This window comes from Mytilus edulis, chromosome 7, assembly GCF_963676685.1.
Source record: "Mytilus edulis chromosome 7, xbMytEdul2.2, whole genome shotgun sequence".
NCBI classification, from domain to species: domain Eukaryota; kingdom Metazoa; phylum Mollusca; class Bivalvia; order Mytilida; family Mytilidae; genus Mytilus; species Mytilus edulis.
This window is the reverse complement of record NC_092350.1, coordinates 39085803-39214872: the sequence shown is the minus strand read 5'-3', so window position 1 is coordinate 39214872 and position 129070 is coordinate 39085803. Positions and strand designations below refer to the sequence as shown.

Sequence of the window (129070 nt, the reverse complement as noted above, 5' to 3'; positions counted from 1 at the left end):
TATCGTATAGTTTATACGGTTTTAAATCTCACCCTGCTAAGACGAACAATTTTCTTTGTAAGAGTTATCTCCCTATTCACTGTTTATCATCTGTGTGCATCTCCTTCGTAACAAAAAAAGATAGCGACAAAACTCTTTTTACAAATTGTTCGTTACATCCTCAGGAAATTTTGGTTCATTTGGATCGAAGCGATTTGATGACATTTTATAGGAGTTATCTACCTTTACAAAATAAATTTGTCGGTATGTTTTTTTAACTCATAAACAGTTAACCGTATGACCCTGGAATGTTTTTATTTGAGGCCCCTAGGTCCTAACTTAGCAAATGAGGTCAAGGTCAAAGGTCAAGGTCAAGTTCTCAATTGTGACTTTTGCTTGTTTTTCCATTTTCTCTGACACTTTGAAAGATACATATAAAAGAACAAGTGCAAAATGTCTGCTTTATTGTAATAAAGATATGCTACGTTAAGTCTTATACAATTAAATGGCATCTTATAGGAGTTGGTGTCCCTGAAATGTCTTGATATGAGGTTATTTGATTATAACTTCAATTAAGTTCATTATAAAAACATTTGACCTTATACAAAAGGTTAAGTGGCAAATGACCTTGAAAAATGACTACCGGAAGTGACCTTGAGAAAACCGGAAGTAGCCTTTTTTGCAATTTTTTCATATAAAAGTACTCAGAATCCATATATTTTGTCATATAGATACATAAACTGATTACTGAAGACTAAAAATGACTTCCAACAAACCGGAAGTGGCCAATTATCTCCCAGTCTACATATAAAAGTATATAGAAACTATATATTTTTGGAATCAGTGTGAAAGAAGCTATCATATGAGACCGGAAGTGACATTCATTTCACCGGAAGTAGCATATTATCTCCCTTTTATCACTCAAAAATATAATATTAAACCATTATTTATTGTATCAGTATGAAGAAACTATCTTCTTATAAAATTTCTTTGGTGTGGAAAGACTTTCAATTGTTCTCTGAACAATTGGTTTTTAATTATTATTATTATTATTATTTTTTTTTTTTTTCCGCCAAATTTTGTTCTTGCGATAAATGTTTGTTTCGCAATATGTCGCTTAGATTTTTTTCATATTGTATCGTATAGTTTATGCGCTTTTAAATTTCACCCTGCCAAGCCGAACCATTTTCTTTGTAAGAGTTATCTCCCTATTCACTGTTTGTCATGTGTGTGCATCTCCTTCGTAACAAAATAAGAAAGCGACAAAATTCTTTTTACAAATTGTTCGTTACATCCTCAGGAATTTTTGGCTAATTTGGATCGAAGCGATTCGATGAAATTTTATAGGAGTTATGTACCTTTACGGAATAAATTTGTCGGTATGTTTTTTTAACTCATAAACCGTTAACCGTATAACCCTGGAATGTTTTTATTTGAGTCCCCTGGGTTCTTACTTAGAAAATTAGGTCAAGGTCAAAGGTCAAGGTCATATTTTAGATTTTCATATGTCTTTGATTTCCCTATAATTCTTGAATGGTTATAGATACAGAAAATTTAAGCAGTGAAAAATGTTCAGTACTTCAAGGGGCAACTTTGTTACATTATGACTGTATTGGTTTTACCATTATGTAAGGGACATAACCCCCATTGATGGTTTATAAAAAGCCATTATTAGGCAAAACTCTTAAACAAAAGGTCCTTGACCCATAGGGTCTTTTGCAATGACATTGTGAAGCAATGACCTTGACAAAGGTCACAAGGTCAAAGGTCAAGGTCATGTACATATGTGATTTGGGGCACGACTTGAAGAATTGTATGTGTGTTTGCCAACCAACCAACCAACCAACCAATCATGATCAATCAATAATGATCAATCAACAAATCATGATCATGATCAATCAACCAATCATGATCGATCAACCAATCATGATCATGATTAATCAATCAATCAATCATGTTTCCGTCTCATGTGTTTAATATAGGGTTCAAGATCTCCTTTGTTTCTTTTTCGCTGTTTCAATTGACCCTTTCCAACGTGTTTAACCAACCAACCAACCAACCAACCAACCAACCAACCAACCAACCAACCAACCAATCAATCAATCATGTTTCCGTCTCGTGTGTTTAATATAGGGTCCAAGATCTTTTGTGTTTCTTTTTCGCTGTTTGAATTGGCCCTATCCAACGTGTTTTACCAACCAACCAACCAACCAACCAACCAACCAACCAACTAATCAATCAATCAATCAATCATGATCATGATCAATCAATCATGTTTCATGAAAAATTGAAATTTAATATTGTTCTTGCGTCACTTCTGAAAAAAAAAATCCACATGTACTCTCAAACTACAAATACAATCGACCTCAAAATTTGCAGTCAGCAGGGCATACATGTACTAAAAGTTTATAAAAAAACTTGGTGCAGATATCTCTCAAAGCTTTTCCTAGAGAAAAGAAATTGCAATGCCGTAAAAATTGCTTGCTAGGTCCGTAAATTTCAGTAAAAGCCTACAATAAAATGTCCGCTCCGAGATTGAAATACTAATCTGTGTTACAAACAGGTGCTGAAAAATGTACATTATCAGAAAATAATCAATAAATGTGTTTTAAAGTTACACCGGATCAAATAAATCCAAATCATGCACTGCTTGTGAACTGTCATCAAAATGTCTATTTCCTACAATGACAAAAGAAATTACATTGTGTGCATTCCGTCTCTATACATGTTGTCTGTTCAAAGTCCCCACCTAAAAAGGAATAAAAAGACTAAGTTTTCGTTATTATAAACCCGTGTCACGTGATGTCGCGCGCGCTGTACCTAAAATAAAAGAAACACTTTCCAAACTAAACATGAAACTTCTCCGGTAACAATAATATAGACCCCATACAGAAACAAACAAACAAACAAACAAACACCCCCCCCCCCACCCCCCCACCCCCCCCCCCCCCCCAATTCAATTAATTTTAAAGGGGGAAAGACCCCCTACAATTGCTTTTTTAAAGCAATTGATTTATATTGTAAAAAACCTTTTTAACCATTCTGTTCCGTTAATAAAAAAAAAAAAAATCTCCCCGAGACCCCCTTTTGCCCCCCCCCCCCTTTTTTTTTAACCCTCCACTTACAACTGAATGTAGGTTGTGTACTATCTATCCTATCAACGTAAAACGAACGACAACTCCAGTTTTTTCCATATTATTAGGTCTTTCCACTTTTCTGTGGAAAGCCTATTGTATTTGTTCTGATTATTAAGTCTTTCCACTTTTCTGTGGAAAGACTTATTGTTTTTCTTCTGATTATTATTAAGTCTTTCCACTTTTCTGTGGAAAGACTTATTGTTTTTCTTCTGATTATTATTATTTTTTTTTTCCGCCAAATTTTGTTCTTGCGATAAATGTTTGTTTCGCAATATGTCGCTTAGATATTTCCCACATGGTATCGTATAGTTTATGCGCTTTTAAATTTTACCCTGCTAAGGCGAACCATTTTCTTTATAAGAGTTATCTCCCTATTCACTGTTTATCATCTGTGTGCATCTCCTTCGTAACAAAAAAAGATAGCGACAAAATTCCTTTTACAAATTGTTCGTTACATCCTCAGTAATTTTTGGCTCATTTGGATCGAAGCGATTCGATGACATTTTATAGGAGTTATCTACCTTTACAAAATAAATTTGTCTGTATGTTTTCTTAACTCATAAACTGTTAACCGTATAACCCTGGAATGTTTTTATTTGGGGCTCCTAGGTCCTAACTTAGAAAATGAGGTCAAGGTCAAAGGTCAAGGTCAAGTTCTCAATTGTGACTTTTGCTTGTTTTTGCATTTTCTCCGACACTTTGAAAGATACATATAAAAGAACAAGTGCAAAATGTCTGCTTTATTGTAATGAAGATATGCTACGTTTAGTCTTATACAATTTAATGGCATCTTATAGGAGTTGGTGCCCCTGAAAAGTCTTGATATGAGGTTATTTGATTATAACTTCAACTAAGTTCATTATAAAGGCATTTGACCTTTTACAAAAGTTTAGGTGACAAATGACCTTGAAAAATGACTACCGGAAGTGACCTTGAGAAAACTGGAAGTATCCTTTTTTGCAATTTTTACATATAAAATTACTCAGAATCCATATTTTTCGTCATATAGTTACATAAACTGATTACTGACGACTAAAATGACTTCCAACAAACCGGAAGTGGCCAATTATCTCCCATTCTACATACAAAAGTATATAGAAACTATATATTTTTGGAATCAGTATGAAAAAAGCTATCATATGAGACCGGAAGTGACTTTCATTTCACCGGAATTGCACATTATCTCCCTTTTATTACTCAAAAATATAATTAAACCATTATTAATTGCATCAGTATGAAGAAACTATCTTATGCAAATTTCTTTGTTGTGGAAAGACTTTCAATTGTTCTCTGAACAATTGGTTTTTAATTTATTCTTTTTTCTGTTATTGAATACCAAGAAAGAAAATAAATCCCGAAATTAATTTGAAACTTTGATACTCAAAAGTTTCCCAGCAAAATATTCACATTCCCTGGGGATAATTAGTGTTCGTCCAGTGGCATATATAACAATTGTGATGACGAATTACTTCCTTTGTTCGAGAACAATCTTATTGAAATATAAATCTGTGATTTTACTAGGTCCACAGCTTCAATGAACCAAAGCAAAAGTTATACATCGACCTGTATTAAATCAAATTGGTTCTCTTCTTCTTCTGGTATACAATAGTCTATCGACATTCGATGATTACATACTGTTGGCATACGTGGACTAGTCTATTTACAACACTTTTACCCCTATTTATTCAAAATATATGTTTTTTTTTCCTATGTTCAATGTATACATGTATATATTCTAAATTGCGCTATAGTTCCGTAACTTTCTATCCAGTCGTATAAACGAATCGTCGGCAAGTGCGTACATTTTTTTAAATCAATATTTCTGGTCTGTTCCAATCTGTCCTTCACTATTGACAATGACTATATATTACATTTTCCCAAATTCACCCTTGGAAAAAATATTTAGATATATTTTAATTTCATCAAATCTTATTTTTTGAGTATTATTTATATGTTTATGAATTATATTCTTTACACCAGAAATGTTATGTATAAACAAGCGTATGAGTTTAGTAATGACAAGTAAGACAGAGTTGTATATTATTCATCTGATAGTTCAAAATGGAAAGTTATAAGTTATAAGTTATCAGCCGTGTACACTGATCAATACCTGCAGAAGTGAAACGATGCATGAACTTGCAAGCCCGACAGGAAATCGCTTGAATACCTGGACGTGTCACCTCACACCCCTCACAATACCTTTGGAAGTAATACCTTTAGCCATGCTGGTGATCAGATGAGGGAAGATCAAAATATATTTGTTTATTACTTTAAAGAATTATGAACAAATTAGATTTTCGAAAACAATTTTCACGGAACACTTATTTATGATTTCAACTTTGACTTTTCACCTAATTCCAATATCAACAGTTTAAAAACAACAGACCATGGTAATTTAAAAAAAGTAAGAATATTTTTCGTATCAAGTTAGTTAGTCGGATAAAACAACCGTACGATTGACAAGATATCGACACGCAATTACGACTACATCGGTTACTGTAGTTTTGTTTCTTTGTGGTTTATAGACATATCGTTTTTATTAATCGGGAAAGAAGACAAAATGGCGGATCGCAGAGAATTGATACTCTAAATTTAAAATCGATGGTGATCGCTTATCTAGCGGAATAAAACTTTAATATCTATGAATTTGAGCATTTTTATACAGAATGAACATAATTTCAATTTTTGATTTTTTTGCGAAGTTTCCCTTTAACATGCTTGGCACATATTAGCATTAGCATGCTTGACCCACATCATGATTCACAAAACAATATGTAGTAAAAATGATTAAAAAATACAAATCCTCACACTTCGGACAGATGTTCCAGCAACCCTTTTTAGCATATCTCGTATGTGTACAAGGTAACCAAGTGACGGTTCTTGTTGGGATCTTGTAAATACATCTATCAATTGGTTAATGGATAAACCAGCACCAAGAACAATCGTTGGATCAAACTACAATCATAAACCTTGTCATTAATGATAAGCCAGTTATATGTAATTGCTTTTAGGTGATTGAATTGTCTCAATCTGGTCTTGAACAACAATATGTTCTTGTGTTAAAATTAAAATTCACATGTTTGAATTGTTTTACAGTGAGAATAACGAACTAAGTCATAAACTATACTAAATAATAATTTCTTGTTTTTTTTTTATGATTACTGTATGTACACAAGATTTGTGGATTGTTGGTTGTTTAACATCCAAACTTTTTTTCTGGATAATAAAATGTATCAAGATAGTTCGTGACTAAAGGTTTAAACCTAAATATATTAAATTGATTCAGAGTAATCTAAATAAAAAGAGGTCTTTATTGAACAACAAAAATCGTTTAACACAAATGTTTAAGTAAGGTTTTTTATGACATGTATGAAAGTTACAATCTTCGTTTTAATACAATCTTATACAGTTATCCAATCCAAAATTTCGTAATTAAATAAGTAAAATAGAAACTAACAGTTGCCGTTCCAACGTAAATAAGTAAATTCAGATAGAATGAACATATATATCTTAACAGTGTCGGTGGTGTCATGGAAGCGTGTTCGCCTTAAGTGTGGGAAGTCGTTGGTTCCCATCCCGGTTGAGTCAAGCATAAGACCTTCGTATTTGCTGCTTCTCTGATTAGCGCTTGGCATTTAGGAGTAAGACAAAATAAAATTGAGAAAGGAAATGGGTAATATATCAAAGCGACAACAACCCGACCATAGAGCAGACAACAGCCGAAGGCCACCAATGGGTCTTCAATGTAGCGAGAAACTCCCGCACCCGGAGGCGTCCTTCAGCTGGCCCCTTAAAAATATGTATACTAGTTCAGTGACAATGAACGTCATACTAAACTCCGAATTATACACAAGAAACTAAAATTAAAAATCATAAAAGACTAACAAAGGCCAGAGGCTCATGACTTGGGACAGGCGCAAAATTGCGGCGGGGTTAAACATGTTTATGAGATATCAACCCTACCCCTATACTTCTAGCCAATGTAGAAAAGTAAACGCATAAGAATACCCACATTAAGATTCAGTTCAAGAGAAGTCGGAGTCCGATATCAACAGATGTAACAAAAGAAAATACACAAAATGACAATAATACATAAAAAACAATAAACTACTAGTAATTAACTGACATTACAGCTCCAGACCTCAATTAAACTGATTGAAAGATTATGTCTTCATCATATGAATATCAGGCACAATCCCTCCCGTCAGGGGTTTAGTATCATACTATCATAAAATATATGAGAAGAACATAACCCGTGTCATGCCAACAACTGTTTAAAAAAAGTGTTTAGTTCCGATGCAAAGACCATATAAGTGAATCAATATTAAAGCCAACATATGCTACCTTTAATGATCTGACAACAGTATCGTAACTATATCCCTTCTTAATAAGTCTGTTTAAAGGTTTTGTAAGTTTTTAGGTGAATACTGACATTTTTGTGCTTTGTAAAGAATATTGCCATACAAGATTGGATTTGAAATACCTAAACGTATAAGATGTCTGCATGTTGAGTTATATTTACGATTTATTTCCTTATACCGGTGATAAAAGTTAGTAAATGTTTGACTAGTTTGGTATATCGAAAACCCTGGTGTAATAATTTTTTCTAGTAATACATAAATTTCTCTCGCCAAATTCTAATACGTTGTTTCATACACGAGCGATTCGTACAAGTTGAAATATATAAACACCATAAGATGGTGACAAGGAAACGTCACCATCTAAAAATGGATAATTAACGATAGGAAATGAAAAATCATCTCTTTTATCATACATTTTTGCATTAAGCTTCCCGTGTATGATAAAGATATCAAGATCGAGGAAAGGGCAGTGGCCATTGTTAGTATTAGCTTTATTTAAAGTAATTTCAACAGGATAAATTTCTTTAGTATACATACTGAAGATGTTATTATTGAGAGCCAATAAATCATCCAAATATCTAAAAGTATTGTTTAATTTTTGTATCAAATGTTGTTTCGATGGGTCTTTGCTAATTTTAGTCATAAATTGTAACTCATAACAATACAAAAGCAGGTCCGCAATAAGTGGTGCACAGTAAGTCCCCATTGGAATTCCAATAACTTGACGATATACGGAATCTCCAAAGCGAAAAAAAAAGTTATCAAGTAAAAATTCAAGCGCAGATATAGTATCAAAGCATGTCAAATTGACATAATTCTTTTGTTTATTGCTACTAAAAAAATGACCTAAAAGAGTTTGAACATATGTACTCGCATTCTGACTTTTTAAATGCTCAGTTAATTAGGGATGTGAGGAAAAGTGGTATATAGGGTAGACAAATCAAAACTTTGAACAGATTCAATATCAACAATATATGCATGCAATTTATCAAGTACTTCCAATGAGGTTTTGACCCTCCAAAAGTAATTAATTCCATTATTTTCAAAGGATTTATTTGAACAATTTATTTTCAGGTTTTATATTGTACCAAGTGTACTAGTAAGTAGAATAGACAATTTAGTAGTGGAACAATGGCTTGAAGATGAAATGATATTTGTAAGGTTTTTTGTGTAGCTTCGGAAGCCAGTACAATGTTGGGACTTTCATTGTAGTTGGTTCTGCTTGTAAAGAAGTAGCTAAAAGTATATGTTTATTACAGATGTCGTTTTCTGAAAATGAAGTCAGTTGGGATGTTGGTGAATTCGTGATTTCCTTTTGCAGAACCTCAATATAAAATTTACGTCAAACAATAATGATATTATTAGCAGCTTTATCAGCCGGGACAAACACAAATTCCTTGGCTAGTTCTTTTAGTTTATGTTTGATACGGGAAAAAAGGTTTTTATGGTTGTTGTTAAAAGTAAAATGTTTTTTAAAATGTTGTATACGAATATCAACTATCTTCATTACTGAATTAAAAAAAAGCTTTGCTTGAAATCAGAATAATATGTGTAGGAAATAAGAATGACATATTTTTCTGCTGACTGTATCTTGAAAGCTAGCACGTTAACAATCAGACTCAGCGTGTCAGTTTATACAAAGCAGGGTTTATATTCATATTACATTAACATGTTCCCGTCCTGTATATGCACTTAATAATGCATTCTTATGTATGGTCTTTTCATTTACATGTTTTAAACAGTACCATGAAATACTTACATTAACACTATACAGACCCTGTATTCCTCTTATATCGATTAGTACATCAAAACTGGCCAGGTTCAAGTCTTTGTAGTAGACACCTTAAAACATATCAAGGTATTTTTAATTGTAATATTTTTTTCCTGGCTCAGACATTCAAAAGGTTACACGATCTATTATAAAATGATAAGGACTAAAAACCAATTGATTTAATAATGGATTGCTATTACTATATCAATGAAGAAAAGCCGAGACAATGCATGTATCTTTTAATCCTTTTAATTCAAGCTAATGTAATCTACAGATAACTTATTCAAATCCTTTTATTTTAGATTTTGATACAAACTATTATATTTTGTAAAATTTCTACAGAACCTTCGAATGTCCATTGTTTATAGTTTAAAGGTTCACTTCAATGGTAAAATATTTTAGAAAAGTCTTTAAATGTATGCAGTATTTTGACTGTGACATAAGTTTACAAAACATGTACCTTGTCCAGTGTTACCAAACACCATCCTGGTTTTCTTCCCAGAGTTGTCTGCTAATATTTTGAATAGTTGATCAAACGTGTCAGGCCTATACCATACCGAATCAGTGCCTACCACCTGAAGCTGCTGACCAGCTCGTGGGTGACATTTTCCCTGGCAACGTTTTCCAGTTTTTGAACAAAAGGCTCGTCCTAGTTCCTGAAAATATTACTATTTCTAAAAAAAAATGCATCTTATATAAAAAAAAAAAAAATCAGGATGCAGTACACATCGAGTTGAATTGATTATATTCGCATAAAACATCCTTATAGATCAAAACTGATGAATTCAGGAGAAGAACTAATTTGATATTTCAAGGACGCCATCCCGAGTTAGTTGACCGTTATGGAATAACTGTTTCACAGATGATAGCGGATAAATTCTTAATGTCGTAAATACAATCGCGTCCTATTTTCAGTAATGTGATTTACTGAATTTGACTTGTTACCGGGTTTGTACTCACACGCACAACACGACGGATGCACATGTGTAGTAGGAACTGCCTTTTGTTCCTCAGCATCTGAGATCACCCCAGATGTTGATGGCTCACTTGTTACTTAATCTTATTTGTTGTGTTTTGTTAACTATTGTTTGTCTGTTTGCCTTTTAATTCATTTTTAAATGATGATAATTGTTATGGCAAACATTAAATTTAGTTTATGAATATCAGTGAAATTAATCTTTTTTAAATTTGTTTAGCTTAACCACAGATAATCAAAACGCTTTGTAGTATCAAACAAGACGCTTGTTATGAGTTTGAAAATGAATTTCATTGCTTTGCTACCAAAAATAATGGTAGAAAAAAAACCCGGTTTTGAACCTCAAGGAAATAAAACTAACAAGAAATTTTAATAACTTGCAAAAAGCACATACTTCAATTTAGATTAATATTTTTGGTACTAAAAATTTGGAGAAAGGTGCAAGTTCAATTTCATGAAATATGTCTCATTCTAATACAACAAATGAATATTTTAAATAATAAGATAAACGGTACCAATTTGTCTGAACCATATGCGCATTTCGACAATCAATGTCTGTTTGAAATCAAAAGCTTATTTTAGAAAGGGATAAAGAGCTATAAACCAAATAGGACAAAAAAATAAAGCTAAGTCGGGCAAGGACTAAGAGCTTCGCAAGAGAAAGATACATTCCTTCATTTAAAATTATTTCAAAAATTATGTAATAGCAATTCTTATAACACAAAATCCGTATTTACATACCAGTACAGAGGTATTGGCTTCTAGGATGATTATATAAACTAGAACCAGAGATGAAAAAGTAACTTTAATGACAAAGTTTCAAAAAAATGTTATTTGTTCATGTTAGTGTTGCATTAGTACTGGCCAAGGTTGATATGTGTTGAATAGAACTTTACTTTTGTAACTTGAAAGATTACTCGAATTCAGTATGTCTAAAGCTAATGTCACCTCAATATCAATAGTCGAAGCTTTCTTCATGGTTGGGGAGTCTTGTGCAAATGATTTCATCGCATCCAGAATGGGTCTATATCCTAAAAAAAATATTTCGACTTTGTCAAGTATCTGATCATAATGACATTATTTACATTTACACAGACTACCATAATTTAAAAGGATTGTAGTTTTACTCATGTACATCATCATTTTTATAACAAAGATCATTAGGTCGAAAGTCGTTACCAGTGTTTTACAGAAGGAAACAGACCTAATAATTTTAGTTAAATAAAATAAATGTCTGAGTATTGCAGCATAAATCCCTTAAAGGTTGTCAAAATTGTAGGAAACAGTCATTAAGACCGAGATAAAATGACAAAATATAAATTGGATTGATCATGTATTTAATGAGTTTCTATTTGAAAGCAGACTTGAATATATACCTGTACATCTGCAGATGACATTGTCATACGCATCCTCTACTTGTTTCATGGTAACTTGACCTTGGTTCAAGTCCAGTAACCTAAAAAAAAAAATTGTTTTTGAAATATTTAGTTATTTCAGTTAACCTTAGTAAAATAGGATATATGTTAGACGTCAATGAGATAACAGCTGATTTACACAGACAATTAATCAAAAGACATATTGTGTTCATAACTCAGTGTTACACAATAGAAAAGGGCTTTAACGATATGACAATCTCTAAATCTCCAGAGTCGAAAGTAGTTATGATTGCATTGAAGGAAAAGTACATGTATCAAGGATCTTCCTTTGACATCCATTGCCAAAATCACAAAAAGGAACAACGTTTGAGAAAGCCATGGCATAAATATATTAGATTCCTGACCTATGATATGCACTAATAGAGAGTTGTTGCCTTGAAAATTATACCAAATCTTCTTGTTTTTACATGAATAAATATATATTAGTTTGTATCATATTATAATCGGGTTATAGTAAATACAAAACGCGTAATGCTTATGATGTTACCGAAACAGGTCTGGAAGCTTTAAACACGCAAACGAATCTGTGATGTTTATTTATAAACTTACGCATGCATATTCATGACCTGACCAGGACTGCAGTATCCACACTGTGAACCATTGTATTTGGCTAGACGTTTTGGGATGACGTCACTGATACCTTCTATTGTTGTTATTTCCCAGCCATCACACATGAATAATGGACAGAGGCACTGTAAATAATATAAAAACATTGATGGTTTGAAACGTTGTATGCTCATTGTAACACAAAACTACATGATAGCATCTGTAACTCGATGCAACAAATGTCTATTTTAAAAACTCAAACTTATAATTTTCAATTTCTCTGTAAGTGTATTGAATTTTTAATATATCTTGTAAAACATTTTAAAATATGGACACTATTGTGAAGTTAGAAAAACAACTGAAGTTAACTGGCAGTTGTTGATACCTTTTACCTTATTTTTTTCAGTCAAAACTGTATGACAAAGAATATTAATCAGCTTAAAATAAGATTAGTTGAAATTAGTATAATTCTAAAATGTGAGACATTTGCATTGTGTGCATTATCAATACTAACTGAATTTATAGGATAACTTTTTCTCGTATCAGACATAGGTTCATATAATTTAGCCTCCACCATACAAATACCACATCCTCCTTCGTGACACATCACTTTGGTGCCAACAGAAATCCTCTCTTTTCTTAGATAAGTATTTAGTGTTGTCCATGGTGGATATTCATTGCCAACTATAAATAAAGGTGTTAGTTAAAATGTATGTGAGAGTTCCCGGTGGTTGTACCCGCTAAAGGACATCTTTTTGGTTGTAAGCTGCGATCTTTTACTCAAAATAGATGAGTCTTTACTACTTCAAAGTCACATCCCTAAACTTTATTTTTAAAAGAGAAACGAAGTCAATATTTTTTTTAAATGAATTGAACATTGAAAACCCTTTTAGTTTGTTTGTGTGTACGAACATGAAAAAATCTGTAATAACATTATTATCCCCGTACTTCAAACTATCAACTATTAAAAAATATTTTCAATGATACAAAAGTAAAAACATAAATGTTGATGACAGGTGCTTTTCTTCCACGAGGTTATTTAATGCTCCTTTGCAAACATATTGTCATTCCAATAATCGAACTTAAAAGTGTGATAGTAAGTTTCTCACGTACAATTGAACCAAAGATTAACGAACCATTTACCAAGTCGGAAATTTATGTATTCGCTTGTATAGTATTCGGTAAACTTTATCAATTTGAGTTTTATAAAATGAAAATTAAGGTGACAGTAGTTTTCCGATGTTCAAATCTCCTGAATTTAAAAAAAAACAACCCAGAAAATCCAAGGTCGCGACAAAAACTAAGGGAAGTACATGGTTCCAGATGAAGGGATGTAAACGTCATACAACAGAGCGGAGGTATGTGACGTATAAAATTTTCTGACGTCAGACACGCGAATTAATGAATGTGTTTGTAGATAGATGTTTTTTTGTGTTCAGTTCCTTTTAAAATTGTTACACGATGATGACCGCTGTACCCATATTTTGACTATTTTATTTATTATGTCTGTTTAGTTCACGCATCATTGTAAATAAAACGGAATTTGACGAGACTGTCATCAAAGTGAGAGGTTTAGCGCTTTAAAACCAGGTTTAATCCACCATTTTCCACATTTGAGAATGCCTGTACCAAGTCAGGAATATGACAGTTCTTGTCCATTCGTTTTTGATGTTATTTGTCATTTGATTTTGCCATGTGCTTTTGGACTTTCCGATTGGATTTTCCTCTGAGTTCAGTATTTTTGTGATTTTACTTTTCACTGCCGACAAATAGAAAATTCACAATTGAAGTATTAAAATAATCACGTTATCCAAGATTTAAGTTTGAAGTCGTATATCTGTTTCCTTTTTGAGGAAAAGAACAAGATATGATATAAACCTTCTTCTTTCGGTAGTCTCCTTATATCATGTTCACGGGGTGAAATATGAAATATAAGCATACATCAATGTGGGGTGTTAAATAACAGGATATCACATATAAACTTGAAAGTAAAATAAAAGAACTGTTTAAAGTACCTGAATATTTTTGTCCATTGATAGTAACTGTGATTTGTGAGTTGATGTCTGTTTTCACACGGAATTTTATGAAATGTCCACAACATTCACAATTGGCAGCAAATACTCCATTTTTTATTGCATTGTTTCTGAACAAATGTCTATAAAATGAAAAATATTAATGTTATTTCAGTTTATGTTTTTATAAATTCATTATGCAGAAACTGTATAAAAACAAAGTTTCTGTTTTAAATCAAAATTGACGACTCTTGAAACATTTTCGAAGTATTTACACTCGGAAAATAAACGGTTAGAATTTGTTTTATTTAAAATGAATCTTAAGCATGTTGAGAACCATCCTAAATTCAAATAACCATGTTGCAGTAAATGTACAATATTTACTATTATTCTTACTCGTATTCAGGTCAATGAGAATGCTATAAGTAACGTAATTGATAACTTTACTTCACATACAGTGCCAAATATTTCAGGCATCCTCAGGGTTTATAAATTCAAATCCATACAAATTCTTTTCAACTTCTATAGACTTAATTATACTTAATAGCTATTGAATATTGACCTTGTTTGGTCTTTTGAGTTTATGTAATAAAGTTTAAAAAAAATGTAAATCATCTTCCTGTATTCTAGTCGAAATAATTATGACGTCTGTCTTAAAAAGCTATTTTATGGGGTTTTTCTGTGACGCCTTCCTACGACGTCATAACGCTGAAGCCTTTTTTGCCGTCTAGACTTTCAGAGAGAAATTTGGAGGGGACTTTCCAGACTCAATTTTGGCAAAAAAGTCCATAAAGTCCAAAGATCAAATGTGTCAACTGTTAGAGGACGCCATACAGCTTTTAACTGTAAAAAAACGCATACTGCAGAGATGTGTATAAAGGCCATATAGATAAAAATGTGACCCTTTCCATAAAAAATTGTATACGAGAGATTCCTTTTTTTTTTAACTAAAATATGGATTTCGAAATGATGTCAACATTTTGCTGTTTTTTTATGCATAACTTTATGTCCCGATATTAGATTTATACATACGATTTTGCGTTTGATATCTCTGATGGTGTGTAGGGTTGGATTGTAACCAAAATAACACCCGTCTTAATATGTTTATGACTCTTACAAGTTTAATATATTATGTAAAAACCAATATAAAGTGAGCTAACGAAATTAGTACATTGAACCATTATCAACTGTCAGGTAGAACGATCTACCTACAATATTGTACATGATCAAATATTATGATATGATAAATATAACAGTTTAATACTGCGATAAAAGTAAGTAGAATTTTCGTAAATAGGATTATGATTATGATACTACAGGTTTCTCTCTATATAAAGTTATTATCTATATTTGATTTGTTTATCAGTAATCAATCAATGTAGTATAAACAATCCTGAGATGTGGTGTGATTACAAATGAAACAACTGTGCATAACAATCAACGGTCAAAGACCTTCAACGAACAAAACATTCACACCGTATAGAAATCTATAACATGGAAAAAGTGAAGCTATTCATGAGAAAAACAACAAAAGGAAATATAAAAAAGGAAATTTAAGACCAACAGCAACCACTAGAATAATTATAGTTTACAAGTTCCTGGAGTGGTACAATCACACGAAAACTTAGACTGAATTATATATGTCTGTTATCGCTTAATCTTCCCCTAACATAGACTGTGTTGAAATAGCACACCTTAACAAAAAAGAAATCAGTTGGAACAGAATTGGCTCTTTAGATCGGTACTTAACATCAAAACAAATAAAAAGTACAATCACAAAAAAACTGAACTCCTAGGAAAAAGTTATAATCAATATAATATAATGATAAACATAATACCAATCTAAGGGCATTTGCAGTTTCTGAAACTTAATTAAACGTCAAAATTTCAGATAATGAATTACCCATGCTTTACCAAATAAATGTATCAATCAGTACACTCTAAGAATGGACTTATTGTAGAGAAGTAATACTGAGTTCTCTTCTAATGTCAATGCATTGCCCGAAAGATAAGTTGAACATTTAATGAATTCAGTGTATTATCATTCTTTTTAACGACTATTTGATGTTTAAAATCATAAAGCTTACTTCATGGTAGGTGTTTTTGCTGATTGTTGAAGGACATATTATGAACTATATATTCTAACATCTACGTTTTTCGGTATCTGGTGGATAATTTTTTTCCATTTGTAATCATACCGCATATAATTATTTGTATATGATGTATACTTTAATAATTTTATCTCTTAGTGGTGTGATCGATTGATCAAGAAAGAAATATTCACTGTTAGTACTTGTACAAGATATTATAGCTCAGGGAAAGTAATGATATTAGAATGGAAGTAATTAAATGTTTCAAATCAACCTCTAAGTAGAACGTTCTACCTTGTATTTCATACATGATAAAATATGATAATAGATGATTACATATGATAACTGCTATTAATGTATTAGGTAGAAATTTACTACACCAATTCAAAATATATGTGTTTAATACGGAAGCCGATAAGGGCCATTCAAAAAAAAATTTTATGTCGTAATTTCGACATAACATGTCGTTATTACGACATCGCTATGTCGTAATTTCGACATAACATGTCGTTATAACGACATCGCTATGTCGTAATTTCGACATATCATGTCGTTATAACGACATCGCTATGTCGTAATTTCGACATATCATGTCGTAATAACGACATCGCTATATATAAAAAAATATGTATTATGATTGCCAAGAGACTAAATGACACAGAAATTAACAACTATAGGTCATCATAATGCCCCCAATAATTAGAAACGCCCCACATAGTCATCTATAAAAGAGGGAGGAAAGATACCAGAGGGAGAGCCCCCGAAATGCTGTGTGGCAGACAGTGTTATTAATTAATTATTAGCTCCCTTGGTAAAATCCAAATTTCATATTTAATGTATTTCATTGTTAAATAATTTACATGAAGCTTAATAAGTACATATTTGTTAATTGCATAGACTTTGCTATTTGAATTTATTGGTTAAAGATATTTATTTATATTGTAAAGTTTAATATTTGCATCGTCGCAAAATCTTTGGTTACCTTCTTTGAATAGATTCAGTGAGAAACTTATATATTTTATAGATCCCAAGCAATTACATCGACCGTGTATGATAGGAATAACATTCATTCCTACCAAGGCAAGTCCAGCTATCCATCTCCCTACAAATAAGTGCAAACTTCAAGGCTCTTTGTAAAAAGATTGAATTGAAGTATTGATTGCTCTATTTCTACTTTCAAACGTTGGGCACGATGATCCTACAACGCCTAGGATTTAAAACAGAATCTTCGAAATTTCATCCGCAAAACAAAATAAAAATAAAAATGTTAGAAAACACGAAACAATATTGTAACAAATTCAGTATATGTTTTAAATTATGTTTTTACATGATCATATACTTAGTAATATCTAGTTTATTTGAGGATTAAAATAAGAAAGCTATGTGAAAAAAACGGATGTCCAACGTTACATTTATGAAAAACTGTTTTAACTCTTATGTATAGTGATCCTATTTCTTATTCTCTGATCTTCTTGATTCTTGGCAGGAACAACGACATGTGTTGGTTCTCTGTGCCGTTAAAGCCGTTATTTTGCCAAATTTCATTTGACTCGGTGGCTGCATATTAAGCTGCAATAAGAAAAATGTCCAACGACGTTTTTCATTAACTCAACGACTGAAAGTGAATTTTATAAGTAGATATAGCAGAAAATGAATAAAAAGAGTAAGACAATAATAATATCTAACAAAAGTACAAATATTTGCCTCGTGTGAGTTCAAATATTGCTGATTCAATAAAATCTTCTCTACACAGTCGTTTTTCAAACGGTAGCCATTTTGTCCAAGTTGATATTTCATTTTTCAAAGCAGTTAACGCCTATTTTTTATAATTGATAAAAACAAAAGTTAGATACACGAAGAGTAAAAAATGCCAAGATTCTTTTCTTATTACCTACATATTTGGGTCTTAAAGGAATAAAATGCTTCCACACATTACAAAACGGTAGCCAATTTGTCCAAACGTCTGAAAACGTCTAAAATCCTAAAGACGCTAATTTCCGACGTTACATGTGCTAAAGTTTCAATTAATGTTCATGATAATTAAAACATATCGTGTTATGAAATTTGGAAAAAGAGGTTGATGATTGCTGCCGAAAAAATAAAGAATAGTGCATGTTGCTATAGACTCCGCCCGGGGACATAGGTTCGACACAGGTTAAATTTTGCAATTTTTATTAATCGTTTATAGCTTTTAACGATTTATTTAAAAGAATTGGGAAATGGGGAAAACATCCCTTTACATGAACTTCGTCCAACTTTTGCAAAGACAAATTGGAGACACCAAGACAGTCCTCTAAATGTAAAATGCGATTTGAAATTTATGTTACGGAAGTACTCCGAAATAGATCATTTAAAGTCGTCACTTCAGTAAGGTGCAATCACTAATATTAAAAGACTTAATACCAGTTCACGGAATGTTTTACTTCGCGATTTGTCCTGCTATTCATGTTATAACGGTCGTGATGAAAATAATTCCTGTACTAGCGAAGCCGGAACTTTTCGTCAATATAAACTTGTGCATGAAATGGAGGTAATTGAAAGACGAATCCCAAACGGCAACGAAAACCGTTTCATCGAATTAATAAAAACCCGGGATTATATTTGCCGTTTTCGCGGACGATCCAGGAGTAGATTACTATATTTTAGAATGTATATCAGAAGTTAAACGCTATAGATGACTTGGGAAATAATTCTCAAGCCAAGGTTCAAGTAATTGAAGGGGTGTATTTCGACAACTTATGTGCCAGGGAAAATACAATTCTATTCAAATTTAACCAAGGATAAAAATGTTCGATTTACAGCAGAGTGTCAGATATATTTGTATTGGTTGAATTAAGATATAGAAATTTTACAATGACAGATGATATGCACCTTGAAAGTTAAACATCCTATGATAAAACAAAAATATGGAAAACCGTATACATGTACTTCCGTCCCATCTTTCCTTCCTACATTACTTGCGACAGTACTGCATTTTTAGTTGAAATAACTTAAAGGGTAAACATTATTAAATCGATTTCCACAACTCGAGGTAATTTTTGATAAAATGACATCACAAAACGAACAGAACCAGAATCAACCAACAATATAAAAAAACGAATAAAACTTGCAAAAATTAAACGAAATCAAAAACCCTCTTAGACGCCGCATGTTAAAGTGTAACGTCGTGTTGTAGGAATGTCGTGCCCAACGTTTGAAAGTAGAAATAGAGCTATCAATACTTCAATTCAATCTTATTACAAGAAGCCATGTAGTTTGCGCTTAAATAGGGAGATGGAATGCTTGGCATGCAATGTCAGTCCTCATATATTTCCACGTCGTATTTCTTTATTACAAACTTGTCAGGCTGTACAGCCTTTCCACGGCAGGTAATTTAAAATTCTGAGACTGGATTTTAAAAATATATAAGTTTCTCACTGAAGGTATCCAAAGAAGGTAACCAAAGATTTTGGGACGATGCAAATATTAAACTTTACAATATAAATAAAAATTCTTTAACCAATGAATTCAAATAGCAAAAGCTATGCAATTAACAAATATATACTTATTAAGCTTCATGTAAATTATTTAACAATGAAATACATTAAATATGAAATTTGGAGTTTTACCAAGGGAGCTAATAATTAATTAATAACACTGTCTGCTACACAGCATTTCGGGGACTCTCCTTTTGTTATCTTTCCTCCCTCTTTTATAGCTGACTAATCGGGGGGCTTTTCTAATTATTGGGGCATTAGGATGAGTGGATCGTAACCCTTGGCTAGCGAAAATGGGATGACCTATAGTTGTTAATTTCTGTGTCATTTAGTCTCTTGGCAATCATAATACATATTCTTTTATATATAGCGATGTCGTTATTACGATATAGTGATGTCGTTATTACGACATGATATGTCGAAATTACGACATAGCGATGTCGTTATAACGACATGATATGTCGAAATTACGACATAGCGATGTCGTTATAACGACATGTTATGTCGAAATTACGACATAGCGATGTCGTAATAACGACATGTTATGTCGAAATTACGACATGCTATGTCGTAATTACGACATAATTTTTTTTTTTTGAATGGCCCTTATCGGCTTCCGTAGTTTAATGCTGCTGCCAGTAATGAATGAATGTGCTATATAAAACAATTAGCATTAACAAATAGAACGCATACAGGCATTAGCAAGGCTATTCAAAATGACTTGCAGAGTAAAACTAGTTTTAAATAGCTATACTCTCACATTTTTCATCTGTGCAGTGTAAAAAATATCACTTTTTTGCAAGATGTGTTAAAGAATATATACATCATTTACTGCAATAGAATAATTCACATTTCTTCTTACACTCTAATATCGATCTCTGCGTTGCATACACTTAATGCACACCAATAGAAAACTCATAATTTGTTTTTTGTTCAGAAGTATTTGTTCATTTCAAACGACCAATTTGCACAACAATAGAAAACTCTTTTTTTTTCAGAAGTATTTGTTCATTTCAAACGACCAATTTACACAACAATAGAAAACTCATTATTTTTTTTTGTTCAGAAGTATTTGTTCATTTCAAACGATCAATTTGCACAACAATAGAAAACTCATTATTTTTTGTTTTGTTCAGAAGTATTTGTTCACTTCAAACCTCCAAACAATTTCAACTGATTTTGTATGGTTCGTTCTTATGTTGTACTGTTATACCACTGTCCCAGGTTTGGGGAGGGTTGGGATCCCGCTAAAATGTTAAATCCCGCCACATTATTTATGTATGTGCTTGTCCCAAGTCAGGAACCTGTAATTCAGTGGTTGTCCTTTGTTTATGTGTTCCATATTTGTTTTTCGTTGATTTTTTCATACAAATAAGGCCCTTAGATCTCGTTTGAATTTTTTTACATTGTCATATCGGGGCCTTTTATAGCTTACTATGCGGTATGGGCTTTGCTCATTGTCGAAGGCCGTACGGTGACATATAGTTGTTAATGTCTGTGTCATTTTGGTCTCTTGTGGACAGTTGTCTAATTGGCATTCATACCACATCTTCTATTTTTATATATAAAGAAATATTGCGTTACGATCAAATAAATTAATAAGTAAACTCTCCTAAAATACAAGATTCAGTGAATAAACACCTTTACATTCAATAACTTAAATTTAGCATTTAAACCACAATGAAAGATTTATAACATAATTTTTAAATGGTGTGCACTATAAGAACTAGACCTGTTAACAGCTTGCCGTTTAAGTTTTCCCTGCAATTCTTAATATCAGAGTTCCACAACAAACCCAAATATTTTAGATACAAGAAACAGATTTCTTATAAAAGATATTGTGTATGAAAATGTTACGTTCTTTGTAATGTCAAATCTTACTGCAAACTCATAAATATTGTAACAACCTAGGAATAATCATTCTGTAAAAATGTTTTCACAGAACATCACTGTCAGACAAATTCGTTTTTTCCTACTTAAAAAATTGAAAACAACACGTTAGATAATTCTTGCATCCGAAGCAATTTTCTGGATTTACCTTCATTAGTAACACTCAAAGCCAAAGATGTATAAGTACCGATACTGTTGAAGAGCTATATGTCAAAAATACCTAAAATAAATAGCCAAATTCATCTAAAGCCAAATTTGCCTGAGGGAGTTGAAACCTTAGTTTCTTAATAATTTCAAAATTTATAAACGGACAATTTTTGTTAAATCATGTCAGTCAGAGTACTGACTACTGAGCTGATGATACCCTCGAGGAATGACAGTCCACCAGCAGAGGTATCGTACCAGTGATGTAAAAAGTTATAGGGGAGATCTATACAAAACACACCTGTTTAAAAATGCATGCGAAAGAAGTATACACTAAGGTTGTGCACATTTTCATGACATATCTTCAACTCAATCTTGTTTATTATTTACCTATAACACATAACAATAAAACATAAAAAAAAATACGTATAAAAAGAGGCATGTGAATACCTCAACTCGACCCCTACCTATCATAACAACAAAACATAAAAGTAATATACATGTAGATTTTTTCCGTGAAAGCAATAGTTTGTTTTAAATTAACCTTTTTTTTGTATATGTTTTGTATAGTAAATACCTTGAATTACAAACAGGGCACACAATGAAGTTATCCAGATCAGAGGAAGGTTTTGAATCCATACTGTTAGATCAAAAGTTCATCAAATAAGTAAATTTACATGTTATGTACATGTATACCCTTTCAACATCTGATATCTATTAAATGATAACCTACTGAGAGTAAGCGACATATTGAGGGTGGCCATTTGAAATCAAATGACACTGCTAAGAAAAATGAATAAATAAGCGTATGAATTTCAAATAGAACATTCTTTGTCCTCAGGGTCATTCTATTGCAGGAATGATTTGAGTTCTAATTTCAAGTAATTGAAGTGTTGAGTTAGTTTAAAGGAAAAGTTACTGATGATGATTGTGTTTGCTATTGTTTAGAAAAACATTATGATTAATCAGTGTGTACATTATTACTGTGAATTATAATCTCAATTCAAAACCAAGGAATTGTAAATAAAGTTACACAATAGGAATTATTAATATTGAAGGCAAAATAAATTTCAGTCCGCTCTACATTTGTGGAATATTCGTTACTATTTAATCCCGCAATCCAACGATTTTGGGTGCATAACGTTTAGAAAATCAAACCAGTTGTGAGAAATAGCCGAGTTGAATGGCAAACAAGACACGGAGCTGTGTAAATAAGGGTACGCGTTGGCTGTCCATTCGTTTAAAGTGTTTTATCCTTTGATTTTGCCATTTGATTAGGGACTTTCCGTTTTAATTTTCCTCGGAGTTCAGTAATTTTGTGATTTTATTTTTTGCGAGACCTTTACAATAGAGCTTATATAGATATAGGAAGATGTGGTGTGAGTGCAAATGAGACAAATCTCCATCCAAATAACAATTTAAAAAAGTAAACCATTATAGGTCAATGTACGGCCTTCAACACGGAGCCGTGGCTCAGACCGAACAACAAGCTATAAAGGGCCCCAATATTACTAGTGTAAAACCATTTAAACGGGAAAACCAACGGTCTAATCTATATATAAAAAACGAGAAACGAGAAACACGTATAAATTACATAAACAGACGACAACTACTGAACATCAAATTCCTGACTAAGGACAGGTGCATACATTTGCAGTGGAATTAAACGTTTTAATGGTACCAAACCTTCTTCCTTTTTCTGAAACAATAGCATAACATCATAACATGGAAAAACACACGATAACATATTAAACCGTTTAAAGACAACTTTGGTTCGAGGGTGATATGCGTTACAATCTTTTCTTCAAGATGTACATGATTTCAGCAATGCATTGCATAAAATTCTCTATCGTATCATATGTGAACGAAGTTGTGGAAGATACCAAGGGTTGACTTTCAAATGTTATTACTTGAATAGAATAAAGAAAACAAGAGCTTCTCATCTTTGCAAATTTATGATTTTCATATTATTTCCCTCACAATAAATACATTCCATCAGTATTATTAATGGCAATAAAAAAAATATTATCGACATGTCTTACTACAGAGAATTCTTTTTTATTTGATCACCTATACATTTCTAGGAATATGATTGGTTAAAAGCGTCCGCGTGGAGACCGTGTTTATTCCATAGTATGTTATAAAAAAGAAGATGTGGTATGATTGCCAATGAGACAGCTATCCACAAGAGACCAAAATGACACAGTAAGGAGGCGGGGCTTATTTCAATACACGATTACTAGTGGTGTTACGTCCCTTTATAAAAATTAAACGGTACTGAAAAAAGATTTAAAGGTTTCAACAGACGAAGAAAGTGATGATGAAGATTAAAATAAATTTAGGAAAAGCATTCAAAATCATTTAATGCTAACAAGCTTATAATGATTGCGTCTGGTTTTTTTTTTTTTTTTTGTATGATAAATGGAAGTAGTTATTAATGGTAATGATATTGAAAACTTTCCCATTTTATAGCTCACTATTCAAAATATCACACGTTAAAATAGTCGGTAAGATAAAATTCGTTACATAGTGTGCTAGTGACGTAATACGGTATATATGGGGTGAGTAAATTCCATATCAGCTTACTAATAATATCTCACGTACGTTTAATTCTTGTACACATTAATATTTTGATTCAAAACTCTATTACTCATTTTTTTTACGAAGAAAGACAACACTCATTTCCTTCGTATACACTGTATTTTATTTTCATTTGGAAGATTGCACAACTATGGGCAATGCATTTTTAAAACGGGAGCTTTTTATTTTCCAAAATTATTTTTCTTTTAGAAGTGAACGACAAAAACAGTGATGCTTTGTTGTCTCATTGACGATATTACTTCTTACTTTTATATATATATAAAAAAGTTGGTTAAAGATTGCTATTACAGAGATAAGACAAAGTGTACTAGTTAAAGAGCATTTGAACAGTTGTTTCTTCCTCAGCATGGTCTGATTTAGTCTTGATGGATTGTCGTAGCTGTGCTTGAAAGCGATACATATAGGAATCTGATGTTCAGTAGTTGTTGATGTGGTTTATAGGTATTTTTCATTTGTCATTTGTCTTTTGTTTATAAAGATTAAACCGTTGGTTTTTCTGTTTGAATGCATTTATACTAGTAATGTTTGGGGTCCTTTATAGCTTGCTGTTCAGTGTGAGCCAAGGCTCCGTTTTGAAGGCTGTACTATAATTGTTTACTTCTTACACATTGTGACTTGGATTGAGAGTTGTCTCATTGTCTCATCTTCTTATATCTATGAATACACAACAAGTGACGATAATATACAAAATTCAGATTCTTTATTGTCTATAATATATATTCACTGAATACATTGAATCAAAAATATATAGTTCTAAAAATATCAGTTAATGTATTTCTTACAAGTTATATCATATTTAAAAAAAAAAACATTTGTATATCATATGAATAATAAGTAGCAATTAGACAATTAGACATTCAAAAAATTTCACTGTTTAGGTGTGATAAAAAAGTAAAGGTTGTTCAGAGTAATCTCTTCAAACTTTCACAACTCAACATAACCTTCATATATCAAATAGACACATTGCACCATCCAGAATCAACACTGTACATCAAGCTATATATATATATAGAGTACAGATAATGTTATAAAGTTATATCACAAATTGAGAAGGGTCTGCTAGACACAGCTCACACAACTTATCAACTGAAGTTGGTCCATCTGAAAATAAGAAATAGTTTTATGTACATTTAGTATATCTCGTGTTTTTTATATACAATATGACGTAAACTGAAATCAGCATTTTTTTTCAAAAGATCTTAAGAGTTAACGAGTATCATTATGGGACTTAAGAGAGAGAAACGCGAATCATACGAACACATATTGTCTATGCCAGCAGCAATAACGTTATTGTTTAGGGAATCATGCTTATAACTTATTTTCAAGATCAAATTTTGTATAATGTAGAGTACAAGTTTCTGCGACATGGGAAGCGAAGTTTTTTAACCGATGTTAACATGAAAAAACGAAAAAAAAAAAAAAAACGAACTTCGAGTAAAATTCAAAACGGAAAGTCCGTAATAGAATTGCAAAATTAAAATCTCAAACACATTAAATGTATGGATAACGACTGTCATAATCCGGACTTGAAACAGACCTTTTCTAATAAAGAAAATTATGGATTTTATCTGGTTTTATCAAAAATATGATGCTAGGTCCATTCGAAAATGAAAAATATTTGATGATCCATTAGGTTTGCAAGAGTGTGTAATTTCACATAAACTTATTTATTATTTATTCATTAAACCTGCATATTTAATTTTTGCTTAAAAAAATAATTAAACCCTACAATACATTTATTTATCTGTTCAAAATCAGGGAACTCATCAGTAGTTGTCTTTTGTTATTTCTAAATGAGCTTTGTCATTTGATTGATTTTTAAACTTTAATATAAAAAAAACAGGTAAATCTACTATTATTATGTAGTATGGGTTTGGTTGCTTGTTGATGGCCTTAAGATAATCCTAATTGGTGAATTCTATGTTACTCAGTCTCTTTTAGTAAGTTGTCTTTTAAACCATCCATACAACATTTGTTCTTCATATTAAGTTCAAAAAAGGAAAACCTCACTTTTAAACATTTATTCGATATTCAGTACATAGTGAAATAATTTAGTCCATGATATTTTTATAATATACAGTTCATTTTTATTGATTTCTAACCAGAACTAATTTTATCTAACTAAAATCTTACTAAGTGGAAAATATGTATCTTTCTGTATATCTTGCCTGGCAGCTTCTATACATCGTTTCAAAGCAAACAAAGCTGAACAACTCATACATAATGGTGGTTCTCCTACAGCTGATAAGATCAGAATTGAATGATACATTTGCGATAATTGTTTCAATATCTAAATTTGTATTGTTGAGTATATACATATTATTCATCTTAGCCTACATAGTTTGAATTTGGTCAGTTTGCAAGAAGCAAGGGGGAAAACATAAGCCAAATACTTGTTTGTATTGTTTTACATTTTTGATTTTTTGGGGCCTTTTAGAGCTGACTATGCAGTTTGTGTTTTATCATTGTTGGCGGACAAACAGTAACCTATAGTTGTTAATTTCTATGTCACTTGGTCTTCGGTAGAGATTTGTCTCATTCGAAATCAAACCACATTTTCTTATTTCATATAAAAAGGACGAATATTAAAGTCCTTAGCGAGTTGATTGGTCTTTACTATATACCCATTATTAGGTTATTAGTTTACTAGAAACATGTTTTGTGTGTAGTATATCAACATGTTAAAATATTTTCTATATCAAACATATCTGTAATAAGTGTATCTACTCCATGAAATCCTATGTGTTTCTTCATGTATATATTCTTACCTTTCGATCTGAGGACACCTTTTGGATTAGGAGCATTCTTCAGCAGTTGAATTCTAAAGTCGATTGGAATGTCTTTACCCATCGGAGGTTTGTATTCCTAGCGTAAAAAAATAATAGAAGTATAAATTAGTATTCTTACTGGTACAAAACGAATTAAAAAAAGAACAATGATATTAAAACATATATTCGAAAAACCTTTGACAAGATCATCACAGTAATGGTATGAAAGGTCTCTTCGTTCTGTGATAACAATTCAGGACGATCTTAATCCCACTTGTCACATGTTGTACGTCATTAGTTGATATTAAAGACGTTATCATAAAATTTTGACATCACAGTTTCATGTCTGACGAATTAAAGTATGATAGATCGCTGTGAGGCGTCATTAGATAAACCAATTGGAAAATAAACTAGATTTGCCATTGTAAGCAATAGCGGAGGATGTCACCCCGTTCTGGACATTGTCACAGTAACAGCAACCAGTTTGAGTGTACCAAAGTCACATGGCACGTCTAGTAAACATGTCTTTGACCCCCACTATTTTTTTCTCTTCTCGTAGAATAAGAGTGATGTCTATATATAGTTGGGGAACTATTTAAAATCTTATATTAGACACACGCGCGAGGAGGAAGGTGGCGTCACGTGATACTGGAGTATATTATCGTGGACTTACATTACTAGTCTTTTTAGAGGGGACCTCAGAACAGACAACATGTGTATATATTGACGGAGCGGCATACTAACTGTTCATTTTGTTCTTCAATAGCTCGCGTATCACACGATACATATATCTTATCTTGTACAATTTAATTACACGCTCATCGATTGATTTCAGCTAATGTGTATACTTTTGCAGGTATTCGATTAACGGATGTGTACTTTATTGCAAGTGCAGAATGGCAATTATGTGTACTCTTCGTGTTTCTCATTTGCTCAGTGGCGATTTTCTCTTCAGAGCACCTTTTTTGTATAGAATAGAAGCACGTTAAATGATATATTCGTTTTCTTCTAGCATATTCTAGAAAATGATTTGCACATACTCTTAATCACAGAATTTTGTCTCAAATTTTCGAGTTTTGTTTTTGTTTTTTTTAGCTGTTTCCATGGCAACGGCGGCCATTTTGAAATTTCAAAGATAGATGACATTGCAATAACATTTAACCGGGAATGAGCTTAAAATTTGTACAAAAATGTTACTTTGACGTTTTTCTCCATATGGGTCCAATGTGCACTTTTAGCGTTATCTCCATGGTAACAGCAGCTATCTTAAAAATTCCAACGGCAATGAATTCTACAGTTTATATTACTGTTTCGAAGACAAGGTATTTGGTCGTATCTGTAACGGTTTATTTTCTATGAATTAATTAAGGATTTATTTTCGTTTTTTTCACATTTGGACTGTTTTCATGACAACGGTAGCCATTTTAAAAGTTCTTAAGATGGATGTCATGCCTTCTAACGATGAGTTACTAGTTCTGAAAGTTTCATTTAATTTGGACCATTTTTCGGCTTTTTACATTTTTGCCGTTTCCATGGTAACGGCGGCCATCTTGGAAATTCCAAACCCAAGGTGCACATCTGCACATTAGGATTGTCATTATGGTGCAGTTTCATAAATGTATGTCAATGCATCTCCGAGAACTCGGCTGGACAAAAGTGTGGAAGAAAAATTCGTAGAATAACAATATATCCCCCTTTTTTGAAAGGGGTGACATAATGATCAAGGGTTGCAGATTCCCCACTAGCAAAAGGTTTATTTTAAGATGTCAAGTTTCCGTTTTAGGAAAAAAATTATTATGAATAAGAACAATGTATGAATATGTTAAATGGTAACTTGATTAAGAATCATCTACTCACCCATGTACTATTGGTTAATAGTTCACCAGACTGAGGATCGAATTTGAGGTTTTCTGACAGACAATATCCAAGTCCCATTGTAAAAGCACCTTCAACTTGTCCTATATCTACCATCGGATTCATACTGGAAATATTGGAAAAAGTGGAAATGTCATTTTACTTTGAATAGACGATTTCAGATTATTTACTACAAGTAAGGTATTGCCAAAGCCGAGGAACAGAATTAAAGCTTTGTATGAGGGAGATATATGTATTCCTTAATTTACATTACATCTAATTTTGTAATAGAGAATTAAAATAACACAATATCTGTATTTAGTTTATGGAATAGATAATTTCATGAAGTTAAAATATTTGAGATCAAACTCCGAAACTGTGGTGACGTTGTTGTCAGAGTCAACGAAGTGTAGTTAACATGACGTCACCGCTGTTTCGGATTTTGAAATGAGATACCTTTCCCCGCAATCAAACAGCATGTCTACTCTATTGATAAGGTATTGTCCAGTAAGTACATCTAGTTCGACTTCAGTGCAGGTAACACCATAAGAATTGTATTGTGGTTCCTCTAAAAGCGTCCCAGGCTCGAAGGTACTATAAGTAAAGTATATGTTAATTAACGTTATTTGTAGCTTTGTATGCATAAACCAATAGGCTCGGAGTCGATCATGCATACTATTTTCTGTTATTTGAATCGTTGATTAAAACATTCAATTGAACTTTTCGCTGAAAGTTGATAGTGAAAATACAAGTGAATTAGTCACTGGAATATAAATATTTGGCTACACATTTATCGAAAATGTGTTACAATTTTATTGTTTTTAATCTTGTTCAATTTAATTGGTATGTAAGTTATCCGTAAACTGTAGTCTAATTTTGTTTTGCTCATTTTTGTCTATGTTTACATCGAAACATTAATTCTATACGTTCCGTTTGTAAATGTTTGTCTCAACATTTATATGGGAATTACTAAGAAGTAGTTACAAACATTCAAAAATCCTTTATTCGTCTTAAAGCATCAAAGTTCTTAACTAAAAATATGAACAAATTAAAACCAGAGGGTAAAAAAGAGGGACACTTGGAAACCTAAGATAAAACAAAGGACAACTATTGAACAAAGAAATGCTTACACATATCTGGCAGACAGGTCCACTTTATCCAATAGACATTTTTGGGTCAAGTCTTTCCATGAAGGGTTCTGCATTTTAGCTTTCACTGGTGCCATCCTTGATCTTAATGCAGTGCAACAATTCAATACAGCCTGCAACCATTCAAAACCATTTTTCATGATTTAGAAAGTAGATATATATCATCGATTTTTTTTCATTTCAATTCAATATTGAATATCAATGGATTTGGAAAAAAATCAACATTCTTGCATGTTAAAAATGTAAATAAAAATCATTTTTTACCAACTTTACTAAAAACTTAGAATTAATAAATTGAATGTCTTAGCTGAAAGAACGTATAATCATATATATATTCATATTCGATAATTTAAGCATTACATCAAAATTCATCATCTTTAATAACAAAATATATGAATTTAAAATGACTTAGAAATTTAAACAGGAGTTTTTATACTTATCAAACATTTAAGTGTCCCAATTTTCGAACGGTCTTGTCCTTACCAAACAGCACAGTTCACTGCCAATACTTCCACCGGTTACGAAATCATTAGCATTTGATGTTGTCTGGGTTGATTTAACACTTATAATGTCAATTGGCACACCGAGCTCAAATGCGCAGACTTGTGCTACCTTGAACATAAATAATGAAAAATAATCATGTTCATAAATTTATAATGACACTTCTAGTTTATAAAATAACTGTTTTAGTTATCAAATCTATATACTACTGATATTTAAAAAAAAAAAATAGATTTTATATATGATTCGAATAGAAAACTGTACTATTATTCTAAAACATTTATATATTTATGGTTGTCCAGATCTAATTTCATTGAATGATTAATATTGGGACACGAATACCTCTTTTCTTGACATAACAATGTAATTAACATAAACTTATATTTACTTGCTTGAGGCCTAGTGGCAAATCTTTCCTGCATTTGCAGAACGCTAAATTCTGCATAAAGTGCATTACATTCACACCTGATACTCAAACTAAAATTCCTATACCTAAATATCAAACACTTAACGAGAAGGTGTGAATATGAGTTTTATTTATTAAATAATTTATATTCGTTTGAGCTGGCGAATTAGAATACAAAGAACAGATAATAGCGGGTTAAAAGTATAAATAATAGAGAAAATGGCATAAAACTTAAAATACTACAAAGCTAAAGGACCCTATCCAAACATAAGTTGAACACATTGGCGTCATGCAGTATCAGCGCGGTTGCACGGTCATCACTGTTTCCTAAGTTTTTCAATGAACTGACATAGTTCATAAACACATATTATGTGCAGCTTGCAATTGAATACCTATATATGCATTGCTGTTGATATAATGTTTAAGATTTAGCAATCTTACTCCATATTTTCCTCTGATATTATTAGTTACATAGTGCGCTACTAACCTAATGCGATATATATGGTGTGCATGGTGTCACTTGCACACTGTTTAACGGCTTGATCGTACTGACTATCTTAAGCTATGTTATTTAGACTAGTTACCTATCAAAGTGGTTAACTCTACAATACTTCATAGCATAAAAACATACTTCTTTTTGTCCACGCAAAAACAAATGCAAACAATGACAATTTGTGAGCTCTAAATGTGTTTTATGTATTTATTTCAATCGTTAATAATGAATTCACTCGTCTTTTGAAACCTTTCAGATTGCTCAACACTGTGTTGTTTTTATAAAGGTACGTAACACCACTACTTACCGTGTATTAAAATAAGCTGCGCCTACTAACCAAATATGAAATATGCACGGTCTCCATGCATGTTGTAAGTTTTAATCGATCATTTTCCTAAATATGTATGGGAGGTAAGATAATAATTCCTGACTATTAAAAGTCAAAAAACTTTTCACGTCGTTCTGTTCCAGAATATTATTTAATATACAAAGCTTATGAAGATAAACTTTATAAGACTTGTCTTGTTTACTTAGATTTGCCGACTTATCAAAAGGTTATATGATATGCTTATCAAATGAGAAATAATACTGTAAAACTATAATTTGGCTTTTGGTAAAAGAAACAAAACATTCTAGATAAATCCTTTAGTGGATATTTAAGTCCAAAAAAGACGAAAAACAACACAACAAAACTTGCCGTCATGCGTCCTCATTCTTTCATATTTTTTTTAAAGTTTTATCAAAGCATTCTACCGTATATTAAACGATCTGCTGATGTAATGAAAATTGTATACAATAATAAGTTTTGTCGGTCGTATAAAACCTACAGAGCTCATGAAAATATGCACTGGTAATGAATTCATAAGAAAATTAAATCAGGCCATTAGTTCTTTCTATCTAATTGTCAAATATTTGATAGCTCACATTACATAACGGTTCTCTTCGTTTGGAAGACCAAAGGATGTCGTTTATTTGTAAACTAAATTTTTACTTGATCTCTGGTCTGTAATGTTTCTTTGAGTTTTTATTTTTTTCTTTAATTAGAGATCTTCCGTTTTGAATTTTCCTTGAAATCGGTACGTTTGTCATTTATTTTTTGCAATTTTGCCTATCAATTATTTTCATTTTAGGAGTTTGAAACATTGCCCTGTTTTCATGAAGCAAACAACTTGAGTACCTTTGTGTTGATCCCTTGTCCCATTTCAACTCCACCGTGGGCGATAGATATACTTCCATCCCAGGCATATATATTTACAATTGCATTGTAATGAATGTAGATATAACTTATTTCAAACTTCATTGGAACAACGGATAATCCTTTTTTCTTCCATCTGTTTGCCTGTAATATTATGTTAATTTATATCACCCGTCAAATAAAATGTATTTAAAATGCAATAATAGTTTCTGTATTTGGAGCAAAGCATCACCCATTGTTTTATAAATTGTAGCGAAAAAACTATCCATTTTAGACCTTCATGCCAGCCTTTCCCTTACCAAAAAGTGCTAACATGTTGCACATAAGTTGCACATAAGATGCTCACGTTAGAAACTAACATGATTGCACACGAGTTTTTTAACATTCAAATTAGGTGAGCATTTTGTGAGCAAAAAAATTGCACATATGAAACTAACCTAATTTGCATGTTAAAAACCTCACATGCAACTGTTCATATGAGCTTTTGTTTCACATGTGCATTTTATTGGATTGCTCATATGAGCAGTTGCTCACATGTTGCACACGTGAATATTATAGTTGACCAAAACAAAATGGCTGCTTTAAAAAAGGAAACCTATTTTTCAAATTTAAATGAAAATCTTAAATAATTCAGTTGAAAATAAAATAACGGATACATCATGTTTAAAGAGTTATTCTTTAATTATTGTCAGTTAATTATGATTTTCATATCATTTTTTTTTTTTTATTTATTTAAACAATAATCATGATCATGACTAAAAACATAACATTACATTATAAAACTAATAGAGGGACTTGCAAGTTTAGTACACAATGACTGTCTTTGATTAATAAGTACTGTATTTCAAAAAGTTTAAAAAGGACAAATATTTATACATGTAGTACTTATTTTGAAGCAACCTGTATATATATTCCCATAAAGGACTTAAAATTGTAATATATTTCAAAATCTGACACAAAAATAAAAATAATGAAATAGAAATGATAACTTACAAATAATTAACCACAGCCACACTGGTTTTATCAGATTTCAACAATGCCTTTCTTCAAATAGCACAATATAGGACTTAACATTTTCCATATCCATTTACCTCCATTTATTGCATGCTTTTCATGAATTTGAATTTACAGGAAGTACATGACTGGGCATGTCATTTTGAAAAAGCTCATATGAGCAATGATGTAGGTTAGTTTTGAATGGTTAGAAGAATGGAAAAACTTTTCAAAGTACAAAACTAACATAAAACTAACATGGATGATAAAAGCTCACCTGAGGTTTGAATTGCACATGTGAGCATTATGTTAGATTTTTTGTGGGCACATATGAACTACCAAACTGCACATATGAGCAACCTGATTTGCATACAATTCTTACTTGCATCTCATGTGCTTCACATGTGAAACTTATGTGCTTTTGTTAGCAATTTCTGTACGGGATATGTCGATAATTCCGTATATACTAAATTTAGTCCTGGTATCTATGATGAGTTTATATACAACCACTGGGTCGATGCCACTGTTGGTGGAGATTTATTTCCCCGAGGGTATCACAAGCCCAGTAGTCAGCACTTTTTGTGATGACATGAATTGTCATTGATAAGGTTATATTTATAAATTTACTGTTTACAAATTAAAATTGTGAATTTTTTTGAAATAATAAGGCTTTTCTACCTCAGGCATAGATTACCTTAGCTGTATTTGGCAAAACTTTAAGGAATTTTGGTTCTTAATGCTCTTCAACTTCGTACTTTATTTGGCATTTTTAACTTTTTTTGGATTCGAGCGTCACTGATGAGTCTTTTGTAGACGAAACGCGCGTCTGGCGTATATACTAAATTAAGTCCTGGTATCGATGAGTTTATTTGAGAGGTTTAGCTAGCTATAAAACCAGGTTCAATCCACCATTTTATACAAAAGAAAATGCCTGTACCAAGTAAGACATATGACAATTGTTATCCATTCGTTTGATGTGTTTTCTCATACAATTAGGTACTTAAATTTTCCTCGGTGTTCAGTATTTTTGTCCTACGCGACATATCATAAAACGGGAGCGATGAGGGATCGGTTTTTAATTTGATTGCCACCTAACTACCATACACTTTTTTAATCCAGGCAATAGACAGAAACATCATAAATGATTCTCTTCTGTTATATCAGATCGTCTTTAAAGGTGTACTTAGGTAAATTTAGAAACATCAAGAATTTAAAATTGATTAAAAATGGAAGAGCATAAGTTAAGAAACAAATTAAGCTAATAATATTGATTGGTCATGGAGCTCCTTTTCAAGATATTTGATTTTTGAAATATGGCGGGGAAAAGGCTGACTGGGACTTTTACCGTATATTTGCATTGGTATTATTTCTCAAAAGCAAAAAAAAAATCAAAAATCTGCTTACATTTTGGTAAATGACCTTTTATGAGCTATTGTAGTCTTATATGAATAAATAAATGGGTGTTATGGGGGGAAATAGTGTATGTTGTATTGTATGGGAAAAGACCAAGGAGTCCAAACATTTGACACAAATTCCAAATCCTTACCTTAGTACATCCTTAAATGACTATGGTGTGGTTGGCATATCTTACCCAGTCTAAGTGTATTTTAAAGTTATCACCTCTTGGTACTTATTAAACGGATACATAATACCTGCACTTTCCGATTGTTTAAAACCACATTTTTTATCCTTTTTGAGACTTTTGCAGTCGGTTATAATACAATTGGTCTATATCTAAAATCTCATTTTTCTTTATTTTTTAAACCTATATAACTCATCTGTGATTGTTTTATTGATACAAAATATATATTAACTGATATGAGAAATGCAAAAAAAAAATGAATTGAAGGATTAATGTAAAATACCTGGTTGAATGCCTGGACTGATGTCTGTCTCTGTTTTACTCCTGCTGATGTCATCAAGTCTGTGGTCAATTGCCTGATATTGCAATACGGGAGTGGCCTATTATGGGGTGTTGTCTGCAAGTATAAGACGTTATTCGTACTGAACCAATACATTCTTGCTTATTGCATATAACCGTATACAGACTGCATCTTGTTACTTAACTTCATTGGGATAAAATTTAAAAGGAGTCTCTCACGAAATTATTTAGGATTGTTAGTTTATCTATTGATCATTATGTTTTCATATATTGTAGAAGAAGCATTTCAACACAATACTCACTTGATTCGATTATCTTCTCACATTTTTTTTATCAGTTAATATGACACAATTTCAAAACTCATTTCTATTCGAGGTGTTACTCACTTCATCTGAATCCGAGTATTTCTCTTAGATATAAAAACGAAGGGAGAAATTGACAGTTTCAGAATTTGAGGAACCATGGGTAATTTCATTGTGTGTACCCCAAAATGAAAGTTACGTCATGTCCTTGGTTAAATTTTCTTAGTTTATGACATTTTTAAACAATCACGAAATATTGGTGCACACTTTTGAAAATATTACCCAGAATGCAATGCATTCTGAAACGGCGAATTAATTAGACATTTATTTTTTCAAAACACTTTCTTGAATACATTGGTCACATAGAAAAATAAGAAATTATTACAAAAGCCCCTCCACGAAGTTAATTGAAGCTCGGAATTATTTGCTTTTCTTATTTTGGAGTGTTATTAACCTTTATTTTGAATGTGCAATAAATGGCAAGGAATTTCTCAAAAGATGTTAAATTAACGTACCTGTCCCTTTTGATACAAATTGAGAACCCTGACATCTGTTGGGTCCAATTGTAGTTCCTTTGCAATATGTTCCATTATTGATTCCATGATAAATATACCTGGCGTTGAACCTGTTGAATACAAAGGCATTTACAATTATCCATTATCATATAATAATTTATTGCCAAAAAGTACTTTCAAATCAATTCTTGTAGTTCGTCGGAATGTTGTAAATATAATGGAATTGTGTGTGACTGTCATACAAGTCAGAGGTTAAGCAAGCCATAAAACCAGGTTCAATCCACTGTATTATACATTAGTAAATGTCTGTTCCAAGTCAAGAATATGATATTTGTTTTCCATTTGTTTGATATGTTTTAGCTTACAAGTTTGCCATTTGGTATGGGACTTTCCATTGAGTTTACCTTGGAGTTGATTATTTTGTTATTTATTTTTTGATAGATTGTACGCTGGTGTACTCAAGGAGTAGGTTCAGAAAGACCCCTTTTTGGCCCCAAAATTAAGCAGTTTTGCAAAATTGTGAAAATGTAATCTTTTAGCTATTTTTTGGAAAGTAGAATGCTTCTGCTACATAAATATGTGCTGTTTTTGACAATACAATGTACATATATCGTGTACTAGCATCATAAAGTCATGCTTAATTACTGAAATCTTCACAATTATAGCATTTTAGTTAAATTTTAGACGGTTTCCGTCTTAAATGAAAGTGGCCGCATTCGTGTTCATTCATAATATTGAAATGTAAGTTGTATATGATGATAATACATAACATATATAAAGGTTGAGGATGAACACGGATGCGGCCACTTTCATTTTTGACGAAAACCATCTGAAAAGCGACGTTTTTTGGCATATTTAATAGATTTTTCTTATTTAAGCTTCAATCGGAGCGTTTTTAATGACTGAATCAGTTAAAATCTTTTACATAGACTAATCGAAACAATTGAAAAAAAAGTGTCCTAAATATCTCGTTAGATGAAACTGAAGTTAGGGGCCAAAATCGGCCCTTACGGGACCTACTCCTTTGTCTGACAACTAACGGGTAAAAATTATCTCTTCCGGTCAAAATATATACACACAAAAGCCGCTGTTATATACATTTTTATATGAAGTCAAATATATCATGGAGTGCAATCACACGGAGGAAGTATTACAATGGGTTAGGGATATCTCTTCCTATCAAAATATATACACACAAAAGCCGCTGGTATATACATTTTAATATAAAGTTAAATATATCATGACATGCAATTGTACGGAGGGAATATTACAATGGGTTTGGGGTATCTCTCTCTATCAAAATATATACAAACAAACGCCGCTGGTATGTTCAAGTCAAATATATCATGATGTGCAATCGCACGTAGGGAATATTTCAATTGGTGGAATTTTATATGGCAATAGGTCAGGAAGTATAATCTTTTTACTGTTTAGATTTCTGTAAAAGCTGTGCACTGCTTTGTTTTCACTAAACTGATATGAATGATATCATGTAAAATTATTGTATATCTAAAAATGTCACTGATTGTGTTTATGATAGCATGATTCGTATAAATGGGTTTACTTTTATGAACATATAGCCTCTGACCTTTGTTAGACTTGTATGGTTTTTTTTTAATTTTAGTTCATTTATATGTTTTGGAGTTCAGTGTAATGTTTCTTTTCTCTGAACTAGTACACAGTTTTATTTAGGGGCAAACTGTTTTTCTCAATGCGTTGAAGACCCATTGTTGGCCTTTGGATGTTGCCTGCTCTTTTGTCGGGTTGTTGTCTCTTTGACATATTCAATTCTCATTTCTATTGGTATGGGCATTCGCAAACATCAATATATAAATAAGGGCATTGTTTTTGAAATTTGGTTAAATGATATATCACTCTTACCTGGTGCTCTGCAGTACGTATTACAAGGTTTGTTCGTTTTGACCGTTTTCGGGTTAATTTTCCAGTTCTCACAGTAGTAAGCTGTATAAAAAAAAATTATCATATGATTTTTTACCAAAAAAACAGTAAATACAATTTCGATAAAAAATGAAAAATGATGTTTCATTAATTTATAGATAGAAAAAATGTATCTGTGTACATTTAATAACATGACACTAACAAAAAGTGTACTGTTTTATCATATAATATGTATATAAATCAGGTTTCAATAATATTGAACAAAAAGAGACTTGTAAAATGTACTGTAGATTGCTTATAAATAAATCGCTCTGAAACAACAACCATTTCAGATCATGTTTTTGACAAAGAGTCACACATTAAATTTGATTTACTGTAATTTCTCCGAACAATTTTTTTTTTTATTTTTTTTTTTTAATCTACAGTAAAAGTAAATGGAAATTTATGAAACTAAAAGAAAATATGACCAATATTTTCTGTGATAAATAGTTTTTGAACTGCACCCTTTTCCCCAAAAAAACATATGTTCTTAATTCCTAATGGAGCAAAAACTGAACAGAAGCTTGTAATCTTATGAATATTTACTTCCTAAATGAAGCCTAAAAGTTAAATGCTTGTTATCTGTATTTTTGTATACTTTTTTCTTATCTTGTAATTGTAAATGGATGTCGATAAATGCCACTACATTTTGTTGGACATCAAACGTAAGAAAGAAAATTGTCAGAACAACAGGCGATCGATAAAGACAAAGGTCACAATTATAACCTTCCAAAATATCTAATATTAGCTAATTGACACAGTAATGACAAACCCTTATTCTTATAAAAACTATTGAGCATTCATTTTACCATTATCGATGAATCCATATACAGAATATAAGGTATTGTCATTTCCATTGTATCCTACATCTGCATACAGTGTCATCTTGATTCCATTCAATTTCCCCTGGTCAGTACATCCAACCTAATGTTAGATAATGTTATTCACTTTATGTTACTATTAGAAATGAAGGTGTTAACATAAGAATCGATGTATAGAGCTTCTCTAATATTAGTAAGAGTGTTACATTTGTAGGTTAATGGTTTAATGCATTTTCAAATTTATCTGATGCTTAGAACGAAGGGAAGCTTAAAACAGTTATACATTGGATTTTTAGCTTTTATGTACATATTACAAAATATCCTCATAAAAGATAACAAATATTTCAACTATCCCAATATAATTTTGTCTGCAGCTACTATTGTTCGCCATTAATATTCATGTAAAACTGGCTCCCGGTATAGTCAAATCTGCAAATGAATACTATTTGAACTAAAGAACAACTGACAAAATATGAATTACTATCTAAGTTTGATGCGACTGTCGTACAAGTGAGAGGTTTAACGCAATAAAACCAGGTTCAATCCATTTGAAAATTACTGTACCAAGTCAGGAATATGACAGTTGTTGTCCATTCGTTTGATGTGTTTTTTCATTTAATTTTGCCATTTGATTAGGGACTTTCGTGTTACATTTTCCTCGGAGTTGAGTATTTTTATGATTTTACTCTTTAAATCAATTGCTCCGTGAGTATATAAAGTGTTAAGGACGATGTTATAAACAATGAGTATGGCCATATGGTTAAAAAACGGGGGAAACATTTCCACTAGAAAGAAAGACATCTTCTTTTGTGCTTCTGTTGATACATAAGAACGCTGAAAAGAGTAGGTTCAGTAAGACCCCTTTTTGGCCCCAAAATATAGCAGTTTTACAAAGTTGTGAAAATGTAATCTTTTATCTATTTATTGGAAAGAAGAATGCTTCTGCTACATAAATATGGGCTGAATTTGACAAGACAATGCACATATATCGGGAACTAGCATCATTAAGTCATGCTAAATTACTGAAATCTTCACAATTTCAGCATTTTAGTCAAATTTTAGTCGGTTTCCGTCTTAAATGAAAGAGGCCGCATTCGTGTTCATTCATAATATTGAAATGCAAGTCGTATTAATGATAATACATAATATATATAAAGATTGAGGATGAACACGGATGCGGCCACTTTCATTTTTGACAAAAGCCATCTAAAAGTGACTTTTTTTCATATTTGATAGATTTTTGATATTTAAGCTTGAATCGGAGCGTTTTTATTGACTAAATCAGTTAAAATCTTTCACATAAAGTAATTGAATCAATTGAAATAGACACTTAGTGTTTAAAAAGTGTTCAAAATCTTTTGTTAGATGAACCTGAAATTTGAGGCTAAAATCGGCCCTTACCGGACCTACTCCTTTAAATATCATGGCATAAGACATACTGTATAGTCAGCTCTATAGGCAAGTCGTCCTCCAAGCATCTTCATTTGAGTGTGAAATTCCAAATTCAGTTTAACAGGCCTGGAATTAAATAGTATTGGATGTTGTTTTTTTTAAATATATCTTTCTCGAAGTTTTCTTTAAAGATCTCGTTTCATAGTTTTCAATACAGAAATGTCAAGAGAATATGTTACTTATTTATCTAGTTCCTTTTTATTAGAAAACGAAACATGATTTTGAGGATTTTAAGACAAATACGTAATTGAAATATGACGTATAGATCTTGTCTCTGATCAAACATATCTATTTTTACATATTATGTATTCATTGATATTTTAAAACGTATGACTCAAGCTAAGAAACATATAATCAATTATGAAATATGAGAATTATCTAAACCTGTTCAAAATGTGTGCTGCCAGCGCACAACCCGCAGACACTATATAATTCCTTGTTATTTTAAATCCAAATGCTCCACCAATTCTTTTAACCTTTACATTAATTCTGAAATATATTAAGTATATAAGTATTAATAAAAAGAACTCTACTAGCAAAACTGACCTTGAATGCTTGCAAATTGTATATATTTTGCGTTCAACAATTTTATTCGGTATACTTAAATTGATAATCTTATCAAGTAAGGAGCCTGTAATTCAGTGGTTGTCGTTTATTGCTCTGTTACTTTTTTGTTTTTCGTTCATTGTTTTTGTACATTAATGAGGCCGTTAGTTTTCTCGTTCGACTTGTTTTACTTTTGTGATTTTTTGGGTCTTTATAGCTGACTGTGCGGTATGGGTTTGCTCATTGTTGAAAGCCGTACCGTGACCATTAGCTGTAAATGTCCGTGTCATTTGGTGTCTTGTTGAGAGTTTTCTCATTGGCAATCATACCACATCTTTTTTTATATTATGTTAAACACATTGAGCCAAATCATAATAATATATATCTCTTTAAAAACTATTGAATTTGAATCTAATTTGGGTTTTTTTAACTTTTCTTTTTCAAATTCTCTTATGTTTTGTATAGTTGTCATTGAGATGAAAACGTTTTGTATATTCAATATAGAAAGAAAATAAATGTAGATCAAATAAATAGTACAGCAACACAAAATCTAAATAGATAGTTATGACAAATACTAATCAAGTTACAATTTAGATTACAAAAGGCCTACCATTGTAAACTTTAAATATGACAACAAAGACAAAATCAAACATATAACTAAAGGTTATGTGGTATATTAATATGCTCATGGTGTGTGTCAAATTTTAAAAGTAGATTTTGATTTGAAGGATATTCGATGTATAAACCACCTGTTAGGACTCCTGTGTTTTTCATGTTCATGACTCACGATCTTTTAATGTGTTATGATAATTTACCATAATATGTTTTATACTATACCGCTAAAAAATTACCTGCTTTGGGGAACTCCTAAAACCAGTGCAACAGCTCTCTGTGAGTTGTCAATCCACTGAGTAGACGTCTCAACATCCATTCCTTCTGTTGTAGGTTTGCAGTAACTGATCTGTTTTATACATTAATATTCACATATGGAATTATTCCCACACAACTTAGGACACTTTTGAAAAACTAAGATTTTTTTTTTTCATTTTTTTCTGATATAATTATTAAGAATATGAAATTGATATATTTAAATGTTTAAGTTTTGAGAGAAAAGTCCATGCATACATACCTGTGTTTCCATTGGAAAATGTTTCTGTTCGCCAAACTGTATGCTTCCAGTTATTTGTTTGGCGCTATTAGTGATTGCAGCTGTAAGAGGTAAATCCAAAATAATTTAGAATATTAAACTAAATGTGAGCGTTACACATGATGATTAATAAATTCGTATTGTCCATTGGAAAGTCTACATTCTTACAGTGCAAACTAGATAATTTTGTTTGGCATTGTTCGAAAGTTAGTGTAAAATTTATATACATATTCATCTTCTATAAAGTCTTAAAAACATTAAAAACAAAACAAAAAAGCCGTAGCAAAACACTCCAACTTCGTCCTAAATCAACATTGACTAAGGGAATTCTGAACGTATCTGCTGTTGAAATTAACGAAAAATTAAGTTTTAATAAAAGTTACCAGTACAGTTTATGGTGGTACCCAACACTTTCACTAAAATCAATTTGGCTAGTTTAATTTTCTTTAATTTTTGACAAAGTATTTACTTTGACCCTTTGACAAAAATATTAAAATTTCAAAAAATTGGAACCAACCATTTTATCAAAATTACACTGATTATATAGCACCAACCATTTTATCAAAATTACACTGCTTATATAGCACCAACCATTTTATCAAAATTACACTGATTATATAGCAGTTTGACAAATCTTTATTTGATCATTGAAAAGCTTACTTTTCCCTTAATAACACAACATAATTAAAACATTTAGCTGATTTTACAGAGTTATCTCCATGTAGTGTTAGGTATCACCTTAATCACCTTTTGCAATAAAGAATAGTTGACATAAAAATAATACCAGAAAACACCAAAACAATTACACAGTCCAACGAACCCCACCAACCTCGAATACCCAAATATTTCGAGAAAAAAAAAAGACAAAATGAACAAAGAAAAACAAGAAAATAGTCTTGATTAGACGAATCTGACTTTAAGGGCCTGTTGCAAGCTTATAACCTAATAATTCAATAATAAGATAAAGTTAGATTAAAAAACATTATTTACTTTATATAGTGACGTAACTCAATACTTTTAGTTAAGATTTAACACTTAAAACTTAGGGCAAAAAAAAGAACAAAGATTGCATTAAGTAAGATTATGAACCTCTTCGAAAAGGTGTTCCAAAATTACAAGTAGTTATTTTAAGGAGGGAAATTGATACAGTGATGAAACTGAAACCCTCAACAATGTCAAAGCATGAAGAAGAAAACAGGACCACAAAATTCCATACAACTGTAGCTGTCAGTTTATGTTTTATTTATTACTGACATATTATAGTGTTTAAGGAAAATATACTACATCTACCATCTACGCTAAAGTTTTGTCATTTACTTACAAATGTAAACATGAATCAAATTGTGTCTTACTTTGAGCATTTCCTTTCGTAAGAGGGTAAATGTCTGGTAAAAATGATCCCTTGTTAATCCCATCATCTAAAGACAGAATAGGTGGTTTTTTATCAGAATATGTCACTTGAACTTGTTTGGCAGCTCTGTTTGCTGTTTCTTCGTCCACTGAAATTAAATAGTGCAAACTCAAAATGCCATTATAATATATCATCATATAAATATTTATATTTTTAATGGTACAATATTTATTATTTATTTAAATGACACAAAACAAAGAAATCAAGGAACCAATGTATTCAAAGTAAGGAAATTAAATATTACTCAATCAAAAGGAGTAAGTGGAATAAGTGAAATTATTACTAATCAAGTAACTGTATTTGTGTGAAACCTTTATTTGTATGAATCATAGGCAAAAACACCACATCTCTAAAATTAAAAGCAAAACAAACCCGCAACAATGATTGCTAAAGCCTGGCCAGCATACATAACATCGCCTCCACATAATACCTTTAAATATAATAATCAGAAACAAGTAAGAATCAGTGTTAAAAGACAGAAAAACAAATGATATATTTTTATTATATTTAAGCTGAAATATATCTGTTTGTACTAGAGAAAAAGATAGTTCAATTGAATTTTTGTATAGTTGATAGTTCGATATTTTGTGTGTTTAAGCTGTGTGTCTTTGTTATTGTTTTTTTTTTTCTTTTTTTTTTTTACAAGTCGTTTTCAGTTTATTTTCGACTAATTGATGAGTTTGAATGTCCCCTTTGTACCCTCGCCTCTGTATGATAGTTATTCAAACGAATAAGATCAATGAGATACTGAGCTGCCGAAGCAAGGTTGTCGGTTCTCCGAACTTTCTCGAAGTTCTGCGTTTTGATTGCCGAGTTTATTAGCTTCGGTCCTTGCTTTGAAGATGTGAGATACTAAGATTCCTCACAATCCTGATCAAAACAAAATTTGCAATTTCAGCGTTTTCGTATTTTCAGCGTTTTCTTCAAGTCAACTACGTAGAATAAAATAATGTTTCCTTAACTGTTTAGTTAAATTAATAACATAAAATGATTTTTCCTGGAGATTCACAAGGTTATCGATGTTGTAAGCATTTTGACTAATAATAACAATTTATATATTAAACTATCCTGAATAGAAATTCATTAATAAACTTACCTCTTCCGGAACAGATGGGATTTCGGATGCTACTGAAGAAAAGCAGTTATTTTGTCCAGGAATATCCTTTGCAGTTATAAATTTCAATACTCCTGGTATGCTCTGAATTCAAAATATTGTCTTAAACTCAAAAATGATGCGTTAAATGAAGATTTCGTTAAAACTTTTCCGATATATCTATTTCATGATCACAACTGAAATTAAACCAATACCAGAAAAAAAAACTAATTTAACTGCTTTAGTGAAGTATGGGACGTTGTTGTTTGCTTTGCTGATGTTGGTATAGTTTTCAATTGCATAAGGTTAAAATAAACACAAATAAATGTCGAGTTTTTTTTCTATCACTAATTGCCATATTTTAACAATTTGACTTAACGCAAAACATACTGAGAATAGACAAGGCAATTGTTGAATTTGTTTTTAATGTGAAATAATAAATTATGTTAAATTTCTTATATATTGTTTTTCACTTCGTGTCAATAAAATCTAAAAAAGAAATATTTCCAATACCCATCCATATTTGATTTCAAATCATATGTGTTACCACAAAAAACATGTAACATATTCCATTTTCTAGTATAATGTTGGATAATTGGGTTTTATCTTACTTTGCAATGATTATTACAAAATGTAATTAAGATATTCAAGTACATATTATATAACAATGTATTTCAATATATTTATTACCAAAGCTTTCGATGGGTCCATGCTCTGAAGTTTTGCATTTCCAACAGTGCTTATAACAAATGCAGCATACAGAGTACCTTGTTCTATTGGAATATCGTTGATATAATCTGCTCTACCAGTGGTCTGTTCATATACATAAGCAATTTAACCAATCAGATTCAAGATACACAAACACATTTATAGTTAATAATCTTAATATCAACCTGGTGTTGAGAAGGTGTAACGTATCACATGTCTAGAATATGAACAACGTAGTCTTTGCCGCATTGAATTTATTAATTTATTGACGCTTTCTTAACGTCCATGACCTAACATTCGAACAGATACCAATTTGCAGTTGATATTGCTCTGCAACTTCGTATTTTTGTTTTGTCTTCTGTTTGTTTTGATTCAAGCGCCAGTGGGTGTGTCATGAGGACGAAACGTGCATTCGAGTCTCCACATCATAAACCATGGTATCTTTAATAAATTATTGTTTTGAAATTTGCATGTTATTTTCCACATTTGTAAACTTCTTATGTCTCTTGTACTTTTGTTCTGTTGTTGATCTAATGTGTGAATAACATGCACGTTGTATACATCTCAATTTATTTACTATTTTATGACTATTTACTTTTACACTTATGCGTTTAAAGAATAAAAAATGAAGAAAACATGCCTGGTCCATAGCCTCCATCTTAATCATTGGTTCAGTAAGTGGCCATTCCAATGGTTTGGTGTCATATGACTGCTGTCCGGATGAAAGCGGTCTAATAAGAGGTATCGAACCACTTCTATAAATACCTTTCGCTGTATCACCTACCACATCAAGAATATACTGAAAATATAAGATTATTTCAAATGAAGAATAATTGACTGACATGTTTGAAATTGTTTTTTAAGTTAATTGATATATATTAGAAACAGTCTTGGACTCCTTGCCAACTTATGTGCGTATATTTCCTTCAAAAATGTATTTATTTAAAAGTTGTTTTAGAAACTATACATCACTTTAAAATCTCCTTGTTCAATTTAATATAGCGTGAGATGTTATAAAGGAAGGTTACAACCGTTTCCTCGTTTTATTTTTGTTTCTCGTGAATTTATGAGAAAAAAAATTCCCACGAAAATGACAAATTTTTATAGGTCTTATCTGTTTTCCTTCGTTTTTCATTTTTATGATAATTATTTGTAAACAGAATTCTTTTCGCCAATATTGTTGATAATAAATAGGAAGCTATCTAAGAAACATTTTCTTTTTAAGACTAAGTACCATGATATACATCTGCAAGGTAATTATACTGGCTCATTAGAATGAATTAACAAAGAAAGTCATCATTTCAGTATATATTTGAATGAGATAATCGTTATAATCTATAGACAGTATGTTTGTGATTTTTTTTCTCTTCATGTTACAAGTATATGATGAATATACAAATTTAAGCTGTCGGCTACTGTAGAATCATTCAATGTCACTTGAAGCAAAACTTATCGACAAAAATTCATACCATAGAAAGATCATTAAGACCAATCCACGGTGGGTATGGCTGTCCTGCGAGAGAACGTACTGTGCTGGTGATTTGGTCCTGACGGGTGCTGGTGGGTCCTGATTCTGTGCTGGTGGGTTTGTTTACATTGTATCAGAACGGCAATAAAACGACTGTTTTGTTGCTTAATTTTTCTCTGATGTGTCATAAGTACCATGCAAAGTATATTACAACAATATTATATTGCATAAGTCGTGCAAGTTCGTTAAACGGAATTGTCCTGACGCTGTGCTGGTGATAAGAAAAACGGTCCTGGTTCTGTGCTCCTATGTCCTGGTTCTGTGCTTTTATATTTTAGTTAAAAGTGGCATATATTCAAGAGCATTGATGCTGTACTGTTGTTGACTAATTAGCTGTTGTCTGCTTTCTTGAAATTGACATTGTTGTGAATCTGTTTACTGTTATTATGAGAGAAAAAAAATACCCCTATTTAAAAAAAAAAAAAATGAAATTAACTGTAATCTTATTTATTGGCCTGTTAATGGAACCCTTCTTGTCCCCTTTTAAGATAAGAAAATATATTTACGATTTTCGGGATTACGATCATTTTGCAAGATCACCAAAATACGTTGTAATTTATACAATACTTAATATAATGTAGATGATGTGGTATGTTTGTTGTCAATGGACAAATTTCCATAAGAAACCAAAGGAAGTATGTGTTAACAACCATACGTTATCGTACGACCTTCAACAATAACCCATAAAATAAAAATGTGAAAGGTTTTGCATAAATATAGAACAAAGGACTTTCTGAGCGTTTGAATCATGTCTTTAGCAGCTTAAAACACATTTGTTTGTGAACAATTGAGTGTTGACTATAAGAATGACAATAGTATTGCGGGTTTGTTTGTTTGGTGTTTTTTTTGGGGGAGGGAGGGGGATAAGTTAGAGCGAGGTTACAGTGAAAGCTTGGAATAGTTTCCCGTAAAATTTTAAAGGTGGATTGTAAAAGAAAAATGTATCTTATATTAGCCTTGGTCACACCTTACCGGATAGCTCGAACGGAAGCCTAACGGATAACTTTTTCTCAATCCGTTCATGTCCGTTGGACGTCCGTTCTTATCCGTTAGGCGTCCGTCCATATCCGTTGCATGTCCGTTAAGCGTCCGTTTTATCCGTTGACGTCCGTTCTGTCCGGTGGAAAATTTTGAGCATGTTCAAACTTTGAACGGACGTCCAACGGATAAAATGTCCGTTGAACGCCCGTTAGGCATCCGTTTTGTACGGTACTCGTCCGTTTTGTATCCGTTACGTATCCGTTATGCATCCGTTGGAGATCCGGTAGACCAATTCACCAACGGATGTCTACCGGACGCCTAACGGATAAAACGGATGTAAAACGGATATTAACGGAAGGATAACGGATAAAACGGATGACTACCGGATGTAAAATGGACAAATGCCAATTGAAATTTCTCATGGTTTATTGCCTTTAATTTTTAGATGGTTTATTGCCTTTAATTTTCAGATTATTTTGTTCATCCGTTTTATCCGTTACGCTTCCATAGCGGTGTCTGTTTTATCCGGTACTCGTCCGTTGGATGTACGTTCGACGTCCATTCTGTCCGGTACGTATCCGTTTCACGTACGTTCAGTGTCCGTTGTGTGTCCGTTTGGCATTCGTTACATGTTCGTTAGTACACCAACGGACTCCCAACAGATACAAATTTTGTCAACGGATAACTTTTTTTTTATCCGTTAGGCGTCCGTTAATCGAGCTATCCGGCAAGGTGTGACCGAGGCTATAGCTATTAAGAATCACTTGCTGTAAGATTTTTCCAACATATTTTTTTTTGTCTAAGCGGTTATCAGGTATTTGTTTTTCGAAAATTCGATAAAACACTAAAAAAATCACTATTTTATGAAAGGGCAAGCTAGAATATGTCAGAGAATGAAGACGAGATAACCTAGAAAACACTAAAAAACCTAAGATTTCTTAGCTTTTTCATTTCAAAATAAATATTTTTGATAAAGAATTACGGGGGAGGAAGTGAACAATGTGTCCTACTTTTCTATATTTAAATATTTTTCATGAATAAAAATCAAATGTGCCTTGATTATAATTGAAAATGAGTAAATGGAAAAAATACCCAACTAAAATACACTTTTATTTTAATATTGGTAATATCACTATTCTGTTACACCGTTCCGTAATTTATACAGTTCGTTTGATTATATTCTTAATCTATTTATGTGTTCCAGTCTAGGAGGATTATTCATCTTTAACCTGATAAGAACATTAAAACATCGTATCATCGCTACCTTTCCCCTGCTCACACGGATCTCAAACCGAACATTGCAAGGTCATACCAGTTCTGGAGAACTTTTCAAAGGACAAACGTCATCTAGGACACAATTCGTGGCTAACCACAGAGTGAGTTAACTTTACAACATTGTTTTTGAAGCCTTCAAATTACTCTATACATATTTGAACATTCTCTCCGTGAAACACTGGAAATTTAACTGCTCTTGAAAGTACAACATTTTCTCGGATTCAACGGACTGTGCTATCTATTACCTTTGACATTTCGTTTTAATAACATTAATTGAACACATTGTAAAATTGTATTTTATTTGTTTTTCAGCTTTTTACCATTTGTTAGATTGACTCTTGATTAAAGTATCAGCACCTGATTGTCTTTTCTGCTTGAGCCCAATCGTCGGTTATACTTAATGGTCAGGCCATTACAGTAAAAAGTCTACAACTTGCCTGTTGTGTCTCACAGATAACGCCACTCCACGTTAGTTATACAGCTACATAACAACCTACCTGTTGAGCCCTGCATGTACGCGTCATCCCTTGACGTACAGTAAATTGACAACAACTTGTCTACACATCTCCTGAACAGGAAATACAACGGAGCATCGTTCGTAGCTGTTACCTTGACACTACGCAACACAGCTTGTGCGTACTCGGCAGCAACCCAACAACGTTGAGTCAACATGGATCCAAGTCATGTGGAACAACAAGAAGAGATAAATGCCCCAGAGGGAAATGTCCCAGATCTAGAACTCTTACAAAATCCGTCTAATACCACACATTTAGATGAAAATCCCGAGACTAGGCGAGTACGGGATCTCACCGAAAAAGGTAAAGGAGCCTACACAGAAAAACGTAGCAAGTTCTGTGAGGAATTAGAGGTCCTTTGGTCAGATATAACGACCCAGTTATTGGAAGTCACCACACCTCCCAATGAACTTCAGCAAGTCTTAACAGCCCAGGACAATCTTGTAAAAGCCTGTACAAATTATCGTAGGCTCACAGACGAATATCTGGACTTTCTAAAAAGGACCAGAACGTTGGACAGTCAAAAAGACATAGACGCATGTAACCTTACATTGGATCTCCGTCTGTCCAAAGTGGAACTGGCCATGGACTCTTTACACGAGCATCGCCTCGCCCTAACAAAGGCCAAATCAACTAAAACAAAGACCTCAAGGGGTAAGAAAACCTCGCACAGCGGTAGCTCTAACGTGTCAGACATGTCAAGTTTGGCACGGAGAAAGCGTGCCAAGGCAGAGGCTGCAAAGTCTAAGATAGCATTCGTCGAAAAACATGCCCTTATCCTACAACAGGAAGCAATGTTAGAGGAACAAGCCTTGTTCAGACAAATTGAAATGGAACAGGAAGCAGCACAGAAAAAGGCTGAAATGGAACAGGAAGCCACACGTAAAAAGGCTGAAATGGAACAGGAAGCCACACGTAAAAAGGCAGAAATGGAGCAAGAAGTCGCTCAACATAAAGTTCAACTAGAACAGGAGGCTGCTCACAGAAAAGTGCAATTAGAACAAGAGGCTATGCGCAGGAAGGCTCAAATGCAACATGAAGCCGTACGGGTAAGCCGTGAAAAAGCCGAGCTGAAAGCCAGATTCAACCTTCTTGAAGCACAGAGAGAAGCTGCAGCCGCAGAAGCCGAGGCTCGTATCCTGGAATACGATGACAGCCAAGCCTTTAGCGATCTCCCTGACGAAAAGGAAGACCCGCTCCAGCGTGTGCAAGATTTCGTCAATAAACTTCCTGTATCAACTGCTGTAAAGGAAGTAACAGGACCTCAAAAGAAAAAACAAATTCCTGTTAAAATTGAGCTGAGTCATGAAGCACCAGCGTTCGTGCCATCTGTGGCACTGAACTTGCCATCAGAAACACCTAAGGTCTTGCCTACACGTGCTAAGTCACCAGATGTTAATGCATTCCCAGATCTGGGAACAATAACTAACATAGGAAAACAGGGCGTTTCAGAAAAGATCCCTGTCTTACACCAAAATCAAGGCGTCATAGAAGAGATCCCTGTTTCACACCCAAAACAAGGCGTAATAGAAGAGAACCCTGTAGCATACCAGCAACAAATCAATCCCACGTCGGAGATAACTAGATTTCTTTTACGCAAAGACCTATTATTCTCCAGGCTAACAAATTTTAATGACCAGGCAGAATCCTTCCATACATGGAAATCTAGCTTCAAAAACGTCATAGACGAATTACAAGTTTCTGACTCGGAACAAATAGACCTACTGATAAAGTGGCTAGGGCCAGAGTCTGGTAAACATGCCATGAGTATTAGGGCATCAAATGCCAACAACCCTACTAGAGGCTTACAGAGGTTATGGCAAAGACTGGATGAGCGATATGGTGCTCCAGAAATGTTGGAAGCCTCTATCACGAGTAAACTCGTCAATTTTCCTACCTTGACGAACAAAGATAACGCACGTCTTTATGACTTGTCTGATATTCTATCAGAAATCGAATATCACAAGGAAAATCCCAAGCTGGGATGTTTGCTTGCTTATTTCGATTCTTCGTCCGGTATAAATCCTATTGTGGAAAAACTACCATACGGACTCCAAGAAAAGTGGATAACAAGGGCTTCAAGATACAAGTCCAAATATGAAGTTGCCTTTCCGCCATTCACAGAATTCTCTGCCTTCATCAGGGAAATGAGCAAAATTAAGAACGATCCTGGGTTCATCTTTGGATCAAAAGTAACACCAAATACAAAAGACTCTACGCCAAGGTTCACACCTCAGACGTACTCTAAAGTCAACGTCCATAAGACGGCTGTTGAACAGCAAACTGAAGACAGCAGTCAACAACAAAATCTGTGTATCCTACATAAGACAAAGCATACCTTGAATGAATGCCGAGCATTCCGAGCCAAACCAATCGAGGAACGCAAGGAACTGTTAAGACAAAACAATGTATGCTACAAGTGTTGTGAGTCAACCACACACAGAAGTCGGGACTGCAACGCAAGTATCAGTTGTAACGAGTGTGGAAGTGAACGACATACCACAGCACTTCACATCACTAGACCACAACAATCTGAAAGTTCCCAGTTTAGCTCACCCAGACAAGCCTACGGCGGGGAGCAGACAGAGTCAGCTAAAACAAAGTTAACCTCTGTAAGTTCGATCTGCACAGAGATCTACAAAGATCATAAGAGCGAGAAATCTTATGCCAAGATATTACCTGTGGACGTGTACCACAAGGACAAGACAAACAAAATTATCAGGATGTACGCCATTATTGACGACCAAAGCAACCGGTCTCTTGCCTCGCCTGAATTCTTCAGTCTGTTTAACGTTCGGGAGAAACCTGAAAACTACTCTCTTACGACATGCTCCGGCAGAGTAGCTACTTCCGGGAAAAGAGGAAAAGATTTCGTCATAAAATCTGTACATAGTGACGTACGATTTGATCTGCCTACATTAATTGAATGTAATAATATTCCCAATCATCGAGACGAAATTCCTACTCCTGAAGTTGCAATGCATCATCCTCATCTGAAAGAACTCAGAGGAAGCATTCCACCAATAGAGGAACGTTGTCAAATTCTTCTCCTTATTGGAAGGGACCTTATAGAGGCACACCACGTCCTTGAACAACGCCTAGGACCATCCCGAACTCCATTTGCCCAAAAGTTGAGACTTGGTTGGGTCATAATTGGAAATACATACATTGACAAGCAAACTTCTCCTATTCAAGTCAACACAAAGATAACTAACGTTTCAATCACGGAATCCGAACAACGTCTTGCCTCAAGACCGGAAATAGCCGTCAAGGACAAGAATCCTATTGTTGTTCAGTATAACGACACAAACTTTCATTTGAATGCCAAGGTCGCTAAATCGCATTCAATGCAATCCCTTGAATGTACAGGACCTAGTACCAAGCCTGTTAAACGCACAAATTCATCTAAAGGGACATCACTCGCGTCACTAAAAGCAAAATCTGTGACTTCTATAGAAAAATCTATAGATAAAGAAAGTTTCAATCCGAAATCAACAGAACCTAAAGTTCATGGAGAGGAAATCAATAGCATTCACAAACCTATTCCGAAAGAAGGACCTCTTGCCAATCTCAATCTGCCATTGCATGAGCAACGTCTTTTACGAGGAGGAAGCAGTATTGTCAAATCTGACTTGAATATAAGTGAAAAGGAACCAGTAGTCTTATCTGGACATCGTCACAGAGTAACACCTTTTCTTGGACATTACTACGACAAAATCAAACATAGAGGACGCCACTCTACAGATAGAGCGACTAGATCTGCAGGATTGGACGTTATGACGAAACGCCTAATTTCGTCTGATACTCACAAAGATGTGTCATATCGCCAAATCGGAAGACAACCAACTACTAACTCTTGTTATACTTCGATCTATCTTCGATCGTCATCGCCGTCTAACTACGTTGGAGAAAACAGTTCCCATTATCGATACAGCAGTAATAGAACATTCTACAGAACACAACAATGTCGTCCGAGACACCCTTCTTCTAAAGGACAAAAAACTGTGCCTTCCCAGTTTCACGTGGAACGTACTTATTAGGAACCTTTATAGTGAAAAATCGTTGAGATCTGATATTTCTCACACGAAATAGTGGACATTTCACCTGTATATATTCAATTTATATTGGGATTAATTCATTTGTGTAAATCTTGTATACATATTCGAAAAACTTATGGAAAAGTGATATCAGATAGACATCAGACGGGGAGTATTCTGTTACACCGTTCCGTAATTTATACAGTTCGTTTGATTATATTCTTAATCTATTTATGTGTTCCAGTCTAGGAGGATTATTCATCTTTAACCTGATAAGAACATTAAAACATCGTATCATCGCTACCTTTCCCCTGCTCACACGGATCTCAAACCGAACATTGCAAGGTCATACCAGTTCTGGAGAACTTTTCAAAGGACAAACGTCATCTAGGACACAATTCGTGGCTAACCACAGAGTGAGTTAACTTTACAACATTGTTTTTGAAGCCTTCAAATTACTCTATACATATTTGAACATTCTCTCCGTGAAACACTGGAAATTTAACTGCTCTTGAAAGTACAACATTTTCTCGGATTCAACGGACTGTGCTATCTATTACCTTTGACATTTCGTTTTAATAACATTAATTGAACACATTGTAAAATTGTATTTTATTTGTTTTTCAGCTTTTTACCATTTGTTAGATTGACTCTTGATTAAAGTATCAGCACCTGATTGTCTTTTCTGCTTGAGCCCAATCGTCGGTTATACTTAATGGTCAGGCCATTACAATCACTAAGCTTTTAAGTTTTGTGTGTCAAACACACCATCTCTGTAGTTATGACTCCTTACTAAGATATTTCACTTCATTCATTTTTTTTCTGCATTTTTTTATATTGTGAATTCATAGAATTATTATATTAAAATGAAGCCTTAATTTATATTTAAAAAACATAAACACGCCTGGAAAGTAAAATGCGTACTCGGCTGTCTGTAATCGACCATTTTTAGACACCCCAGGCTCCTAAAAAACAAGCCGGGATGGGGGTTCAAAGATGCAAATTAAGTACTTATATCAATATTTTATCTTTTCGTGTACGGTTTATGACAATGTCAATTACGAAATGTGCATATATCAAGGGGAAACTTCTTGCAAAGCATTATTATTTATTATAGTTCATTATTGTATTTAGTAGAAAAAAGAGAATTTAGTGAAAATAAAATCACTATTTTTGTAGAAAATTCACAGACCTTTGTACAGAGATTTTTGTTATGTTCACCATGGGATCAACACAAGGGTTCATTACCGAGTAAACAAATCAAAATGTCTATCTACCTTGCACATTTCAGAAAATTCGGATCAGATAACGAAACTAGGTCCAGCAACATTTATAAGCAATTTAAGATTTTGACCCTCACAGTTTCCATTCACCACAAATATTCTCGTTACAACGAATCATTTTAAATACAAAAATACCAGTTGCAGCCTTTCGTTTATCTATTAATATATGTATACGGATGAAGTTATGAAAGGCAGCAGGGTCATCAGGGTGAGGAGTCCATGTCATCTGAAATAAATGCTAAGCATAGATCTAGAAAGCGACAGATAATCATGACATTAACTTAAACTCTCTTCTTTTCGACTTTTTTCGAACAAATTGACACATAAAATGAATTATATAGTATTGTGGAATTTTTAACTTATTTTAGATACTATATATTGTTATCTGATATTGGACGAAAGATGTTGCCCTTTTATGTTATTATGTAATACAAGTTAAGATCATTTGAAAACACATATTAAACAGCCAAATGGATGCACAAGAGCTAAAATAGGAGTCATAGATCCTGTTGGCAACAATTATCTGCCCAATTTTATTGATTTTGTAACATTTGTTTCAAATATGACCAACTTCTTATCCAAAATCACCAGCACCGTATCAGGACCCACCAGCACAATGACAGGACCCACCAGCACAGTATCAGGACATGCATAAATTGAGAAAATGCTAAATTTTAAGAAATTGCAATGTTTTTTCACAAAATTGTTTTGTCGTGTGGATTGCGGTATAGAAAGCGGACTCTATGAGCATTTTTGTTTTATTTTTTCAGTTCGAGATTTTCTGAAAATGAGCATTTTTGTGTTACGCTTACTGAAACAGTTTAGAGGGTAAATTTTTTAATGGTTTATATATGAACCCATAAGAAACGAAATTGAAAAATCTCAACTGTTTTCTTCCATTTTTTATGAGTGAAAACGTCAAAAATCATCATTTTCGTCTTTGTTTACATTTTTTCATTGATCACCAGCACCCGTCAGGACCGAATCACCAGCACAGTACGTTCTCTCGCAGGACAACCATACCCACCGTGAATCACCATATTGAAAGTAGAAAACCGAATTCAGGCGTTTTGTGTTAAATTTGCTAGAATTAACACTAAGTTTGATGATCGATTTAACATACTCTATTTACATGGTAGAGTAATTTAATCATTCGTTAAATCATGAATAGTTGGCTTTTTTTCTATTTTCTTTGATACAAAAACAAATGAAGATATAGTAATTATACTTTTACCAAATAATAATAAAAATTAATATGCAACATAGATTTAATCAGTTTTAAATTCTTTTGCAGTTTTCAGTAGAAAAGTCACGGTAATAACTTAACATAGGCACAGGTAGAATGATTGATTAGTAATTGCTTTACGCTGCATCAGTAGAAAAGGCTATATCGCTGCGATGCATATGTAGAAAGGTAAATTATAAAATTATTTACACTGTAAAGATATCCTATTGCTACGTTCTTTCTGTATGCGACACTAGGCTCAACAGCATCAATGTTTGGATCTGGATTTACTTCAGATGCAAGAGTAGTCAATGCGCCTGCAGATAAAATAAATAATTTAAAATCATTAATCTCAATAAACCGCATCATCTCTGAATTCATGCACTTGTTTTATAAACCACTTTTTGATTACTTCTACGATCACATTGCACCGGCAATTCTAATACATAGATCGAACCTATTTTATTAAAGATTTTAATCACAAGAGTGCATCAGAGACCTTTATTTCAAGGATGTAAAATACTAACCACCGATATCTCTAGTCTATCGTCCACATATAGCAATTAGTAACGTTGAGAGATATTAGCCAAAAATATCGCATGGCATAGCCAATCAACTTACAGACACACTTTAGGTTTAGTTCACGGATACAAAAAGAAAAAGCATCTTGCAAGTTATTTTCAGTTTTCTTTGAGATACATTGATGATGCCCTATCATTCACTAACCAACATTTCAGTGAGACCTAGCATCTCATATATTCCAGTAAACATTAAATCATGAATATTACCGAAACTAGGAGGTGTTGATCTTTTCTGTGATTCTAATACAGACAGAGGATTTCAAACTAGAATCTATGACAAAGTCGTGATTACATCTCAACAATTGTCAATATATCATACAATCTGCGCTTTCGTATGGCGTTTCCATACACAAATATATATATTAAGCTCGTGCATGTTTCCGCCGTACAGTCTGTATACATAGCCGCGTATACCTTACACAAAACCTGTTTCAACAGTGGCATGAGGAAGAACGATTGAACTCGACACCAAATAAGTTTTACAAATAAGTTTTACGGCCATAATTACAAATTGACCGATACGTAGGTGTCTAAAATAACAAACCACATGTCTTTGTGGTCTATGATCTTTAGATAGGAGAACATTGGTCTGATCTGTATATGTAAATTTCGTGTTTTGTTTTCCGATGATGACATTTTTTTTACATAGATTCACAAAGCGGGTGAAGCATGCATAACATAAGTCGCTTACCCTGTCGTCGCTCCTTTTGTAGATCATGGGATTCCCTTAATTTTGTATTTACCTGCAGTTACATGTACTTGCTGGATATATAAATAAAGGCAACAGTAGTATACCGATGTTCAAACTCATAAATCCATGGACAAAAAACAAAATCGAGGTAACAAACTAAAACTGAGGGAAACGCATTAAATATAAGAGGAGAACAACGACACAACACTACAATGTAACACACACAGAAACGGACCAAGCAATAGACAAAATCCCACGAGAATAACAAATATAACATCAAAACCAAATACATGAATTTGGGATAGACAAGTACCGTGACACATCTTATCGCAATGTGAATTTACACTAAAAGATAAGAGAAACAAACGACGCAACGTTAAAATGTAACACATACAGAAACGAACTATAATATAACAATGGCCATATTCCTGACTTGGTACAGGACATTTTTAAAGAAAAAATGGCGGGTTGAACCTGGTTTTGTGGCATGCCAAACCTCCCCTTTTATAGCCATGTGAAATATAACATTAAGATGACAACTCAACATTACAGGACTACAATATAAATAAATTGGAGAATACAATTGACAAAGAAACACACGAACAACAGCCAACAAAAGGCAACAAGTTGAAAATTTTAATACACCAGAAGTGCATTTTATCCACACAAGATCTACTAGTGATGCCCAGATACAAAAGTTTGAAAGCCGAAACAAGCACACAAAGTCGAACAGCATCGAGGACCAAAAGATCAAAAAAGTTGTGCCAAAAACGGCCAGGGTTTTCTGTTAGTTACCAGAACATCCTTATCATTTAGAATAATTTATACTTTTGCAAACAGTAAATTTATAAAATTAATAAACAAAAGCTGTACATGATAGAACTGAAATATTAGCTAATTATAAGATTGGAACATTGTTAAAATACTCCTGAATATTTGAATTATTCACTACAGTATGCTTATCTTTAAGACAGACACCTAGTTTATTACAGTACACTGTAAATTATTAGTCTTTAGTGTCTTAGCATGTACCAAAGGAAAAACAAAACAATCCGAAATAATAAGCATTAGAACGAACAAAGGCTTTGGTACGCTAGATGATCATTTGTGTCTTCATGAGACTCATCAATGCAATGGCTAACATTAGATTTGATAGAGGTAGTGAATTCCTAATTCTCTGTATATATCTGTCAGTATTATACCCGTACTCTAAACTAGCGTTTACATGTTAGGCCGTTAGTTTTCTCGTTTGAATTGGTTTACATGTCTTTTCGGGGCCTTTTATAGCTGAATATGCGGTATTGGCTGAGCTCATTGTTGAAGACCCTACGGTGACCTATAGTTGTTAATTTCTGTGTCGTTTTGGTCTCATTGGCAAACGTATCACATCTTCTTTTTTATAGGTATGTTGTGAGACACATCTTACCTTGTATTACAGATGGGTCAATCAATGATTTGCCTGCAAGGTAAGTTTCTGTCTGCACTGCATGAATCTTAAAAATTAGAGTTATTATATAATTTTCATCACAGGGTTCGGGTAGATGAGAGATCAATGATTTTTGTTAAAAATTTCATTTATCTTGATTTCTACATGTGCTTAACTGACGAAAATAAGCTGATAAAAGCTATAATATGTATTTACCGGGTGGGTGAGGTATGCATGGCGTATATAAAACGCTTACCCCATCGACGAGTCCGGTCTTGCTCTATATATATTCATCCAAAGCTTTCAAATCTTTAAGATTAAATATTCCAGAAAAAGATTAAGTCAGAAAAGCGCTAATGACGCTCGAAATTATAAGTAATATTTTCATTTTGGAGTTCATTCGATTCGCTCAATCTTACATTTTAACCTTGATTCAATTTGTATCCTCTTAGTGGATTTATGAGATTGTAAACTCAGTAAACTACGTTTATTACAACTAATTTGCTAGAGACCAGTTAGTTACTCAAACATGCACTACTTGCATCTGAAAGCGTGTTCCTCTGTGCAATTTATATATATATGTTCAGTTCATTCTAATTATTTTGATTCATACAAACGTATTTCATGTCTTTTGGATTTTTTATGCGATTGTCATACAAGTGAGAGGTTAAGCTAGCTATAAAACCAGGTTTGATTCACCAGTCTGTACCTATTCAGGAATATGACAGTTGTTACCCATTCTTTTGATGTGTTTAAGCTTTTGATGTTGCCTTTCGTTTAGGTACTTCCAGTTTAGACCTTTCCTCGGAGTGCGGTATTTTTGTTATTTTACTTTTTGATAACAGGTGAATAGGTGTTTAATTGTCAATCTTATTTTTTAACAGGGTTTTGCATATACTAAGTAACAATATGTTTTCTTACAAAATCTTTGGAAATTCCAGAGAAGACAATGCAAGGTTTTTCCATCACTAGAAATTTATTGTTTGTGTCAACTTTCATTCTAACACCAGCATTAACAAAGGAATGTGAGTTCTGTAAAAGTATGAAAAAGAATAGTTCATATATAATACGAAATAAGTTTTATCAGGAAGTTAACATGTAACATAAGTTCATTTTTTACGTTTTGAAAATTTAATTCAAACATTCTATCCACATTTGATCTATATAAAGACTACTGCGATTTGTAAAATAAGTTTGTGATTCTATATAGAAATACTATGTAATTACTTTGATGGGATTATTTATTTTGAAATAGCTAATTAACTACTGACCTCTGCCCTTTGAGCAACCTTATATAGTCTGACAATGTAATCGTCAGTCATAGCTGGTACCTCCATGGCAACTATCACTTTGTTTGTCATATCTGTCTTAAGGAACTGGCTGATAGGTATCGTGTTAGAACCAGCACTATTCGCTTGAAAGTGACAAAAATAATAAGCAAATATGCTTATATGTGTAATATTCCACAAAAAATGAAGTACTCTAATTGAATTTTAAGTTGCCCTCACTGTTTAATATTATTTGAGACTAATGCAGCATATTTTGATATTTTTTGTCGTCTCTTATAAAAACGTTTATTTTTGTATTTATTCTGACCAGACGGAGGTAAGGCCAATTTCCACTGTATGTGTTTCATTCATAAAGTTGAAATATACATACTATCAAACAGGGTTGGCAAAGTATTACCCGTCCGGGTTTTCCCAGGTTGGGCAATACTCCCAGGTAATACTGGACAATACTGGGTAATATGATTTTTTAAGCTTATGTCAACACATAATAGTAAAGACTTGTTGTAGTTTCATAGTATTATAGCTAAATATATACATTATATAAAGATAACCATTAAGAGTCATTTCTAATTTTATATTATTCTCTTCTCCACATTAATTCTATGTATAAATATATACAAGATGTGCTCACTTTAGGATTCCTTGTCTTAGGCTCTGTCAAATGATACGATATGTCTCTGTCTCAAATTACTAGTGACATGTTTTATGTTCTTATATTTCACATCTAATCCACAATTTTAAGGATTGTAATAATTCAACTGAAAGTGGTGGTCGGTGAATACATAACTGCATGATACTCTTACCGTGTCAACCAATCAATATAAAAAAAGAGATGTGGTATGATTGCAAATGAGACATCTCTTTACAAGAGACAAAAGTTCACCGTACGGCCTATAATAAATACCAAAGTCCATACCACATAGTCGGCTATAAAAGGCCCCAAAATGAAAAATGTACAACAATTCAAACGTGAAAACAAACGGCCTAATCTATGTACATAGTAATAAACGAACAAATGTTAAGAGCAATCATCATACTGTTATTTTCGAGTTTTATTTTTGGTGTGAACGGCACTTTGATTTTAAATTATGCAAATGTTTCATGAGTTTGGCATTGGTGAACATAGCTAACCATAATGAATTTATTTGTATCCAGTAGACAAAATTTTGCTTTACTTTTAAAAGAAATTTTACTTGTTTCTATTAAGTAACCTCTTCTTTTATATAGTAATTCATATTCAGATTTGACAACAATTGGACTTCAAACAAATAACATTACATCTAGAAATTATATGGACAATATTTGTCGTGATATGATATGAACATTCGTCTATTGTTGCAAACTCTTTATTTAACAATATTTAGGTTTTTTCCTTGTTTTTCTGTGTTGGTTTGCGGTGTCATAGAAGTAAACCATACTCATCTTTTTTCAATAAGAATCTGTTTGTGAAAAAAGATAGCTTACCTATTATAAGTTTAACATTAGCTGCTTCCAAAGAAACGTAGACATCTGACTGAAATTCTGGATGAAGATGTTTCAACATGAGGTTACCCGCCCAAGAGGCCATCTGTTTAATTTATAAATTGGAAATAAAAGAAAAATATTTGCAATTAATCGATAGAATAAGAAGATATATGGTTGTCAAACACTTCAACAGGGATTATGTCGTTAATTTATCATTTTCGAAAGACATATATGTAATTATATATGTCTTTACATGTCTGTGATTAGCAAATTTTCAAACATTTTATCCTAACATATAATTTGCGAAAATTTAGAAAAAATAAGTTGAAGTTTACATTTTAATGAGCTATAAACAACTTACACTGCGCACTGATCTACCAGCTACTCTCATTAGCATATCTTTGATGTTTGCTAGATATCCGAAGGAAGGTGTTGATTGGGATCTGGTAAAGATATCTATTAACTGGGTAATAGACAAACCTGCTCCTAAAACAATTGTAGGATCAAACTAAAACGGAAAAAAACAGGGAATTAAACACTGGCTTAATATATATATATACTGACTGTTGACAACATACCTTAAATATCGACAATATATAATAATGCAAGTGAAAAAATACACAATATGCTTATGTATGATTAGTAGTATAAAAGGTAAATTCAAAATTATACAAAATTAAAATCAACAGTGAGACATCAAGATGTTGCGACAATGAGTCGCTTAGTGCACAGCATTTCTCAATGCTGAAAAAATCAAATAAATGTTTCCCAAGTTATCACATGAGTTATGTAAGTTAACAATATTCTTGTGATATTTGTAATAGATGATTAGCAAGTTAATAGAAAATATGTGGTTCCTCAGCATTGTGATTTAAATTATACAACCGTCGTTAGTGTACTCGTCGATATGTAACGAACGAGCTCAAGAGAAGTGCTATCCCACTAAATTTTTATGTTATGCATTTTAATGTTTCCAAAACGAAAAATCTGACTTACATTTACACTGTATAAGCCTTGTATTCCTCTGATATCAACCAGGACATCAAACCCAGCCATATCTAGCTCTTGGTTGTATATCCCTAAATGTAATGTATACAACTTTAGATCAATTCATACAGATTTCAATTTTCTTCAAAATTGACTATTATCACGAATAAGTTTCACAATTAGTGAACATGAAATACAATTTCAGTTTTAAAATATTCCAATGATTTCTTCATGCAGTGTTCTTATTGTTACTTGCATAAGTAGTCAGTACTTCTGTATTGACATGATTTATAACAAACCTTTCTAAAAGTCACAGAAATGGTTAAGGAACTAAGGTTTTAACTCCTCAGGCAAAGTTGACCTCAAAATGAAGTTAGCTAGTAATTCTATGTCCTTTTTGGTAATATGGCTATTTAACTATTTATGTTATTGTACATCATTAGCTTTCTAATATTCGACTTTGAGCGTTTCTTATGAAGGTAAATCCAGAAAATTAATTCGGACGATTGAAATTTGTAATGTGTTATTCTGCTTTGTCAAATGTTAAATTTTGTCTTTAAATTTTCAGATCAATCACTTTGTACTTGTACGTCAATAAGAGTTTTTGGTGCTATTTACTTTTATCTTAAGTTTTTGAGATATTGAGATTTCTTCATGAATGCTAATCCCCCTTTAGTACCTTGTCCCGTGTTACCAAACACCATCCTGGTTTTCTTTCCAGAGTTGTCTGCTAATATTTTGAAAAGTTGATCAAATGTGTCAGGTCTATACCATACAGTATCACTTCCCACAATTTGAAGTTGTTGTCCTTTTCGTGGATGACATTCACCATGGCAACGCTTACCAGTTTTATGACAATATGTCTTTCCTAGCTCCTATTGTAAATTTTAGAATAAATACAATCGGATGTGTACAGTAAAGAGATATTTCTTACAAGATATCAAGATATATCTCAATAAGTGATACAAAAACAAGCAAGTGTAAACAGTTATCAAAGGTACCAGGATTATAATTTAATACACCAGACCCGCGTTTCGTCTACATAAGACTCATCAGTGAAGCTCAGATCAAAATAGTTATAAAGCCAAACAAATACAAAGTTAAAGAGCTTTGAGGACCCAAATTTCCAAAAAGTTGTGCCAAATACGGCTAAGGTTATCTATGCCTGGGATAAGAAAATCCTTAGTGTTTCAAAAAAGTCATTTGGGGTGAAAATTATACGTTCTTCTTAAAATGCTTAACACGTTCAACAAGCATATGTATCAATATATAAAGGTAAACAAAACATATACATATTTTAAGGCGAATACGCTTGAATTAATAATGTTTTTGTATACATGACAGTGAGCATTACTCATTTCGTTTTAGAATGTTTTAAACTGCCGTAAAATAGCCAATACGTCAGATATGTTGTTAAATTACAACTTTTTAAACAAAAGTTTTAAGTGATGAAGTTTTAACTCACGCCTTGGTTGACCGTTTCACAGATGATCAGTTTCATTTATTTTCGTAGCCACATCACACTCGTTTCCACGAATGTGATCTACCGATTGAGACCTATCATCAGGTCTATACGATCACAAGCCACACGACGGTTGGCAAATGTGGAACATGATCTTCTTATCCTTCATTAGCACCTGAGCCACTCTTGTTTTTTGGTGGGTTCATTATGCCTAATCATTGGTTTTCTATGTTCCGTTTTGCATAATGTTTTTTTTTCTATTTTTATTTTTTTTTCTTTGTTTTTGCAATGACATTCACATGTTGTTTTCGAATAATAATTTTGAATGTTTTTTTGGTATTTTTTTCCTCGCATTTACAATCAATCGCGCTGTGGTTTTTGGATATGTAATCATCTAGAAAGGTTTGTTAGTTTGCAGTGTATCATCGTTAATTTTGTTTTATCAATGATGGTACAAGACCCCCGTTTGTGAAGGTCAATTAACCCCTTCGTAGAAGTAGTATTTCTAACTGCTATCTTATAAATTCAAAATTTTGATTTTAACAGAGTGACTTGCTTCTGATTTTTCAATACGTATGTTTACCTCAATATCTACAGTTGTTGTTTTCTTCAAATCTGGAGAGTCTTGTGCAAATGATTTCATGGCATCCAATATTGGTCGATAACCTGTAAAGATTTTAAAAATCCAATAAGGAAAAACAAATTATACCAATAAATATTTTGTGTATATGGTTATGCTACTATAAATGCCAGATACATAGTTTTTATCCGTTCGTAATAATAGAGATAACACTACAAATTCATTTCAAATTCACTTCTTGAAAATATAAGCCAGTTTGTTTTTGGTTTGAAATGAGACTATCTATCAATATTCCATAAATATCAATACAAATTAGCAAAACGCGTTCTGGTATTCACTAAATGCTGGCTCAAAGCTCATTTTAAGTAATTAACAAATTTGTTTTTTTCAAACTTAAATCGAAATCTGTCTAATACGTTTATGTTTTGATATTCACATACCAGTACATCTGCAAATAACATCATCATAAGCATCCTCCACTTGTTTCATTGAAACGTTTCCCTCGTTTTGTTCTAATAATCTGAAAAGGGATTTTTGTTAATGCAAACGTATTAGCTGATACAGGCGAAAACAGAGTGAAAAAGGTATAACAAAAATACCGAATTCAAATGTAAATTCAAAAGAGGGGATTCGACAAAAACTGACACGATGCATCCTTTTAATTCATAAGTAGGAAATACGACGAAATTATTCAACCATTAATAATTTTAAGCAGCAAATTGCTGGTGTCATGTAGAAATTAAAAGCAGAATTTAATTAAGCAGTGGGCATTCTTTTAAACAAGAGATATAACATCATTCAAATTAGTAAACCGTATTATAACTTAATTGTGGTATACAATGTAGCTATACCTATGCGTGTATATTGATTCAAATGTATAAAAAGCTGATTCACTTACGCATGCATATTCATGACCTGACCAGGACTGCAGAATCCACACTGTGAACCATTGTATTTGGCTAGACGTTTAGGGATAACGTCACTTATACCTTCTATGGTAGTTATCTCCCACCCATCACACATGAATAATGGACAAAGGCACTGTAAAATTCAAAAAAATATATGTTAAGTAGACACATATATAAATCATACGTAATTTAAAGAAATGAAACCTGATAATAAAAAAATGTTTTAACCTATCCGTCAATTCAGCAATATTGCTATATTCGGTTCTGTTCACTTTAAAATCTTTTTTGGGGTGATATTTGCAATAAATGTCGTTTTATGTTAATATCATTTATGATTTTTTGGAAATATTGGTTCAATTTTATATCAGTCGGTGATATATACACCACAGCTGTCGAGTTGATTTTGGCTATAAAGAGTCAGCGTTTGGAATTTGAGAATAGTATCTATATGATTAGTATAACAACTAACATACAAAATAATGATATTAAAAAGTGTTTTAATAATTATTGTTTTGTTTTGTTTGTGTGTAATATAACAATTATCTTCTTTTATTCATATCAGAAAGAAAAGATAATTCATCCTTACAGAGTTGATTGGGTAACTCTTCTTTGTATCAGACATCGGTTCATATAACTTTGCCTCCACAAGACAGATACCACAGCCGCCTTCATGACACATCACTTTGGTTCCGACAGAGATCCTCTCTTTCCGTAAGTACGTGTTAAGTTTAGTTGATGGCGGATATTCATTTCCAACTATAATTAGAAAACAAGTACACCCAATAAATTATATTGAATTTGTGAGATTTTATAAATGTTTTAAAGTATGCATACAAAAACATCCCAAAGCTTTTCTTTGAATCAAGACAGGCAATGAAAGATAGTATGATATCGTTTTCAATTATTTAGCGTCACTGATGAGTCTTTTGTAGACGAAACGCGCGTCTGGCGTAAATATAAAATTTCAATCCTGGTATCTATAATGAGTTTGTTGATCCCTCTTGTCTGAGCATGATTTTATTCAGATTTGATGAATTGGTTGAATAATTATGTGTTGTGTGGTTCATTTTGACCGGATTTCGATTATTCTTGTGTCAACGCTTGGTTGACACCTCAGTTAAAATGTTGATAACATACATATCATTCACGTAAATGTTCGGCTTTGGGTTTAAAACAACAGATATTTTTGTTTTGCACACATTTATAGAAAAGGGAACAACTCCTTCCAAAGAAATGTATTTTCATTATGAATTTTTAAAAAGTTAAAAGCCTTGTATGGACCAGGTTATGGAAAATTTGTTACATTTTTATGAATCTGTGTCATTTCAAGTAAAAAGACTTAATTTAGAAATATTTTGTAGCACTTCTTAATGATTACTCAAATGAGAAATTGTGTTGTCTTGGGAATAGTTCATCTTTTATATAAGCTTTGGATTTCAAAAAATTTTGGCCACGAGCATCACTGAAGAGACATGTATTGTCGAAATGCGCATCTGGTGCAAGAAAATTGATACCGTTAATTTTATTATATGAGTATATATGCTTACATAATAAGTACATTTACATTACCTGTGTACTGCTGTCCATTAATAGTTACAGTAATTTTAGAGTTGATATCAGATTTCAAACGAAATTTAATGAAATGTCCACAACTCTCACAGTTGGCTGCAAACACTCCTGCCTTAACTTTGTCATTTCTAAACAAATGTCTGTAATAAAAAAAACAAAACAGCAGATAATTAGCATGCACCTTTTTATGCAGGACTTATACTTATTCAACGAAAAGTTTTTATAACAAGCATAAAACAATATTCTTCGTATGAAATTATATTACTCAAATATTATTTTTTTTTTAATAAAAACAAATAATTAAATAAAAAAGACGGGTATGCAGACTTTTGATTTTGAAGTTTGCATGTTACTTTAATAGAAAATGGTCAACAGTCTGGAAAATAGGTAAGTAAAAAGTTAATAATATGATAATGATATGTGAGCAAACCCACTGTGTTGCAGTGATATAAATGATTTAATCTTTCTCTCTTTTTATAAAAAAGAAACCCAAAACAAGACAAATAATAAATAAAACAAACAGAAATACGATACAGAATTACGTAACACAAACAGAAAATAAGATAAACCAACATATGAAATTGTTGAAGCACAAAATATCAATAACTAGTAACAAAAATTGAACTATCAACTGATAAATAGAGTGAAAATATATGACGGTTGGTAAGAATTATATCTATGTTGTTCCAATTTATCATACAACCCAGTAATACTGGTATCTACTAGATAGTAAATTGATACCAAATCTACACACAAAATGAGTCGTATAGTAGTATAAATGATATTTTGCGTTTTTATAGAAAATCATTTATTGATTAATTTTTCTGTGTTATTGTTGACTCCATATACACCGTTATCAGAACCATATATTTATAAACTTTTCTCAGTAGAACTCTTTTCAAGAACAGAAGTAACTCATTAGGTGAGGTTTACTGCTCACTGTTTACACTATTATGACATTTAATCAACATTTGATATTACTCATGGTATGTCATCATTCAGGTTGCTTGTGAAACTTACTTCTTGGTAGCATATCGGGCAAAACATCAAAATCAGAACGACTTGCTATCGCTTTTTTTTTGGTTTTGGGTCTGAGTCTGACTATACTTCCATTTGAATTTACAAGCATCATATGAGTTTACTTGGGTATACTGACTTTAAAATTATGTATATTACCCTTTATTTTGAGGCTGTCTCAATAAAATTAATCTGATCGTTATGCCTATCATATATATATATAAGTTGCGTCAGATAGAATTAAACCTTTTAAAATATCAATATATCTGTTAACATATTTCGGGCAAATAAAACATCTCTACGGAAAGTTTGTAACTATTTGAAAATTTGGTTGTTATAAGAACCCTACAAAAGAGGCCAAAATCCATCTTTTACTTCGTATTTAAATGTTAATAAATCAATCAAATTCTTTAATATTTACATGTATACATGCACTTGCATAAAGTCGTTTTCTATTTGACGCAATCGTATTTGATAATCTCGTTATTGTTCAGTTATCTATATCAACTTTTTTTTATTTAGAACTAAAAGGTTGAGAAAAATTGTATTCCTTTTAGCGCTAACGTTTTATAAATAAACACACTATAGGGTCTTTGCATCGGAACTAAACACATTTATTCAAAAACCAGTTGTTGGCATGACACGGGTTATGTTCTTCTCATATATGTTATGATGGTATGATACTAAACCCCTAACGGGAAGGATTGTGCCTGATGTTCATATGATGAAATCATAATCTTTCAGTCAGTTTAATTGAAGTCTGGAGCTGGCATGTCAGTTAACTGCTAGTAGTCTGTTGTTATTTATGTATTATTGTCATTTTGTTTATTTTCTTTGGTTACATCTTCTGACATCAGACTCGGACTTCTCTTGAACTGAATTTTAATGTGCGTATTGTTATGCGTTTACTTTTCTACATTGGCTAGAGGTATAGGGGGAGGGTTGAGATCTCACAAACATGTTTAACCCCGCCGCATTTTTGCGCCTGTCCCAAGTCAGGAGCCTCTGGCCTTTGTTAGTCTTGTATTATTTTAATTTTAGTTTCTTGTGTACAATTTGGAAATTAGTATGGCGTTCATTATCACTGAACTAGTATATATTTGTTTAGGGGCCAGTTGAAGGACGCCTCCGGGTGCGGGAATTTCTCGCTACATTGAAGACCTGTTGGTGACCTTCTGCTGTTGTTTTTTTCTATGGTCGGGTTGTTGTCTCTTTGGCACATTCCCCATTTCCATTCTCAATTTTATTTTACAATTTAGAAAGAACACTAAATACTTAAGGGTATTTCAATAATTCCCGTCATTACTGATTTCAAATTGATAAATGCTTTTATTGAAGACTTTATTATCGGAGACTGCTGTTATCATTAGAAGTTACAAAACCATTTTACCATACATATCGCATGTTTATTATGAAACCATTTATTTTCTTTCACCTCATACTTTAAAGTTAAAGCACAAGTATGAAGTTGTATACGTAACACAGTCATTGAAATATTTTTTGGTTCTTTTCGTAGGTTTTATTTTCGCTAATTACGATATATGCATGTGTATATTTGTTTACGTTCCTTTGTCAAAAATTTTGCTCATTTCAACCTTTTTAAGTGTCTGTTCAAAAATAAATTCCGAGTCCAAAATAATTTAATTTACATACAGATAAATATTTTCCATTAGCTTGATCGTTTGTTTATTTGGTTTTTTTTTATATTTTGTTTTATCTTTTATAGCGTTATTTGCAATGACGTATCGTGTAAGTTTGTGGAATAGTTGTAATACACAAATGGTAGAGGCATATTAATGTGAGATTCAATACTGTTTAAACATGTTAAAAGATGACAAAATACCTTGAGTTGCAGACAGGGCATACAATACAATTATCCAGCCCAGCCAAATGCTTTGAATCCATCGTATTCTTTCAAGAGCATCAGTTTACAAGTTATTGACAACACAGTATATATTTATACTTATTGGACAGTTGATAATGTATCTATGAGATAAAATAGTTTATCAATTTTAGTGATGTCTATATAGCATGATAATGAGCAAACAAACGGCCAGATTGTAGGAAAACAATGACCTTTTCTGTCAGTGATGTATTTATTTTTTTGCAAAATGAAAATAATTCAACGAAAATTTCTTATAAAACAATATTTTGCGTATGAAATTAGATTCTATAAAATATAAACTTTTAAATACAATAAAATCAAAGAATTAAGAAAACAACGGCTTTGTATGTACTCTTTTCACTGCAAGTGCTACATTGATTTTTCTTGAAGTATGCATAAATGTAACTTAAATGTAACATTAGTTGTTTTATTTTAATATTGTCATAGAGAGGTTTGGTTAGCTACAAAACCAGGTTCAACCCACATGTTTTTCTAAAATTGTCCTGTACCAAGTCATGAATAGGACAGTTGTTATCTAATAGTTTGTTTCTAAGTATGTTACGTTGTCGGGTGTGTGGTTTTTTTTTGTGCACTTCAGTGGTTCTGTTTTTTCGTTTTTTCCTGTTATAGTTGATTTGTTTCATTCTGTTTTAGTTTGTAACCCGGATTTGTTTTTCTCTGAATCGATTAATGACTTTTAAACAGCGGTATACTACCGTTGCCTCTATTTTAACATCACCATTATTCTTCTCTTGATAAACCTTTCTCTTCTTTTTATAAGAACTAAAAGTAGAGAATAATTTTGATAGTTGATAATATATGTCGTCTCAAAACGAGATATTATGATATATAAATCTATCATATTGATGTGTATCTAGTGTACAAACAAATGTCAATATTGTTGGAAAACAGTGACATTTTCTGCTTTTTTGGCAACAGGACATAAACTCATCATAGATACCAGGATTGAAATTTTATATTAACGCCAGTCGCGCGTTTCTTCTATAAAAGACGCATCAGTGACGATCGAATAACAAAATGTTAAAATCTACGAATATTTCTTATACTGTTCATAAAACAAGATTCTTCGTATTAAAACGTTACGAGTATGAAAATTATTTCATTTAAATGCAGTTAAACATTTTAAATTGTTTTTGGTCTTTTTTCTTGTTGCTTGTTTTCTTTTGTATGTTATGTTTTCTTTTTTAAAATATTATTTCCAATGACTTATCATGTAAGCCTTAACTTGTGGAATGATTGTCATACACCAAAAGGAAGAAGTAGAGATTTCCAAAATATAACTACAATTAACTCTGATATTTCAACATTAAATTCTAATTCCGCCCCCCCCCCCCCCCCAAAAAAAATAAACCAACTAAGCATATGAATGTAGGATAACAATGCTGTTTAAAAATATTACAAAATACCTTGAGTTACAGACAGGGCATACAAGACAATTATCCAGCTCGGCCAAATGCTTTGAAAATAGTTTACAAGTTAATGACAACACCGTTCATATTAAAATGTATTGGTCAGTTGATAATATGTCATCCATGTCATACATAAACGAGATGTTATGATAATCAAACATATTGATGTATCTAGTATGACACGAAAATTGTTCGGTCATAAGTTATTATTGATTTTTTTTTCTCATATTTCATGATTTTTCTTATCATTTCGATTACTTATCGATCTAAAAGACAGCGAAAGATACCAGAAGGACAGTCAAACTTATAGATCGAAAATAAACTTACAACGCCATGACTACCAAACACAAAAAAAAGTACACAAGACACAACATAGAAAACTAAATGACTCAGCAACACAAAATCCCACTAAAAACTGGGGGTGATCTCATGTGCTCCGGAAGGGTAAGCAGATCCTCCTCCACATGTGGCAACTGTCGTTAGATTATTAAAAAATTGCGTGTATTTTACGCTTAACTGAAATCCTTCATCTACATTAATGATTAAAGAATGTGTAGCAAAGAATATAGATGAATTGACACTCAGTGATAAACTGCCAAAAGCCATTCTTGACAATCCGATACAAAACATATTTTAATCCGTAATTCCCGCTTTCGGCAAAACGCGAATTTATATTATTTGATATAATGATATTTTGTTCATTTTCCGCATATCAATAAGTCTTTGAATTTGTATTTGGTATTTGTTTTTATGTTGTTATTCAGTTATGTTAGGATGATTGAAATATATGGCTGCGAAATAGATATGTAAACTTTCCTAAGACTTTATCTAATATACCGCTAGTACCCCCCCCCCCCCCCCCCCCCCAAACCCCAGAAACTAATGTAGAAGACAGATATGATATGAAAACAATGACCTCTCTCTCTCTCTCTTTCTCTGTATGTGTGTGCTAACAGCTTGCTTCTTAGCTTCTTTTCTCGTTTAAAATATTAGTGGAGTGACTTAGACAGTAAATTTTCAACTTTAATGGACCACCCTACCTGCAGGCTAAATTTAGATTTTTTGTTTGGAGAAATGTTTAAACTTAAAATTTTGCCTGGTCGTAGAGTTGAAAAATGGTGCATTATTTAAAATTTGAGGTCAAAGTTTGGTAATTGATATTTTCACAAGTGTTAAAAAACATCACAAGGGAATATAAAAAGTCAGTGAAATAATGTCTTAATTGTGAAATAGGCATGCAATTATTCCTTTAATGCAAGAGTAAACAATAGCAATTATTTTCGAATCATTCCGAAAAAAATTGAATCACCAAATGCCCACTTTCAAGAAAAGTCTTTAGAAACAGTAAAACAATATTAAATGCTTTCAGTTGGGTGAGACTTACTTATTAATTAATATATCTGTTTACATGGAACAAATATACAATTCTGACCTGTGGTATAAAGTTTTAAGAAGCGGATTTTTATTTTCCCTCCTTTTATTGATTCATCAGAGTCTACATACATTATCTTTTGTTATTGGTGCAAATCTCAAATGATTTCCCCATGATTAACCATTTGTTATCATATTTACAAATGTCTGAGAACATTTTGAGCATCAGGATTCCTAAACAGTATGTTGTTTCAAATTGAATATTCCAAGAAAATACTAATAGATATAAGATATGATATGAGTGTCAATGAGACAACTGTTTATCTAAGTCACAATTTGTGAATGTAAACCATTATAGGTCAAAGTACCGTCTTCAATACGGAGCCTTGGCTCACACTTAACACCAAGCTATAAAGGTCTCCAAAAAAGAATAAGTGTAAAACCAATCTAACAGAAAAACCCAACAGTCTACTCTAAATAAAAAATGAGAAACACTATATGTTCCTTACGTCGTAACTACAATCCCCTTCCCTTTCATGAATGTGACCTACCGAATTAGACTATTTACCGGATTTGTAATCACATAAGCAACACGACGGGTGCCACATGTGGAGCAGAATCTGCTTACCCTTCCAGAGCACCTGAGATCACCCCTATTTTTTGGTGGGGTTCGTGTTGTTTATTCTTTAGTTTTCTATGTTGTGTCATGTGTACTATTGTTTTTCTGTTTGTCTTTTTCATTTTTAGCCATGGCGTTGTCAGTTTGTTTTAGATTTATGAGTTTGACTGTCCCTTGGGTATCTTTCGTCCCTCTTTTATGAACCACATCAACTTACGACAACTACTGAACATCAGGTTCCTATTGTGAATATTGAAAGAATGAAATGATTGATTGATTTATTTTTAAATAATATGTATCAACAATAACATGTAAGTATGTTGGAAATAACAAATAAATTATTTATAAAAAGCACCAACAAAATTCATAGGTAAAACCTTATACCTAATTTTTAAAAGGTGTTCTTATAAGTGGACAGATATATCTGTTATTAATTATTTGCACACATTTAATGGAAAACAAAATGTAAGCATTATTATTTGTACTCTTAATTGCACGACATAAACATTTCCCACAATAGTTGAACTCTTTTTAATATGTAAAAAAGTATGCCATTCATGAGTAATTTTAAGGCTAAATTTGTATTTTTTAAATTTTATTTGTGATATTGGGCAGATAATTTTTTTTTTCTTTTGTTTCTAACTCTCAATTTTCAAGAATATATATGTTTTTATATCTACATGTTTTGAATGCTGAAATTACATACATCACTACTAAAAGTATTTACAAATAGTGTACATTGAACCAAACCCAGTTTACTACTCCCCCTCTTTCCAGTGGTAAAAATAATGTAAAAAATATCCTTAGTGATGCACACTGATCTTAAAGGTAGAAACTAGCTTCCAGTTCAAAATATTTTCTGATGATAAACTTACTGATAACAAGGGAAAAGCTACAAATTTATTATGCTATCTGGTACTGTTTCGGTTAGCGTTTTCAAGCAATAAATATTTTGAAAAAATAATTCTATATTAACCTACTGTTACTGCTCTGTCTGAATTAAAAGTAAATCATGTCTTGCATTGCATGATACTAATAGTAAATAGACTCCTAAAGCAGGCTTCTTTTTGTTACATTGAATGCAAAATATATAATAAACATAACCATCAAATAAGACTTCTTAAAAATTAATAACAATGCATTTTCTTTGAATTATGCCCTAAGTGAGTGACAATGAACTTGTCAGTATAGGAATAGCATGAAAGATAAACAAGTATAAAAAATGGTATATAACAACATGAAACCCATATTTTATTTAACACGAGCACATAACATATTAAGGGATAAAAAATTAAAAACCTGTATAAGGCATACCCCACATAGCGTCATACAATTAAACAAATAACTGAATTAACAATATAATAAATTTATTCTATTTTGGTATCTTCTTTTAATTTATTCTATACTGGTGCAATAGTTTAATATAGTTTAATATAGTTTAAAGTCTGCTAGACATTATAAGGTAGAAGCTAAGTATCAACTGTCTTATATTTTAATGAAACTGTGTTTTCACACCAAGGTCATAGATTGACTAATTAGATCATTCATACAGTCAATGTATGAAACAGAAAATCATTTACAAAATATATATTAATTCATCTGACTACATCTTGATTATACAGTCAATCACATATTTCCTGATGTACAGCAGAATGTTCTTTCATATGGCATTCATTATTCTCAGATAACAAATTGAGATGGATCTACCAGACAAAGTTCTTGTAGCCTATCTACTGTTGCTGGTCCATCTGAAAGTTAAAAAAATATCATTAAATGTCTTGACAGTCTGCCCCTCTTGTCACTAAAAAATAGTCTTCCAAAAAAGGCTTCTTTCACAAAAGTTTTGAAGGGGAATCTTAAGAAAGAGAGTAATGCAATCAAGTGAAGTTATTCTTTACATTTATACTGTGAGAATCAAAGGAATATAACAATCATATAAAATTATTAGAAATAATGCATCATTCAAATCAAGGAAAAAGGGATTTTCAATCCTTGCTTCCTGTGGCATTCGAAATGGGCCAATGTAAGCAAACTAAACTAACTGGTAGATAACTGCCATAAAATCAAGCATAAAAAACAAATGAAACTGCAATCTACTGCTCACTGAGTATACCCCCACCCCACACATAATAATTATAATAGGGTAAAAATATGTGAGTGTTCTGTAAACAGGAAGCTGTAGAGTGATGAATCTAAAAACGCATCACACAGTATAGATGACTTATATTAATCCTGACACCACTTTTAAGAAACCCTTATGATGTAGTTACTGAGAAAGATGTGTTGAAAAATATTCATTGGATGAAAGAAAAGAACAGACCGAGATAAAACAGTATACCCCATTTTGCATAAATACCCAATTTCTAGGGACTTGAAACAAAAAAGACCTTACATGTAATCACAATTAAAGTATTTGACTAGATAATATCTATATAATGAAAAACACCAACTATTTAATCAACCTACCAAGGGGGAAGAATGTATCTTTCTGTATATCTCGCCTGGCAGCTTCTACACATCGTTTCAATGCAAACAAAGCTGAACAACTCATGCATAATGGTGGCTCGCCAACAGCTGAAAGAAAAGTATTATTTTAATGTTATACAAACATTTATTTTTACTAATAGCAAAAATATACTGTAAACCAATTAATTTTCATGGATTATTTATTTTGCATTTAACCCTTACCAGCCCATTTCGCAGCCACTTTATTTTGCAACATTCAAATTTGATTGATGTAGTGAAGTTAGGAAAATTCAGTTCGAAAAAATTAGTTGGTTTACAGTTAAAGATGATTTTTCATTAGGAAAATTTTAAATAACATAAACTTCAGCAGTACTTTGGGATGAATTCATAAATATAAACATAAATTACAAAACTCCAGCTTATGTACCTCTATGAAAAAATTTAAATAAAATAAGTTTTAAAAAAATGTAGGAAGGGATAAAAATCCTTGGGCTACTTTATTATGTTGGAATCAGTTGGATATACATGTTCAAGGTTTCTCTCAAATTTCACAAACCTAAGTTATTTCCTGCACACAAAAAAAGTAATTCTTTTTTCAAAACATGATTACAATGCAGTGTCCTCCATTTTTTTGACATTCTAGACTTATGATTTACTGTCCATTTATGATATTACAATATGCAAGACCGTCACTGTAATTACCTTTTGACCTGAGAACTCCTACAGGATTTGGGGCATTTTTCAGCAATTGTATCCTAAAATCTATTGGTATATCTTTTGCCATTGGTGGTTTGTATTCCTGTGAAATAAAAGAAGTTGATTTAAATAAGAATTTCGTCCTATTTTAAGATTTTAAAGTTTTTTTAATGCTTTTTTTATGCCCCACCTACGATAGTAGAGGGGCATTATGTTTTCTGGTCTGTGCCTCCGTCCGTCTGTCCGTCCGTCCGTCCGTCTGTGCGTCCGTTCGTCCGTTCGTCTGTCTGTGCGTCCGTTCGCTTCAGGTTAAAGTTTTTGGTCAAGGAAGTTTTTGAAGAAGTTGAAGTCTAATCAACTTGAAACTTAGTACACATGTTCCCTATGATATGATCTTTCTAATTTTAATTCCAAATTAAAGTTTTGACCCCAATTTCACGGTCCACTGAAAATAGAAAATTATAGTGCGAGTGGGGCATCCGTGTACTTGGGACACATTCTTGTTTAAAGAAAGAGAGCCTATAATAAAGGATTTTTTCAATTTTAAGACATTAAGGATATTAAGGCATTCAGCATATCTATTAGACATCTGCCTTTTTCTTTAAAGACCATAACCTCAAGGTAATTGTTTAAGACAAATAAATCGAAGAAGTGAACCTGCATTCTTACTAGATATATCAAATTATGTTTAGATTGAATGAAAAATGCAAAGATTTCTTAAAGGATTGTTGTATATAGGCCTATAATCTGTATATTTTGAAAGATGTCAGTTTTATTTGTTCATAGATATAAAAAGATGTGCATCATGTGAGACGCGTGCCAATAAGACAACTCCCCATCCAAGTCATAATTTATAAAAGTTAACCATTATAGGTCAAGGTACAGTCTTCAACATTGAGCCTGGGCACATGCTGAGCAGCAAGCTATAAACATTTGGATTTAACTGGTGAAGAAAAATGAAATGCACTAGTGAAACCAACAATAAAATGCATGACTAACCCATGTACTGCGGGTCAACAGTTGCCCTGTTGTGCTTGCAAACTTGACTGATTCTGTAAGCCAGTATCCCAGTCCCATAACAAAAGCACCTTCCACTTGTCCAACATCAATCATTGGGTTCATACTGCAAATATCAAAACAAGATTAAATAGGAGAAATCATTAAAGCAACCTCTCTCTCTTTTGAGGAATAAAAAAGTAAAATAAGCTTACATTTAAGATGACCAATGTTAAACTTAGTATCATATATAAAAAGTCTATCAATTGTGGTCATTTAGAAAAAGTCACTTAACCAGCAACAGGATATATAATTTAGTGATGGATTATTTAAACATATCAATTTAAGAATGCTCATAGTGCATGAGTTAATATTAGAATAGTTTTCAGTCATGAATTTTATACCTATATTATTGGTTAAGTTGTTGAATTGGGAATTTGTTTTATCATAATGGAATCTAATGTGAGTCTAAAGTAAAAGATGAAAAAAACTTAGTTTTTTCACTTGTTTTTAACTTTCTTCCGATGCAATGTCAGAGACAACATATTGACAATACTTTAGGTTGCAATACAGTCATGAAGTACAAAAAACATAGCTAAGCAGAGTAAGGCTTTTAAAAGCAGTTTATTTTAAAGATAAAGATTTACCTTTCTCCACAATCATATAAAATGTCCACCCTGTTAATTAGGTGTTGGCCAGTCAGGACGTCAAATTCCATCTCAGTGCAGGTAACACCATAGGAATTGTAACGTGTATCCTCTGTGCCTGGTTGGAACACACTAAATATAAATGTACAATCAATGATTACTATATGCAGAGAACAAGAGAACCTACCTTTTAAAAGAACCTGAATCTTTGCATGCAGATAAACTCATCATAGATACCAGGATTAAAATTTTATATTTACGCCAGACGCCCATTTCGTCTACAAAAGACTCATCAGTGACGCTCGAATAAAAAAAATGTTTAAAAGGCCAAAAAGATTACGAAGTTGAAGAGCATTGAGGACCAAAAATTCCTAAAAGGTTTGCCAAATACAGCTAAGGTAATCTATTCCTGAGGTAGAAAAGCCAATAATGACTAAAGAAATCTCAATAGGTACACTATAAACCTCAGGGCAAGATGAAAGTGTATTACTGTGGATTCATTAATATTTGTTGAATACCAATTTTTGTGGGCACAGGGGAACAACAAATTAAACTGTTCAACTAATTACAAATTTTCTAAAGGAATGTATGCAGACTTTGCCAAAACAACAAAATTTAATATCCTCGAAAATGTAAGTTTTCCTCAATCCATGAAAAATGGTACCCACAAAAATAAATGAATCCATAGTAATTTATTTGTAAATATAAACCCCAGGAAGTTTTACATTCGTCAGCTTAAGGGGGCTCGCTGGTCTAAATCATTTTTTTTATTTAATATAAGATTTCTCTATATTTTTCTATAGATGAACTTTATCGTATAGTAAATAGAAAAATAAAATAAAAAAATGGGGTCACTGTTCATTTGCGCTCACAATTTGGCTTCGAAAGAAGCATACATTTTTGTAAAGGTCCTTTTTTCCTGTTGAACTAATAGGAGAAATAAAGGTAATAACGAAATAAAAAAAGAAATTTATTACAGAAATCGCTCAAATTTTACAATAGTTTAGTTTAAGTACAGCTTATTTGGAAATTATAAAAACACATATAAGTCACCGATGAGTTAAAAAAGATATTTCAATTTTAATGCCAAAAAATGGCATTTTCCACCAAAGGGAGATATTTTGGAACTTTTTCAATGATATATACATTTTAAAAGTCATCTGGGGCCAACACAAACTGATTTTTTTTAATGATTTTTGTACAATATGATAAAGTAACAACTACTAAAGGTAATAAATAAAATTTGTAATGAAAAACAAATGTTTATTTTTTTTCTAAAATTTGTATACCCTCAATCCTCCTTAAAACCAATTCATTTAATTTTTGTCGAGCCTGCAACTTTTGTTGCAGAAAGCTCGACATAGGGATAGTGATCCGGCGGCGGCTACGGCGGCGGCGTTAGCTAACTTCTTAAAAGGTTTATATTTTAGAAGGTGAAAGACCTGGATGCTTCATACTTTGTATATAGATGCCTCATGTTACGAAGTTTCCGTCAGTCACATGTCCAATGTCCTTGACCTCATTTTCATGGTTCAGTGACCACTTGAAAAAAAAGTTCAGAATTTTTGTAATGTTGAATTCTCTCTTATTTTAAGTAATAGGATAATTATATTTGGTATGTGCGTACCTTGCAAGGTCCTCATGCCCGTCAGACAGTTTTCACTTGACCTCCACCTCATTTCATGGATCAGTGAACAAGGTTAAGTTTTGGTGGTCAAGTCCATATCTCAGATACTATAAGCAATAGGGCTAGTATATTTGGTGTATGGAAGGACTGGAAGGTGTACATGTCCAACTGGCAGGTGTCATCTGACCTTGACCTCATTTTCATGGTTCAGTGGTTATAGTTAAGTTTTTGTGTTTTGGTCTGTTTTTCTCATACTTTATGCAATAGGTCTACTATATTTGTTGTATATGGAATGATTGTAAGGTGTACATGTCTAGCGGGCAGATGTCATCTGACCTTGACCTCATTTTCATGGTTCAGTGGTCAAAGTTAAGTTTTTAAGTTTTGGTCTTTTTATGTAATTTTATATGCCAAAGGTCAGCTATATTTGGTGTATGGAAATATATTATGATCTATATGTCAGTCCTGCAGATTTATTTGACCATGACCTCAATTGCACAATTCATTGCACAGTGTTAAGTTTTTGTGTTTTGGTCTATTTTTCTTAAACTATAATAAGTAATAGGTCAACTATATTTGTTGTATGGAAGCTTTGTTAGCTGTACATGTCTGCCTGGCATGGTTCATCTGACCTTGACCTCATTTTCATGGTTCATTGGTCTTTGTTTAGCTACTTGGTTAATGTTAAGTTTAAGTGACAGTTGTAATAAAGCTTTATACTTAGGACTATCAACATAATATCAATGATTAGTAAAGAAGGCGAGACATTTCAGTGTGTGCACTCTTGTTTCAAAATGTCTTACACTTTTAAGCAATTGACAATCTCAAATGGCTAAGCAAATCATAGTCCTGAGGACTATCTCAGCCTTTCGTGGTACAGACTGTTGTTATCATTCATTTTACTATTAACAAAAAAAAATAATTTCTAGTTCTCATGATGAAAAGCATCAAGACATGGGGATACAGCTTTATATTAGTATACAATTTTTTTTATTGTTATTATTTCTATGGTACCTTATTTGGTGATTTGGTGGTTATTTTCCATTTTTGAATTTAAACTTTTAAAACTACTTAGATTGCATAGCTATAATTTTTGGCATTGCATTACTACTTACTCTGATACAAATAAACTGTGTACTGCAAAATGACTTATAATAAAATTTATCAAAGTTAATATTTTGATTGTCCAGAGTTCTTGAAACTTTACTAAGGACAGACACAAGTTATGAACTTTGCAGTAGAAATAATAAGTAGGACCAGCAGGAAAAAAAAAAGATTTCGTAAACTCTGGGTGTGTTCTTCTTATTAACATTAAATTACCAATATCTGGAAGATAAGTCTACTTTATCTTCTATACATTTCTGTGTCCATTCTTTCCATGTTGGATTTTTCATTTTTGCTTTCACTGGTGCCATTCTTGTTTTCAGATCTTGACAACAGTTTATTACAGCCTACGAAAAAAGTATCAGAAAGCTATAATCTACAATAGTCTTTTTAAATCATATACATTTAAATAAGCAAGCATTTGCACTAAAGCAAGCACTTTCATAAGCAAGCATTTGAATTAGACATGTTAGAAGGCACTATAAAAAAATATCAAGAGAGTAAACAATCTTAAAATTGTATCAAAAAATAATAAAAACAAGTCTAACACTTGCAATATTTCTCTCTCCAACTGTCTTCATATTTTCTTGCTTTACCCCCAACAGAGATGATGACTTATAGAAATTGCAAAAACTAATCGACTCTTAATATACACATTATAGAGTTTCCAATTTTACTACATCTACAATAATAATTTAACAAAAATAAATTTCATTTGTTTGCAATTTTTTGGTCTCATTGTACTCACTAAGCAGCAGAGCTCACTGGTAATACTACCTCCTGTTGTAACATCATTGGCATTGGCTAAGGTAGTGTTGGCTTTGATCTTAATCAAATCCATAGGTACACCAAGTTCATAAGCACATACTTGTGCTACCTACATAAAAAAAAAAACAATTATAATTCAAACTATTTTATTCCAAGAATCCCTGCCTTAAAGTCATATGAAACCTCAAATTAAAAAAAAAATGATGGATATGTTTTTTTATAACTAAATGGATAGTGTTCATTATAAAACTTATGTACATATACTTTTTTCTTCTGTTTTTTTTTTAATTTGTCCACATTTAGAAGAAGTTTATTTTTTTTAACTGCTTGCTCTCAGGAAGCAATTCACCGATCATATCATCAGTATGCAAGTGACCTTAGCCTGACCCTTCTCGTAAAAATCTGGTGATCGCAATACGCATGAATCTGTGTTTAAAATAAACTATTATCTGATTGAACATGTTGTACCCGTGCTCAATAACCATGCTTCTTTGTTGATTGTTGACATCAGGAACTTACTGCTTTAAAACACAGCAATTAATTAGCTGCCATATTTTTATCATAACAGACAGAGAGAAGAAAAAAAAATTTACTATTATACGTTGTTTGCGAAAATGATAAAATCTTGCTCAGAAGACTAAATTTATGATATATACATGCATTTGTTCAATAATTGGATAAACATTATTTTTCACCAGTCACTTGTTTCATATGACTTTAAGCAACATAGATATGGATTATATAGCTTGGGGAATTGAAAGGTTCTTTAGCGAGCTAAATCTCACATACCCCACACCAAACCAATAGTAATATGTGAGTTTTTTTACAAATCCCTCTCCCCAAAAAATGGTCCTTTGATGGAGTTAAGCCTGCCAATTGATATTTTATTGTATGTTTTTCTTTGTTGTGATGTTATGCTATTGTTTCAGAAAAAGGGAGAAGGTTTGGTACCATTAAAGCGTTTAATCCCGCTGCAAATGTTTGCACCTGTCCTAAGTCAGGAATCTGATGTACAGTAGTTGTCGTTTGTTTATGTAATTTATACGTGTTTCTCGTTTCTCGTTTTTTTTTATATAGATTAGACCGTTGGTTTTCCTGTTTGAATGGTTTTACACTAGTAATTTTGGGGCCCTTTATAGCTTGTTGTTCGGTGTGAGCCAAGGCTCCGTGTTGAAGGCCGTACATTGACCTATAATGGTTTGGTTTTTTGGATTGTTGTTTGGATGGAGAGTTGTCTCATTGTCACTCACACCACATCTTCCTATATCTACTTATTTCAGATTTTTGTTAATCAAATTCGTTCAAATTTGAGGACGTTCTCAGACTGATAAGAAATGAAGACAGTACGCTTGTTACTAAACAATTCACATTGGATATCTTTATAAGTCCCACTCATTTGAATAGGATTAAGTAAAAAATAAAGACATCCTCCAACAACTAGAACTAATATGGATCTGAATATCAATCAAGTCCCCATTCCAAAATATTGCTCCACATTTAAGATCTGTGTTATTATGGGACATGTCAAAGATTTTTTTAAAGGGAAATAGCCTTAACCAAAACTTTCAGAGGATCTGATAATATATGAAGGCTTTATCCTGACAACAAAAATTAATATGGGATACTTTTAAAAGTATACCTCCAAATAAAGGGTTCACCAATTCAGATTTTTCTGATTATTGAACTGATCCATGTTTTTGTTGAGTGGAAACCTTCAATCAAATCAAAATGAAGGTGATAGCATAACAGACTGGACTGATTGAAGGGAGGCACACATTATACCCTCAGCCACTTGTTGAAAGACGTACATATATCACAAATATATTATCATCCTGAACATGCATGAAATATTTGCCACTGGATTTTAAGCAATCAACATTCAATATATCACTTATATATTACTACACATACTATATGTACTTGATACATGAACTACAAATAAATCTATATGTCTTGGCTACATTCTTGATTGATCATATTCTATGGTTGTCCTGTCCAGTCTTGTTTTGATGGGACAATTGGTTTGAGATTATGTGAAAATTTCAAAGATTAATGAGGTAAAATAAATAAAACTGGATACACACAGCTTTATATATTAAGGATATGCCTGCTTTTGTTTGTCATGCTACAATTAGTAAGTACTGTTAATATTCTAAATATACCATTTCAATCAATTTTGTCAAACAATAATAAAATGACCATCAATTACTATTTCCTAATTACAACTCCTTTAATGTTGTTATTTTCAATGAACTTTGGCAAATATTCCCTTTAAACTCAGCAGGAAAACAATTAATAGCAAAAATTTAGGAGATGAACTGAACTGCATGAATGTTTGATAAATCGAAAACTAAAAGTACATGTAGAAGTAGGTATGTACTAAAAAACTTTACTTCATAAAAATTTGATCTTATATACTATGGATTCTTAAAGGTCTGTTGACAGACTGTGGAAAATCAGCGAAATAAAATATCCATGAAAATGCAAGTTTTCATCCATTCACAAAATAATAAATGAATCCACGGTAATTTCAGTAGTTTTTACCTACCTTAGTGTTGATCCCCTGTCCACTTTCTATGCCACCATGAGCAATAGAAATACTGCCATCACCAGCATAGATATTTACAATAGCATTATAATGGACCCCTGCATAGGATAGGCCAAACTTGATAGGGACAACTGATAAACCTTTTTTCTTCCATCTGTTTGCCTACATAAGAAAGAATAAAATATCTATAAGAGATTACCGAGTTATGCACTACACATAGAACTCTAATACAAAATTACAAAGATACCACCATGAATTTGGTTTAAAAATGTTTGGTTGCTGTTTAATTTGACTTTTACTATCTTCCTTTTTCTTTAACTTTCTATACATAAATCATTCATCATTATCACAAAATCAATTTGAAAAGATGTTTCATTTTTATATTACTAATACTAAAATCATTACTTCAAAAATTAAAAAAAATGATTTTGTACAACTCTTTCTTCAAATTTAAAAAAAAAAATTATATTTATAATACCTTGTAGTAAATATTGTTAAAAATGTGTTTGTTAAGTGAATTAATTGATATTAAAATATCCTATACAATTTTTTTTAAATTGTTTAATGATGTCACTTAATTTGTCCATTCATTATCATTCTTTCCTCAATTTAAGTCATAACATATACATACCTGCAAACTGTCACTGTTTGCAGGGCATTTCCCCCATGGAATGAAAATTTTGAAAGAGCAATTTTGTCCACAATTTTTAACAAAAGAATTAATTTTACAATGACAATAGGCTTGTAAAAGTAAGAAGGAGCCAAAAAACAACTTTAAAATATATTTAAAGGCCCCCTTAAAGGTTTTGTAGGACTATATCATATATGAGCCATCTTGCACGTAAAACCCCCATGGGCATTCTGAAAAGTTGGCAGGTATGCATATATCCAGGGTTATTTCTATATTATTTTGCAGTTACACATAACATACCTGATTAAATGCCTGCACAGCTGCAGCTCTACTGGTATAATCTGATGAGGCCATAAGCTGTGGAACCAGTTGTCTGATGTTACAATAGTTCAATACATCTCCTAAAGGTGTTTTCTATCAGAAACAAATAAAAAGAATTGTAATATGACAATTACCAGTACTTTTATGAATTGTCCCCCTTAAAGTTTCTGTTGGCTGATATGAAAATGTCCAAGTATATCATGGGATTTTAGTAGCAAAACAGTGCCTGCTAATTTGTTATTAACATAGAAATAAATCATACAATATATTCAACTACATTAATTTCTTGAATAAACTAAACATTTAATCATCATCTAAAGCTCTGAATAAATTACATTAGATGTATTTCGCCCCTTAACATTTTAATTCTAACATACCTGTTACCAAATGAAGGTTATTTGTTGTGTAAACTGAAATCTGTATCATATATTCATTTTCAGTACATAAACTACATAAAATTTGAACAAATCTACCTTACCTGTCCTTTTTTATACAGATTGAGAGTTCTAAATGCTGTAGGGTCAAGGTTCAGTTCCTTAGCAACATTTTCCATAATAGATTCCATCATGAATATGGCTGGTGTAGAACCTGTCAAACAAAAAAGGACGTGCAAAAATAGATAAATTTCCTCTTATTTAGTCATCAAGATGAGAAAACTTGACTAGTATTGAATATAAGCATTTTGGATGAACTGCTTCAAGGTATAAATGGGTAAACAAAATAAAAACTTCGTTATCATACCTGGTGCTCTACAAGCTGTATTTATCGGTTTATTTGTTTTTACTGCCACAGGTGTTAATTTCCAGTTTTCACAAAAGTATGCTGAAATGAGAAAACAATTGTAACTAGAATAAGTGCACATAAATAATAAGATCTTCCTATTCCAAAAAGTAACCAAGATAATAAAATTAACGGTACCAGTTGTCTTGCACCAGATGCGCATTTCGACAATACATGTCTCTTCAGTGATGCTCTTGGCCAAAATATTTAAAATCAAAAGCTTATATAAAAGATGAAGAGCAACAATCCAAAAGGTCCAAAAAGTATAGCCAAATCCGTGAAAGGAATCAGAGCTTTGCATGAGGGAAATACATTCCTTGATTTTTAATAATTTCTATCATTTTATAACAGCAAATTTTAATAACACAAAAAAAGATAAGTTATGTGTTACAACCGCGGTAAAACAATCTTTGTAACATCATGATATTAAATGCATGTAGTGGATGTAAGAGCTTACATGGGCAGGTAGCTAGAAAATTAATATAATGGTTGTGTGTCTATAATGGCAGATTTCTTAACTGACCCAAATCTTTTAAAAAAAACTGCCTATAGGTTGCACTTTGTAAATACAGCTGTTCTAAAACCACGCCTCTTTTGGGGAGATCTTGAATATTCATAGAAAATTAATTTTGTTTACATACTGGTTCCCAGTTATGCTCTCTGTGTTCCATCTCACAGAGACATAACTTGGGAATGTAACCAGTAAATATACATGTGCATATTGTTTACATTGAAATCTGTGGTGACCTTTCATTCGAGGTAGGGGTAGTTCAGAAAATTAGTGTAAGTTTAAACTCTGAGATGTTCAGGGCATATAAACATTGAAAATATGCCGCACAGCCCTATATTTTGACCTTTTAAAAAAATTGTGGTGCATATGAACTTTTAATTCTAGGATAAGATTTTTTTCAAAACTTCATAGTAAAAGAGGTACAGTTTTAGCCGTTAAAGGAGTTCCTATGGGAAATTGCATTGTAAATATTTACAGAAATGCAACCTCAAAGTTAATTTTTAGGGGTTTATATCAATTGGACTGATCTAGGGATTCAGGATATTATTCAAGGTCAAATAATACTCATGACATGTCTTTCTTTTTTCTTTCATGCAGATAGCTATAATAGTGAGTTTTTAACAAAAGTCATGAATCAAAAGCATCATTTCTTGACAAACAGCATGGTAGCAACTGTTTTGTGTCTTATATTTTGGAAAGATCTCAAACCAAAGTATAATTTTTTCCTCAAAAATATCAGAAAAAACAATACAGCTTGAATCAGTCTCTAGATAAAATAAACAACTATGCCATGATATATAATACAACAATTCATCTTACCGTTGTCCATATAGGGGGCAATCCCAGGTAGGCTGTTTTCATTAGGGAGATATCCAAGGTCAGCATATATCTGTATTTTGATTCCATTTAACAACCCATCGCTAGTGCAGCCAACCTGTCATGAAAGGAAATTGAAAGTCTTGTTTAAAATCTTCTTGACTGGATATTTCATGGAAAATGTTACACGAAAATAATTTTATTTACACTTTTAGAAGAGTTTAAACAAGAATGTGTCCATAGTACACGGATGCCCCACTCCCACTATCATTTTCTAGGTTCAGTGGACCGTGAAATTGGGGTCAAAACTTTAATTTGGAATTAAAATTAGAAAGATCATATCATAGGGAACATGTGTACTAAGTTTCAAGTTGATGTAACTTTAACTTCATCAAAAACTACCTTGACCAAAAACTTTAACCTGAACTTTGCACTATCATTTTCTATGTTCAGTGGACCATGAAATTGGGGTCAAAACTATAATTTGGCATTAAAATTAGAAAGATCATATCATGGGAAACATGTGTATTAAGTTTCAAGTTGATTGGACCTCAGCTATATCAAAAACTACCTCGACCAAAAACTTAACATAAAAATTCAATTTAAATAATATAAACAAATGAGAGATCTGGAATATATAAATCAATGAAGCAACTCAACAACAGACTCATACTCATATCAACATGTGGTGGGGTCAAATTAATTTTCAGGAGACTTAAAATTCCAAACCTGTTTTAGGTTCTGGTGTTTGACTAATATGTTGAATTGTACTGTTAATTGTTATAATTCTCAATAATAAATGCCGCTTTAAATTCTAAACTTATAAAATGAACTACAGACTATCAAATGTAAAATGATGCTTTCTTCAAAATTTTCCAATGACAGCCAATTCAAGCATTTGAGTAAACACACATTTTATGATAGAGATGATAACTTACATCATAGTCAGCTCTGTATGATACACGTCTCCCGACCATTCTAAAGTTTGTATGAAAATCCATATTAAGCTTCACAGTCCTAAAACATTTAAAATAGAAAAAAATCATAATACTAACTTAAGAATGAAACTTTAAAAATTTAAAAAAAAATTCTAAAAATTATGATAGTTTAACAAATTAAAGGCTTTACTGATCATTATTGTGCAGTGTGAATTGAAAGCTCTTCTGCCTCAAGCATAGGTCAAATGTGAAAAAAAATCTATGACAATCTACAGTAAAACTATGCATCTATAGCAAAAACAATAAATGTGTTTCCCTGTTTGTTTTTCAACTTGTTAAATGGCTATTAGATACAGTCATTGTTAAGCATATAATATTATACAGATGAATTAGCTTATATCAGGAGACTTAATTAACCTTTTAATTATTCTTAAAACTTAACTAACTTACCACTTGCAATGAATCAGCAAACTTGTTTATGCTGAAAGTCTTAAATATTATAAATCTGTGTATCTAGCCAGGCTTAAATCTTCATGATCAACACATATTTATTTGAAATAAATTTATAAAATAGTCAGTGATTCCTGCTACATATATATTGAATATACCTTTTCATGATTTGAGCAGCAATAGCACAGCCAGCTGACACAATTAAATTCCTAGTAATCTTACTGCCATAAGCTCCACCTAGTCTCTTTACTCTGACATTTATACTGAAAATAATTTAGATTCAAATGAATAACTAAAACACAGACTGCAGTTTTCAAATAAATGACTCACACAAAGACTACTTTTGCCTTTAAAGGTGCACTTGATTACACATATGGTAAAAAGCAATCAATGTTTCGAAGATATCTCATGATCAGTTATCTTTAAATCCTATGAATTTGTTATTCCTTAGACTGATTGTCTTTCAATAAAAACTGAATACATGCAAACCATTCTTTTTATCCTGTCAATTTATTCTGCTCTTGACTATGGAAGCAGAAGTAATGACTTGTGTAAACCTTTCATTTTAATTTGGTCTACATGCCTGTCCCATGAAACGAATCTTGTTTATGACTGTCACTACTTTCTTTATTGTTCACTTGAATAATTTGAATAAGTTTTTATATCTTTTGTCTTCTGTTCTCTACATTCAAATAACTAAGTGATGATTTTTTTTTTACATTGTAAAATATTTTAGAACTGTGTTTTCAAAAAGATATATATTGCTGGAGACTGAATACCTGCTTTCTGGTAACCCTAGAACCATGGCAGTAGACTGTTGAGTTAGGTCTATCCACTGTGTAGAGGCTTCAACATCCATTCCATCTTCTGTAGGAGTACAAATACTGATCTGCAATCATAACATTATAAATAATTGAATTATTGGTTTAGAAATAAATAATAAAACTGTAAATATTCTGTCTCCTAATGTATAAGACATGCAATGTGTAATTTAGGCAAAAGACTTTTTCCATATCTTATGTTCTTTCATTAAGGCTGAATAAAGGAAGGAACGAAATCTGAAGAAAAATGTTTTAGAAAAAAAGCTCCCAAAACTGTTTTATCTGAAAATGTTGTTAATTTTGCATACAGATATTCCTGTTACTATGGATTCATTTATTGTCATGGGTATCAATAAGTCTCGTGGATTTAGGGAACATGTATGCTTTTGTGGATATTTGATTTCATTGTTTTGTCAAAATTCTGCATACAAACCTATAAAAATTTATACTTTGTCAAACATTGTTTGTGGTGCACCTATACCCACAAAATCAACACAAGTTGGTATCCCACTAATAATAATAATGAATCCACAGTATTTTTTAACCAAAACATTTGTAATCATTTGATTTTTTTTTATACCTGAGTCTCCATTTGGAAATGTTGTTGTTCTCCCCAACTGATACTCCCTGTTATCTTTTTAGGACTATTAGCAATGGCAGCTGCAATATAACAAAACAAAATATTTATTTTTTAAAAAGGATGCCTAACTTCTATTTTTTTTTACCTTTTCTGTTTGATATCAAAAACAAGATGTGTCGATTTTTTTACTTTTTACTTTAGAAGAGGGGAAAGTGTGGAAAGGATCCTAAACATAAATGTCCATGATGAGGCAAATATGATAATAAAACTGAGAATAGAAATAGGGAATATGTCAAAGAGTCAACAACCGGCCCAAAGAGCAGATACAGTCTCTTTAAATTTATTTCATAACAATGAATATGTATTGTTGTTAAATGAAGTTGATATATCCTGAATAATTTTGTCTTTCCAAACTCATTATCTATTCTTATCCTATACTTACTATCAGCATCCCCAGCTTTAAATACATCTCCAGGTTTAGGGAAAAAGGATTTTGCCTGAATTCCATCTTCTATTGACATAATTGGTGGTTTTTGGTCAGAGTAAGTCACAAGTACTTGTTCTGTTGCTCTGTTTGCTATATCTTCATCATCTGAAATTAATATCATTGATTAATTTATGTATTTATAGCATGCTTATTGAATAAAATTGCATAAGTTTTTTCCATCCAGCAAGCTCAATGAAGCATTTTTCTTTACAGGCCTTTTTCTTATAATATTATACATGCTTTCAAAATAAAATCCAACCCTTATTTCAAATTGAATAAAGTATATTTGCATGGAATGTGTTATTCTAATTTATTTTTTAAAACTGCAAACAAAGTACTACCAGTATATAAAATATTTTGACAAAGAACAATATACCTTTACCGTAGTTTTAAAAGTTAGAAATTTAAGACCTTTTTATATTGAGCTCTCGTTTTATAATGTAAAGCTGGATTGTTGTATTTATCCAATGTTGACTATTACTAAATATCTCTTTTCACTGATATTTTGGATAAAGTTTTGTTAATTACAATCAATCAATCTATTCACATACATGTTTTTAGTTTATCAAATAAATGTTATTCACACATTTCCTTGAGCCCTGTTTAATGATTTACTTAATTTTGCTTAACAAACATTTGTTGTACCATAGACAATCATTGAAATACATACCAGCAACTATCATCCCCAAAGCTTGCCCTGCGTACATTACATCACCACTACAGAGCACCTGAAACATGAAATGCATAAACATTCAATCTTGACCCCTTTCAACATAACATATTATATATTCACATCCAAACTGTTCTTCACTCTTCTTACAGTTATTCATAAAGTATTTCTTAATTCATTTCTTTTTTGTCTGTAACAGCTTATGTAAAATGCATGAAAAAAAGATATACCCAAATAGTTTGTAGTTAACAACAATAATGGCATGTTATGTGAAATTAAGGTTTGTTGCATGACTGTAACCCCTGAAAAAAAGTTTATGCATAGAAATCACAAAAATTTGAATCAATGAAATTATCGATGTCTACAATAAATATGAATTCTACCATATGTATTGCATCTATTGAAAAACAAATATTTATATAATAAAAACAGTTAAAATTTAATTTATTTTTTTCAAATATGACACTTGCCAAGCATTTATTTAATTATAATTATAAACAATCAACCTACTGCATGTACACAAATTAACTTTAATTTTCTTACCTCTTCTGGCAGAAATGATGGGTCTAGGGGTGGGGCACAATTATTTGTTCCAAGTATATCTTTAGCTGTGATAAACTTCAAAACTCCAGGCATGCTCTAGAAAAAAAATCCTTTGAACATTGGTTTTTAAACTCAGGCAGTTCATTCATGTATATGCAGAAATTGTTTTTTCCTGTTTTAAAAAATGACAGGATGTTGAACTATTTAGTCTTTTTAATAAACCTGTGACAAAAGTTCCAGTAGTTTACATTATTCTTACATAATGAAAAAAAATTATTATGTTATCTGTCCCACATTAACTAAGAACAGTTCTTGGCTAGATATCTAGATATATGGCACTTACCATGCACTGTTTTTGAATCATACAGTAACATTTAATTTTTGTTTACCACTTGTTGACTTGTTGACATTTCAAACTCGTCCTACAGTACATTATGCTATAAATCATAAAAGTTGTGGGTGCATTAAAAAATGAGTAGTCACACACAATCATTTTTAATTGTTATTGTCTACTAAATCTAATGTTTGCTTCATTAAAGACTTCTTTGGAATTCATGAATTTTTCTGTATATTTATGTCACAATGCTTGTGTTATAACATCACAGAAGTACATATTACTCAATGATATCATTTACACTTATGTCACCAAATGACCTTGGGTAAAACAAGTGTTACTCATTCATAAAACAAGAATGTGTCCATAGTACACAGATGCCCCACTCGCACTATCATTTTCTATGTTCAGTGGACCATGAAATTGGGGTCAAAATTTTAATTTGGATTTAAAATTAGAAAGAACATATCATAGGGAACATGTGTACTAAGTTTCAAGTTGATTGGACTTCAACTTTTTCCAAAAACTTAGTAATCTTGACCAAAAACTTTAACCTGAAGCGAACGGACGCACGGAGGAATGCACGGACGGACGGACGGACGGACGGACAAACGAATGAATGCACGAACAAAGGCACAGACCAGAAAACATAATGCCCCTCTACTATCGTAGATGGGGCATAAAAACAACTATACTACAGACCGGTGTATTCAAGCCTACCATCTTTGTTTAGTTTTTTACACTGCTTAGCTTAAACATGTTTGCTAAATCTTACATACCAGAGCTTTAGAAGGATCCATACTCTGTAATTTAGCATTGCCAACCGTGCTAGTAACAAAGGCAGCATACAGTGGTTTATGTAGAGGTATGTCATTTATGTACTGGGCTTTACCTGTTGTCTGAAATGTATGATGCAACAATTATAATACTACAGAGTTTTTAAATTTAAAACTTAAATGTCTTTTTTGTAAATTTCTGAAGTGATATGCATATAAAGAAATTTAAGAAAGCAACCATCTGATTCTGCTTCTCAGGTATCTCAGGTATATTTATGTATTCAGTACCCATGATATTAAAACAGACTTTTTAACCATTATACATTCAGTAAAAATTCTCAGTAAATTTTTTTTATCAACTATAAAGAGTGTTAAATTATTTCTTAACCTGATTCATGGCCTCTAATTTCATCAGGGGTTCAGTAAGGGGCCACTCCATTGGTTTGGTATCATATGACTGCTGTCCTGATGATAGTGGTCTCTGCAGGGGCATGGCACCACTTCTAAATTTAGATCCAGCAGTATTTCCTAGCACCTCCAGGAAGTACTGAAAAATATAAAATGAAATAAATTCAGTAACTATCGTAAAACAAGTTATTTTCAAGGATACTTTATTTTGCAGTTTGTCCTTTCTAGCACACTTCATAGCGATTTAATTTCGTGATTTTTATACATATCTGATGCAGTTAAATAGGTAAAATCAAAATTTAACATTTTCAAGGCGATTTTATATTTGCATATTTATCTTCTCACGATAGTCGCAAAAATAAATCATGCGCCAAAAATAGTTGGTTTACAGTATTTGAAGCTTAGCACTCAATAAGTAACTGACAATTTTCAGCAAGCACCTATGGAGTGTTGAAACTGTTGTAAGCCATTGTGATCTGAACTCCTACTATTGTATTTTACTCTATTTCTATAAAAACATGTCAAAAGTGATTTAGTAAAAGGTCCTTCTGGTTGAAATTTGCTATCCATTTTTGTCTGAAATTTTTAATTAAGGAAAGACAACAATCAAATGTCTTAAAAGAATCAAGTACTGTTAACACTAAAACTTTCAAGATACCCGTATATTCTTACAACCTTCATAAATAGAAAACAAAACAATGCATAAATATTTGTTTGCTACTATGATAAATATGATAACTAAGATCTTTTGATTTACAAAACAAAATTGTAAAATTGCAACAATAATTTGCTAGAAATAAGCTTTATAGAGCTGAATACAAAATAAAATCCTAAAAATTAAGTTAGTTTACTAATTATAAATACAAATGACTTGACATAAACTATATGAAATTCTGAATTACTAACTGTATACAGAAATCCCATTGCTACATTTTTCCTATATCCTACACTTGGTTCTACAGGGTCAATGTCAGCGTCTGGAATTAGCTCTGTTGCAAGTGTTGTCATTGCTCCTGTAAAATAAAAGGTCAATGAATACCTGATTTCTTCATTTGATAGTCTTCATATAAAGAATGAAAAAAAAGAACAGCTAGAACATGTGGAAGGTTGACACTATTGCAATCAATTGTTGTTTAATGTAATTTCGTTTTTTTAGTTTAGGATTAAATTTTCTAAATCTTCTAAATCTAAACATTCAATTAAAGTTGATAGTTAATAATCTAAAATTCAACTAGTTGAATTCTGTCATTTAACAACAACTACAATTATTTTTGAAATCTTAATAGTGTACGACTGAACTGCAGGCTAGGGCCATTTTCCACTTTTTGTGACTGTACTCTTAAGATTTTTAATTTTTTTCTTAAGAAAGTTAGGACTGAAAAATCTATTCAGTTTTAAATTTCCATTTATAAAGTTCCCAGTTACATCTCTCATCACAGGGATACAGGTACTAATAAAAATAACAATATGATTGATGTAAACTGTGTGAAGCTTGTTTCCAAATCCTACATTTTGAAATATTTGTAAAATTTCATGAATAAATAAGTTTAAACTACAAAATGCAACATTTGTACTTTTTTTGTTTGTTACTATTACAATGATTGTGTTGGTATAAAAAATTTAGTTTTAATGGAAGACTACTTATCATATACTAAATGTCACATTATAAGTGTTTATTTTAGTGGATAATTAGCTCATAAATTGAGGTGCTCCTGAATTGGAGGAAGATTCTCAAAACAGAGTTTTACAGAAAAAAATGGAAAAGATCGTTTCTCTCCCCAATCTCATGTAGGCCCTCGGACTTTTGGTTACTTTGAAAGTTGTTGACCTACAAATTAAAGTATTGCATGTTGATGTTTGAATCATCTACAGCAACTACATTATGTTTAAATTTAACAAATACTTTTTTTTAATAAGTGCACAATCTTTGAGAATGATTTAAATAACCAGTGAAGGATATCCCTGCTTATGCGTAGTGTGGCATTCCAACAATGACGTCACTATAAAATATAATGTAGGTTGGATATATTTAGAATATCTCGTCATACTGATTTTTCCGGATTGTAAAAGAAACGTAAATAGTGTAAAGGAGAGCTCAATATACGATAATTTCGAGAGAAACAGAAGGGAAATGTGTAAAAAAAGTGTTTAAAGTCAATTTATTCATTTGTGTCTCCCCATCTCATCATTCTCAGTAAGATTTGTTGGGGGGTTTTCCACACTATCAAAACAAAATGAATGATGTGAGGGAATGTCACTCTGGTCAACCCCATTGGGGATTGACGGCTTGAAGCCGTCTTCCCCAAAAACAAAACACATTATAAATACATGTCTGTTTAATAAACTGAACATGCATACAATTTTGGAAAATGTTTAAAAACAAAAATATTTGTACACATACTCAAATTTTAACTAACATGCTAGACACATCAGTATAAAAGTTGTTTTGAACCCAATTTATATTTACAACATTCATGACAAATTTTCCGAAAAGAAGCAATGATCAAATAAGGCTTACATACGATTCTCTGAAATATTTGACCATCAAAATCCTGCCATGAGGTGGATGCAAACAAATCAAACATTTACTTTGTGTTACTAATTTAAAAGTTTTTTGATTGAGTTAAGCCATTCCAATTGATATCTTATAGTGTGTCGTTCTATGTTGTGATGTTATACTATTGTTTCAGAAATGTGTGAAGGTTTGGTTTTATTTTTAAAAACGTTTAATCCTTCTGCAATTCTTTGCACCTCATCTAAGTCAGGAATCTGATGTTCAGGGGTTGTCGTCTGTTTATGTGGTTCATAAGTGTTTCTCGTTTCTTGTTTTTTTATATAGATTAGATAGTTGGTTTTCCCGTTTGAAGGGATGTACACTAATAATTTTTGGGGTCCTTTATAGCTTGCTGTTCTGTGTGAGCCTAGGCTCCATGTTGAAGACCGTACCTTGGCCTTATAATGAATTAATTTTAAAAATTGTGACTTAGCACATTGGCACTTATACCACATCTTCCTATATCTATTACAACTTTGGCCATAGTAAATACCAAAAGTTTCTGTCCTAATTTTTTGAAAATATAATTTAAAGTGAGCTAATAAAAGACGACTTCTGTGTCCATAGGTTTTCTTAGTTGATTACAGGATAAAAAGGTTAAGAAACACAATAAAGTGTAACATACCTTGGATAACTTTCACATCACTAAGTTCCTTTCCAAGTAAATAATTCTCTGTCTGTACAGCATGTACCTGTTTAAAGTGGTAAATTGATGCTTTGTTTATTTAACAGAAAAACTCCCTGGATACAATATTTCATAATTAAAATTAAACAGAATCATATTTGTTTTGTCTAATATAGAACATAAACAGCGGAAATATCTTAATTATCAATCAGAAAAAGATACATTTTACTCCATTTTACACATTAGCCTTGGTCAAGGTCAAAGCTATATATTGGTCTCCTCTTACTCTTCCGATGATTTAAGACACTGTGCTCAATTACTGACGTTATATCTTTTTAACAAATAATTAATTAAAATTGAGAAAGGAAATGGGGAATGTGTCAAAGTGACAACAACCCAACCATAGAGCAGACAACAGCCAAAGGCCACCAATGGGTCTTCAATTGTATTAGTTTGTGATTGAATTTGTCCAGGACTATCATTGGAATTATATTAAATGTAAATAAATATGACATCACTAACACAATGTAAAAGACTTAGTAATCTACTTACAAAATCCTTAGATATTCCTGAGAAAACAATACATGGTTTTTCTTTCACAACAAACTTGTTACTCTTGTCAATTTTCATTCTTATTCCAGCATTTACAAATGAATGTGAATTCTGAAAGTTAAAAAAATATTATAAACCTGTTACCTGTTACCTGTTACCTTCTGTAGATCCCTCCTCTATCAGGAGAACCTGGAGTTCATCCAGTAAAATTTTGTTACTTTATATTTACATCTGTTTCCAGTCACTATACATTATCTTTAAACAATTTTATCTATTTACAGCCTATGAGTTTGGTAAACCTTACTACTTTTAAATGTTTATTTACTTTCAAGGAGCGCACTACGCTTTTCATGGAGCCTAAACACAAACATGGAAATCCATTTTGTAACAAATAATCCAAACGTCAAAATATATGCAAAATAATGCCATTTATGTTCAAACCATGGATTACACAGAAAAGAAGATAAACTACACTTCTCTACAACATACATATATGCTAATTATTTTATTTGGTTGTAAATTGTTTTGGATGAAATAAGAATATCAAAATTAACTTAGGTCTTAGCTTTAGATATTTTTCCAAAGGTATAGAAAGTAGAAGATGTAGTATGAAGATTTTCATTTAAGAGACAGGATAAGCAAATAGTGTGACCTGTAACATAACCAACTATTAAATTAACCTACTCATTGCTTGAACAAGCGAATTTGGGCATTGTTTTTTAAATGTTATTATGGACCACTGATACTATTCAAATGTCTTCTCAGTTTCCAAGTGCTGAAAATGGTTAAATAGACCAGTTTTTAAATTCTAAAGACCTTTATGAAATATTTGTCACTCAGCTCTCCCCTTGGTGACACAATAATGTACATCCTCATAATGTAATGTACTGGTATTTATAACCCACCTCTGCTCTCTGTGCCACTTTGTACATTCTTATAATGTAGTCATCACTCATTGATTGTAACAACATGGCTACTATAACTTTGTTGGTCATATCTGTCTTCAGAAACTGTCCTATAGGTATTTGGGTAGATCCTGTTTTGTCAGCTATAATTAAATGTTTATTGCATTTTTACTAGTTACTTTCAAATTTTAAACTATATACAGTTATGTTAAAATGTTTTATTACATTGGTTGCAATGAATTACTTTGAATTCCCAGTCAAATAAAAACCGATAATTTCACATGAGAAACAAACGTTGTTATTTCACTCTCTGACGTCATACAACAATAGGCGTTGTCAAGACGTCGATAACAGCGGATTAAAACAAATTGTGAATGCGTAGAAAAAAGATATAGTTCCTAATATGTTTTACATTAATTTCTTCAAAAAAAGCCATTTGCCAATGTAATAAAAAGAATAACTAATCAAAGAATTCAAATAGCAATAATATTCAACTCCTGATCGAACAAAACTGATAATTAACTCATGCGCTACGCGCAATCGTGAATTAATGTGTTGTTCGGTCACTCGTTGAATATTTTTCATAATTTGAATTCTTCGATTAGTTATTCTATAATTACAGTTGCTAGTTATAGCTAAGAGTATACACTACTGTTGTATTATTAATTATGTTGTCTTAATGAGGAAAAATTGACTTTTCTTGAATATTTGATTTCATGATTTTGCCAAAGTCTGTGAACAATTGCAAACCTATAAAAAGTTGTACTTTGTTTAAATTAAAATTAAAGGTTCACATAAACCCAAGAAATCCATGACAATCAGTATTCCACAAATAATAATCCATCCACTGTAAGTACCAGGCATAATTTGACCAAATAGGCAAAAACACTTACAAATATTTTTGGTGAAAAAATTTTGTAAAGGAAAATAAAGGGCTAAAAATTGTCAAATTCTAGAAACCCATCAAATTACACATGTTGATCAACTTGTTCTATTCATAGTAACAGTCACCATATAGGGTAACAAGTGAGGTCTTATGGGTTTGGTTTTGAAAATAACATAGCAATCAGCAACATTTTAAAAAGACTGAGCAATTGATTTCTATTAAGATTTGAAACTTTTCATTTTTAATGGAGATATTCTGCGCTTAATTTAACTGCTGTATCAATGGAATTCTATGCAAATAATAAATAAATTATAAAAGTAAACTCACCAATCATAAGTCCTACATTAGCAGCTTCTAGAGAAACATAGATATCTGACTGGAATTCTGGATGTAGATGTTTTAACATTAGATTACCTGCCCAGCATCCAAGCTGTAAAATATAATTGAAAAGGTAAAACATTCTATCATCATAACTATCTTGGTTTAACTCAAACTAGTGCTACTGGGGCTATCTTAAACTTGCAATGAGATAGGAGTTGTTAACTCTGTGTTGATTGCCTCACTGTGACTTCGAGATGAAGAACAGTCATAAAAGAGCTCTTCCTTTGCTTTTTATGTTTTTTGCTGTGCACATAATGATTTTGTGTCATGAATGGATACCCCATATCCTTTCTTTTCTTTATAGTTCTGTAATTTATGCAAGGACAATCTTTCACTAATAGGTCATTACAGGTTTTTTTCATATTGGTCCTGCTATCATTTTTTGAACTGGAACAAAGCTAATCACCTAGTGAGGGGTGACATGGCTCTCTAATTGACTTTTCATAGTAGTCTGATATCAAGCTTTTTTTTTTAATAATGCATGCACATTAGCACTCCAAAAAACAAGGTATTGACAATAAAATGGTTGATAATAAATAAGAATAATGATCTTTCTCAAGGATTATATTCAGTTGAATATTAACTTTTTCCAAACTTCAATCCTAATTCTTATAATTAAGATGTCAACTTTCACATATATAGTTAACCATGTGTCATCACAACTGAGTTTAATAATTTATAAGGTGAAGGCATATAAAGAATATTTAAAGCTTCTTATGTCTTGGAAATAAACAAAATAAGTTCAAAATCAGGAACATCTCTTATCCAACTTGATTTTTTTTGGTGTTTTAACGCCACTTTGAAGCACGGCATTTTAGCTATTTCGTGGCCGCCAGTTTTTATTGGTGGAGGAAGCTGGAGTACCCGTAGAAAACCACCAACCTTCGATAGGAAAGCTGACAATCCTAGTCGATTAAGATTGGAGTTGTGTGCACCCGCAGAAGCAGGGTTCGAACTCACAACCTGAGTTTTGACTGGCTAGTGATTACAGTAGTAACTACTTAGACCACTAGGCCAGAATGGCATCTAAATGGTTAATGTATCTGTAGTACTCACACTGCGTATAGATGTAGTAGCAACCCTTTGTAGCATATTTCTAATCTGTGTAAAATATCCAAATGATGTCTCCAATTTGGTTCTTGTAAAGATATCAATCAGCTGAGTGATGGACAGACCAGCTCCTAGGACAACTGTTGGGTCAAACTATAATAGAATTTAGTTGAGCTTGTATCATAAGGGATTATTATGCTATTATGCTATTATGGCAAAAAGGTTCTCATGAAATTTAACTACACATGATTTATTCAATGCGTATTAAATCTTATTAAAGAAAATCGATTTTACTTAAACAATTTCAGTGCATTACAATATCTCTATTCAATAGCTATTAGGAGACCTATGTAAACAAGTACCTTCAAAATTAAATATAAAACTTACATCAATACCATATAATTCCTTAATTCCTCTCAGGTCCATTAGTATGTCAAAGTTTGCAAGGTCAAGGTCACTCTTATATACACCTATAATATATGAAAGTACAGTATCAGTCCCTCTAGAAACTAAAGATTTCCAAGACATGGCACTAACATTATCTAATTAGATAGTTTGACAGGGGTTTAAAAAATTATTCAAACTAAATTTACTAAATTATGCTTGAAAGGTATGCAGACATGACTTGGTTGTTCATCATAGGTCTCTATTCGATTTTTTTTAAATATGGGACTTTAGTGAAAAGACTACACAATACATGCATTTCAGCAGTGTATACAAGATTTGTACATGTATAACTAGCATATGTTTAATTATTACATACAACTCATTTTTACAAAATAATTCAGTTCCAATGATAAATATATACCTGAGCCAGTATTGCCAAATACAAATCTAATTTTCTTTCCTGGATTATCTGAGATGGCCTTGAAAAGTTCATCTAAGGTCGCTGGTCTATTCCACACAGCATCAGCACCAATCACCTGTAGTTTTTGTCCCATCTCAGGGTGACATTTACCATGGCAACGCTGTCCTGTTTTACTACAAAACATTTTCCCTAATTCCTACAATATATCAACGTTAAAACTATATAAATCTAGTTTTGTGAACAGACTTAACTACATTAATATTCTATTAATTGAGACAATTTTGTTATCAAGTTTACATTTTTTCTTCTTCATATAAATCAGTTTAAGATGGAACCAAACAACTTGACTACAACTAAATTGGCTCTTTTGATTTTCATAAAAATTATTACAAAATATTTACTTTGATCCTTTGACAAAAATATTAACATTTCAAAATACTTGAAACACTTATTTTATTGAAAAAATTTGTAGGATAAAAAGCAGTTTGAAAAAAATATTTTAATCAAAGGGAAGCTAAATGTTTCCTTAACCACTGAACAGAGTTATCTCCCTGTTAAGTTATTTACCACCGTAAGTCTCCATATGTACAACGAGAAATACGTCAAAATGAAATAAACAAAATTGAAAAAATTGAACAGCAAACATACATACTCATTACATATATAATAACATATTATAAAGAGACTACCTCAATATCTGTTGCTGTGGTTTTATTCTTTTGTGATGAGTCGACTGCAAATGACTTCATTGCATCTAATATTGGCCTGTATCCTTTAAACATATAATTTTCATTCTAAATGAGGAAAACAATATTAGAAGTTTTAAGACTGTATTCAAAATCTATGTATTGCGAATTTCATAAAGATATATTAATTATAAAATTGAAAATGGAAATGGGGAATGTGCCAAAGAGACAACAACCCGACCATAGAGCAGACAACAGCAGAAGGTCAACAACAGGTCTTCAATGCAACGAGAAATTCTCGCACCCGGAATTGAAAGCTGTCTTTTGAAAATTTTACAAATTGAAAGCAGGTGATTTTCATATTTTGAATGAAATATATATGCTAGAAATGTGATGGTCACGTGTGTTTATTTTCATCTTTCATTATTTTTAAACAATACTGTATTGAAAAAGTAAAAATGTCTGTTATTTATAATATTTGAATCTGTAGGTAAATCTTTGAAATTATCTCCCCTTTGTTTTATGTATAAACTACATGACTTCAATTGATCATTTTGATTAATAGAATCGACAAAGATTAGTGCCTCTTTGTACAATACACTTATTCCTCTGATACGTTTTCCTTCACTTTTTTTATGTAAGTGCTAAATTCTAGTGTTTGTTTTAGCTTAAATTTACCATCTCTCACAGTGTATAGGCATGACAGATTTTATATTGGCAAAAAAGACCACAATTTGATTAATCAAAGAGCTGATAGCTCTGAAGTGGAAGAAGGTGAATAAAAGGTAACTTGAATTACCATAAAAGCAGCCCCACTTACCCAGGCTGCTTTGTTCCATTATCGTTAAGATGTATTTTTTTTCTTCAAACAAGAAAAGGTCATAAGTACATGGATTTCCCATCCGTACAATCATTTTCTATGTTCAGTTGACTATGAAAATTAGGTAAAATCTTTAATTTGGCAGTAATTAAGAAGATCATATCAAGAGGAACACATGTGTACTAAGTTTCAAGTTGATTGGATTTCAACTTCATCAAAAACTACCTCGACCATAAACTTTATAACCAGAAGCAGGACGGACGGACAGACTAGAAAACATATTGCCCATAAATGGAGCATAAAAATAGTAAGACTTGTTACATACCTGCCAACTTTTGAAAGTTCCCATATGGATTTTTACTGCACAACAATTTTAAAGGTTACAATTTTTAGCGACGTATTTTGCAAGATCTGGATTGTCTAGAAAAAGTGTCATATTTGTATGATGAACTTACATGCCTTTTCCTTAAGTCTGTTTGCATGATTCTAGTTATATATTAAATCGGTAGAAAAAATATACATGAAGCTAGCAGACCAGGGTTTATTTTCTAGATTAAGAATATTAGGTGCTTGTTGAAATTTCCAATTTTGAATTATGCACAAAGATGGACCTATAACAGGTTGGGAACAACACTCCAAATGAGGGTAACCTAACTGGAAGATCATCACAACCCACTGTAAAAAATGAACACAAAATAGAATTTTTCAATAAAATGCTGAAAATAGGCTTTAAAGTATTAAAATGCATTGCAAAAAACAAATATTTCATTAAATAAATTTAAGTAGAATATTCCTATGATATTCCTTTTCATATTGGATACAAATTTTATTGAGTCTACTGCAGACACTTTGTAGTCAAAGTGTTTCAACTGAGGTACTACACAGGCGTCAAAAGGGTTCATTATGGAGTAAAGGGGGTGGCGTCAAAAAGCGTCATTATGGAGGAAAGGGTTAAGTACTGAATGGTCAAAACATCATGTTTTTTTATCGACATAAATTTTGTCATAAATGTAACCAAATGATGTAGAAATTGTGTAATTTCTTCAAATTTCCATCAAATTGTAATGTTTATAGTTCCATTATTGCCTCTCTATTTGAATAAAATAAAAAATAAGAAGAATCTGTTTCTTGTTTTGTTTTGTTTTGTTTTTGACAAATGATTGTTCACTGCTAGCAAATGAATCATTATATTTATATATCTTATCTGTATATATTTTTGTTCATGTCTTCATCTCCTTGTCATTTGTAAATGTATAGACAAATAAGAAAGAAATAAGCTCCACATGTATATTTGCAACATCGTAAATTAATTGGAAAACATTCTATTGTAAACAAAATTATGCTATAAACTTCAATTTAATCCTTGAAAGGAGGTCTAGATTGCTTAAATAATTTATAAATTTTAATTTTTTTATTTGTCCAAAATCATTTAAATTCATTTAATCAACATCCTTTTATGATTATTTGATTAAAATATTAATCATTTATAGTCTTTTTACAATTTACATTTTTAAAAGCAAAATAACTGAAAACAGGATAAAACAAAGGGAAGTAACAAAAAAGTATTTCAATATTCCCAATACATATCGTTTTGATAACACAACGGCAGTTAGCCGGAGGTAAACATCGTTGATTACCAGTATGTTTGACACCCAAGCTGTCAAGTGAAGCCATATAATTATACATCTTCTTTGATGTTCAGGTAAAATTTAACACAGGTGTCAATTACACCCGTACAGTAGTAAGAAATGATCAAATATGCCGTCTGAAAAATTTCATACACGGGAGTTTTTTCTCCTAAACGGGAGGTTCACATGTATGTTACGAAGGGCATCTAATTCACATGACAAAGGAAAACCATGAATAAAGACAAAACTTTATATATCCTTTTTATTTATATAAAAACAAAATCTTCTTGTCTGCAGGATTGCAAATTCGTAACTTCAAGGGCGAACTTGTAAACAGGGCGAGTTGTCCCGATACCAAATGCACGCATGCGTAATACAAATATCTACAGTTAAAACATCCTGTTACAAGTAAACAAATAACGTTCATGTGGATGAGATGAAATCTAATAATTTACATAAATAAAAGGGTCATATTTACGATAGTGATTGTTTTACAATCATAATTTACAAATTAAATGATTCAGATGCCTAATCATGTGTAAAAATCGGTGTCAGGAATCTAAGTTGTTTTGAAATTGTAATACACGAAATGAATGCGGCATACGGAGACTCAATGCCAATGGTCAGCCCCTTAAGTCTTCAGTAGACTTGACGTCTTCTTCCACTAAAAACCAGTTGATTTTTTTCATATTAGATAGGATACGAGTTCAACTTCATCACCCAATATTTTCATATGAATAAAAGCACAATGAACTACTACCTACCTGTACATCTACATATAACATCATCATAAGCATCCTCTACCTCCTTCATAGATACAGATCCTTTGTCACCACTACCTTCCTGTACATCTACATATAACATCATCATAAGCATCCTCTACCTCCTTCATAGATACTGATCCTTTGTCACCACTACCTACCTGTACATCTACATATAACATCATCATAAGCATCCTCTACCTCCTTCATAGATACTGATCCTTTGTCACCACTACCTACCTGTACATCTACATATAACATCATCATAAGCATCCTCTACCTCCTTCATAGATACTGATCCTTTGTTGAAATCTAGTAAACTGAAAAGGAAACATAAAATAAATTTGACTACTCAGACTTTGAAACATAGAATAAAAGTGAGAAACTTATGCTGATTTTTTGTTTAGACATATAATTAAATATTGGAATGGCTTTGGATTATTTGAGTATCACAAAGTCTTTTATCATGTGACCAATTTCAAGACATATTTGACATCTCTTGCCAGTCGGAACTAATACATGTAGAGAATATTGACTTATCGTTGTTAAAAACCATCAAAAAAAAATACAGTTTTTACTATTTGAAAAAACAACAACATCATAAGTGATAGATTTATCAATTGTGCATGGTATGGTTTTTGTGATGTTGATTTTCTGTCTGATTCAATTGACATAATCATTAAAAATGAACATTTATCAAAACAACTTTTAAGTACTTACGCATGCATATTCATGACCTGGGCAGGACTACAATATCCACATTGAGAACCATTGTATTTTGCCAGTCGTTTTGGTATGACATCATTAACACCTTCTATAGTAGTAATTTCCAACCCATCACACATAAACAATGGACAAAGGCACTGAGAATGAAAGGAATATATAAATGCATGAATTGATCACATCCCATACTTATTACTATCTACAATTTATCACTGTCTTTAAAATGCACTCTTCTAAAAATTCATATTCAAATTCTGCTATGCATGTTCCCACTTTGGTTCATATATATATATTGACTTCAAGCTTAAAAAATTCTAAATATTATCATATGCATTAAATGTATGTAAAGCTTTCATCAACCAATCTTCCATCTGTATATTAATTTTTATCTCAATGGAGATATACAATGTACTAAAGTCACTTTCAATTGATACAGAAAAGGATTGTCATGAAATAGTAAAATTCATCACACCATAAGTTTTGGTTCAACATTATCACTTTCTAAAATACCAAAACTTGTTCCAAATGCGGAATTCATTAATTGTTTCAACAAAAAATATTTTTACTTAAGCATGTGCCAATATCATATACAAATATACATGTATACTGGTATTTTCATATACCTTGTATAACCAACCATGTGAGACCCTTATGGGTATTAAAGATCGTTAACCAAAGCAGTGGCGGATCCAGAACTTTTCATAAGGGGGGCCCGCTGACTGACCTAAGGGGGGGCCCGCTTCAGTCATGCTTCAATATTCCCTATATAATCAACCAGATTTTTCCCACGAAAGGGGGGGCCTGGGCCCCCCAGGGCCCCCCTGGATCCGCCTATGCCAAAGTGGTAGTATACCTTGAAGTTCAGTCAATTTGTGATTCACTATTCATAGAGATAGATATTGCAAACACAATATGATTTTTGTTAAGTCCAAACATATATATAAAGTCCATTATAAACAAGTAACCTCAAAAGCTTATTAGATTATTTTCTGCTTATACGTATAACTTACAGAATTAACTGGATAACTTTTCATGCTATCTGATATGGGTTCATATAACTTAGCCTCCACCATACAAATACCACACCCTCCTTCACGGCACATGACCTTTGTACCAACAGAAATCCTCTCTTTCCTTAGATATGAGTTCAGTGAAGTCCATGGTGGGTATTCATTTCCAACTGGGAATAAACAAAGTTAACTGTCATTCTGCATACTTTTATGTAAGTGCTTAATTCAAATATCCACAAAAGTTAATAAGTTTTTTTTAGTTCATAATGCACAAAGCCTCAACAAACTTTTCTTAAAAACACAATTAGGGAAAAAAAAGAAAAAAACCTGAATCAATTTTATTTTAAATTAGCTTATGACTGTAGTTTTTAAGTTTTTTTGGAAAAAAATTACATATTAATTACAATATCAAGAAATCATCCCATGACAAACCATAAGGTAAATTTTTTGGGGGAAAATAATAATATACATATATGCATGTAAGAGATGTGGTATAAGTGCCAATGAGACAACTCTCCATCAAAATCACAATTTGTAAAAGTAAACCATTATAGGTCAAAGTATGGTCTTCTAAATGGAGCTAAACTTATTTAGTATTGAACTAGAACAGTTCTGCGTTTGTTACACCTGAAGAAAACATCTAATGCATGAAGTCTGACATACAATGAATTACAAAATGTACCAATATAAACACTGAAGTTCAAAATGTAAAAGAATTTGTTTAGGTCATCAAAGTCTTTATATTGTAGACAATTTCTAAATTAAAGTTTTACCTGTATATTTCTGTCCATTGATAGTTACTGTAATTTTAGAGTTGATATCAGATTTCACCTGGAATTTAATAAAATGTCCACAACATTCACAGTTGGCTGCAAATACTCCATTTTCAACTTTCTCCTTTTTGAACAAATGTCTGAAATAACAAAAAATGTTGATATGGATAAATATTTGATAAAGTGCAGAATGTAATGTTCCAGAAATAAGTTTTACCCCACCACATCATGTGTCCGTTCTAAGTCAGGCTTTCTGGACTAGCAGTGTGTTCTTTGTTGTCGTTTTTCTATGTTTGTTTATCTTTTTTTTCCACAGGAGTCAAGTGTTGATTGGTTGACATGGTCTGTTGTTATAACTATACCTTTTTTTGTGAATCCTGTTATTCTTTTGATGCATTATTCACAATTATCTTTAGATATTATAATTTTTTATTTTTTTTCTCATAAAAGCTTCATTTAGATTCTTTGTAGTAAAATTTTCTTGAATAAGGTTATATTGAAGCAGTAGACACAAACTTGACAAAATATGCTTACGTATCAAATATATCCTTTCATAATTAGATTCTTGGGATATATCCATGCAATTTCCTGATATTTTCATTTGATACTACATAAGCTTAAGCAGTTAAGGTTGACAAGATTTTTGGTTTTTTTTTCCATATTTTTTTTGTTTTTTTCGGTTTTTACAATGGAATTAATAACATGTTTATGAATTCTTTACACTAAATCTATTGGATGTTGGATGTGTACTGATTGATAATTTAGTCTTAGATGCATATTTTTTCATTAGTTGTTATTGGCTTTGAACTAGCTCTCAGATGGCTTTATTAGTTCATGCAAACATGTACATTTGTATGTTGAAGTCCTGAATTAGTTGAAATAGTTTCTATTGTTACCTATTCTGACATCGGACTCAGACTTATTTTAAACTGAGTTTTACTGTGTATTGTTAAGTGTTTCTTTATTCATTGGCTAGAGGTATAGGGGGAGGGTTAAAATCTCACAAAACATGTGTCATGGTGTGTTATTTGGCTTAAATTTGTGTTAGTGTTATTTTGGATAAAAATTATGTTTTATTTTAAGAAAGAAAATTTTATGTTTGTATTTTGTAATATTTTAATTAATTTGTTTAATTAATTTTACCTATGCTGTGGCAAGTACTCGATATGTCACAGTTTGATTAAAGACTAATTGTAATTAGCATATGTCACTTTGAAAGTTTAAGATTTTATCAAAACATTATAGGATTAGGCTTTGTTAATTAATGTCTATTTTTTGCTAATGAGAGTATTATTAACGTGTCGGGACAAGTTGAGTTATTTCGGATTTTAGTATAAATATTGTTGGGAAATTTTGTAAAAGCAGTCAGTGTTTCGGAAGCGTAACCTCACACTACTCATGTCATTATACTGGACCTATAAGACTGTCTACCAGTCTACCAGTTGACTGTGTAGTGTGAGACAAAATTTATCTCTGACTCATAATTTAACTTTAGAAAATTATACTTTTGAGAAACTTTTATTTTGAGACTTTTACATTCTGAAATTGAGATTAAGTACATTTTATGATTTAGTAATTTTGGCATTTATTTTATATTTTACATTTTAAAGAGAAATAGTTTTACTTTGGATTTGTTATTTTGAATTGATACTTTGTACTTTAATTAGATTATTATTATTTGGCATTGTTTATTGATTGATTTGTTATCATTCATTTAAATCGTTATCGTTAATTAAATTATGAAAACCTTCCTTGCGTTTTAGCTATGCCTATCAGAACATTAAGTCTAGCGATAGACTGACCCCCTGTCCCTTGGTTCCAGCACATACGAGTTAGCTCCCCCTTATCTAACAGTGCTCTCGAGTGGACCTTGGTGACAGATATGGTGGAGGACCCGGGCACAATACAAATGAGATTCTGAAACTGCATAGCTAGAATGTAGGTTGGCAAAATTCATTCAAAATTATTTTAAACTTACTATTTCAAAATTGAGACTACAGAAGGAGAGACAATGAGAGGAAGAGAGAACCAGTAGCAGGAGAGACAAGTTGCAGATTCGACAACACATAACTAAAAGATAAGTACATCTTGCCTATTATATTACACTTTAATAACTTTTAAGTGAAAAGTATATAGATGTATGTTAATTCTTGGTGTGAATCTGTAATTTTATAAATATTTGTTTGTGCAAAAACTTTACAGAAGTTAAAATTCAGTTCAGGAGAAACTGTACTTGTGCAAATAATTTTATACGATCTGGAAATTTGACTCATAGTAGAGAGAAAATAGAAAATAAACAATATACTGACAAAAATTACTTTTAGTTTCAGTTTGGTAATTGGAATAGAAATTTCATCATGGGTAGAAAGAGAATTTCAAAAGGATGGTGCTGCCAAAAAGACAGATGTGCCAAGCTTTCCAGTGTAATACCAGGAACAGCAAGTTTCCAGTTTACTACAACCATGGAGAGGAACTTTGTCGAAATTGGATTAGAGAACCATCAAGTGAGATGTTTGGTTGACAGTGGAGCATCTTTTAGCTGTATCAGCCAGCATCAGTTGTACCGTCTAAACACAACTACAACGATACAGAGATCATCGATCAATAGTGCAATAGGTGTCTGCGGAGAAGTGCATGCAATAATTGGCGAAACAGTGCTGCAGCTATCTTTTGGACAATACAAAATTAACCAGAAATTTCGTATATTTGAAACACTTCATGCAAAAGCTATATTGGGATTAGATTTTTTGAGAGACAATAAAGTAAAAGCAGATTTTGAAAACATGACTTTAACCATACCAACTCAGAAGAATACAGCAATGAACATGGAACATCAAGATAGTGTTGCTCATGTTACCATAGCAACCTTTCAAGACAATAGTGCAGTTATAGCTTTGGCAGAAACCGTGAATTCAGTGATTTTAGAACCTCAGTCAGAAACAATTATACCTGTTAAAATTCCAAAATTTCATATAGGAAGTACAGTAATTTTAGAACCTTGCCATAAACTTCAGTCACGCTTTTCTATAGCTGGTGGAAAAACAGTTTCAAACATTGATAATAACAACATGGGAATTTACAGACTTTTAAATCCAACAAATCAAACTATCTATTTGGACTCGAAATTACAAATTGCTGTTGCACAACTAGTTAACTTTAGGAATATTCATGCTTTCAAAGAACAAGATGAAGGATTTTTATGCAGTGTTTTGAAAAGTGAGAAATATTCAAATAATTACTGTAAAAATGTATTAGCAGACTTAGGGATTAATTTAGAAGATACAGATTTGAATTTGGAGCAGCAACAAAAACTTTATAAATTTTTAAGCCAGAACAGAGACATATTTGCAAAAGATTTATCTGAACTTGGTAAAACTGAAATGCACTATCATACCATTCATACAAAGGGTGATAAGGTGGTTAGTTTAGCACCTTATCGTCAATCACCACAGATGCGTGCAGAAATCGAGCGACAACTAGATGAGATGGAGAGACATGGTATCATCGAAGAGTCTACATCACCATTCCACAGCCCTGTAGTTCTAGTGAAGAAACAAAATGGTGAATTTCAGTTTGTGTGGACTTCCGTGTGCTAAACAAGATAACAGAGCCACTTTCATTTGGGATTCCACACATGTCTGACATTTTGGATACATTAGCTGATGCCAAACCTGAGCTATATTCGACTATCGACCTTCGTTCAGGATTCTGGCAGGTACCGTTAGACCCTGCCACAAAATACAAGAGTGCCTTCATCACCCACAAGGGAGTTTATGAGTTTAACAGACTAGCATTTGGTATGATGAATTCACCAATGACATTCCAGTGTTTAATGACCAAAGTGCTGAAAAATCTAAATTTTAAGATCGCGTTAGTCTACATAGATGATGTTTTAATTTTTTCGAAGAACTTTGAGGAACATTTGCAACATTTAAATTTAGTGTTTACCAATTTAAGAAGTGCTAATCTAAAATTACATCCGTCGAAATGTAAATTTGCTAAGAAGGAAGTTAAGTATTTAGGACATGTTATTTCTAAAAATGGAATTAAAGTGAACCCAGAAAACACAGAAAAAGTGAACAATTTTCAAACTCCTAAGAATGCAAAACAAGTGAAAAGTTTTCTAGGGATGGCAAACTATTACAGGAAATTTGTAAAGGACTATGCGTGTATTGCTACACCATTAACATCACTATTGAAGAAAAATATAAAATTTAACTGGACCTTGGAATGTCAGAGGGCATTTGATACTCTGAAAAATGCACTTATTTCAGCACCTATTCTAGTGTTTCCAGAATTTGATAAACCATTCATATTATCCACAGATGCATCTGAATATTCAATGGGATATGTGCTAAGTCAGATTCAGAATGGAGTGGAGCATTCCATCGCTTATGGTGGAAGATCTTTGCGTGGCTCTGAACTTAGGTGGCATATCACAGAAAAAGAAGCTTTAGCGTTAGTTGATGGTATACAGCACTTCAAACATTATTTGGCAAATCAAGAATTCACTGTGTATACCGATAATGTATCTGTGAAGTATCTACAGAAAATCAAAGACTGTCAAGGTCGTCTAGGAAGATGGAGTTTGCTACTTCAGGGATACAACTTCAAGATTATACACCGTGAAGGCTCTAAGAATACTGCCGATTGTCTATCCAGGCAACAGTACACAAATTCAACAGCGCAAGATTCAACCGATTTGGCAGAACATTTGTACAATATCAATGAAAAGGAGTATACTGAAACTGTATTTTTTTATAAAGGAGAAAGTGAGGAAAATGTAATCGCAAACATACAAGAAACTGAAATTCAAGAACCGGAACTTATAAACTTATCCAAACATCAGAAAGAGTGTCGTGACTTTGCAGAAATATACAGATATAAGTTTAATAGAGAATTACCAGATGATGCACTTTTAGCGAGAACAATAGTGGCAGAATCATACAATTTTGAACTAGAGGACGGAATTTTAAAACATTTTTATTCAAAGAGATGTAAGCAAGTGCCGAGACATGAGCGTTTAGTGAAACAGATAGCTGTTCCTAGAATTTTACGTGACGACGTTTTAAGGTCTTACCATGACTGTATTCTAGGCGGTGGTCATCAAGGTTTCGACAGAACATACTCATCACTTCGTAATAAGTACTTTTGGCCTTCAATGTATGAGGATATTAAACAATACGTTAAGACATGTGAAGTGTGTCAACAATCAAAAAGGAATTATGGTGCTAAACGACCACCTCTTAAACCACAAATAAGTGATGACATATTTAGTAGATGGCATATGGACATACTTAGTGGTCTACCTACAACTCCAGACAAATACAAGCATGTACTTTTAGTGGTGGACAGCTATTCTAAGTGGAGTGAAATATTCCCTTTAAAAACACAAGAAGCTGGTGAGGTAGCAGGAATACTGTACAGGGAGATTATCACACGATACGGAGCACCTAGAGTTCTCATATCAGATCGCGGCAGGAATTTTACCTCGAACCTTGTAAAAGCATTATCTGAAATGTTTCAGATTACAAGACATTTAACGAGCTCCTATCATCCGCAAACCAATGGATCTGTAGAAAGAATGAACTCCGTTATTCTCCAATCTATTCGCAGTTATGCTAAAGATCAGCAAGATGACTGGGTTTATCTATTACCAGGAATCATGATGGCATACCGAGCCACTCCAGCAACTCAGTCAACTGATTTCTCACCATTTTTCTTGTTGTTTGGACGAGAGATGTGTCTACCGATAGACACTTCTTTAATACCTAAGGAACATTTGGCCCAAGATCACAGGATATTCTTAGGAAGAATTCTACAAAATTTAGAGAGAACCAGGAAAATTGCGTCAGAGAACATAGAAGTAGCCCAAGAGAGAAATAAACGCCAATACGACAAGACAGCACAGGAACCAGAGTTTAGACCTACCCAAAGAGTTTGGCTGTATTGTACAAAAGTTCCTGTAGGAAAGGCTCCAAAACTACATCGTAAATGGGTAGGTCCATATTATATAACTCTTGTGAACAGATCAAACCACACATATAGAATCAGAAATTGTGCAAACAACAAAGAAGTGAAGTCACTAGTAACTGCTCATAGGTTGAAACCATACTATGACCCTAACACTCGCCCAACTAATCCACCTCAAGAACATGAAAATGATGAAGACGAGTTAGATCCAGACGAAATAGGTCGACAAGATATCAATGACGGACAACAACAAAATCTAAGACAACAAAATGGGGACAACAATGACAGACAACAACAGAACAGAGGACAGCAAAATGGAGACAACAATGACAGACAACAACAGAACAGGGGACAGCAAAATGATAACAACAATGATAGACAACAACCAAACAAAGACCAGAGAATTGGTAACAACAACCAGAACCAACCACGCAATCCACCTGTTGGCAACACCAAACCATCGTGTCAAGATTGTAAACGTGGAAATTGTACTCCATTTAGGGAAGAAAACATTGACCGTCTAATGGCTTCAAATCGAGGTAATGGTACGCTTTATTACAAAATAAAATTCAAAACAGGACAAAGTGAGTGGCATTTTCCATGCAAAATTCCGACAAATATAGTGCGTCAATTCCATGCAGATAGAACTATGAGCGGGAAAAAGAGAAAAAGACCTCTGAATCAAACCAAGCATAAATTCTTTAATAAATCTGACAAACCAGGAAATGGAAAAAATAACGAAACTAGTACCAATTCGCAAAAGGAATCTGTAAATGTACTATCAACTTCTTTGGATTATTCACAACTTGAAAAATTACTGGCTGTGCGTTTTATAAATCAAAGGGCTTATTTTCTTATTCAAACCGGAATTATTCAGAGGTGGCATTCCATTACATCTGTTCGTAACCATGCACACAATTTTATCAAATACTTTACAACAATATTTGAGGAGAGATTGCTGCAGGAGAAATTGAGCTATCTTAAGGAAAAACACCAGGGAACATTGAAACAAGACTTTAGTAGCTGTGGTCAGGGGTATGAATTACATGAAGCAAGAGTTGACAATAGTGGAAAAATGGAATTTTTGTTAAGTTGGATGAACCCAAATATGCCTCCAGAATGGCAGAGTTTTGATGAAGTGCCGAATGGGTGCATTGACACTTTCTTAAAAGAGTTAACTAGAGAGTTCCAAAGTGAGATAAATCCATGGTGATTTGTTTTAAACAATTTGTGACTCGTTAGGACAGTGTTTGAGACTTGAAAATAGGATTTTTTCTATTAAGTTTTTCTAAAACATTTTTTTTTCGGAGTAGGTAGTTCTAGGACTTAGTGTGAGTGCACGCATACTATTTCTTATTACTACATCTTTTTATTTTGGTTAAAGTGTCTTGATTTTTTTGGAGATTTACACAAAAATATAAAGGTTGAGAGAAGCTAGCTAGCAAACGATTATTGTACATACATTTTTTTTCTGGCGCCAGGTTATATATAATTTGTATAGAGTGTATTGAGATATTTTAAGATGTTAATATGTGAATGTATATATCATGTTTGGGGACAAACATATTGGAGTAGGGGGGAATATGTCATGGTGTGTTATTTGGCTTAAATTTGTGTTAGTGTTATTTTGGATAAAAATTATGTTTTATTTTAAGAAAGAAAATTTTATGTTTGTATTTTGTAATATTTTAATTAATTTGTTTAATTAATTTTACCTATGCTGTGGCAAGTACTCGATATGTCACAGTTTGATTAAAGACTAATTGTAATTAGCATATGTCACTTTGAAAGTTTAAGATTTTATCAAAACATTATAGGATTAGGCTTTGTTAATTAATGTCTATTTTTTGCTAATGAGAGTATTATTAACGTGTCGGGACAAGTTGAGTTATTTCGGATTTTAGTATAAATATTGTTGGGAAATTTTGTAAAAGCAGTCAGTGTTTCGGAAGCGTAACCTCACACTACTCATGTCATTATACTGGACCTATAAGACTGTCTACCAGTCTACCAGTTGACTGTGTAGTGTGAGACAAAATTTATCTCTGACTCATAATTTAACTTTAGAAAATTATACTTTTGAGAAACTTTTATTTTGAGACTTTTACATTCTGAAATTGAGATTAAGTACATTTTATGATTTAGTAATTTTGGCATTTATTTTATATTTTACATTTTAAAGAGAAATAGTTTTACTTTGGATTTGTTATTTTGAATTGATACTTTGTACTTTAATTAGATTATTATTATTTGGCATTGTTTATTGATTGATTTGTTATCATTCATTTAAATCGTTATCGTTAATTAAATTATGAAAACCTTCCTTGCGTTTTAGCTATGCCTATCAGAACATTAAGTCTAGCGATAGACTGACCCCCTGTCCCTTGGTTCCAGCACATACGAGTTAGCTCCCCCTTATCTAACAGTGCTCTCGAGTGGACCTTGGTGACAGATGTTTAACCCGCCACAGTTTTGTGCCTGTCCCAAGTCAGTAGCCTCTGGCATTTATTAGTCTTGTATGTTTATTAATTTTAGCTCATTTAAATGTTTTGGAGTTTAGTGTGACGTCCATTTTCACTGAACTAGTACACAATTTTATTAGTGGCCAGCTGAGGATTTAAAAGACCTATTGGTGGGCAACGGTTTTGTCTGCTCTTTGGTCAGGTTGTTGTCTCTTTGACATATACCCCAGTTCCATTCTCAATTTTATCATGTATATAGCACGAACAGACTAACAATGGAGAAGACATGGCATTCGATTATACTCAGTTTGTTGCCTATTATAGGAGAGGCTAGGCCACATTAAAAAGAATGTCTGTTTCCCCTCCTCTGGGGTCTACCCAAATTGTAAACAGACCAGGGAGACAGGTACTTTTTTTTTTTTACTGGATGACAATGTGATCTTGTTGTCCATCTTCTAGTAGACAGTTAACCCTTGATACATACTGCTAAATAGATATATAACTCCAGAGAGTTCCAGTAAGACTTCCGGTAATATCAGAACCACTGAATGTGGTATTGTTTTCCGAAATAAAAAAAAAATCCATTTTTTTTAGGAAAATATTTTTTTGACCCAGGTGTTTTTATTTTACCTGGGTGGGGGAGGGGAAACAAACATATTTTTAATTTTGGACCTACACTGCCTTCAACTGTTAGAAAGGTGGCACTGAGTTTAAATTTACTGTAAACTGATCTGTCAGATTTTTATTCACATTTATTAATATATGGAGGCCTTTTTCCAATCTGTGAGTCTTGATAATAGAGAAATTTCGTTTTTCACATTTAAGGATAGAACAGTTAATAATCTAATAAGCCTGGTCAGAGACATATATACACAAATATGTATATATGTATCTGGCCTGGTCAACAATTCTTGGTTAAAATGACAACCTAAACTTGTATAGGTACCCCATAACGACCCTCAGGCAGGATGCTGGAATATGACAGTTGTAATCCATTCTTAAATGTGTTTGAGATTTTGATTTTGGTATTTCATAACTTGGACCTGGGACTAGTATAATATACTAACAGTTAGTATATTAGTCAGTCAGGTCAGGAATAACCACCAATTGGTGGATTATACCTCAATTGACGTATAATCCACCAATTGACATATAATGGTATAGACCAATTGGTGTATAATTCTTTGTTTTTTTAAAACAAATTATTCCACCAAAATGGAGCATTGTTTTCTTAAAACCATATTATGGTATGAAAACTTGTCAAACATTCCTAGTTTAGTATTGTAACAATAACATATTGCATTTAATCAATAACTATATTTGAAGTTTCTTCTATTGTTATCTTGTCAATTATTGATTGGCAATTTTACCTGTAATCACCTGTCTATGGACATCATTACTGTCTGCAGTCATGTGATCATGAGTACAACTCCACAGGTGAATGGAGCTCTTTGTTAATACTTTTTTTTTTTTTCATTATCAAAAGTCAATCATGGTCAATAGCACAAATGTTTCAACAAAAGAATTGTTGTACACATGCATTCTCAAGAGATGCAGCAGGCTTTGACAAAACTGAAACTTTCCGAGGACTCAATAAGGGTCATGAAATAGGTTGCAAGTTGCAAAATCATGCTCCTATCTCACACTAGCATTTAATTACAAAAAACTTGCATTATACATCAATTGGTCTATACCAATATACCTCAATTAGTGGATTATACGTCAATTGAGGTATAATCCACCAATTGGTGGATATTCCTGACCTGTTAATAGTCCCAGTTTGGACTTTCTGTTTTGAATTTTCTTTTGACACTGACAGAGTTCTACATATTTTGAGATTTAACTGTTTTTTAATATTGATTTCTCCTTACCTGGAATTGCAGACAGGACATACAATACAATTGTCCAGTTTGGACGACTGTTTTTTATCCATCCTTCGTCCTTCGACTTCGTGTTCAAAGCACGAGTTTGTAAATAAACGGATGACACATATTATGACCTTTGATCAGCTGACAGATAATATTTTTTATTATGGTGCATGTGACAAATCTTGTCATAATTATATGCTGTACGTGACTTCAGTGCATTACGATCTTTAATTTTGCCAGATGCCAATATTGTCTGGGAAGGTCTGTGTGTTTGTTTTCGAGATCTATGTATTTTACAAGCCATTCAATTCTTATGTTGAAAATTTGGCGGGAAATAATTATCCCTAGACTTTTCATTAATTAACATAGGCACCTTTTTCTGATTTTATAGATATTTTTTCAAAAGAATTTAAGAAATAAAAATATTTTATTCTATTCTAAGTTGTCATCTGAAACTTTATTTATTAAATTATTGAAAGAAAAGTAGAGGTTAGTGGGCAAAATTTTGTATGGCACTATAGTGCATAGATAAACCCAGAGGTTTCCGAACATATGGTAGAAGGAAAAAAAATCAAATACAAGAGTCTGAAGAGAAGTGAATGGATCTCTATGAAATTTCACCATTAGGTTCAATACCACAAAAGGAAGGTTTGTAAAGTTTTTGGGGATTTAAGGAATTTGAAAACCAAAACATGTATGTTTTCAAGTTTCCACACAATATAATTTGTGTTAATAAGTTTTTTTATGAAACCTGAGACTGACTATCAGATGTAACTCTCTGAAATTGTACATTTTACCTGAAAATCAAAAATTCTTCAAAATTCCTTGGGTTTCTATCCCCAAATTTTTTTAATTGATTATTTCAGATTTATGTATATAAGCAACAACAAAAAAATGGTAGGAGAAATGTATGTATACCAAACAGATAGAGTGCATGTGTAAATTTTTATATAATAGAGGGGGGAAGGACCTTTTACGGGATGTCAGGATCAGGTGCTATTAAGCTCAAGATTTGGCGATTGACCCTTTCGGGATCTGGCTGGTTTTCTTTTTTGGAAATTCAGGATTTCAGGATTTTTTTTTTCTAAATTTCCGGACCTTGATCACGATTTCATATATAAGCTCTGGATTTTGGGATCATTTCGAAGTGTCCACAATTAAACTTTGCTTGATAATCATCAGATATTTATTTCTTCAAAAACTAAATTATTGCTGCTCAATCAGACATATATATGCTGAATCTTGTTGTGCATTTAGATTTTTATTTTGGGCCCGGTTTTCAAATTTATGTCCCCATTAAGGTTTGAAGGGTCCCAAATTAAACTTTTGTTTGATTTAAACTAAAATTATTTTTTTTGTGTTTTTTTTTTTAATATGCAGTAAATCTGACCATGTTCATGATGTTGTTAGATTTGGGATATCAGACCATGCTAGGTAAATTAAATGTCCCATTTAAAATTTTTAAGATCTATGACCACATAAAATTTAAGTTTGTGTCAGAAACCTAATATTATGTAAAAAATGTGATCACAATCCAAATTCAGAGAGTATCAAGCTTGAATATTGTGTCCAAACTTGCCCCACCTATTCAGAGTTATACCTCTGCAGTCGTATCAGGCTGTGCTTGGCAAAGCATTTTATTATAGTTTGTTCTTATGTTATGTATTTAATGCTGTTTCACCACTATCCCAGGTTAGGGGAAGGGAAAAGTGCTCACAAACATGTTTAACCCCTATGATCACTATCTTTATGTTTATGTGCCTCACTAACAGTCCCAAGTCAGGAGCCTGTAGTTCAGTGGTTGTTGGTTGATGCCTGTCTTTTTTGTTTTTGTATATTTTTTTTGTCTTTATTAATGAGGCTTTTAAGTTTTCTCAATTGAATTGTTTCATATTTTCCATATTCATGATGTTGGGGCCTTTTATAGCCAACTATACAGAATGGGTTTTCTCATTGTTGAAGGCCATACAGTACGTTGCCTATAATTGCCTAAATCCACTTCATTTGAACTTTTGTGTATAGTTGTCTCATTGGCAATCATACCACATCTCCTAATTTTTATATTGTCTAACTTAATAATTTGTAAATTTTGCGATTGTGTATTTCACATCCCATTGTAGTTGGAGCACTAATAGGAGATAACTGTATTGTATTTTAAGCTCGGACAGACAATTGGTGATTTGATGGTCGTAAATTTAGTTTACTGGTGACGTGTTTGCGGAGACAGTAAACAGGTATTTGCGACCATCAAATCACCCATTGATGCCGTCAGAGCTTAAAATACAATATTGTTATCTCTAATTTCTAATGAAACCGACAGAAAACGACCTCAAATAATACATTTAAAATCTGCCATATGTCGTCTGTGCTTGCGTGTGCGTTTTTATAGAATCAATTGCAAATTGATGCCATGAAAATTGGTGACGTTATCAATCAAAATGAACGTTACAAACAATGTTGCATTAGAATTAACTTTAGATTGAATTTTCATGTATCTGTGTCCTGAATATACATGAAATGCTTGCCACTGAACGTCAATCTGACATGAAACCATCAATCTCATCATGATCGATGTATATACGGTAGCAAAATTTATTAACTTGTATACTTTTGTTTTTTGTATCCTGTTTTGATATTATATATATCTGATAAGATTAATTCTAAGATTTTAATGAGTAGTTTCTATAGTCCTGCATCAGTGGTTATAATTATTGTAAGACACCTGCATGGCTCAGTGAGTTTTGATAGATTGAGTATTTGTTTACTCTCTAGGTTTTACTAGTTTGTTATAATGAAAACTCTTGCTTCTTTAAGATAATTGGTTTAAATTAATTCATGTGTCATTTTTTGGAGGGAAAATCCTTTGTTTGGTTAGAATTTGCTCATATTTTAAACTGAATGGTGCTGTGCTGTTTTTTGATATAAATTTGTATTCATATTTGGAGGACATCTTTTGATTTTTTGTTCAAATAAGGTCAGTTTTCTCTAAATTATAACTCACATTCAGTACTACTTGAGTACTAGCTATTATACTGATATAAATGAAAGAAATGAGTAACAGTTTATTTGCAAAAGTATATAATACATGCATTATAGCAATCAAAACATATTTAAAAATATGACTCACAGTAATAAACAGGGAATGTATTGTATTTATACATTGTGAGTTTGTATGAATGGTCAAAATTAGTGGTGTGCGTATTAAAGATAATCTGCACATTGTATGTAAATAAAGGCAACAGTAGTATACCGCTGTTCAAAACTCATAAATCCATGGACAAAAAACAAAATCGGGGCAACAAACTAAAACCGAGGGAAACGCATTAAATACAAGAGGAGAACAACGACATAACACCGAAACGCACCAAGCACCAGACAAAACACCATGTAAAATATTGGTTCATTTAGTTTCAGACGCAGTCAATATAAACATCAATTGTGTTATTGTATTTAGGCCAATTTATATGAATATCTCAGTTTAAGTGGAATTTTGGCAATTGTAATAACATGTACACGTGAAAATAAATAGATAAAATAATGTCTTGTATAAAAAATAATAATTTGTATGTTAAGACACAATTTTGTATATATATACACGAACTATAAAATAAGTATTTTTACAGATATTTAACCATGCTGTTCCAATATTGTACATGTCGATAATGTACTACAAAAGGTTCCAGACTTTTGTACTTCATATACAATTAAGGGGAGTTTTGTAATTCTGTTTGTATGTGTGTTGTATCTTAAGCTAAGGCTAATATATTTATTTTAGCTAGCTCATTGAGTTATGTTGCTATAGGCTTTGCTTCATAAGGGTAGCATCAGTCATTTATAGGTCTATAATAATTATCTTTACCGTTATTTTTGGTAAAAATTTAACGTGATTAGTCAAAATAAGTCAATTTTTTTATCGTCTAAATGAAAGTGTACATTTTATCGTCATGCATTTAAAAATACTGTTAACGTCATTTGGCAATAACTTTTACTGTTATTCATCATGAAGATACCCTCAATTTGACCCTTAACTTTATGTGTACATTAATGATTAACCCTAAGAAATACAATGATGACGTTAGACATTTTTCAGGCCATTCTGTGGTATGACATTGGTAGTCAACTTAATATATTAAATATTATAAGATGTATAATTGATGATGAGTTAATTTGTGAAGGCTTATACATGCTTAATACATAAATTTGGAAAAAGTCCAATACATGGAAAGTAGGAAATATTTGATATTATCATCTGAAATGAACAGAGTTATCTTTCTTTGCACTGATTATTTGCATTTGCACTGAACAACAAAGAATATATTTTTTGTTTTTCAAATATTTTTTGTAATTGCCACAAATGTGTGCTGTTTATTGTTTAATTTATCTCATGTAATATTAATTATGTAGTAGTAATCTGATAGTTGTGATTTTATACTACATGTATAAAACTAATATATATCTTATCTTATCTGATAAAAATCATTGAGTTGTTTATTTTTATCATACTGACAAAACTTCATAATTCTATATACAGTATATATTTTCAAAAAGTATACCTATTGGTTAATCTTAATTCCTGTTTTTATGATTTGCAGGAAATGATTGATATTGACTGAATGTGACGAATCTTCAAAGTTAAATGCTTATTAGATTAAAGGAAATGTGAAGATCAGACCCAAAGTATGACATAAGGAGAAGCAGTTATGAATTTTGAAATTGGTATAAAGGAGAGGTTAACGATTCAGAGAAGACTTAAAGCAAAGTTTACAGGTAGGATACTCGATTGTTTGATTTTTTGTGTAGCCTGCGATTTTTGTCGCAGACAGCATGACATATGGATAATGATCCAATGGCGCCTGTGTTATCTATAACTTCTTTTAAAAGCTTCATATTTTAGAAGATGGAAGACCTGGAATAGTTATACTTTGTATATAGATGCCTTAATATGTTACAAAAATTTTGTCTGTCACATGGCCATTGTCCTTGACCTCATTTTTATGGTTCAGTGACTACTTGAAAAAAAATCTGTAATGAGATAACTATATTTGGTATGTGTGTACCTTGCAAGGTAGGCATGCCCATCAGACAGTTTTCACTTGACCTCGACCTCATTTCATGGATCAGTGAACAAGGTTAAGTTATGGTGGTCAAGTCCATATCTCAGATACTGTATGCAATTGGTCTAGTACTGTATTTGGTGTCTTGAATGATGAGAACATGTCCAACTGGCAGGTGTCATCTGACCTTGACCTCATTTTCATGGTTCAGTAGTCAAAAGTAAGTTTTTTTTTAGTTTTGGTCTTTTTTTATAATACTAGATGCAATAGGTCTTCTTTATTTGGTGTATGGAAATATTTTATGATTTACATGTCAGTCATGCAGATTTGATTTGACCTTGAACTCATTTTCACGGTTCATTGCTCAGTGTTTAGTTTTTGTGTTTTGGTCTGTTTTTCTTAAACTGTAAGCAATAGGTCAACTATATTTGTTGTATGGAAGAATTGTTAGCTGCACATGTCTGCTGGCATGTTTCATCTAACCTTGACCTCAGTTTCATCTTTCATTGGTCAATGTTTAGTTTTCTTGGTTAATGCAAAGTTTATGTGACATTTTTGATAAAGTTTTGTATTTAGGACTATCAACATAATATCATTGATTAGTAAAGAAGGTTAGACATTTCAGCGTGTGCACTCTTGTCAAAACATTTATTAGATTCATAAACTATCCTGGATTTTTACCAAACTTGGACAGAAGCTTCTTACAATCAATAAAGAGGAATATTTTAATTATTTGTTTTCTTCTCAACCCGCGATTAACATCAAAAGTAGGCGAGACACTGGGTTCTGTGGAAACCCTTACAAATTTAAAAAAAAAAAAAAAACTTTCATTTTTCGTTTAGTTCCTAATTTACATGCATGTTTACCCTATATATGACCTCCCCTTGTTCTCCTTGTGCATTAATCAGTTATCAAACTTTGTAATTAACAATTTGTTTGATTTATTAGGCTGATTAAACTCCAACAAGCAGTACCCTACTTTAGAATTTATGATATAATATATGTTGTTTTTACTTTTCAGTATCTTTAGAAAAGTTCATAACAAGCTTTTGGTATGTTGAGAAAAGATACTTTGATTGACGAGGAATCACAGTGGTCAAGACTTATCTTTAAATAAAGTGAATTGTTACTAGAAGTGAAGCCTCAACAGTCATTAGACAATCATCAATATTTTATTGTTATTTCAAAGACTTTGGATGTAATTTGGCCAGCATTTGTATGTTATATGACTTGAATGTCATATTTTTCATATGAAGACATACAAGGCAAAGAATTGGATGTGACAAAAATGTGTATACATTTAAAGACTTAAAGAACGTGTACAGTCTTACTGTAGAATTCAGGAGAATTTGTTTCAGACAATGAATTCTGTGTACTGGTATGTAATGAAGAAAGTGTTGTCTGTCTTGAATTTATTAAACAACATAAAAGATTTGACACATTTCTTTGGCTCACACCAAAACAGCAAGCTATAAATTGCCCTAAAAATGACTAGGGTAAAACCATGGAAACTGGATAACCGTCCTTTTGTCTATTTTTTAGTCTGAAAGTATAATTCAAAGGGTTAACACACAAAACTATCTACAGTTAACATGTATAAAAAAAAGAAAAGAAGAGATGTGGTAAGGTTGTTAATGAGACAAATGTCAGTAAATCCCAGAGATAAAAGATAATATACAAATTATAGCTGATTATGGATTTCAATTCAAAGTTCCCGTTAGTTATAATCATTTATTGTCGAGCCCTTTGTTGCAAAGGCGGGACATAGCTATCCTACATTCTGTCGTTATCGTCTTTGTTGGCAGCGCCCACAAAAATTCACTCTTGGTTAAAGATATTGAAATTTTGATAACTTTCTTAAACTATCCTGGTTTCTAACAAACTTGGACAGTAGCTTGTTTATGATCATACGATAGTATCCAGAAGTAAATTTTGTAAAAATTAATCCTGTTTATCCGTATATAATTTAATTTTGGATGTAACGCATCTTCTGATTGGCTGACGTTATTTTGTTATCAGCCCATAGACATAATTAAGTCATGTGACTGTGACGTCATCAACGTTTTTTCATGGTATTCTACGGTTTAAAATGGAATTTAGAATTAAATTACAAGAAATGACTGTAATATTTTTTTCTGTCTATTCGAAATAACATAAAAAATGTGGTGCACACTGTTAAATAACCCGCTTCGCGCGTTATTCAGTGTGCACCATATTTTTTATGTTATTTTTATAGACAGAAAAAAAATATTACAGTCATTCCTTAACTCTGTGGTTTTAAATATCTGTCATGAACTATCCTGGATTTGTACAAAACTTGGACAGTAGTTTGTTTATGATCAAAAGCTTATATCTAGATGGAAATTTTGTTAAAATTTATTTCCTGTTTTCTCGTATATGTTTGTAAATGGACTTAAGTTATTATTATGTTATTGTAGTAGGTTCTTTAGTAGTTATATTTTATTAATCATTTCTTGTGACCGACTTGAAAAACATAACATAAGCACAGGATACTTGCATATACGTATGGGAAGTTAAGCTGCACTCTGTGTTTAGGGTTCACAGATGCTATACCTCTGCTCTGAGTATAGTAACGTCCCCTACCATACGTACCAAGTATACATGTTTACTGGTACAAACTGAGAGTGAGGAGGCTCAGTGTGGCTGAGAGTGAGGAGGCTCAGTCTGGCTGAGAGTGAGGAGGCTCAGTAACCAGTACCAAGAATCCACTATTTTTGGTACAGACTGAGAGTAAAGTGGCTCAGTCAGCATGTGAAGCTCTGTAACATGCTTCTAAAAGGCCCGGGGTTTTTATTTGTTTTTATCAATTTTAACAGGGGATATTTTACTGCTTTTATCAAATTTTAATGGGGATATTTTACTGTTTTTATCCAATTTTAAAGGGGGATGTTTTACTGTTTTTATCCAATTTTAAAGGGGGATGTTTTACTGTTTTTTATCCAATTTTAAAGGGGGATGTTTTACTGTTTTTAACCAATTTTAAAGGGGGATGTTTTTACCCAAATTTTAATGGGAATGTTTTTACTGTTTTTATCAAATTTTAAAGGGGGATGTTTTTACCCAAATTTTAATGGGAATGTTTTTACTGTTTTTATCAAATTTTAAAGGGGGATGTTTTACTGTTTTTTATCCAATTTTAAAGGGGGATGTTTTACTGTTTTTATCCAATTTTAAAGTGGGATGTTTTTACCCAAATTTTAATGGGAATGTTTTTACTGTTTTTATCAAATTTTAAAGGGGGATGTTTTTACCCAAATTTTAATTGGAATGTTTTTACTGTTTTTATCAAATTTTAAAGGGGGATCTTTTACTGTGTTTATCTAATTTAAAGGGGGATGTTTTACTGTTTTTATCAAATTTTAAAGGGGGATGTTTTACTGTTTTTACCCAAATTTTAATGGGAATGTTTTTACTGTTTTTATCAAATTTTGAAGGGGGATGTTTTACTGTTTTTATCTAATTTCAAAGGGGGATGTTTTACTGTTTTTATCCAATTTTAAAGGGGGATGTGTTACTGTTTTTACCCAAATTTTAATGGGAATGTTTTTACTGTTTTTATTAAATTTTAATGGGAATGTTTTACTGTTTTTATCAAATTTTAAAGGGGATGTTTTTACTGTTTTTATCCCATTTTAAAGGGGGATGTTTTTACTGTTTTTATCCAATTTTAAAGGGGGATGTTTTACTGTTTTTATCTAATTTTAGAGGGGGATGTTTTACTGTTTTTATCAAATTTTAATGGGAATGTTTTTAGGGAGCTACCATTTGATTTTTATGGGGGGGCTAGGATGAAAATTTTTGTCCTGCATTTTTTTTTAGCTGTAATCTCTGTCCTGCCTTTTTATTTTTCACTCTGTTCGGTCCTGCCTTTTTTTTTAAAAGTTTATCCTGACTTTTTTTACCTAAATTGTCGTCCTGACTTTTTTTTTTTGCAAGTGTCTCATCCTGCCTTTTTTTTTAACTCAAAACTCCTGTCCTGCCTATTTTTTTCAAATTTCATCCTAGCCCCCCCCATAAAAATCAAATGGTAGCTCCCTTACTGATTTTATCAAATTTTAAAGGGGGATGTTTTTACTGTTTTTATCAAATTTTAAAGGAGGATGTTTTACTGTTTTTATCAAATTTTAAAGGGGGATGTTTTACTGTTTTTTACCCAAATTTTAATGGGAATGTTTTTACTGTTTTTATCAAATTTTAAAGGGGGATGTTTGTACTGTTTTTACCCAAATTTTAATAGGGAATGTTTTAAATGTTTTTATCAAATTTTAAAGGGGGATGTTTTACTGTTTTTATCAAGTTTTAAAGGGGGGTGTTTTACTGTTTTTATCCGCTTTTAAAGGGGGATGTTTTTACTGTTTTTACCCAAATTTTAATGGGGATGTTTTACTGTTTTTATCCAATTTTAAATGGGGATGTTTTACTGTTTTTATCCAATTTTAAAGGGAGGGGGGGTTACTGTTTTTACCCAAATTTTAATAGGGATGTTTTACTGTTTTTATCAAATTTTAAAGGGGGATGTTTTTACTGTTTTTATCAAATTTTAAAGGGGGGTGTTTTACTGTTTTTATCCAAATTTTAAAGGGAATGTTTTTACTGTTTTTATCAAATTTTGAATGGGGATGTTTTACTGTTTTTATCAAATTTAAAAGGGGGATGTTTTACTGTTTTTACCCAAATTTTAATGGGAATGTTTTTACTGTTTTTATCAAATTTTGAAGGGGGATGTTTTACTGTTTTTATCTAATTTCAAAGGGGGATGTTTTACTGTTTTTATCCAATTTTAAAGGGGGATGTGTTACTGTTTTTACCCAAATTTTAATGGGAATGTTTTTACTGTTTTTATTAAATTTTAATGGGAATGTTTTACTGTTTTTATCAAATTTTAAAGGGGATGTTTTTACTGTTTTTATCCCATTTTAAAGGGGGATGTTTTTACTGTTTTTATCAAATTTTAAAAGGGGGTGTTTTACTGTTTTTATCCACTTTTAAAGGGGGATGTTTTTACTGTTTTGACCCAAATTTTAAATGGGATGTTTTACTGTTTTTATCCAATTTTAAATGGGGATGTTTTACTGTTTTTATCCAATTTTAATGAGAATGTTTTTACTGTTTTTATCAAATTTTAAAGGGGGATCTTTTACTGTTTTTATCTAATTTTAAAGGGGGATGTTTTACTGTTTTTATCAAATTTTATAAAACCGAAAAGGACCTAACAAAATCGCCAAATCCATATAGGGTCAACTTTGCTTTAGGAAGTTAAAACCCTGAGGTTTCTAACAATTTTATTAATTTATTAACAGACAATTTTAAAAGGTTTGTTTTTAAAATCATGTGAGTACCAAGTACTGACTACTGAGATTGTGATACCGTCAGGGACTGATAGTGCATCAGCAGAGGTATGGACTTAGTGCTGTAAAAATTGGGACTGACACTTGAGTAGCATTATAATGTTCTGTATAGGACAGACATTTTTTGAGGAATAGTTATTGGTAATTTAGTTTTGGCAAGGATGGGTTTTAACAATCAGCAATTTAGTTTTACAAAGGTTTTTTAACATGTATAGAGCAGAGTTCTATAAGATAGATTGATTGTTAGATGCTTAATGTCCAGTGGCAAATATTGCATGCATGTTCAGAACCATTACACTAGATAGAGTTTGCAAATATTATTCCTCCAATGCCTGATATCAAGAATCATCAAACAAGTGTCGCTCCTTTAGGTTGCTCATCGATGTGAAACTTCAATACTGTAAAAGTTTTAAAAATCAATAAGGACAAATAAAAATATATTTGTGGTTCCAGTTACCCTACCTACCATTCTTTTTAGTCGTAATTATAGCCTACCCTAAACACTTTTTTTTTGTCATTATCATTAAGCCCTATTAAAGTCAGAATGTT

General features: G+C 32.1%; 3 protein-coding genes and 1 long non-coding RNA gene across 8 annotated transcripts in view; 1 reads left to right on the top strand and 3 right to left on the bottom strand.

Moving 5' to 3' along the window:
- The window catches only part of LOC139483115 (uncharacterized), a 48312-nt gene extending 32002 nt beyond the window's left edge, over positions 1–16310 (bottom strand). The window contains exons 1-9 of the mRNA XM_071267148.1: positions 16306–16310; positions 14222–14361; positions 12721–12890; positions 12210–12352; positions 11601–11680; positions 11173–11255; positions 9709–9904; positions 9237–9319; positions 5925–6071 (exon numbers count right to left, since the gene is read on the bottom strand). Coding sequence (XP_071123249.1) covers positions 5925–6071; positions 9237–9319; positions 9709–9904; positions 11173–11255; positions 11601–11680; positions 12210–12352; positions 12721–12890; positions 14222–14361; positions 16306–16310 — 1047 coding nt within the window. The remainder of the gene's footprint in view (positions 1–5924; positions 6072–9236; positions 9320–9708; positions 9905–11172; positions 11256–11600; positions 11681–12209; positions 12353–12720; positions 12891–14221; positions 14362–16305) is intronic.
- An 8792-nt stretch (positions 16311–25102) lies between these two features.
- Positions 25103–70394, bottom strand: LOC139482675 (uncharacterized). Its single transcript, XM_071266687.1, has 35 exons — positions 70254–70394; positions 67394–67533; positions 66411–66580; positions 65815–65957; positions 65357–65436; positions 64920–65002; positions 63554–63749; positions 62884–62966; positions 62249–62395; positions 61888–61990; positions 60406–60548; positions 60056–60166; positions 59135–59201; positions 56647–56753; positions 46233–46391; positions 45575–45697; positions 44888–44989; positions 44164–44221; positions 43733–43879; positions 42363–42442; positions 42085–42194; positions 41072–41176; positions 40675–40753; positions 39224–39338; positions 38358–38438; positions 36477–36586; positions 35643–35756; positions 32767–32928; positions 30673–30801; positions 30172–30302; positions 29498–29635; positions 29045–29168; positions 27188–27284; positions 26553–26660; positions 25103–25520 (listed from the first exon to the last, which is right to left on the bottom strand). Exons 1-35 carry the CDS (start codon positions 70313–70315, stop codon positions 25453–25455), a joined length of 3975 nt encoding a protein of 1324 aa, XP_071122788.1. The 5' UTR covers positions 70316–70394; the 3' UTR covers positions 25103–25452.
- On the top strand, positions 49321–49737 carry LOC139482676 (uncharacterized). Its single transcript, XR_011654909.1, has 2 exons — positions 49321–49477; positions 49689–49737. It is a non-coding gene; the product is annotated as an uncharacterized lncRNA (long non-coding RNA).
- A 3582-nt stretch (positions 70395–73976) lies between the features above and the next one.
- On the bottom strand, positions 73977–118248 carry LOC139482673 (xanthine dehydrogenase-like). 5 transcript variants are annotated; one of them, XM_071266683.1, is made up of 35 exons: positions 118102–118248; positions 107796–107935; positions 107023–107192; positions 106006–106152; positions 105293–105367; positions 102084–102166; positions 101395–101590; positions 100974–101056; positions 100593–100739; positions 99483–99585; positions 98270–98412; positions 97365–97475; positions 96813–96879; positions 94540–94646; positions 93614–93772; positions 93229–93348; positions 92116–92211; positions 91573–91630; positions 90858–91007; positions 90416–90495; positions 89794–89903; positions 89173–89277; positions 88565–88643; positions 87630–87744; positions 86261–86341; positions 85998–86107; positions 85499–85612; positions 84568–84729; positions 82000–82128; positions 81468–81598; positions 78521–78652; positions 77877–78000; positions 76884–76980; positions 76182–76289; positions 73977–75463 (listed from the first exon to the last, which is right to left on the bottom strand). In XM_071266683.1, the coding sequence occupies exons 5-35, from the start codon at positions 105339–105341 to the stop codon at positions 75396–75398; spliced, it is 3417 nt and encodes a 1138-aa protein (XP_071122784.1). In that variant the 5' UTR covers positions 105342–105367; positions 106006–106152; positions 107023–107192; positions 107796–107935; positions 118102–118248; the 3' UTR covers positions 73977–75395. The 5 variants fall into 5 exon arrangements, with proteins under 5 accessions (XP_071122784.1, XP_071122781.1, XP_071122786.1 ...); XM_071266680.1 differs by lacking the exon at positions 105293–105367 and adding an exon at positions 105530–105609 and having other exon boundaries at positions 106010–106152; positions 118102–118247; XM_071266685.1 differs by lacking the exon at positions 105293–105367 and adding an exon at positions 105451–105525 and having other exon boundaries at positions 118102–118240.
- Positions 118249–129070: the final 10822 nt, after the last annotated feature.

Excerpts from the sequence above, each read along its gene's own strand:
- LOC139482675 (XM_071266687.1), bottom strand. The coding sequence starts at position 70,315 with ATGGATTCAAAGCATTTGGCTGGGCTGGATAATTGTATTGTATGCCCT. Across the intron at positions 29,636-30,171 it reads GACCTGTCTGCCAGATATGT|TACCTTCGAGCCTGGGACGC; the intron begins GTAAGCATTTCT and ends CTTTACTTATAG. Across the intron at positions 27,285-29,044 it reads TATTAACCAATAGTACATGG|GAATACAAACCTCCGATGGG; the intron begins GTGAGTAGATGA and ends TTTTTACGCTAG.
- LOC139482673 (XM_071266680.1), bottom strand. The coding sequence starts at position 118,163 with ATGGATAAAAAACAGTCGTCCAAACTGGACAATTGTATTGTATGTCCT. Across the intron at positions 98,413-99,482 it reads TAATGTAGGACTTATGATTG|CTGACAAAACAGGATCTACC; the intron begins GTGAGTTTACTT and ends ATTTAATTATAG. Across the intron at positions 93,349-93,613 it reads AATTAGAGGCCATGAATCAG|ACAACAGGTAAAGCCCAGTA; the intron begins GTTAAGAAATAA and ends CATACATTTCAG.